The sequence below is a fragment of the Schistocerca americana genome, chromosome 6, assembly GCF_021461395.2.
Source record: "Schistocerca americana isolate TAMUIC-IGC-003095 chromosome 6, iqSchAmer2.1, whole genome shotgun sequence".
NCBI lineage: Eukaryota > Metazoa > Arthropoda > Insecta > Orthoptera > Acrididae > Schistocerca > Schistocerca americana.
This window is the reverse complement of record NC_060124.1, coordinates 241,641,951-241,786,129: the sequence shown is the minus strand read 5'-3', so window position 1 is coordinate 241,786,129 and position 144,179 is coordinate 241,641,951.

The window sequence follows — 144,179 nt, the reverse complement described above, 5'->3', positions numbered from 1 at the left end:
TAAAAATCATGATCCCATACCAAATATATCATTCAAAGCTCTCATAGTATCACAATGGTTCCAAAAAAATATGAACAGTTCCCAAAGTATAGACAAAATACAATTTTGTAAGTGTGAAGTTATCCAACTGTGTAATTACGTAAACATCTGTCACTGATGTAGTAAAATAAATATTTGTCTCAGTTAAATGATCAGATAGCTGTGTAATTCTGTGTTAGAGAAATATGGTACCGATGTGTAAAGTTGTATATGCAACTACCATATTAGCTAGGGCTCCTTGTGCTTGCCAAACACATGGTACACAAAGTAGGCGTGTACCCCCCTGAGGATTAATGTAATTATACCTTCAGGTGTTACAGCAATGGAATGAAATGTATCACAGAAAACTTTCTTTGTAATTTAAAAATCTATAAAAATAAATGTTTTAAGTACAACATTAATCACTGAAATGCGTGTCCTGTAGCGCTAAATGTGCGTCTTGCTGTAAGATAATTCTGTTGAAGTGTCGTAGTTATCGTCCTCTGTAAGCAAAGTTCTGCTGAAGTCAATGTACTCACCTCATCATAAACGAAAGCGAGATGCTTTGCGTATAGATAACGTAGTTGTTACGCTTAGTGCCGTGATGAAGTAAGTACTGTACTGTAACGTATTGTTGTGCTACAGAAAAGGCTGTCTCGTTGTAGCTATACCACAAACGTTACTACTAAAACATGTTTTCCTTTCCAGAAGAATTCAGAAAAACAGTGCAGATATAAAACAGATACACCGCAAAGCAACAATGTAAATTGTGTCACATATTAGTGGCGTCGTGATATAGTCGTGTAGCTGTCAAATAAACTAACCACTGTGTCATCTGGTATATCTCAGAAAGCACTTTAAATCCATAATGTATTTTCAAGTAAACCAAAAAGTTGCAGTAAAACCTCATTAGCAGTACTGGTATATGTTCTAAGTATGTAAGCCTTATAGTCGTTACATAATCGTGCAACTAACAAGCAAGAATGTACACACACAATAACACTGTGTCGTCTGTTCACTATAACAATGCATTCGTAATTACTATCTAAAGATATTCCCTAGGTTCTAGACTGGATAGTTAATTTTAAAACATAGTTGCATGTTAACAGTTTCTCCGTGCGACAAATTGTACTAGTAGCGTGAAGTGAAAAGTTTTATGGCAAAGACTAAGTTAAAAAAACAGATTATCTTTCAATACGGTTTTACATGTGAAATGTGGTGCAATCCTTTACTCTTTACAGTACTCAGAGTTTCAACTTGAACGTAATTATCATGCGGTATACGTCGGTAAAGAATACAGGAAATTATCTCAAGGTTAGCTATGTTAATTTTCTCCCATCCAGCCGGCGCACTTGGCTGCCTGCGGTGCGAGTCATTGTCTGTCTCTTTGTTGGCGCACGTCGTTATTGGGATTAGGAGGCCTAACTTCTACAAATTCACCTTGTAGAGAGTGCCCTGCTCTCTTTGAATATCGCCAGTTCTGATGCAATTGAAGCCTGTCGTTACGATCATATCGTCTGTCGTCATGTCTGTAGATTCCATAGTTTCTTTCTTGTCGGTCACGTGGTGGAAAATTTCTCCCTGAATCGTAACTGCGCGGTGGACCATTGCGTCTGAAGTTATACTGTCTCCCTTGATTAATAATTGTTTTTGTTCCCATATTGTCTGTTTCTATGGTAATCTCTGTCATATTCACTACTACGGAAATGCGATCTTTGGTGTCTGTTTTGGTCACGATTTACGTTGTTAGAATAGCCTTGTCGTGTATTATTTCTGTCATCGCGGAATTGTGACAGATGTGACCTGTAATTGTTGTGCTCCTGTTTTCGCATTCCGCTATTGTCAGTGTCAATTTCCAGTTCTTGTAACAGTCCCTGAAAAGCTTCAATGTCGTCTTTGCAACGTCCTGCTAAAATAATATGTCGTAAATGTTCAGGCAATTTGATTAAGCAAATGCGGATGAGTTCTGACGGGCTGTATGGGTTTGAAAGATACTGATTCTTATGCAACATGTCTTCAAAATATTTCATAAGACTGGAAGATTCAGATTGTTCGAAACGTTTCATCATTATGATGCTATGTTTTACTCGGTCTTGTGTAGCTTGAGACCAATACGCTGAGAGGAAGGCATGATAAAATTCTCCTTCACTGTGGCAATTGTGAATGACTGATCGCATTCTTATAGCTGGTTCATTCTCTAGGTAGCCACACATAAATTCTAATCTGTGTTCTAAAGACCAGTTGGGAGGAAAACAATGAGGGAATTGATGGAGCCATGCTTGTGGATGAATGTCGTTGTCAGAATTCCTAAATATTTTGAATTTACGTGTAGTAATCAACAGCTTATAGTCAAAATCATCATGTCGGCGAGTCGCATATCTGTCATTGTTACGTCGTGTCGGCGGTTCCATCTCATAATTCGGTGCACATTGCTAATTTCTTTCATAACTTCCGAAATGCCCTGTGTTATTATTTTAAGGCTGTTCCATATTTCTATGTCGCTCTTCCCGTACTGGGGCGCGAGTGTCCTCTGAAATACGTAATTCTTGTATTACCTGTGTCAGCTGATCTTGTACATCCCGTATTTCTCTTTGGTGTTGCGTATTAATTTGATTCTGATTTTGTTTGAACTTCCTAATTTGTTCGTACTCTTCTGTGTCATTGAAGACTACCGGTTTTGTGTCATTCAGATTATCATCTACCTTCGTAGGTAAATTATTTAGCTGATCCGAAAGTTCAACTACTTTCTCTGATAATGAACTAATTTCCTCCATGTGTCTTTCTGAACCAATTTTCAGAGTATCTACTGTGCCCTTTAAGTTTTCCTGAGTTTTTGCAAGTTGCGTAACCAAATCGGTAGATGCAACTGCGTCAATTTTAGCTTGCAAGGTCTCATGATTTTCATGAACAATAGTTTGCAGTTCTTTTATGGCTGCTTCGTGATTCTGTAATGCATTTTCATGCCGCGAAAAAATAGGTTGAAAATGCTCACAAATTTGTGTTTTTACGTCATTACAGACTTTTTGACATTTCGATTCAATGTTATGTAACTCAGTAGTTAAATCTTCACGTGTTTGTTCAAGCGTGGTGTCTAACTTCTGAAGATTTTGTTCCATTGCGTTTAACTGTTGCTTTGTTTGTCTCTGGTGTTGTTCCATTGTGTCTAACTTTTGAAGACTTTGTTCCATTGTGTCTAACTTTTGAAGACTTTGTTCCATTGTGTCTAACTGTTGCTGTGTTTGTCTCTGGTGTTGTTCCATTGTGTCCAACTTTTGAAGCTTTTGTCACATTTGTTGCATTAATTGTAATAACAATGCACTGGTGTCTGAAACATGTTCCTCAGTGCTTTTCGGCAGTGAATTTGCACCGGCAACATTCACATTTTGACAAGCGGAAAATGTGTCTTGACTCATTTGAGAAAACGGTGAGAACCCAAAACCTGAGTCTACAGTATTTGCAATATTGTGTTCTGTCATTCCCGATTCCTGAGGCGAGCTGTTGCCGACCGATCGATCGATAGTGCTTCCCTGTTCACTACCTGTTTCACTGTCTACACCATTATTTGACGCCCGCTCCATTTCCCTATGCACAGTTACCAAATGACTACTTTGAATATTAGTTAATTCATTACATGGTGGCGCTAACACACTGCTTTCGTCTTCACTGTCATTTCTCAGTTTACTTTGGAGCCTAGTATTACGTTTTTCACACACCATTATTGTCACAATATTTCACACGACAACACAGAAAAGCACAATATGAAGAGCAAAAATAAGAGAACACATTAACATAGCACTGAAAATAATATCTAGTTAACTGCAGCTGCGAAATACTTGGTGCAAATCTACATGCGTGCCACACCTGTTTTACTGTACAACAATGAAAGACTGCAACTACAAAGGAAATTCTCTATACAATTACGCGCTAGCAATAAACAAACTAATTACACAAACTACAAGAAAAAAATCAGAAGATTCCAGTGAGGTATCCTCGGCTAAGTGTCGACATACGAAACGTCCCCTTTTGAACAATTATACAAGACTGTGCTTAAACTGCAACGCAGTCTGACTTTCAATAATCCCTACAAAAGAATGGCCCTGACTAACATTAACCTATACCTTTCACAAATCACTTATCTCACAAAAATCTTCGTTACTCGAAATACTGTAGTACAGCGAGCGCCACTACTGCCAGCTAAATAAAAGATTCAAACTACGGAAGGCACTAACTAGTGATGGGCATAGTTAACAAATGAAAGATTTTGATAGAGAACAAACAATGTATTTACCTTAATAGTGTTGAAAAATCATAATATACATAGCAGTTCATGACATCCAGTCTTACAAATTTCAAAACTCCGCCATCTCTCTCCCCACATCCACCGCGGCTGGCGGCTCACCTCCAACTGCGCAACGATACGCGCTGTTAACATCCAGCTGCCCAACACTACAATGGCAGATATTCCAACAACAATGCAAACCAGCCACAGACTGCACACAGCACATACAGAGCGCTACGTGGCGTTACCAATATAAAAACTTAAACAGCCTACTTACAAGCGTTAACATTGGACTATTGAACAGTAGAATACGTAGTGTGGAGTGGCGAATCGCGGTACACAATGTGGCGATCCGATGGCAGGGTGTGGGTACGGCGAATGGCCGGTGAACGTCATCTGCGAGTGTCTGTAGTGCCAACAGTAAAATTCCGAGGTGGTGGTGTTACGGTGTGGTCGTGTTTTTCACGGAGGGGGCTTGCACCCCTTGTTTTTTAGCCTGGCACTATCACAGCACAGGCCTAAACTGGTGCTTTAAGTACCTCCTTGCTTCGCACTGTTGAAGAGCAGTTCGGGGATGGCGATTGCACGTTTCAACACGATCGAGTACCTGTTCATAATGCACGGCCAGTGGCGTAGTGGTTACACGAAAATAACATGCCTGTAATGGTCTTGCCTGCACAGGGTCCTGATCTGAAATCTGAATCCTATAGAACACCTTTGGGACGTTTCGGAACGCCGACTTTGTGCCAGGCCTCACCGACCGACGTCGATGCCTCTCCTCAGTGCAGCACTCCTTGAAGAAGGGGCTGCCATATCCCGAGAAATCCTCCAGGAACTGATCGAATGTATACCTGCGAGAGTTGAAGCTGTCATCAAGTCTAAGGATGGGCCAACACCATACTGAATTCCAACAATACTGTCAGTCCCCTAGACTTAGAACTACGTAAACTTAACCAACCTAAAGACATCACACATATACAGGCCCGAGAAAGGATTCGAACCAGCGACCGTAGCAGCCGCGTGGTTCCGGACTGAAGCCTCCACGAACTTGTAAGTCATTTTCACCCACGTGTCCGGATACCTTTGATCACATAGCATATGTATCCTTCGTAGTGATGTTCGGCGGCACGTATCAGTTACAAAAAAGACGCTTCTGCAGATATTTCGATCGGAAGTGTTTGATCACCCACTTTACAGCCCAGAATTGGCTCCTCCTGGTTTCATCTCTTCGCTTACATGAACCGTTGGCGATGAAGACAGGCAATGAGCTGCAGACGGGCCTAGGAAATTGACGCAACTGCTTTCTGACACGTGTGTGTTGGAATGTTGGAACAATGCTGTGATAAACGTTTACCTCATGCAGAGGAACAGCTGGATGGTTAAAAAAAAAAAAAAAAAAAAAAAAAACCTAATACCCCAAATCAACTTAATGAGTGTCTTTACAGCATAATACAAGTAACTCCGTTACGGAAAGACTAATACGAACATCATACCACTGGGGGACATGGTGACAAAACGACTATTCACGTTGGTGTGTAGAATGTACCATATGACTTTCAGAAAAATATCATACATACAGGTACATCTCCTCCCCGTAGAGTTTTCTGATGTAATTCTTCAGGCTTTCCCGGCAAGATTTTGACATGTGGAATAATCGGGTCTACTGCCTGATGTCTGTGTCGCTCTGGCGCAATATTTCGGCCACGTAACTCGTTGCCTTCTTCAGGTGCTACCTGAGACTGCCGTGTTGGAGGATCTTGTTCAGGATCTTGACAAGATCCTCCAACAGGGCAGTCTCGGGTAGCACCTGAAGAAGGCAACGAGTTACGGGGCCGAAATATTGTGCCAGAGCGACGCAAACATCCGGCAGTAGACCCGATTATTCCACATGTCATCATACATTCAATTCCGAACTCTGCAAGAGCTGACAGGTGCGAGAATTATCACACAATCAGCTTAACAGCTCATGCAAGTTGCTGACGAGGGTAGTATACAGAAGAATGGAAAAGAAAATTAAGGATGTATCAGATGAGGATGATTTTGGCGTCAGGAATGGTACAGGTACTAGACAGGCAATTCTGTCGTTGCGGTTGATAATCGAAAGATGACTAAAGAAAAGTCGAGACTCATTCATAGGATTTTTTTACGTCAAAAAAGCGTTCGACAACGTAAAATGGTACAAGACATTCGAAATTATGAGAAAAATCGGGTAAGCTATAGGGAGAGAAAGGTTATATGCGAAACTTACAAGAATGAAGAGGGAATAATAAGAGTGGACGATGAAGAACGACGTACTTGGATTAAAAAGGGCCTAAGACCGGGACGTAGTCTTTCTCCCCTGTTGTTCAATCTGTACATCGAAGAAGCAATGATGGAGATAAAAGGAAGGTTCAGGAATGGAATTAAAAATGCAAGATGAAAGGATATCAGTGATAGTTTTCGCTGCTGGCGTTGCTGTCCTGCGTGTAAGTGAAGAAGAATTGGATTATATACTGAATGCAATGAACACTCTAATGACTGGAGAATGTGGATTGACAGTAAATCGAAGAAAGACGAAAGTAATTAGAATTAGCAGAAATGGGAACAGTGAGAAACTTGACATCAGGATTGATGGTCACGAAATAGATGAAGTCAAGGAATTCTGGTAACTAGGCAGCAAAATAACCAATGACGGACAGTGCAAACAGGAATGACTAGTACTAGCAAAAGGGGTTTTCCTGCCCAAAAGAAGTCTACTAGGCCTTAATTTGAGAAAGAAATTTCTGAGAACAAAGAGAGCACAGAATTGTATGGTAGTGAAACATGGATTGTGGAAAAACCGGAGCAGAAGAGAATGGAAGCATTTGAGATGCGGTGCTATAGACGAATATTGAAAATAAGGTGGACTGACAAGGTAAGAAATGAGGAGGATCTGCAGAGAATACGAGAGGAAAAGAATATGTCGGAAACACTGACAAGGAGAAAGGACAGGATGATAGAACATATGTTAAGACATAAGGGAATGACCTCCATGGTACTAGAGGGAACTGTAGAGGGCAAAAGCAGTTGAGGAAGACTGAGATTGGAATACAGCCAGCAAATAATTGAGTATATAGCATGTAAGTGCTACTCTGGGATGAAGAGATTAGTACAGGAGAGGAATTGTGGGGGACGCATCAAACCAGTCAGAATACTGATGTCTCATTACAAAATTAAACAAAAGTAAAAACAGTTCACTCACCTATGTGTAATGATGTAGATGATACCGATCTCTGACTATTCTGGTGATCATGTGATTGGGTGTCAGTTATTGGTACTACAATACATCGCTCCCAGATTTCAACCTGCCTCCTGCTCTATTATTCATGCTTACTGTACGCCTAATACCATACCCGACCATTTTCAGACTAGGATATTGTTGCACTTCCCATCGCTATGTTTCGAAATGCTGCAAGCAACACGTTAGGTTTGTAGATTGCGACGATACCGTCTTCAGTGAATTAAAATGCTCTGGTTGTATTGTGGTTGCACGTGCAGTTTTGGTAACCTGTGGAATCCAGTTGACCGAGATGTGATTGACACTGCTCAAGCACAATTGAACTCCCATCTGCACCTTTTACCTCCTTGCTCTGTAGCACAAAAAATACACTGAACACTTCAAATACAATACGTGGAACTGTGAGGTGTCGGTTGAGCATTTATTCTACCCTGTGATCTGTACAATGAACGAGTCGGTCGCTAAGAGATCGTGTGAAATTAACAGGCAAAGCTGTGCCACGGATAACTCATTAACTACATGAGTTAAACAGAGGTTGCGCACTTGAACATGAACTATAGAAACCACAGAACTACACTCACCGAGAAATAATGAAAAGGTTTTAACTATACGAGGAGGTACTACCCTCCCCCCCCCCCCCCCCAAAAAAAAAAAAAAAAAACGGAATAACAGTGGAGTGGGCGGAGTTCGCGTAGTACGCATTTCTGCTGCTGGGTGTGTGTAGCGCGATAACTGCCAGTCCAGTAACGCATGTGTTCTTGACCTGGCTTCTTCTATTCTTCTGCACTGACTGCTTTTGCTAGCGGTGTTTTATTCTTGTTTCATTTTGTATGATGGCAGGTTCAAGTGAACAACGCGCAGCTGTGAAATTTTGTTTTCTAATCGGTAAAAATGCTACTGGAGCTGTTTTAGTGTTAGCTTACCAAGATGTCACCAATGGGAAGAACTCAAATGTACGAGTGGTTTACTCGATTTAAAAGTGGGTGATGACAAACCTCGTTCTTGACGTCCATCAACTGCCCAAATCAACGAAAATATTGAAAACATTTAGTGCTTGTGCTCACAGACTGTTGAAAGACAATTAATCAACTATCAGGCATTAGTGGTACATCTTGTAACAGTGTTCGCCAAAAAAGACCCGATTTGTGGCAGGCAGGAGACAGGTTCTTCCAACACGACAACCCATCTGCACACACAGCCATCTATGTTAGACAATTCCTTGCTAAAAACGGCATGGTTCCGTTGCTCCACGCACCTTACTGACCTGACCTGGCTCTGTTTTCTTATTTTTATGCATGAAAGGGCACCGATTTGATAAGGTTGAAGAAGTCAAGAAAAAAATGTGACCAAAAAAAAAAGTTTCGAAGAGTGGAAGCACCGGTGGGACAAATGTATTAGTTTTAATGGGGAGTATTTTGAAGTGAATGAGGCTGTTTTGTAGACAATTTGGAAGTATATAGCTTTTAAAAATTTATTTCTGTTTGTCTGAGTAGTAAGTCCTTTATTTCTACACATGACAGATTTCACAGAATTTTCCTCCATCATAAAATGCAATAATATTAAGTTATGTTCAAATCTAAAATAGAAAATGGAATGAACCAGCACTCTTAATCAAGCAAATTTTCGCTAAGTAGCGTTCTAGGTGTTTTTACTTTGGCATTCACTTTAAGCGAAAATTTGCTGATTATGAACGCTGGATAGCTCCATTTTCTTTTTTGGACCTGAATATGATTTGATTTCATTGTACCTGGTGATGCAGCTAAAATCCAGGAAAGCTGGTCGTGTGTGTAAGTAAAGGACTTGTAGCTAAAGCAGTGGCGGCTCGTGACCAAAGAAGATGGTGGTGCACTTTGCTTATGAAGGAAAACACCAAATAAAGAGAGAAAATCAGTACACTGTTCAAGCCGTGTGGCCGAGCGGTTCTAGGCGCTACAGTCTGGAACCACGCGACCGCTACAGTCACAGGTTCGAATGCTCCCTCGGGCGTCGATGTGTGTGATGTCCTTAGGTTAGTTAGGTTTAAGTAGTTCCAAGCTCTTGGGGCCTGATGACCTATGACCTCTGTAGTTAAGTCCCATAGTGCTCAGAGCCATTAGTACACTGCTCATGTTTTTGTAATGCCTGATATAAACAGACCGCTCGCTCGTGTCACTCCTGCATCATCTACACATAATAAAACCAAAAGGTGTACACAGAAAAAAGTATAACTTTTGCAGAATAAAAGGAATTAACTGCAGCCCTATGTACTCAAAAAGTGGTAGATATTCCTTACTAACATTTTTCAACAAGATTGATGTTAACGTCGTTAGATTTTATCTCTGAATTTACTTGTGGTGGTGGTCACTTCTACAGGATCTCCATCCTCCTTTCCTTAATATTTGCAAATCCCTCAATCACTCTTTGATTGCAGTCTCCAATTCGTAAAACGAGGTCTCGTTCAGTAGAGGGTGCTGATAGTCTTTCTTGGTCAATAATATTCCGCAAGAAGGTTTTGATGCGTCTTAGCGAAGAAAAGCAACGTTTTGCTTCTGATGTGGTCATTGTAATTGTAATTACCGCTTTCAGGAGCTTCACAGATTCGCTCAGTGTATGACAAAGATTTTTGCCTGTTATGTAATCCAGAAAGCTCAAAGCTCCACACATGCTTTTGAACTCCTCGCCTCCATAAATAACAGAGAGTTCTGCTAAAAGTTTCTTTGCTTCCAAAAAAAAGTAGCATTCAATAGCAGCTTTGAAAGAATTTTCTGGAAAACTGGAAGAGTAAGTAGTGAATCTCTCTGGTAGAAAGAGAGAGGCTGCAACTAGGAGTCCAGTGAACGTGAATCGTTCTTTTGCCTCGTAACTTATGACATCACCAACTTCTTTTGCCTCCCGCAGTAGATTACACATCGCTGCGCCATCTTCAGTTCTCCCTCTTTTATGGTACTCGTTCAAACCTGTTGAATTTTCACTCACTCCTTCCCTAATGTTCGCAATTGCATGCTCAAAAGCTGTCAGCTGATTTTGTGCGCGAGTTAACATCCCTTTTTTTGTAGCTGGTTATACAAAATATCCACAATGATCATGATTTTACGAAAAAATGAACGCCAAAATATGAACTTTTCATCCTTCAAAATTGTTACTAAGCCATAGACTTGCAGGATCGTGTTCTCATTACACAGTTTTTCTCCCTGGCTCGTATTATTCATGCACGTGACAATATCTTCCCTATATTTGAAAATGGTATTGACGCTCCCTGACTGAAAATTCCACCGAGTAGGCACTGAACGTGGCAGTCGTTTTCGTACTATTTCGTCGAGAACGGCTGTTCTTTGAGGAGATGCTGAAAAGAAGCTGCAAAGTTCCTGAATTTTAGTGAAGAACATTCGCACATTTTTATCTATAGAAGCGGCTTTAAGCATAATGAGGTTCAACTGGTGGGCGTAACAATGAATGTATGAAGCATTGGGAAACTTTTCCTTAACAAGAGCCTGCACCCCGCGTGACGAAACACTCATGACTGCTGCACCATCATATGTTTGCTGTATTAGCTTATGTGGATAACACCCCAAATTATTATTTATCTGTACGATGATGGACGTTACCAAAGACTAGGCATCATGCTTCTCTGATGTTATGAAGTCCCAAAATCTTTCAAGTGGTTTTTCGTTAATGATGTACCTATAAACTACAAACATCAGGAAAACACAGGCTACGTCACAGTTTTCGTCAGCTGTTACGGCCAAAAACTCAGCACCCTTTATTTCCTTTGTAATTTCCTCTTGGCAGACTTGAAGCATGCACTGGAGGAGTTCATTCTGGATGGTTTTTGAGGTTCCTTTGAAAACTGTAGCTTTTTTTAAATGAGAATTTAATACAGAGTCTCATTCTGCACTAAAATTAATCAAGGAACGAAAAACACCAGGACTGGAAGATGATTCAGTCTCATCATGTCCTCTAAGGGCAAGTTCCAACACACCACACAAAAAAATACAGTTAATAATTAGATAAAGCACATATCTATTATCGGTAACGTTTTGGTTGTGTAATGCCACGGACCCTCTGTACCCACTGTCTAATTGGGTAGCTATATTAACATTGCCTAGACTTGCCATATTCAAAACATTTATAAGGACTGAAGAAAGTTCGTGTTTTCTAATTTTGTCATGGAGCTGTTGAATGTCACAGACTCAATGTTTAGACAATGGAAGACGTCCTCCAATAACAAACAAGGTAAACAAAATAAGGCATTATTCATGTCACAACCACACACCAATTCATGCTTGTTGTGCAATTCAGAGTTAAATTTCCTATTGAATTGGCGACTTTTCGTTTTAACGATCTGCGAAATTGTTAAAGCAGGAGTCGCCCTACCTAGCCAATTGATTTCTAATTTTTCTTTAAACTTCCGTGAACAGAAGGGTTCAGAGAGCAATGAAATTACCTGATTCATTATTTCACATATTCACTTGTCACTTGAGCCTCAAAATTCACTGTAGCCCATTCTAAAATAACTAACACAATGCACAGGAAATAGTTCGCCCGCAGCTACACCTGACCTGGCAGGGTGGCCGAGTGAGGCGTTTACACACACAAGGCCTGCATACGAGTACAGTGCTGCCAGGCGTTGCCCCCTGCACCCGGCACCCCCTCTTAGACACCAAAGATCGCGTTTGCATCCACAGTGCAACCTGCGGTCGCCGTCGGCACATTCTGCCCAACCCCGCTGCGTTCGGAGTTTTGAGCCTGGGCATTTCAAAAGAGATAAACGGCGTGCTGTTTCTCCACTAGTATAGAACGGCCAGAAGGCAAACACAGTTGAACAAAATTATTCCTTGGGGGTAGCGCAAACCTGCAAACCTATGCAGGAGCCGCCACTGAGCTAAAGACGTCTTATCTTTTAAGAATGATGTATCGAGGCTGTGGCTTCTCTGGATTCATAGTCAGCTACATGTAATGAAAAGGGTTTCTATGAAGCTGCTACAGGAAACTAAAGGTCACTATAAAATTGGATACATTGCTAGATACATTAATGTGGCTCTAGCCACTGAATATATAAAGCAGAGTCCACGAACATCGCAAATAGTTACTAAATAAGATGATAGTCAAAGGAAAAGAAACAGAAAAGTACGAATAAGCACCAGTTTACTCCCGTTAGTGCATATTATTTTGGATGAATGAAACTTCGACTTGAAACGAACAACTTGGTGGTCTTCTCATCACGACAAGGCACCTCATGCTTACCACTCTGCTGGTATTCGCATGCAGGGTACGGCTGCAGTAGAGGCCAGAAGTTCACCCCAGTATCTGTGATCAGCTGCACGGTGAATACATCTCTCTCTCTCTCTCTCTCTCTCTGACGCTCTGCGACAAAGTTCATACTATTTCATACCCTGGGAAAAGTATCTTTCTCTTCTCCACCACAAAAATCTATCTTGTTCTGCCAACGCAAGAATCTTAGGTGCTAGTTGTAGAATACATTCCGAGTCCCGACAAATGGAAAGTTTACCACATATTCCCTGTTCTTAACGAAACTTCCATAGTTAACCAATTCTACTCAATTCTCTCTTATAGAGGTGTGGAAGACGGAATTTCTCTATCCCATCCAATGAAAATGGCCACACATATGAACTTGCTGGTTCTCACTGCCACTACCAAATTAATTACTATGAACCAATCATGGGCTTGCTTACAAAATTTAAACATCTACATCGGTGACCTTATAACACTGCAGGTTATCACAAAGCTAATTATCAGCTGTCATGTTACTCCTTCAGTAGGTATTGAAGCTGACCATGATCATATGTCAAAGAAAAGCAGCCAGGCGACGTTTCGTTACCTGAAGGAATATATACTGAAAGGTAGCAGCATTTATTCTAACTGGAATCTAGCCAACGGTACTACAGTCGGAAGGTGAAACTGTGGTCTTGTCAATAAAGTGGTCGCCAGCCTAATCAGACAAAGTAATTCCAAGCAAATATACTGCTAAAAAAGTAAACAAATTGCTAGTTAAAATTTACTTGCAACTGAAATCTGTTTGGTACATCGGAAACGATAACAACAGCATGTATTAGTTAAGTAGCTAGACATGAGCAACACAGAGGAAAGCCAAAATGTACTGGCGACAAACTGTTTCACACTAACATAAACTGACCCCTTTAAAGAGTGAAGGATAATGCTTATTACAAAGTACCACTTAATAAGGACCATGCAGTAATAAACTGAAGATAACGTGGCTTTAACGCTTCACTATTGAAAGACGGTAATATCGAAATGTTGACCAATTTGTTACTTTAATATGAACAGTTTATTTTCGTAGGGAACATATAGGTCTCTGTAGTGGGTGATGTATGGGAACCTTGAATCTGTTATGATGTTTGTTAGGGTTGTTGCCATTTATGACTTGGATTGTACAAAGCCTCTAGAGTAATTACTGAACCTTACAAATTCTTTCACTGTAAAACTTTGTCATCATAACAGGGACCCTGAAACTGTACTGTCGATTGACTAGGGTATACGGCTAATACTTCTAACGAAGCATGGCACACACAGACATATTGTACAAATATATGGATAAAAGAGCACTATTACAAACCTCTAATGGAAATAAGTTTAGGTCTTTGAATTGTATGGCCTGTACTCCTTTCTACGATCACTATTATATTATGAAGCTTTTAGTATCTTGCAAATAAAAAAACTGTAAGTAATCCCCCCATTTAAGCCCTTTTCAAACAATAACTCTTTTGAAATATTTTAGTTATAAATTTTGATAACTAGCATTTCACACAAAAAGATTAACTACCAACTTAAGAAAATTACTACTTCACAAAATGAAATAATTATATTGAACAAAAATGAGGTGACAGTTCTGTAAATTTGGATTTGAAATATTCTAGCAGTATCAAGAGGAGCCTATTCCATTAAATGACTAAGTGCAAATCAGTGTGCATGTTACAGAGTTATGAATATAACAGTCAGTATTTAAATGATCAACAAATTACTGGTTCATACTAATAAGTACAACACTAAACTTTAATTGTTCAGAAGCTGGTGGGTGCAGTGATCATCAGTGGTGGAAGGATAAAGTCACTATGTATGATCACAGCTTTGAATGTAAAAAACTCTGTAGAATATCTTGTTGGCGTCAAAATTTTATGATTCAGAGCAAATCAATAGATAGCCTATATAAGTCCACATCCAAGACATAATTAATAATATACGCTCACTACAGTTTTGCTCAGTAAGCACCCAGGATGTTAGCTCATTGGATGCTGGCCACAGAGTGTCTCTACCACCAAGACTTCTTGTGCTACTTCATGTCTACCCACCATTTACACTCTCGTCTAAAGATTTTCCCTCCAGAGGGACTTCAGCCCATGTTTTATATCTTTGACAATCTTACATTCCCTAAGCAGGAACCAGTTTTACAAATAATATTTTAGATGTACATATGAACATAGTTTTAAAATCACATTCACAGGTTAATTTTGACTGCACCATTTTACAAAATTAAGACCAGTTAGTTCTATTACATTAATTCAAAGAACATAATAATATAGATATTACAGTATTCACAGAAAACATAGAAGTTACATAAATTATGCACAATCGATATCAGGTGTAACTGTTATAGCCTCCTTTAAACTGCAACAGCTGGCTCACATGTTGAGCATGTTGTGTTTTTCTCTACCCAATACAGTTCCTGTTTTTACTAAATGAAATTCCTTAAGCTACTCGCTTTCTAAAAGTTTACAACGTGCTGTGCACTCTCGCTAATGCTGTTGCCCCTTGGCCACAACATGGTCATTTCGTGTCTGTCGAAAAAACATTTCTCTATTTCTGGCCTGTACCTGCCTAACTCCTTGATTTCCACAGAAATATATTTATTGCCTGCCTTCTGCACTCCACTTCGATGCTCTTGTCCATTCTCATAGATGGCTGGCCATCTCAAGTTGCAGAAAACTGCAACAGTGCACCATTATGGTACAGATTTAGAAGAAAGATTAGTACTTGTATCGGCAGTCATTGGTGTTAGATTTAGCTGCATTCAGCCATTCAGCCTTAAAAATTTAAGTGGGTTGGGTGTCCTCATCTGTACAACGGCATATTAATAAGATTAGGGCGCAGTTTTGCAAAAAACTGTTACGTAACTCAACAGCATCAGCAAGAACTAATAAAAATGCCACAATCGCCACTGGTTACCTAATCCAGAATAAACAAAGTTAAGTCAGTATACGACTCCTTGTATTACAATAGTCATGCCCCAGCTACAAGAGACCATTGATTTACTTCAGGACACGCTATTCATATCTTATGCTAATGATTCACTTCAAAATACACACATCAAAAAAAGTTTTGCATCAATCCGGTTCCCAGAACTGAATATAGAATGTTCACTGCTTATATTGTATCAAACTCACTGTCCCTTTGACTGTTCAGATATGTCACTAAACCCGCTCAAATATGTAAACAACCATGCATGAGCAGCGCCTGTTAGACGGAGGGGGTCCGACAGCCGATCAGTTCAAGTCATTCCACTAGGAAGGATGTACACGGCTCGTTCTGCCTGTATTTCAACCATGCCTAGAGTGTCAATACCGCGGTTCGATCGCGACCGCATTGTTACCCTGTGCCAGCAAGAGCTCTCGACAAGGGAAGTGTTCAGGCGTCTCGGAGTGAACCACAGCGATGTTGTTCGGACATGGAAGAGTAGACAGACAGGAACTGTCGATGACATGCCTCGCTCGGGCTACTACTGTAGTGGAGGACCGTTACCTACCGATTATGGCTCGGAGGAACCCTGACAGCAACGCCACCATGTTGAATAACGCTTTTCGTGCAGCCACAGAACGTCGTGTTACGACTCAAACTGTGCGCGATAGTCTGCATGATGCGCAACTTCATTCCCGACGTCCATGGCGAAGTCCATCTTTGCAGCCACGACACCATTCGGCGCGGTACAGATTGGCCCAGCAACATGCCCAATGGACCACTCAGTATTGGCCTCACGTTCTCTTCACCGGTGAGTGTAGCATATGCCTTCAACCAGACAATCGTCGGAGACGTATCTGGAGACAAACCGGTCAGGCTGAACTCCTTAGACACACTGTCCAGCGAGAGAAGCGAGGTGGAGGTTCCCTGCTGTTTTTGGGTGTCATTATGTGGGGCCGACTTACGCCGCTGGAGGTCATGGAAGCATCTGTAACGGCTGTACGATACGCGAATGCCATACTCCTACAGATAGTGCAACCATATCGGCAGGATATTGGCTAGGCATTCGTCTCCTTGGACAACAATTCGCGCCCCCATCGTGCCCATATTCTGAATGACTTCCTTCAGGATAACGACGTCACTCGACTAGAGTGGCCAGCATGTTCTCCAGTCATTATCGGAAATGCCTGGAATAGACAGAAAAGGGCTGTTCATGGACGACATGACCAACCACCCAACGGCAGAATCCCCGTTGAGGAGTGGGGCAATCTAGACCAATAGTGCTTCGATGAAATTGATAGTACGCCACGACGCATACAGGCATGCATCACTGCAAGAAGACGTGCTGCTGGGTATTAGAGGTACCGGAATGTACAGCAATCTCGACTAACACCTCTGAATGTCTCGCTGTATGGTGATACAACATGTGATGTGTGGTTTTCATGAGGAATAAAAAGAGCGGAAATAATGTTTCTGTTGAAACATCTCTCTATTCCAATTTTCCATATAGGTTCCGGAATTCTCGGAACCGAGGTGATGCAAAACTTTTTTTGAAGTGTGTAGCTAGGCCACAAATTGTTTCTGGGTGTGGAATACCAATACCGATGCCACGAAGTAACTGATGTACAACACATCAGCAATTTTGTGCACCAGTATACTGAAACATATTCACCAGGTCATGAGCGTCAATGGAGAAGTCTTACACTTGTGCCACGCACGAGTGCCCTGGATGAAGAATCCCTTTTCCAGGAACATCATCTCCATACTGGCTTTGCGAGTGAATGTTTCTGCCAGCCAATCAAGGGTTCGAGCGTTCCTCCATGTCAGTTGAGTTTTGATGTCATCTCACAGTAACAGTGGCGTTAAAAGAGTAAGTGACCTTCACAGATAACACGGTGAGCGACTGAACTTCTTTGCCTATGTATCATAGATAGAGAAATTAATATTTATGACTCTCATTCATTCCACTTTCAACAAGATAAAAATATAATAACAAATTAATCATCACTTCAATATTTTAAAGTCTAACCTATATCATCTAAAATATTATTATTTTCAATTCTGCTGAATCAAATAAAATATTCAATAGGGTGGGAAAGAGAATTTATCCCATCAATAATAACTAGATCTGGGATCTACACAATTTAAATGCAGGGCTATAACAGTATTGGGACATGCTGCATATGGTCCCAAACTACCGATATCCAAAATGGTGGCGATGACGTCATCGAAGATGGCGGCGATGACGTCATTCAAGATGGCTGATTTTGGCGGGAAGTTCGAATTTTGGCAGGAAAGTGCCAAGCCCCATCGCCCAGAAAAATGTCGAGTAGTTCAAATTCCAACAGGATAATGCGTCACACGAAGAAAAATTGCGGGAAAAAGGGACATGACCATATTATGCACCAGTTTCAAGCATGTGTGTTTGTCACGAGCTTTAGAGCCCAACTGGCTTAGTTCATATCGCCGCCACCAGAGAGCGCCACAGTAACATCATCCACGATGGCAACCATGACATCAGCAAGATGGCTTCATGCAGTGTTCCACCACGTGGTGTAAGATTGTACACTTGGCCCACCTCCACTGACCTAACCCCCCTCCCCACAGGAAATGGTGGGAACTTCAAATTCCAACAGGATAAAGCGTGACACGAAGAAAAATGGTGGGAAAAAGGGACTTGTCTTCATTATTTAACCAGGTTCAAGCATGTGTGTTCGCCACTGGGTCTGGACTCCAACTGGCTTAGTTGATATCATCGCCACCAGAGTGTGCTCTCCTGACATCGGATCATGATGCAACTACCGTTATTGAAGATGGCTGCACCCGATGAATCCACCACGAACTCTATAGCCCAACTGACTTAATCATACCGTCAACACCAGAGGACGACACCGCGACATCGGGTGATGACACAAGTTTGTCCGCTCTCTCTCGCGCGCGTTATAACCGCACACGCATTGCGCTCCCGGCCCGCGGGCGTCAAACAGCTTACGTCACACACCCTCGGTCGCCACTTCCATACATGTGTTGGACACAGTCTTCTGAAAATATGCTTACACCGACATCGCGCATCTAATCTAAGTACTTGATTCCAGTACAATTTCAATCATATTAAATAATTCAGTTTACAATTTCATATAGATATGAAAAGGTGTTCAACTACCTAGTTTCAACTACTTTTCAAGGACCAGACCACCACCTCTTCCTAGGGATCGTCGCCGAGTTTGAATTCTGGCAGTAAAGAGAGGTCACTTCTGCTTTCGATACCAACGTAAGATAATTGTTTCAAACGAAGCTCTCCACCACCACTAACCTAAGTCACCAGGCCGCCAACTCTTCTTGGGGCGGGTGTAACAGGACACAGCCTGAACTAGGATGATGGAGAGAGGAAGGAGTGTACGTCATTTATTTTCGAGCAATTTATTTTGGAATCGAGTATATCTATCACAGAACACACGCTCTGACATGCCCCACAGCAAACAGTTCCTATACACACACTCGCTAATTGTACACCGTCAAAAATAACGCATTGCACAGTCTACAGACATGCCAAACACTCCTAAATGATGCAATATATTTACGTCGAGATAACCAAACAAATTTTAAATATTAATAGTAATAATAACAATAATAATAATAATAATCCATGTAAAACACTCTTCTTGCCAATAGTCAACTGTCGAAATCATACACCAGCCTCTATTCAAACAATTAGAGACAGCCCCACCACCAAGTGTATTCTCCACTGAGTCCATAGCCCAACTGACTTAGTTCATATAGATGCCACTAGGGGACGCTGTGCTGACGCAAGTACTGTGATCTAAGGTGACGCCACCTAGTGTGTTCACCAAGAGCTCTAAACACCAACTGTTTTAGTACATTTCCTTTCCGTCACAGGACGCCACAGTAACACCAGCTGATGACGTAGCACAGTTATCTGTGATGGCGGCAAACAGTGTGTTCTCCACAAGGTCTACAACGCCGTCGTCCGTTTCGTGAAGTAAACCAAGATCCTGAGGCAAAACGACTCGGTTTGCGCTGGGCTGCTGGGGGGAGTAAAGAAGGAGTTCACTCTATTTAGCTTCAAACATTTTCTTTAGCGATCGATTATATTTAGCACAGTGACGCTAAAACACTCGGCATGTTACGTTTTGGGTCACAATACACAGTCTGCAGACACGCAAAGAACTCCTAGTTTTCCGAAATAATTTCAGTACAGACCTGCAAATTGCTCCTAAATAATACAGCACATTGATTTGTAGACACGTTAAGTACTTGTGAACTGTCCAAACAGTGCATATCGAGGCCCGCGGACCCGCTCCCGAAAGAATGCAACAGACGAGCGCGAGCACTCCTCACCACACCCTGGCCCCCCCGAAGCAACACGCTGGTCAGCTGTCAAACCGCGCACAGGTCCCTGCTCGGCTTCCGCAAACATGAGGTGGCGACTGCAGCAATCGTACATAACACCTGAGAAATTCCTACCCAAATACTTGTTCACCTACACACGCGTGCTGACGTGATGGGGCTGGAGCACAACCGCGAGCTGCAGCCAAACGCAGGCCAAAGATGTATGTAGACGCCGCTAATGATCGGACGCTTATATACACAGCACGCACTCCAAGCAGAGCCACGCGCGTTCCGCGTTCCTCTATAACCTCACTCTAACTACGGTCTGGAGCAGAGGCTGCAGAATTCCATTCCACAATAGCACAACCTGCTTTCTGCATAGCGATTATATGAGACTCTACGTCATGTTTGACTCACGCTTCACCGCGCTTAGCTACATACCCATCTAGCAACGTTATCAATCATATACCCATCTCACACTGAATCTAAAATAATAACCATGTCTAACTCTACTAAATTCCACAAAACCCCCAGAAATAGTTAACGCCCGCTTTCTTATTGTCTCAGCTTATATGCGCAAAAATTCCTGTCCTAACGCAATCTGTTTACCAAAATATTGGTTCAAATGGCTCTGAGCACTATGGGACATAACATCTGTGGTCACCAGTCCCCTACAACTTAGAACTACTTAAACCTAACTAACCTAAGGACATCACACACATCCATGCCCGAGGCAGGATTCGAACCTGCGACCGTAGCGGTCCAAACTGAAGCGCCTAGAACCGCACGGCCACACCGGCCGGCCCAAAATATTGCCTAATCCCTTCTGCTTTCCAGAGATAACGTGATAGCGTACCTGCTCTCAACATACGCACATGTTCTCACCACTCCTATATCCTACCACAATCAATCGAGCATTTTCTTTCTTGGATTTTCTGTCGTTATTTTGAAAAGATTGCTAAATAACACCTACAGTTCCCTCAATCTATACACCCCCAACCAGTTCATTCTTTCTACAGACGCTACACTCAGTGGTAATAAACTATTTTACACTGATCACCATTTTTCACAGACAACTGAATATCGCAACATTGTGTACAGGTCATCAAATATAAACCATACTCGCAAGAGTATTGGAGCGTCAAATCAATTTCCAACTAGCGAATATATCACCAAGTAAAGTCAATTTTCGCTGTACTTCCCGATATCAAGAACACCGCACTAGCCGCCCGATCGCTAGCGCAACATAATGCACAACATATACACTGTAAATTATTCCTCCACAAACACAAAACTTCAGCGAGGCGCAGCGTGCTGTAAACCATTGACTACCCAGAAATTCACAGTCTTGAAAACCGAAGCCGGTCATCTAACAGATTCGAGAACAGGCAAACGTGTGTCCAACACACCACAATCGATGTTCCCTCAGCGAAATAAAGGCACCAAATGGGCAGAATCAGTCAACCAAACAATTTACTTGGGTGGGAATAACGTTACCACGCAAACACACCATCTTCTCAAAGTTAGATTTGATCTCCAAAACCGCCCAGCACATACTTAGTTCGCTATTCGGTCGTCTAGAAGATGGTAAAGTTAACTCTGATACATTCCTACACTCCAACAGGCCTCTGCATTGGGAAGACTGCTACCATTAACATGGGGACGCGAATCAATACCACCACAGACGCTGCATACACGAACACATTCTGGAAAGCCCCTTACATATTTCTTTTATAATTAAACTTACAATTAAATTTTACTATCGCAGCCTCAACAGAGCGGCATTCGACAACGGGCGAAGTATGAGAAATACACCTTGCTATCGGCAGTGGCTGTGGAAATAGAAATATCACTACCATTCTTACTCCTTGACATACTCTTCCCTTTGATATCACAGTACTCCTAGTCAAGTCCATACACCTCATACAACAGCACATAGCCATTTACTTTACAGAAACACATATAGTTCATAAACCTGATGCTCAAATGCGAACATATCACACACGCGGTACTAATATCACCTCGTCAATAACTGGATGCATACGATACTAAATAATACTGACCGAAATTCGACGATGGGTGTGCATGTCTCTTACGTTCTTCCTGCGAGTCATACAGCCGTGTCATAGACGTAATCGAGCAGATGTCAAAGAAAAAGTCCCGATCCCAACAACTACTGCATGTTACTCTCACAAGCGCTCTTGGTTCTACAGGTGCACCAAAGCATCTATGTTAAAACCTATAACCGCTTTACGAATCGAGGTACGACATTTCCTCTGAATGAGGTAGTGTTTTCCGGACGAATACCGTGACAGTGATCGTAGAAATGTGTTTATTAACAGCCAACTATGCAATCGCGTCATAAAATCAGTGAATTTTGAAAGTCATTTGGCTAAGGAACGCGATATGTGACCTGTATTTGCAACTCCCTCACGCCGCTAGATATTTATCCAGTATGTGTAACGTATTCTGTCTCGATACGATGTCAGAGGTTCCGTTATATGTCCACTGAGTTAAAGACGATGACTTACTGACAAGGATCACATACAGTAATAAATCATATGCTTATTGAGGTCGTAAGAAATGCACACAAACTTTTCTCTCCTCAGGAGTTACACTATCCTCTATCACAGCTACAAGTGAATTGTATTTCTCGTGCTCTCATATCTCGAAACGAGTCATCTTTCTGGAACCTATCTGCTACAGTAAAAATCCAACACCGTCGCCATTCCCTACACATTTCCCAACTGCGTCCATTTTCTTATTTAATCTAGCACATGATTTATAAAACTGAAAAATAGCCTTTGGAAAATGGACTTCATTTGTCCGTATGCATCTACTCGATGGTATCATCGCGCTTCTGACGCATCGTCTCATGCTTCGGGATAGGCATACGCCACGCCCCACTGTGGGGTTAACCAAGAGCCCATGTAGGGGACTGAGCTGCTCGGGGCAGTACACGGGATATCGCTTTGCCGGGGGCCAACTGCTGCCGACCGCGATACGCTTCCTACCAATGACCGGGTGGCACGCGTGGCTGTAAAAGATTTGACAAAAACCTGCTGTTGTGAACGTCTGCTGAACGCCAGCTAGGCTCCAGCGGCGTGCATCGGCAGATTTCTCTCCACGAAAACCCGTCATACGAATTTGTATGCGTGCGTAAGCTTCCAAGCCGTTATCACATTCGTGGAAACATTTCCGGGTATCTGTTCGCACCGTCATTTTACGAAACTAACAGACCAAAGATCTGGGCAGTGAACTTCACCGCTCAATCGACTGGTGCGTTTACGACAGGAGTGAATGTCACCTGATGTCCGGTAATATTTAAAGTACTGCGGTCGTTCTCTGTGTGACACCAAAGGTGCAGGAACAGAATAACGTTGAAGTGCGGGCCGGCATTCTGGAGGGACCGATGAATCAATTCTCGCAACAATATAGATTGTCCCCGTCTGTCCGCGCAAAGTTTATGACATTCAGCGGCCGCCAAACGGCTACCTACTGTGATACAAACAGATGTGACTGTGCTAACCGAGCACCTACGAGGAGATTGCGATATCTCACTCTTTTCCGTAATTTCATATGAGGCACTTGTGATGCTTAACTGCAGAGACATGGTCTAGCTAATGGTCACCCGACACTTCACCAGGTAAAGAAACTGCTATTATATATTTATGCGAAGAAAGAAGGAAGGAGTTATGAGTTCCATGTCCTGCATACGATGGGCGCATTAGTGACGGAGCACAAAGTAGGACTGGGGAAGGAACTGGGTCGTGCCCTTTCACAGAGATCAGTCCAGCAATTACATTAAGCAACCTCGGGAACTCACGGAAAGCCTGAGCGTACATGTCTGGACGGGAATCTGAGTGACCGACTTTGGAATGCGAGTTCAGTATTTTATCCCCTGCGTCAGGTCTGTCGGCTATTTTACGTGAATGCCACATTTTAGGACTACGCATAGTACTTAGAAACTTTGGATGTTTTACATTAGTGTCTATCTTTCATTCATTTTCTCGCTATGGGCTTGCGTTCTAGCTTCGGACGAAGTTGGTCCGCTGTTATCCGTTTCTTCTGACCTGCCACTGTTAAACATAAAATAGAAAAAATTGTCTTTGACTGTAAAGCTCCTTTTCTGATCATCACAAATTTTAAATTGTTTTTTAAATTTTTGGAGCCATATCATTGGGATTATTCTTTACTTTGCATCTGGTTTCGTAAAATTCTGCTGAAATGTTAGCAGCATTCTCTCCTTCATGTACTCTTATAACACTGGTTTTATTGTGCAATGAGACATTATGGATTTTGGTAGCGATCGTGAAATCTGCAAAAAATAATATTTTCTATAATGAAGCTTCGTCTGTTCAGAGTCATGAAGCTGAGCGATAAACGTTATCACTTCTAAATAGTCTGGTTCATTTCGTTCATGCAGAATATACAATATAATCTAACGTCGTCGATACTTATAAAAAATAGAACTACCTGTAAGAATGGTATTATAAGAAAAAGCTTCGAACTAAAAATCGTGGCATCTTAACTACCCACAAAATATTCAAAGTATCGAATAAAACGTTCTCGGTTTTCCAGCAGCGTCAGTTCGAATAAAATCCTCGTGAACAAAATCCTCGTGCTTTCGATGGCCATCTCCGCCATCGTCGTCAGGTGGCAGTGAGTCTGCACTTAAAACAAGTAACTCCTTAACAGTTAGTCTACAAGCTTCGGTGAGTGTGAAACGCACCAGTGATGCAATACTTGAGAGGATGCACAGCCTCATACAGTGTATTTATATTATTTCCTGTTTAATGTGGAGTAACTTCCAAAAATGAGTTCAACTAATATTTCTTTACAGATATTAGTTTTCCTCATTTCATGCAATATCTGTGATTACAAATTTATGGAAACTTCGTTGACGTTAAATTGCAGACTACTGGTTGTTATCTGTTCTTAAGATAAATCACGACAACAGTCATTAAACAAAAGAGGATGCACTTTCTCCAAATTCTGAGCCTAAATAGTTGCTTTGAAGTAGTCTCGAAATACTGATTCGGTGGCATACAATAATGATGTAACTAATTTGCCTATTTTGTCCTGAATCGAAATTATTTGCTTGGAAAAAATAGTCATACATGTGAAAGTAGCTGTTTTTGATAAATAGGAATATCAACAGAAGCGTGATGAGCCTACCGCCTGACATCAGTTCCTGACAGATGCGGTAAGAGTATATTCATTTTTAAATTCGTTTGCCAAGGAATTAATAATTATACTAATGTTTCTATACACAAACTGCAATATTGCAAACACCATGTATTATTTATACGGTAATCTTTCATGGGCTAAGGAAGTGTTCTTTCTCATCCCACACCATAATTATATACGCTGGTACTGATTTAATGGCTGAACTGAGCTCTGATAACGAATATGACTACAATTTCTGACGAGTTCTGCATGTTTAATACAGTGTTAAATAATGTAATGAGATCACCTAAGTTCTGCCTTGCAGGTACGGTCACACAACTTAATATTTCAACCGAAAGTTTATTACTAAGTTAAGAATGCCCGTTACTTCATATTATATCTACTAGCAGCAGAAAGCACGACATTGTCTGGAAATTTCTAAAATCGAGGGACATTTCCAAAGTCTGCTAAATGAAACAGGTCCGCAATTGTGCAGCACAATGTGAATATTGTAGCTTCTATATTCACTTTGTGAACTTCGCTGTTCAAGGAGCTGGTAAAGGAAACCTTTTCATCGGCAGAATTATTAGAAATAATCTTCAGAAGTAAATAAATCGTAGCAACTTCTACATTAATATCCGTTTGTCACTTGGCACTCTTTAAGTACAAGGATGAATGATCACGCCGAATTTCTTGCTCTTATTCTGGGCATCTATGTCACTAAACGGCTAACCCAGGTTATGATACCAGTTGCAGGTCACCTATCTAATGCTATCCCAGGACAACAAAAATGTTTTTCGTGCAGTTATTGACTGAATTTAAAAATGTAAAACGATGTCATAATCAACCCTTGAGAGCTAGGATATTATGTTAAATGTTTAACACAATAAAGCAAATAGTAAAGCTAGAAACTTTGCGTACATCTTGAGGCAGCATAAGCCACTATGCACAAATTACCCATACTGTATCCATCCATTATTTGAGAATGAGATCATTTACGACTTCCAACAAAAATTACACATTCTTTCAAATCTTCACGAAACTTTTCCACTCTGACATCACGCACAAAATAATGAAAGGAAAAAAAAAAGTTTATCACTTTGTTAGGGGGCAGGTTTTGCCAAAATAACATGGAATCTAATTATCATTCATTTATTTAAGGTCTGAGACCCAATAAAGTCAGAATGTAAGTAATGCATTTGAGTATGCATGCAAGTACGAGTTACTGCAATGACTGCAAATCTCTTTAGTTCCTCTAGCTGAGTGGTCAGCGCGACAGAATGTCAAGGGCTCGGGTTCGATTCCCGGCTGGGTCGGAGATTTTCTTCGCTCAGGGACTGGGTGTTGTGTTGTCTTAATCATCGTCATTTCATCCCCATCGACGCGCAAGTCGCCGAAGTGGCGTCAAATCGAAATATTGCACTCGGCAAACGGTCTACCCGACGGGAGGCCCTAGTCACACGACATTTACATTTTGTTTATTGTGTTTCTCTCTGAAAGCCCTGAGGTGGTTGGTGCGGCTAGGAACCGAGGGATTCTGAACACTTTCTGAAGCAATTACAGTGAACGTCTTGGCGATACTAGGAGACTGTAAAACCTCTGAGCTGTACAGAGTCTACGAATGCTTTTTAGAGATATAGAGATCCACAAGGTGGAAAAAATACGACAGACTTTGAAAGCGAAGAATAACTCTGCAGCGAGAAAGAAGGCAGCCAGGGGTTCCTAATCAGACTGGTTTACGAAAATTATTTTGGCAGCCAGACGAAGGCCTCACGTGCGTATAAACGCCTTCTGTCACTAGCCAGGATGGATAATAAAGCACTTGTCGGGAGAAAACTCCAAACTCCTGCCCCACTTTTACAGATAATTAACGTCACTTGGTAATCAAATGAAAATAAGTAAGAAAGAACGTAACAGATTTCTGACTTTATCATCAGTTGGAGAGTGCAATTTGTGGTATCAACGTTCGATACCACACTTGTTAGGGGTTGCAGTTATCGACCGCTGTCCGCATTTGTGTCGTTGGAACCGCGTGCCGCGACCAGCGCTCCGCGGCCTGTATCAAGTCTCTAGCGAGCTCTCGTCCACTCTTGCTCGGGACGTTACGGCTAACAAGGCGCTTAGTAACGTATGGCCTAAGTAAGGCCTCAATAGCTATCTATTTAGAATTATATGTATGCAGCCAAGAAGAATCCTGTACAACCAGTTAAGTGCAATATATATTATTTTTTACCACCGACTTCTAATTATTTTAGTCGTTGCAGATCCAAACCATGCACCCAGCACCTTATCGACGTTACTGACACACCTGCTGTGATTTATATGTTTCTGTTTAGCATTGGCCACCAGTCAACATTGGCGGCGGCTCGTTCGTCGTCATCATAACACAATTCTTACTATAAGTGGCTGCAGAGCTTTTGACACTGGGACACAGCACAATTTCTGCGGCAAAGAGCAGAGAAACACTTTATCTTCCAGAGGAGGAGAGAACACTTCATCTTAGGCGGACCAGTGAACGCTTCGACTTCAGGTGCTCTGCAGCCATCTTCGCTTCCATTTTGCACAGTTTAGACTCTGCCGTAAAATGGGTGCAGATACCATGACTGGACACAGAGTCCACAGCTTTTACTAGTATGGTGAAAATGTGCATCAACTGCATGGGTTGTGACGAGGGGACCACGGATTAGGTTATTTCGAGATTCATTTGGCTTAACTGAATTCATAATGGCATCTCACTTAACTTACTATGTGGTTAGGCAAGGGAACTAGTGCTTTCATACAACTTTCTTGGTTCGTTAGTTCTCGTCTGGTCCACAATTCCGTTGAACAGTTGCTTTCAGTCATTGATATTTACATGTCCTCTTCTAATTTACCTATCTGGAGTGCTATTCCGACCCTCTCAGTCCTAAGTCTTAGCATATCCCACTGAGAATTTGGTTGAATCACAGTGCATTTTATATTAACTGTAAGTTCAATCCATGTTTATTAACTAACTGTTGCATTTTTGTAATAAATTTTGCTTTACTGGGACCCTTAGTTAAGTTTGGTAATTAGCTCAAAACCACCCTTTTTATCACTCCGGACTACAGTGGCTTCTGTTGTGTGACTTTTAATTGTTAAATTTCACACAGTTTCGTGGGAGGATCAGTCTGTTTACTGATTATGTCACCAGTTACAGGTCTTACTAGCATCGTAGGGGTATGCGGGACACCAAATCGTAGCCTCACAGCTGACTTCAATTTCGCTCTTCATGTAGCAAAACTACAGTATCAGACATGACGTTACAAATTATTAAATTGGGAGCTCCAATGTTAGGTGCGTTATGGGGCGCCTTAGAGGTATGGCTGCCAAGAAGGGGAAGAAAGCCAATGTGCACTCAGTATGCATACCGTATGGAGTCATTCCAGACGTGGAACGGGTCCTCCAGATGCAATGTAGTGCACAGTGTGCAGCCAGCTACAGTTGATGGCTCACGTCAGTACCAAAGATGTGTGTCATTTTGGATCGAAAGAGATTCTCTGTGGTTCCGAGCTGCTAACAGAAGTGCTTGCGAGATGAAAGCATAGCTGACCATTTGCAGCATAGTCGACAAGACCGATTGCGGACCTCTGGTACAGAGCCGAGTGCAGGGTCTGAATCAGAAGCGCCGGCCGAAGTGGCCGTGCGGTTAAAGGCGCTGCAGTCTGGAACCGCAAGACCGCTACGGTCGCAGGTTCGAATCCTGCCTCGGGCATGGATGTTTGTGATGTCCTTAGGTTAGTTAGGTTTAACTAGTTCTACGTTCTAGGGGACTAATGACCTCAGCAGTTGAGTCCCATAGTGCTCAGAGCCATTTGAACCATTTTTTCTGAATCAGAAGCTCAGACGGTTCTGCGACCGTGTAGGATGCAGATTCCTCGGCTTACGCCATAGGGTGGTGGGGTTTCGGGTTCCGCTGTATAGGTCAGGAGTGTACTACACGCAGGAGGCGGCTGTGTTGCGTGGACTGGGCGGTTTTTTATGTAAGAAGGCCTCGGGAAAACTCAAAGCGTGCAGGCCGAACAGAATTAAAAAAACAGGAACACAGGAACCATAGGTAAAACAGTTGTAAATTGTCGTAACTGTGTTGATAAAGTACCACAACTCCAAGTGCTAACAGAAAGCCTTATAGATACTGAAAGCTTGCTAAACCCGGCGACAGGTTTAGCTGAAATTTTTGTGAAGAACCTGACAACGTTCCGGAAGGATACGCTAAGCTCGGTGGCGTGTTTGTTGCTGTCAGAAAGGCCGGCCAGAGTGGCCGTGCGGTTCTGGGCGCTACAGTCTGGAACCGAGCGTCCGCTACGGTCGCAGGTTCGAATCCTGCCTCGGGCATGGATGTGTGCGATGTCCTTAGGTTAGTTAGGATTAATTAGTTCTAAGTTCTAGGCGACTGATGACCTCAGCAGTTAAGTCGCATAGTGCTCAGAGCCATTTGAACCATTTTTTTGCTGTCAGAAGTAGTTCATCCTGTAGCGAAATTGAAATACATAGTTCCTGTGAGTTGTATGGACAGTGGTCATTCTTGGCAACCGGAATAAAATAATAATTGGATCCTTTTATTGAACTCCCAATTCAGATTATACAATTTTTGAAAGGTTCAAAGTAAACTTGAGTTTAATTTCAAACACTTACCCGACTCATACAATTATAGTTAGTGGTGCCCTCAATTTACCCCCGATATGTTGGCGAAAATACAAGTTTGAATTCAGAGGTACACATAAAACATCAGAAATTGTGCTAAATGCATTCTCTGAAAATTATTTCGAGCAGTCTCTTGAAGACCCCACGCGAGTAGTAAACGGTTGTGAAAACACAAACAACAAATAATGTTGAGCCAATAACAAGTATCAGAACGGATACAGGAATTACTAAACACTGGGTTGTCCTAGCGAGATTGAATACTGGAACTTCCAAATCCTCCAAAGATAAACGAAAAATATACCTGTTCGAAAAAGCATATACCAGTTCACTTGATGCCTTCCTGAGAGACAATCTCCAGTCATTCCAAATTAACAATGTAAGTGTAGAACAGATGCGGTTTGAATTTAAAGAAATAGTATCAGCTGCAGTTGACAGATTTATACCAAATAAATTAACAAACGACGGAGCTGATCCTTCTTGGAACACAAAATGGGATCAAAACACTGTTGCAGAACAACGTCAAAAACATGTCACACTTAAAAAAAATGGAGAATGTGTGGTAAGATCTTACGGGACCAAACAGCTGAGGTCATCGGTCCCTAAGCTTACACACTACTTAATCTAACTTAAACTAACTTACTCTAAGGACAACACACACACACCCCTGCCCGAGGGAGGATTCGAACCTCCGACGGAGGGAATCTAGCGGACCGTGACAAGACGCCTCACACTGCGTGGCTACGGACTTAAACGGACGCAAAATCTACAAAATTTGCGATCTTTTACAGAAGCTCTAAATTTAGCGTTGACTTCAATGATTCCTCAACGAAACTTTGTCTCGAAACTTGACTGAAGATCCAAAGAAATTCCGGTCGTATGTGAAGTATGCTGTCGGCAAGACGCATTCAATGTCTTCCATGAATGATGGCAATGAAGATACTATCGACGACAGTGCTGCCATAGCAGAGTTACTAAACACAGCCTTCTGAAATCCTTTTACCAAAGAAGACGAAACAAATATTCCAGAATTCGAATCAAGAACAGCTGCCAACATGAGTAACGTATAAGTAGATATCCTCCGACTAGTGAAACAACTTAAATCATTCAGTAAACGCAAGTCTCTCCCTTCAGAGTATGCTGATACAGTAGCTCCATACTTAACAATCATATGCAACCTCTCGTTTGACGAAAGATCCTTACCCAAAGACTGGAAAGTTGCACAGGTAACATCAATATTCAAGAAAGGTAGTAGGAGTAATCCACTTAATTGCAGGCCCATATCACTAACGTCGATATGAAGCAGAATTTGGGAACAAATACTGTGTTCGAACATTACGAATTCCCTAGAAGAGAATGGTCTATTGACACACAGACAACACGGATTTATAAAACATCGTTCTTGTGCAACACAGCTAACTCTTGAGTACTATTGGCAAGGAATTTGAAATTGATTCCATATTTCAAGATTTCCAGAAGGCTTTTGACACTGTGCTACACAAGGGGCTTGTAGTGAAATTGCGTGCTCATGGAACATGGTCTCGGTTATGTGACTGGATTCGTGATTTCCTATCACAGAAAAAAAAAAAATTGAAATTTGTGATATGATCTTATGGGACCAAACTGCTGAGGTCATCGTTCCCTATGCTTACACAATACTTAATCTAACTTAAACTAACTTGCGTTAAGGACAACACACACACACACACACACACACACATCCATACCCGAGGGAGGACTCGAACCTCCGACGGGGGAGCCGCGCGAACCGTGACAGGACGCCTCAGACCACGCGGCTAATCCTGTGAGAGAGGTCACAGTTCGTAGTAATTGACAGAAAGTCATCGAGTACAACAGAAGTGATTTCTGGCGCTCCCCAAGGTAGTGTTATAGAGCCTTTGTTGATCCTTATCTGTATAAACTATTTAGAGACAATCTGAGCAGCCATTTTGGGTTGTTAGCAGATGATGCTGTCGTTTATCGACTAGTATAGACATCAGAAGATCAAAACAAATTCCAAAACCATTTAGAAAAGATGCAGAAATTGTCAGTTTGCCCTGAATAACGAAAAGTGTGAGGCCATCCACATGGATGCCAAAGGGAATCCATTAAACTTCGGTTACTCGATAAATCAGTCAAATCTAAAACCCGTAAATTCAACTAAATACCTAAGAATTAAAATTACGAACAACTTAAATAGAAAGGAACACACAGAAACCGTTGTAGAGAAGGCTAACTAAGGACTGCGTTTTATTGGACACTTAGAAAATGTAACAGGTCTACTAAAGAGACTACCTACACTATGCTTGTCCGTCCTCTTTTAGAATACTGCTACGCGGTGTGTGATCTGTTGTGTCTAGACAAGACAGCCTAGACACAATGAGAGGAAGCCGAAAGGCACGCGCTTAAACTGACGCAGGCTGGCGTGAGGTCTGAAACAGGATACGTAATGAATGCTATAAAGAAAAGTACGTAGCTTCTGGAATACTTTAATCCACATTTGTAGATCATCGCTCTTGATGATACGTTAGTAGAATCTCAATATCAATTGAATACGGTGCCTTGCTAGGTCGTAGCAAATGTAGCTGAAGGCTATGCTAACTATCGTCTCGGCAAATGAGAGCGTATTTGTCAGTGTAGCGTCGCTAGCAAAGTCGGCTGTACAACTGGGGCGAGTGCCAGGACGTCTCTCTAGAGCTGCCGTGTGGTGGCGCTCGGTCTGCTATCACTGACAGTGGCGACACGCGGTTCCGGCGTACACTAATGGACCGCGGCCGATTTAAAGGCTACCACCTAGCAAGTGTGGTGTCTGGCGGTGACACCACATGATCCTTACCAGATACGATTGACGGAGTGCATCGAGAAGCTCAAGGAATGGCTGCACGTTTTGTATTGTCGCGAGATAGGAAAGAGAATTTCACTGAAATGAAGTAGGATTTGGGGTGGACATCATCAAAACAAAGGCGTTTTTCGTTGCGGTGTAATCGTCTCACGAAATTTCTATCACCAACTTTCTCCTCCGAATACGAAAATATTTTGTTCACACCTACCTACATAGGGAGAAATGATCAACACGATAAAATAAGCCAAATCAGAGCTCGCACGGAAACATACAGATGTTCATCTTTTCCGCGCGCTGTACAAGATTGGGATAACAAAGAATTATTACGAAGATGGTTCGATGAACCCCTCTTCCTGGCAATTACATGTGATTTGCACAGTGTCCAAGCAGATGTTGACGTAGATGAATTTAAGTTGTTTGTAATATTGTAATAGCTGGCTATTTCGTTGAATCGACAATTTGTGTGTTTTATCGTGTAACTTAAATTTTCTTGTGTGTAAGACCTATCACACTTTTTATTGTTTCGGGTCAAACCTCATTTCTCTATTTCACATCATGCTGTTACCTTGTCCCAGTCATTTTCTAATTCGTTTTCATCTTCTAGTGACTTTACTAGAGAGAAAATGACAGCATCATTTGCAAATAATCTTATTGACTCTATCCGTGACAGGTTTTGCAGACAGTAACCACGTACGCTACTGAATGTACCTGCCAAATTGTAAAGGAAGGCGCAGATAAAAGAAGCCCATGTAATTATGAAGGACGTGCAGTGAAATTACGGAAACGAAGAGCTGAAATGGAGTTACCATTTATTTACGGTGAAAAATACAGTGAAAAATGCATTACAGAGGATGTCAAAAGTGACCCCTTGCAACATCAGTACACAGCTGTGCACATTTAAGCACATGCAGTCACCTCCGATGTAAAGCTTGGATGTCGATAGCGGCAACTTCGCGGTTGATGTCTTTCCGTTCCTGTACTGCGTGTAGAATTGTTTCGTAGACCTTGCGCTTCAAGTGTCCCCATAGGAAAAAATCACATTTTGTTAGATCTGGTGAACTTCGTGGGTATAATGTTTGCTGAAAGCTCGTTCCCGAGTGAAGAGATCATGTATCTGCTCAAGAGATACCTCACACGTGCGACATGTTGCCCTGTCTCGCTGGAAGAAGTATTCTCTTTCATTTTCAGTGAGTAGACTTATGACCCAAAAAAAAAAAAAAAAATTCTGTGAGCTGAGCATAAAATGTATCACAAATTTCCATACATGCAACCACATCGAAATTAATGTGAAACAATAGCGGTCTAATGATGCGCGTTCCTGTTACACCGCACCAAACGCCAATTATTTCATCATGGAGTGGTTACCGATACACGATGTTAGGATTCCCCGTTGCCCAGTACCTAATTTTCTGTGTAATCTCCCCCCTCCTCCCGTCTTCCATGTATTGTGCACATTAAACAATGCCTAGTCCAAGTAATTAATAAGCAAAGTCTTTTATGAAGATCTGAGACGGGTGAAGATTATAATAAACTTTCAAGTTTGCTTAGCTTTTTATGTTCAGGTGACTCCAATTCTTCTTGTGTAAGGGTCTGATTCCTGAGGCTGAAAATCTGACATCAGGTCTTAACGGTTGGTTTGAACTAAATGAATTGGAAGAGTGCTGTTGCAGAATTTCTTACGTAAATACATTTTCCACTGATTTTCTCACATTTTTAGTACATCACACAGTATTTTGATTTTTTACATCAACAAAGCCGAAATTATATTGTTGGCACCTATTATACAAAAATACGTCCGATCACATCCTAGGCACTCTTACAATTCTCACACTCTGCGGAAATAGCTATATTGCAAAGGGTTTACAATTTTTCCTAACAAATGAATTCCTACTAGTTTTCGTTACATTATTAATTTAGATTATAATTTCATAAATGAGTCCAGAAATGAACATAGTAAACAGTACACGATTGAGTAATTAATAACAGAAATTTTAAATGTGCGAATAATTTGTAGTTTAAAATGTTTCTAAAATATAATTTTAACTGTACATTCAGAACTATAACTTATCGATTGTAACATCGAAACCAAAACTTTTATAAAGTAATTCCTTTTCATAAATTTTCGCTTGGCGTATAACAAACTGTGTATAAAATTATACGGAACTCCTCAGAAAGGCAACTGAGATAATATAGACCTGTCCAAAATTCGAAAAATAATACTGGTATCGACAACTACTGTTGAGGGAAAGTAATGCTAGACGACGATGTCCCGTTACAACCGGAAACATGAAATCATGCTTCATCATTCGTTGCGTAAGGAAAGGATATAACAAACCATAGTTGATGTTATTCGAAAGCCACTTGCAGTAATCTACACGTCTCTGACCGTATCGCCCTAAGGAAACTTTATCAGTAGTGAAAACAAAAAGCGAAGGCTAATGTAAAATGTATCTTAACGTGAACTAGCCTCCTGAAGATAAACTGTTGGTTTGAAACCGGTAACGGTGCCATTTAAATAAATAAACAGCATTGTAAAAAGTGTATGGCTGCTGCTATTTTCTGCGTAAGAGTCAAACTATATTTTTTACATAGCTACGGGCTCAGGATGTCAGTTTCTCGCAATATACACTGCCGGCCATTAAAATTGCTACACCAAGAAGAAATGCAGATGATAAATGGGGTATTCATTGGACAAATATAGCATACTAGAACTGACATGTTATTACATTTTCACGCAAGAAACCAGTACCCAGAACAACCAACTCTGGCCGTAATAACTGCCTTGATGCGCCTGGGCATTCAGTCAAACAGAACCTGGATGGCGTGTACAGGTACAGCTGTCCATGCAGCTTCAACACGATACCACAGTTCATCAAGAGTAGAGACTGGCGTTTATTGTGACGAGCCAGTTGCTCGGCCACCATTGACCAGGCGTTTTCAATTGGTGAGAGATCAGGAGAACGTGCTGGCCAGGGAAGCTGGGATCGAATGAAAGGTAGAGCCACGGGTCGTAACACATCTGAAATATATCGTCCACTGTTCATAGAGCAGTCAATGCGAACAAGAGGTGACCGAGACGTGTAACCAATGGCACCCCATACCATCACGCCAGGTGATACGCCAGTATGGCGATGACGAAAACACGCTTCCAATGTGCGTTCACCGCGATGTTGCTAAACACGGATGCGAACATCATGATGCTGTAAACAGAACCTGGATTTATCGGAAAAAATGACGCTTTGCCATTCGTGCACCCAGGTTCGTCGTTGAGAACACCATCGCAGGCGCTCCTGTTTGTGATGCAGCGTCAAGGGTAACCGCAGCCATGGTCGCCGAGCTGATAGTCCATGCTGCTGCAAACGTCGTCGAACTGTTCGTGCAGATGGTTGTTGTCTTGCAAACGACCTCATCTGTTGACTCAGGGATCGAGTCGTGGCTATAAGATCCGTTACAGCCATGCGGATAAGATGCCTGTCATCTCGACTGCTAGTGATACGAGGCCGTTGGTATCCAGCATGGCGTTCCGCATTACCCTCCTGAACCCACCGATTCCATATGCTGCTAACAGTCATTGTATCTCTTCCAATGCGAGGAGCAATGTCGCGATACGATAAACCGCAATCGCGATATGCTAGAATCCGATCTTTATCAAAGTCGGAAACGTGATGGTACGCATATCTCCTCCTTACACAAGGCACCACAACAACGTTTCACAAGTCAATGCCGGTCAACTGCTGTTTGTGTATGAGAAATCGGTTGGAAACTTTCCTCATGTCAGCACGTTCTAGGTGTCGTCACCGGTGCCAACCTTGTATGAATGCTCTGTAAAGCTAATTATTTGCATATCACAGCATCTTCTTCCTGTCGGTTAAATTTCGCGTCTGTAGCACGTCATCTTCGTGGTGTAGCAATTTTACTGGCCAGTAGTGTACATCTCTGACGGTTACTGTACAAGTTTTACACGATATGGCTTCAAATAAAGAATTTTCAGTATCCGCTAGCTACTCCTCCTGCTTACATGCGCCTATTGAGAGAATTTACTTGTTGACTTCTTTGGGCTCTGAAAAACTCTTAGACGAATGTCTGCAGTAGGTTCTGGCACGCGAACTGGAGGAATTCTTTGTCGTTGAATATTTTGCACAGATCCGTAGGTGAGCCAATTTTTATACGTTCTCTGTATTGCTCTCTTTGCTGCTAGTCTTCTGTCCGGTTACTTGGCCCTAAAAATTTTGCGAGTTTCCTGAATGGAACCTGTTTTCACATGAACTACCACAATTTCAATTTTTCTTCTGTCGAGAAAGTAATTTTGCAGAGAACCGTCTAACTTCACTGGTGAAATAAACTTAAATGCTGACAGAAGAATGCTAACGCTCTGTTATTGCATACAACTGTCCTTAGTTGGAGCTGTTTACTCTGTTTCACAAGTAGAAATATTGCATTCGCATTTAAAGGGGAAACGAGCTACTTCTGACTGCCCCACCCTGTATCATTCTACGACACATAATTCGGAAGATACGAAGTTTTATACATGGGAATTCAATTCATTAATGAAACAGGGTGGAGATTTTAATGGCACTGACTACAGGCAGGGACTCCGTCGTCTTTATCGACTTGTCGGTACTGGAGACGCAGTCCTCTGTGCGAAACAGCCTTCTGTCGATTGACGACTGTTAACGAAGGTAGGAACGCGAATGAGAAGGCCAGAAGCGGAGTTGTGAAGGACCCCTCGCCCCTCCGAGAGCCGCGATTGGGAAAATCGCACTGGTCGCGCTGCTGCGTAAGCGGTGCGTGTACGCACGGCGTCGCCACGCTGGGGCTGGGGCGGTGAATAATGATCTATCAAGCGGTGCGTGACGTGCGGGACGACCGGGGGGGGGGGGGGGGGGGGGTGACGCAGCTATCGCGGTCCTATTCTTTCCGCCAGCACGCCGCGGCGGGCCAGATCGCAGTCAGAAGAGTAATGGCATCCACGCACTGCGACAGAGCTGCCGACGTGATTACTCCAGCCGCTTCTTACTCTTTTGCCTCGGGATCCCGCCTTATGTAGGCACTGCACCACTGCTTGGCAGCGATCGCCCGGCAGGGTACGGAAAAGGTGTTCGGACATTTGTGAACGCGGACACTTGCGATGCCAGACATTTGCGGTTTTACCTGCTCCGAACGAAGTGGCGAAGCAAGTGGAGTGTGACGATGAGGAGAGCTCGAGAGGAAACCGAACAGTTGTCTGCGATAAACGTGGATGAAATGGCAGATCTTCATAATAAAGGACATGATTTCGTTACAGTGATGCATAACTCAGACTCTTTGAGGAGAATCGGCAGAATCAAGCTCTGGGAACCAACAAAAGCCGAAGAATTCTTATGGAATTTATTTTCACGAAAGTCTCTTAAAATGTGAGATGACAGTACTTTTCTTGTGTATGACGATAGATTAGAGGAGAGGATATCACTTTTAGTGGAAAAAAGAGGAAGAAAACTTAAAAATGCCTTCTCATTTCGTTATGGGTGGAACGTTTAAGACGTACAGCAAGCTCTTTGTACAAATCTATGCTGCTCACGCAGACTTCTGGAGGCCCGAATAATGAAGCAATCATTCTTCCTGCTTTATTTGCACTGCTCCCAACTAAGAAAAAAGACACGCACATATAAATGGTGTCTGTTCTTTTCTGCATCTACATCTACATCTACATGGATACTCTGCAAATCACATTTAAGTGCCTGGCAGAGGGTTCATCGAACCACCTTCACAATTCTCTATTATTCCAATCTCGTAGAGCGAGCTCTTATTTCCCTTATTTTATCGTCGTGATCGTTCCTTCATGTGTAGGTCGGTGTCAACAAAATATTTTCGCATTCGGAGGAGATAAATGGTGATTGAAATTTCGTGAGAAGATTCCGTCGCAATGAAAAACGGCTTTCTTTTAACGACTTCCAGTCCAAATCATTTCTGTGACACTCTCTCCCATATTTCGCGATAATACAAAACGTGCTGTCTTTCTTTGAACTTTTTCGATATACTCCATCAGTCCTATCTGGTAAGGATCCCACACCGCGCTGCAGTATTCTAAAAGAGGACGGACAAGCGTAATGTAGGCAGTCTCCTTAGTAGGTCTGTTGCATTTTCTAAGTGTCCTGCCAATAAAACGCAGTCTTTGGTTAGCCATCCCCACAACATTTTCTATGTGTTCCTTCCAATTTAAGTTGTTCGTAATTGTAATACCTAGGTATTTAGTTGAATTTACGGGTTTTAGATTAGACTGATTTATCGTGTAATCAAAGTTTAATGAGTTCCTTTTAGCACTCATGTGGATGGCCTCACACTTTTCGTTATTCAGGGTCCACTGCCACTTTTCGCACCATTCAGGTGTATTTTCTAAATTGTTTTGAAGCTTGTTTTGGTCTTCTGATGACTTTGTTAGTCCATAAACGACAGCTTCATCTGCAAACAACGGAAGACGGCTACTCAGATTGTCTCCCAAGTCGTTTGTATAGATAATGAATAGCAAAGGGCCTATAACACTACCTTGGGGAACGCCAGAAATCACTTCTGTTTTACTCGATGACTTTCCGTCAATTACTACGAACTGTGACCTCTCTGACAGGAAACCAGAAATCCAGTCACATAACTGAGACGATATTCCATAAGCACGCAATTTCAATACGAGCCGCTTGTGTTCGTTCAGTGTCAAAAGCCTTCCGAATATCCAGAAATACTGAATCGATCTGAAATCCCTCGTCCATAGCCCTCAACACTTCATGTGAATAAAGAGCTAGTTGTGTTTCACAGGAACGACGTTATCTAAACCCATATTGACTGTGTGTCAATAGACAGTTTTCATAATATATGTTCCAAAATCCTGCTACATATGGACGTTAACGATATGGGCCTGTAATTTAATGGATTACTCATACTACCTTTCTTGAATATTGGTGTGACCTGTGTAACTTTCCAGTCTTTGGGTACGGATATTTCGTCGAGCGAAAGGTTATATATGATTGTTAAATATGGAGCTACTGCATCATCATACTCCAAAAGGAACCTATTTGGTATACGGTGTCGACCAGAAGACTAGCTTTTATTATGTGATTTAAGTTGCTTCACCACTCCGAGGATATTTACTTCTACGTTACTCATGTTGGCAGCTGTTCTTGATTCGAATTCTGGAATATTTACTTCGTCCTCTTTTGTGAAGGCATTTCGGAAGACTGTGTTTTGTAACTCTGCTTTGGCAGCACTGTCTTCGATAGTATCTCCATAGCTATCGCGCAGAGAAGGCATTGATTGTTTATTGCCGCTAACAAACTTCACATACGACCAGAATATCTTTCGATTTTCTGCCAGGTTACAAGACAACGTTTCACTGTGGAAACTGTTATAGGCATCTCGCATTGAAGTCCGCGCTAAATTTCGAGCTTCTGTAAAAGATCGCCAATGTTGGGGATTTTGCGTCTGTTTAAATTTGTCATGTTTATTTCGTTGTTTCTGCAGCAGTGTTCTAACACGTTTTGTGTACCAAGGAGGATCAGCTCCGTCGTTTGTTAATTTATTTGGTATAAATCTCTCAATTGCTGCCGATACTATTTCTTTGAATTTAAGCCACATCTGGTCTTCCCGAAAGGACAGAAACAACTTATTCATAATTAAGGCCAGAACGGCCAATGATCTTTTCAGTGCGGATGCAGATCTGGCTAGAACTCTATCAGCAATCGCCGAAATGCCGCGAGTAATGAGAATAATGGGCAAGGGGCATTACATTCCTAGTATGTGTGGGTAGATATGGCTAGGGTAGTCCGTGCTGTTGTGTCCGGATGGCGCAGTGCTCAGAGCAACTGTCTAGTAATCAGAAGACCCTGGTTCAACTGACAGTCCGGCACAAGTTTTACATACGTTCACCTGTTTCGTCTAATTGAACAACCAGTTTCTCAGTGGTATTCTAGGGAAGTGAACGTCGAGCTGAGGCAGCAGTGATGTCGGCCCTTTCTCAAGTTTTCCGCTCAAGTGGAATAAATGGATTTTGCTTCCAGATGAAGAAGAGTTTATGGAGAACAAGATGTCGCTCTAACTGAAGATTGCAGCAGAATGAAGCTTTAAGACTTCACTTTAGTATGAGTGTGACGCTGGCATTTGTAAAACCGGAGGACATAATTAACGAACAAATTGAGACTGACGTACAAGCTCCTGACAACAAGAGGAATTCCCAGTTTTTTGAGTGCTTGTGGAAAACTAGGCACAGAATGAGGATATTCCTATAGCAATGTGGAACTGCTACGGAAAAAGTCTCCAACCGACAAAAGTGTTTAAGGTTGATACAACAAACTAAGTAGTACTATTGGAAACCCAAACCCTAGAATTACATGTTCGGTGGAGTGCTTGAAGAAGGAAGTGGAGCTAACAACTGCATGTACATGAAGTTCGAGATAAATCTTGAGTGGAAGAAGGGGAAGAAGAAATACTTGAAGCTGGATGACAGGACCGAGAGAACCGTGAAAAATTATGAAGAGACCGGTCACAATAGTTCCTGCTTGAAAACCATCGCCCATATTCAAATACTGGACCAAAATATGTCAAAAGAGTGATATATTAAAAAGCTATGAAGACCACTGAGTACTAGCACATTATTTAATTAAAATGACTGAGTATATTTAATCAGCATTATCAGTGTAAATATTAAGTTACAGTTGCAAATAAATGTACTGTGCTTCTTGCATAAAAATGACGAAGCCTAGTTAGACTAATTTTAAACAAGCCAAAATCGTAAAGGATTTTTTTTTTCATTTTGACAGTCCAAAGCGTTTGCAAACTGTTAGCGGAATGGGACTTTATAATACTTAAAAATGAAAGAGTGTTTCAAGCCTCACAACAATATCCGTAATATAACTCAATAATGAAACTAGCAGGGCACGGCTAGGTTCACTATCGTTTAATCAATAAATAGTGGGATTTGTCCTAACGAAGCCAACATTAGAAATCACTCAAATGACGCCCCCACTTCCATCTACCACCATATATTACAGGTGCATCTAACTTTTTTCAGCTGTAATTTCCTCTTCAGTGACCAAATTCTTTTTTTTAACGTTGCCCATCCAAATATTGTTAATGAATTTTTATCCCCAAATGATATCGGATTTTAGTGAGTAAATTAACATGGAGTACGTCGTTCTGCTTTTCAACTATTCATATACCAATTTCTTCTTCTCTTATTGTTTTTGGACTATCTATCACAACAATTGAAACTGCCACAAACGCAGCTTTCACAATGATTAGCGAACGTTCTCATTCTTTTTATATCGTGCGTGTCTTGTTCTTCCCATTGTAATGGGTCGTTTCTATCCCAGTCAATAAGTGTGAAAAGAAGATACCGTGCAGACGTACTGAGTATGGGGCTATATTTATGCTTGGAAGAACTAATTACATATTATCATAATCAATGGTATTGTTTTCATTTCCATAGTTTTTAATATTTCCATTTCCTGTTATTGAAAAGAAGCTTTGTATTTAGGTAGTGTGGAACGATACTCGGAAATACATTATCTGACGAAAGGGATAGCGATATGCACATAGCGGTAGTATTCCGTACACAAGGTATAAAAGGGCAGTGCCTTGGCGAAGCTGTCATTTGTATTCAGGTGAAAAAAAATGGCTCTGAGCGCTATGGGACTCAACTGCTGAGGTCATTAGTCCCCTAGAACTTAGAACTAGTTAAACCTAACTAACCTAAGGACATCACAAACATCCATGCCCGAGGCAGGATTCGAACCTGCGACCGTAGCGGTCTTGCGGTTCCAGACTGCAGCGCCTTTAACCGCACGGCCACTTCGGCCGGCTATTCAGGTGAGTAGACGCGATAATGGCCGCACGAAAAGTGTTGAGGGCTTTACACATGGAATGGTATTTGGAGATAGACGCGTGGGACATACCATTCCGGAAATCGTTAAGAGATTCAGTATTCCGAGATCCACAATTTGAAGAGCGTACCGAGAATACTGTATCAAGTTTTAGGCATTACCTCTCACGACGGACAACACAGTGGCCGATGGCCTTCACTTAATGTCTGAGAGCAGCAGCGGTTGCGTACAGTTGTCAGTGCTAACAGACAAGCACCACTGCGTGAAATAACCGCACAAATCAATGTGGGGCGTACAATGAACGTATCCGTTTGCACAGTGCGGCGAAATCTGGTGTTAATGGGCTATGGCAGCAGATGACCGACGCGAGTGCCTTTATTAACAGCACTACATCGCCTGCAGCTCCTCTCCTGAGCTCATGACCATGTCGGTTGGACACTAGACGAGTGGAAAACCGTCACCTGGTCACGTGAGCTCCGACCTCAGTTTGCATGAACTGGTGGTAGGGTTCGAGTGTGACGCAGACCCCACGAAACCATGACCCCAAGTTCTCAACAATGCACTGTGGAAGCTGTTGGTGGTTCCATAACAGTGTGGGCTGTGTTTATATGGAATAGACTGGATTCTCTCGTGCTACGCAACCTATCATTGGCTGTGAATGGTTACTGTAAGAAAATGAAACCCCTACAGCCGTCCTTATGATCTTATTTATTGTGTAGCTACCAGTTTCGGAGCTTCAATGCGCCACCTTCAGGCCTTAGTTGATGCTGAAGGGGTTGCTACACAATAAATGGCATCATAAAGACTTCTGTAGGCATTTCTTTTTCTTACAATAGCGAACGCCCGTGGTTCCCAAGACTCCAGTCAGAACGACTGACATACTAAAACTTGAAGTAAACTATTATGTTCTACTACTTGGAGACCATTTGCACCCGTTCAAGGACTTGATGTTCATAAACAACGATGGAATTATTATGGATGACATTGCCTCACGTCACGGAGCCACAGTTGTTCGCGACTGGTATGAAAAACATTCTGGACAAATTGAAATAATTATTTGTCCACCGAGATTACCCGATGTGAATGCTATCGAACATTCACAGGACATAACCGAGGACTCTGTTCGTGCACAAAATCCTGCACCGCAACGCTTTCGCTATTATGGACGTCTATAGATGCAAGTTGGCTCAGTATTTCTGCAGGAAATTTCCAGCGACTTGTTAAGTCCATGCTACGTCGAGTTGCTACACTTCGTGGGAAAAAGTAGGTCCGACACAGTATTTGGGAACACCTCAGTGAATGTCGTATTAGATGCAACTACAACATCTAAGATCCCTCTATGTACTGGGTAACCATCAATATGTATAGTTTCATTTTACGACGTAATTTCAAGTAACAAAGATGTCGAAGAAGAAGACCTCAGTTTGCATGAACTGGTGGTAGGGTTCGAGTGTGACGCAGACCCCACGAAACCATGACCCCAAGTTCTCAACAGTGCACTGTGGAAGCTGTTGGTGGTTCCATAACAGTGTGGGCTGTGTTTATATGGAATAGACTGGATTCTCTCGTGCTACGCAACCTATCATTGGCTGTGAATGGTTACTGTAAGAAAATGAAACCCCTACAGCCGTCCTTATGATCTTATTTATTGTGTAGCTATCAGTTTCGGAGCTTCAATGCGCCATCTTCGGGCTATGTCGGTTAAGATGCGGAGATGGCGGCTTGAAAGCTAACACGACGGAAACGAGGAATGGCCTGTCGTACCTGGCGCATCCTCGGTCAAACTACTTGGTGAACGGACTGATCGCAGATCTCCGGCAAAACCGGTCGACAGTAAACGTCCGCGATTGCAACTGTCGGTCAATCACGGAAAATGGGCCCCAGCGTTCCCATTCTCAAGTTCTTTCTCTGCGAACTTATTCGACGATCATCTCGACTTGTCATATTAGTAATTGCTCTTACAATGGTCGACGAAGTCACAAACCGGTACCGCCTGCTTGCGGACGAAGCGTATCCAGTTTGTGTACCCGTGGTAATTACCAGATGCCCGAGTTGTGTAACCCATTGAATATTGAGATATCCGACTCCAGCAATGCACATTCTCAGAAATTCACATTTTAGTTCCCATTTAACCACACTGAGGACTGGCCATCAAATGCACTACGACCTGATACGTGTAGTTAAAAATGTGTAACTGAATACTGGAACATTACGGGAAATTTGTCTGCTACCTCTCCACCTACATCACTTTCTGTTTTCTTCTACTGCAGAAATTTATATGCTGCGGCTTTGATACACTCCAGTCTGCTTATTTCGGTTTGTGGAAATAGGATCGTTTCCTGTTGTAGATGAGGACAATTCTGCCCATAATTATGCTGAAAATTTACATTTGGGCTGGATTGAACTGTTCTGAAACATAACCTGAAAAGCAGCTTCGTCGTCTGGTTGAATGGCCATAGAATCTTTCACACAATACAGCCACCTGCCTCACGAGATGAAAGGAAAATGAGCCGAAGAAAAGTTCTTATCAAATAGGAAATGTCACCCTGACTACCATACTTCTTTATGTGACTCAAAGATTGTACTTTGAGAAACCAAGTCTGGCCAAACTAGACAATAAGTCAACGTAAACATCCCTCAGGGAACAATTTACTGGGAAATGATTACTTAGAGAAAGAAGGGCCGTTTTACGTGGGTCAAGAGTATTGTTTGTCAATAAAGTAACAAATAAAGGTATGTACAGGGTGGCGCACGACATGTGTTACGAATTGTTTCTTTCACAATTTACGACGCACATTCAATATCCCGCTGGGATCTCTACAGCAGTACCAGGCAGAGCTTGGAAAAACAAATGAGTTACGAAATGACGTGTAATTCACGATACTGCCGCTAGGAGACTAGTAAGCAGCAATGGCTGACAATGAAAGACTGACGACACAGCAACGATCGGCAATTGTGTTACATTTTCACGAAACGAAAAGCCTTGTTGTGACTCAGAGGCGTTTTCGACAACGGTTTAACACAGAATGGGTCCCTTGCAAGAAGACCATCCACAGGTTGTACGATAAATTTGTACAGGAAGGAACAGTATTGGAAGCGAAGCGACCTCGGCCTACGCCTGTTTGTTCGCCGGAGAACACTGAAGCGGTTCGAGTTGCTGTACAGAGACGTCCCGGGAAATCGTGTAGAATGGCAGCAGTGCAACTGGGAATATCCAGACGCTCCGTTCAACGCATTCTTAAAAGTGACCTCCATATGTACCCATAGAAGATGACCTGTGCACAGAAGCTAAGAACACAAGCAGCAGAGACTACTGTTTGCTCAGTGGCCGGAGGATAGGGAAGAAACTCTCAACAACGTTTGGTTTTCAGACGAGGCGCATTTTCATTTAGACGGTGTGGTTAACAAACAAAATGTACGCTTTTGGCCACTGAAAACCCACAAGTGCTTCATGAACGACAACATTATGCTCCGTGGACTACAGCGTGGGCAGCAATTTCCAGTCACGGACGTATGGGACCCTTTTTCATTGAAGAAACTGTGAATAGCGAGCGTTATTTGAGCTACTTGCTACTGCCTTGCCCTTCAAAACGCAGTGGTTCATGCAAGACGGAGCAATGCTACATACTGCAAACACTGTGTTGGAGTTTTTCACGAGCATTTCGACATGCGGATCATTTCACTCAGGTTTCCAGGTCGCTTCAATGACGGACAAAATTGGCCCCCCAATAGTCCAGATCTCAATCCATGTGACTTTTTTCTTTGGGGATAACTCAAGGAAAAAATTTTCCCGAAATGTCCACGTGATTTAATGAAGCTCAGAAGACTTATTCTTGAAGCTTACAGTGAAATTACGGATGACATGTGCCGTAGAGTAATCACTAACTTCAGTGTTCGTTTGAAGGAAGTTAGGAAACGAAATGGTGGACATATTGAGCATGTGCTGAGTTAGAACAAATCTCCATGGACGGCTCTTCATTGTAGTATATGTTCCTTTCAGATTGTATTGACAATAAAGTTTATATTCAAAAACAAAATGGTAACACATTTCGAGCGCCACCCTGTATATAAAGTTCTCAAAACCAAGGACCACAACAATTTGTTTGAAAGGAGAGGAGCAGAATGTGAAAGCACCGCCCATATACAATGTATCACACTGTTTAAAAAAGAACACTATTTTTGCTGTGATCAAGCCTGTAAGGTGGCAACGGTCTTGTCCCTTACTTGCGTCCATTTAATGTGACTATAAACACTTTGCGAGCGCTTTAGGTCGATAAAAACGACTGAGAGCGGCGCAATCACTCTGTAGATAATTAGTTGTTGTTTGTTGAAGCAATACTCTCGATTGCCGGCCGAGGTGGCCGAGCGGTTCTAGGCGCTACAGTCTGGAACCGCGCGACCGCTACGGTCGCAGATTAGAATCCTGCCTCGGGCATGGATGTGTTTGATGTCCTTAGGTTAGTTAGCTTTAAGTAGTTTTAAGTTCTAGGGGACTGATGACCTCAGAAGATAAGTCCAATAGTGCTCAGAGCCATTAGAGCCAATACTTTCGATTACGGTGTATAAAATGTCTGTGGAAACGCATCGGAACGCTGGCCTTGTAATACAGCCAGACTTACACGATTTTGTAACTATCTGATTTTGTGTCAGTGCGTTGTATGGGAGGCACGAAGGACAGCGCTAGGCCAGCGGGCGGAGGCTGCTGTACTGGAGGCTGCAGCTGTAAGCTATGAAAGGAACAGGCTGGGAAGCCCTGTAATCCACTGAGCCGTGTGTCAGCGCCGTCCGTTTGCGCCTCAAGCACGCGCGTCTCCAGGTGTGTAGCCTCAAGTGTTTACAAAACCAGGAGTCTCTATTTGCTCCGATGGGAAATTCTGCGGGGAAATTTCAAGTGGTCCCTTATGAAAAAAAAAAAAAAAAAAAAAAAAAAAAACGGGATATTTGTCCTTGCCCGCAGCTTTGGATCTTCCCAGGAGGCTCGGGTGGAGCTCATTCGTGAAATATGGTATAAAGGGAAGAACTGTGTAAAATAGTTCAATTCTCAGGCAGTACATTGGTCGGCACTGGGAACCTGGGTATTTTGAGCGTTTCTAGGGATGTTATTGCCTCGCCAAAGTTTTTGTGGGGAAAACAGAGGCCAAGAGCGATCTTGCTCGACACGCTGTAGAGGTCTTCCGTCTTGGGCTTTGGTTCTGAAAGGACGTTAGCCGTGTCAGCTGTTTGCTGATGGGAAGACTGTCGCAATTTGAGAAGTTTACGGACAGCAGTCTGTCGTCTAAGTATTGTAGGAGTGTAATTTCCGAGGTGCCGCACTCGGATTCTACGGTCGCGCAGTCGCCCGCCGGAGATCGCACCCATAGCAGCAGTATTACGGTGAGATCGCTCCCGCTTCGGCCTGCGTTAGGAGTAGCGTTAAGGGGACCACACCCTGCTTATCCAACCCATGTTAATTTAGGTAAGTTTTTGACCCATTTCTGAAAAAGCTATTTGATGCAGGACCTCAATATTTCTACTGTATGTTACATGATGCTAAAAGAGTCAACTGTACTAAAATCTACTTTATCCTTTACATAGTTTTTAAGAAATACTTTTTTAAATTTATTAACAAAAAATATTAAGTTTTTTCTGCAGAATTTTTTTTGTGAACTTCATAATGGGGAAATTTAATGGATGTAGTACCAGAGTTGGCTTTTTATGTTATTCAGAGTCTCTGAAAATTCCATTCATTTATCTATGACAGTTTCTAATACAATGGGACATATGTAATGAAAATTGTAGTTTGTGTGAAATTGACTTTAAAGAAAAACTTTTGAAATTGGTTACTTACAGTTAATTAAAACTGTCCTGCTGCGTATGATACCCCTTCTTTGGCTTCTAGCAGGTCTTCCAGCTTCTTTTTCACCTTCCTGGATATTTGTCTTGCTTTCTTGGTCATATTAGATGCAGACCTGTCTGCATCGGCTCTACTCATTTTATCGCAATGTTCCAGCCCAGAGATGATATTTTCACCAGGATTTATTCCCGGCTTTTTCAGTACGCAATACTTTCCACTATTACCAGAATTGAATGTAATAGCATCATCATGAACTCCTAGTTTCATTGTATGCATGTCTACAAATACAGTCTTAGGAAGGCGGTTCCAAATTATGCTGTTAAAACATTCATTTGGGTTCTGTGTTTGCCCATGCAGACCTTTCGTTAGAAGGTCAAGATGAGCCAAGTCTCTGAAAATAGGTTTCATTGCTGTAATAACAGCTGCAGTAAGAGAATGCTGGTGAGAATAAGATTCTCCAGTTGCCTGAGCCCTATTGTATTTGCACCACGAATTTTCTCGTGATGGACAAAATCCATGGCATGACTTATCATCAGCAGAGGACTTATGGAAGAATATTTCCGAAACATCTCTCTTCATTGCCTCCAGATTGTCTTTATTTCTCTATAATTGCCTTCCCATAGCAGACCTGCAAGTTTTCTAGAACAACTACCCGCAATCACACTTGAACAAAACTAACCGCGTGTTTGAAAGCGTGTTGTTTACAAACAGCAGAAACAAAAGAATACCGACCGTTGCATTCAAAATATAGCCTAACGTGCAATGTAGGGGATATAAAGATCTAAAATATTTGCAGAAAGCGGGTGACAGAAAAGTGTTTGGCAGAAAAGTGGGCGTGGCACATAAACACACGTGGTAGGAAAATGCTCTTTAAATGCTCGAAAAAAATTTTTTTCAGCAAAATTCTTTTCAGAGTACTTCAATATACCTTAATCTATCGAAATATGATGAAAACCGGAAATCGATTTTTTTTGGACCTGAAATAGCTGGATCCTGTGCAATTGCTGTTTCCACTGAGGTTTCACGATACTTTGCGGTGTAGTGATTCTTCTTATTTTACATTTTGTGTCGATGTCAGTGGGTCAGCTAAATGGTTTATTTGTTTTTGATTATTCAGCATTGGTCTGAAGGTGATAATAAATTTATTGTGATTCAGTAGAGCTTTTACCTTCAGTAATTTGATCCTGAATTCACCCTCTCGCTTTATTTTATTTCTGTGTATTTGTCTGATACCATTAAACCCCGTAAGTGTTCGTTATGGTTCATGTTTGGACTTAAAAATAGGTGTGATTTATCGTCATCACTACCCCCGCAGATTATTTAGGGGTGACAGGGCGCCATTTATATCTAGCATTATCCATCCTTGCGTACATTTCCATTCCCGCTTTCTCTGTAAGTTGTTTGCCAGGGGCGAACGCACGAAAAATCCATACAAGCAATTGGTGGGGTGTGTCAACCCTACAGTATTTTTCTCGACATCGTTAACAAATAACCAGTTTTCATCTAAAGTAATTCATAAGTTGTTCAGTGACAACTATAATCATTTCAACTCCGATAGGAGCCTTGGAAATTTAGGACGAAGTCTCAGACGAACAGAATGCATATTTTTTCTAACGAGAATGACATCTTTCTTATTCAAGGTAAGTAAGTCATCAGCAAAAATCTTGGAATGTAGAATTTTTCTTGGTCGTCTGCACAACTGTTGACTCGGATTACGTTTGAAACAGTTGCTCATCCTGTGCGTGAGCATAGAGTGGACATGGTCAGGTTTACGGTTCGTAGAATTATTCACTTCATGAATCGCAGCAGTTATATCGGTCTTCAGATATGCTTTGCAAGTCTTTTTACAGCATTACCATCCTTCAATTTCACCACTTACAGCTCAACGGAAACGAAAGTTGGACCCCTCCGCATCACATAGTTCCTTTCCTTTCTCACTAAACATCTTTTAAGGCCCCCCCCTACGCTCTACTGTAGCTAACCAATTATTATGTTTACGGCTAGAGATGTATCGACTACCAAGCATTTTATTACAGCGCCTCCAGTGAATCCATCGGCAACTAGCATCCGGCCCTTCCAATTAGTCATCTTCCGGTGAGTTAAGCTGCCGTGGTAGAACCTTTTTGAAATCTTTTCAGATCCATTCCAAATCTAACTATTCCTCATTTAGAGCTACTTTGCATTCATGAAAAAGAGCCTCTTTCGGCTTGAACTACGAGAAAGTAACGAATACCTTAGAGGTCCTTGCTTCGTTGTCTCTTAGTTGCTCATTTATGAGACAGTCTATTCTGATCTGTTTGTCCTTGGAGAGTATCTATGACACTGGCAGACGTGATTTACCTCCGCAATTGTTGACAATTAATGTTTCACTTTTTACGTGTAACGGATGAATGACTCCATCTCTCCATCGCTCTCTTGCGTGTCAGATCTGCTGAAATAGTCTCCCTAATTGTTTCTCCCTAAATGCCTCAAGCATATTTCATAAGGTCCGAAAGAACTGAGTCATTGTCAGATATTTTGAGGCGGAGCAAATGCATAAGAAGACAGCCAGTTTAATAACAGGTGATGTGGCGAAGCTGCATCTGGGCATGACAGCGGTTGTCGGTAGAAAGCGGCCCACCATACTTGGCAAGGGCTAGGAGGGATACAACAGCCCTTTGCAATAAAGGGCCAAAGTTAAAGGAGTGCTGATTAAGTATCGCACTTTTGGAAAGGACGTAGCTATTTTTCCGGAGGTCGGAATCAGACTTTATTCAACTAAATCTTTCAGAAACATTTGCTGACAAAATATTTCTGTGAGTCATAACGTCCAAATGAGAGTACATAACCAACATTATCGATGCACCTGAAAAAATCAGTAAATTTTATATTTGAAAATATCGCCAATATTTAAATACCTCGGTGAGTTAATTTAAATAATTATGTTAAGTGAAGATGCAAATAATTAAAGAACCAGATATATTGTGAAAGTTTACTAATTTTGCAACACCAATAAAATATAAAATTAATGTGTATATCTGTGAAAGATGAACACAACAGTGTAGTTTTAAAACCCGAGATACAAATGCAGCCAAATGTATTTTGACGTTCTAAGTAGGGGAAAGATAGCAAAAGGACGAAAAAAGCGAAATAAAATTCTTCGGAAGATACTGCGACTAATGCAGACGCCAGTGGTAAGTATAGATTAAGAAGAAAGACAGAATCTTACAGAAATATTCCAAATACTATTACTCAACGCAAAAGCAATTTTTTCTGCTACATGAAGAAATTCCGTGAACGCAGTTTAACCAAATAGGGTTTCAGTCTTTTAATCGCAAAAAGGACGATCAAAAAGGGTTATAGGAGCTGATGCGGCGGCGCGGATCCTTCCATCCCTTTACGAAGGACCTGCTCCTACCTGTGAACATTGTCTCAGCAGATTATCAGTAGGAATGCCGAGTGAAACCTACTGTACTTCGACGTGAACCAGGCTGCAACTTAAGTCACTAATCTACGTTTCGGGAGAAAGTTTTCACACAAATGAAAGTTTGGAAATTTTGTCCTCAGTTAATATATTCTGAAACTTAGGTGAACAAGTATCACTGCCAAACCTGTGCTGGTCTTAACACAGTCACTCACAATCCCTTTCACTCACGTTAGCAAGTTTATGGTGTTGTATTTCCCGAAAACTTAATAGCTACAAAAATACTGATTGTTTTTGATTGATAATGCTCGCCAAATATTAAGTCTGTCGGTACCAAATGCTGTCACAGTTTTTAGCCACCGACCTGCTCAATATGCTACGCGGAATATATGTCTTTTCACGTCACAAAATTCCCTTAAAAATTCCGAAATTTCTACACACACATCGGAATAATTATGCCGTCACTTTCCAACACTTTTGATGTATGGAACACTTCTAGATCCGGCAACTTATCATTTCCTTCGGAACTACTACTACACACGTCCGAACTGTTTCATGGCTAGGCTCCGACTCTTCTCTAGAATACTCTACCAGCAGAGAAAGGCGCGCGAAGAATACTGCTTTACCATTAGTCAGTTTAAATAACAGCCAATAGCAAAACAACATCCTCCCGCGTCAGTCCGCGCTTTTCATCAATAGCCAATCGCAAAATAGTAAACCTCACGACTGCACTTTTTACCGACGTAATTATCTAATATGGTGAAGTTTTGCTTATGCATAAAGTTATTTACTATTGTTATTTATACCTGAATTAACTTTCCCTTTACCATAAACTTACTTTACAAATTTATTCTACAAAAATCCCCTTTGTCCACATCCATACTTCTTCGAAATGTTCCCACACTAAATCCTACAACATAACTCTTTAAACAATTGTCTTCATTTTAACCTTAAACCACACTCACGCATCATTCATACTGCTAAAACACATTTATAACATTTTACATACACAAAAAGACATAACAACACTTTAGTGGACTGTAGTGGGCACGATCGAAACTAAAATCACAGCCCCCCTATCTAATATTGTCCTCTATCGGCTGATACATGAACTACGTGCGCGTCCAGTCTCGCGTCACCATCTGTCACTATGCAACTCTGAGACACAACTCACACTTAACCACCTGCAAGGCAGGATCGTTACACGGCGCTACGGCTCACAGACTACATTCAAAATAAAGAAAGACCCAAATACCAATCAAATCTTTTCGTTCTTTTCGGGGAGAAGATAAAAGAATCACACAAGAAACTTGACTACGACGTGGGCAAGACGATACAGCAAAAGAACAGGGAATCCACCAAGGAAGGAAAACAATACCACTAATTACAAGACGCCTAATTTTTAAAAACTACGACAATATTTTAGTCAAAGAAAATTATGCTCAAAAGGACAGTCTTTCATAGTGAAGGCAGTGGCGGCCTGTAACAAGTTTTTCTTGTTTTGGCACGTACTACCTCCTCCCAAATTGTGGAATGCAAACGGCTTGCAGTAGGAGAGGTCCAGAGTCAGAATTATCCTAATAATTTTCGCTTATAACTTTCAGCTTGGCCCTTTCCCGACCAGGGTCGCTCACCTCAAACTGATCCATTCACTTGCCGGCCGGAGTGGCCGAGCGGTTCTAGGCGTTAGAGTCTGGAACTGCGCAACCGCTACGGTCGCAGGTTTGAATCCTGCCTCGGGTTAGTTAGGTTTAAGTAGTTCTATGTTCTAGGGGACTGATGACCTCAGCAGTTAAGTCCCATAGTGCTCAGAGTCATTTGAACAATTTTTTTGATACATTCACGCTCCACTTTCCCTGAAAATTTGCTGCATCATTCCAATAAATTAACAGGGAAACCTGAACGCCTAAAAGTGTGATATATAGGTTGATTGTATTTATTTATTTGATAAATGTCGTATACCTTTAAGCAAGGTAATGAAACGTCCCCTTACAAAATTTAAGGAATGACTGTGCTGATAAACCTCTTACATTATTTGCTTTTCAAACAGCTGAGCAAAACTGAATGTATTCAGGCATTACTCTCTTTACTTATTCTGACCAACACTAAATTGACACACAATATTTTTAGCGCAACGCAATCCGCCTTTTAATAATGCCTACAAAAGAATGGGCCTGACTAACAATAACCTATATCTTTCATGAATCACTTACCTCACAAAAATCTTCGTTACTCGAACTACTGAATTACAGCAAGCGCCAATACTGCCAGCTAAATAAAAGATTCTAACTACTGAAGTCACTAACTACTGATAGGCATAGTTAGCAAATGAAAGATTTTGATAGAAAACAAACAATGTATATACCTTAATAGTGTTCAAAAGTCATAATATATACAATTCAGTTCATGACATCCAGTCTTACAAATTTACTGTCTCTGATGGACACACGTCCACATCGTCCGCTCTCAAAACTCCACCATCTCTCTCCCCACATCCACCACTGCTGGCGGCTCACCTCCAACTGCGCAACGCTACGCGCTGTTAACAGCCAACTGCCCAACACTACAATAGCAAATTCCAACAATGCTACCCAGCCACAGACTGCACACAGCTCAGCCAGTGATTTTCATACAGAGCGCTACGTGGCGGTGGCGTTACCAATATAAGAACCTAAACAGCCTACTTACAGTAGTTTTCTTTGTTAATGGTGCTACGTCCTATGTACGAGAACGCTAATATGACAGCCAGTAATGAGTTCTTCATATCTTATAGTCGGGATCGCTCAGCAGTGTGAAAAAGGCTGCAGTAATAGATGTAAATAAACGTAGATATATTTGAAGAATTTCCCACGAGATCTTTCACTGTTTGCAGTTGAAGTGAGTTTCTGGCAATGGACGTCTTTATTTCGAGACTTTGCGTCGTGTAAGAGCTTTATCTGTGTTATACCTGTGATTAATACCAAACATTCATATAAATAGAGGCAGAGAGCTGGTTTAGAAGCTCCTCCTATAAAAAGGCACATGAAAGTTAAACAGTAGCGGGATAAATGACAGAAGGCTGCTTAAAATGCAGTACTACCCTGTGAGGGAGGCAGCTCCCTGCTGAACTATAAAAAGGGCGGCCGCAGGGCGGCGTGAGGAGGTGGATGATTGGGGTGTGACGAGGGTGAACTTTTAGGACCAGCTGGGGTTGCGCCGAATGAGATGCCCCGCCTGCCTGCCTGCCTGCCTGCTCCTCTCTCCTTATGCCATAAAAAGAATTTCCATTGATCGCCCGTGGTAGGCTGCCGGGAACCTCTTGGTCTGCATCATTTTATTCTCCTTCCCTCATTAAAGGGCGCTGAAAATGCCGGAGGAGGGCGTCTTTTTTAACGTTAAGATTCATCTTGTGCCACTGTTTACGTTTATCAGTTTCATAGGACGCCTGTTTTTAATAACTTCCCCGTTACGGCGCTTTTTATACCGGTTATCTTGTGCTCTTCCTCTGCCTTGCTTTGCATTTCGTTATGAACTCGGCTGCGTACGGCACTTTATGATATCAAACTGAAAATCTGGTCGTGAACGCTAAAAGGTAATGCCGTTCATTACATACTGACTAGCAAAGGCGGCCAGAAACTTCTAAAGAGCAATGTCAGAATCCAGCTTACATTTGGCACAGTAGGGCGGACATCTCAATGCGATCTCCTCTCCTCCTAACGTCAGGACACTGGTTTGCGGCCCTATAACTATCCTATCAAATTCGGTACTAATTACACAGTTGACGTTCTCATCGAAATCGCTTTACAATGCCACAGTATGCGGGCTTTGAAAAAATCATAACAGTTTCCGCTTAACGAATACGTTTGTTGATATTCTTACTCGTTCTGGATACACATTGTGAGTGGTCCGTCATAGCCGCCTTACCATACGCAGGGCGTTTAGAAAAAAGGGCGACACATTGCTATAGGGGGTTCTCTTCTGATTCTTGAAACGTTTCCTATTATACAGGTCGTTCACAGAACCTGTTCCAGTCTTCTCTTCCCTCTCACAGTCTAGCGTCCAGCATTTCCTCCCCATAAGGTACTCTTCGGTTCACAACATTCTTCACCTGATCTCTCCATCTCATTCACCGTCTTCCAATCAATCTCCTTCCAAATTTAGTCCATTCTAGAGCGCTTCTTGGAAGTCTTTCTGGTCCAGATCTTTTAATGTGGCCAAACAATTTAAGCCTATTTGTCTCCGTAATTTATTTTAGGGGATCGATCTGAAGGGTATTTTGTATTGTTTCATTCCTTATCCAATCCCTCCTCTTCTTACCCAGGATCCCTCGTAGAAAGAAGATTTCTGCTGCTTCTGTTCTACTAAGATCTTTCTTTGTCCACGTCCAGTGTTCAGATACATACTTCTAAATTGTCAGATTTCATTATCTTTGCTTTGGCAGAGATTTTTCAATTTCTGATTATGTCCGAAACACAATAATAAAATTTTGAACAATTTTCTGTTCTCTCTCAAATTTCATCCATGATGTTTCCTTTCTTGGTTAATTTCATTACTAAATATTGGGAAGTATCAACTTCTTTAATAGTTTTTCATTTCAGCTTAGAACCCTCAGTTTTTAATTTTGGCTGCTAATTTTCATTACCTTATTTTTGTTAAGCTTATTTCCATGCCTGCTTCTTCAGTTACTCTCTGCCGAGTATTTAGCTGCTCTTCCAATTTCCACTCGTATTCTCCCCAGATCATTACATCACCCTCATATACTACACTTTCCATATCATCTGCTGCTGACACAACGAATCTTTCTAATGATGTCGATCAGGACTATATTAAAGACAACCGGAAGGAAGTCACTTCCTTGTCTAAATTTCCTCTCAGCTCTAAACCTTTCTGATTTCTTGTCATCTGTTATAAGTCAATTCAGGCATTTGTTATACAAGTTTCTGATTCTGAGTTGCCTTTCTTTTGTAATTTCCGATCTATTCAGACCATGACATGTCCTTTCATGTCTGACAGAATCATAAGTCTTTTTTTTATATCTATGAATGTAGCTACGATATCTTCCCAAATTCCTGTTTCTTTTGTACTATCTGCATAGCTGTAAATATGATACCTACAGTTTATCTTCCAGGTCCATATTGTTGTATGTCTGATAGTATCATGTCTTTTTTTTATATCTATGAATGTAGCTACGGTATCTTCCCAAATTCCTGCTTCTTTTGTACTATCTGCCTAGCTGTAAATATGATACCTATAGTTGATCTTCCAAGTTGATATTGTTGCTCTTTTCTTAAATGTGGTTCTCTCTTGTTCCTGATTTTCTGCAAAATTATCTTTCTATAAATCTTTTTGCTACTCCCCTGTAGTTCTCACAGAGCGCCTTGTTGCTCTTCTCAGGAATAGGTGCATTGATTGCTTCGTCAAATCATCAGGAGTCTTCCTAATTGTCCATACTGTCATTATTTTATCCAGTCACAGAATTCAGATAGGTCCTGCAGCATTGATCATTTCAATAATAATTATTATCTACTCCACGAGCTTTGCCATTTTTCATTTCTAATACAGCATTCTCTGCATCCAACATCTGCAGATCTTCTCTTCGTATGTCCTCTGTGATGGTGTTACTTCTTTTACTCTCTCTGTTTAATTACGTGTCTTTGTTTCGTTCTGACCTTCTTATAGATTTTGGAAGTATTCTTCCCATACTCTCAGTACTTCTTCCTCCCACACGGGTCTGCCTTCTTTGTTGATGACTTTTGCAGTATTTTCCTTTTGCTTCCTTCTGTTTAATAATTAGCGATATAGTATCTTTCTGTCATCCTTAAAATTCCTTTATTTCTATTCAAGACATCTTTTTCACTAATGCTGTCATTTTCCTTACGCTCTACAAGTCGTTTCCATTTGCCTCCATTATGTTCCGTTCTGTTTTTGAACAATTCTCTCCATGCGTTGTTCTTCTTTTTGACCGCAGAAGGTGGTATTAGTCTAAATTAGAACTAAAGTTCTAATTTTCTAATATCTGTTGAGATATCACTTGTTTTACATGTGACGCTTTATGTGCAGTATTTAGATTCATAAGAGATGACGTAGTATATTACCACCACTCTCACACGTGGGGGGAGGGAAATCCTCGATCAGTCATGGAGATGATGCATTAGGATCTCCTTAGTATTAATATATGGGCAGGAAAAGTCACGACAGACTCAAAGGGTCGTACCCTTTACCGAACAGATTAACGGATGGTGTCTATCACCGATGTCTGTCGATGACTTACTACCGCTGTTGGAGAACGTTACTCTTGCAGCGAGTGAGGTTTATACATGAAGGGGCACTACCCCAGTTTCAACAGATCTTGAGTCAGTACCCCGCCTCGCTGCAGTGTTTCATAGGTACTGGGCTCGTTGAGGACGTTCGTAATATTGTCTCCCCCTTCACCAAACCTGATTCCGTTCGATTTATTGGTATGGTGACATTTAAAGGCATTGGTATTTGCCTAGACAAGCGATAACATACAGGTTAGGAGCGTCTAACCAATTCAATTCGAATGGAGGCATTTGTAATAAAAGAGTGCGTGACTCGCTGCGAAGAAGGACCAAAGGATGTGTCAGGAAGCGTGGTAATCATATGCAGCACTGTCTATATCGTCTGAATGTAATGAGATTGCCCCATATCTCAACAGGTGCTGATTTATGGGCATATAATTACTGGAACTTTTCTTCTGGTTCCGACCAATACTACCTCCTGTGGGAATATGTGAAATTTCTTTCTAAAAACCCTTTATATGGAATTAGAAAGCAAATATTTTCTTGAAAACGGTATTTATATATTTCTAAACCGATCATTATTTGTACAGGTGAGGAAATCGAACCAGAAGTGTCTACTTGTCATGAGCGTCGTGATATAATTTTTTCTCAATTTTTATTCCTACTTATTACAAATCACAGCTGTAAAGATTGTTTGGCTTTTCTTTGTTCTTCTATGATACAACAACAAGTCGGTTGTGAGCTCTGCAAGATCCATGAGCTATTTTATATTTACGTGACAAACCCTAATTCTAGGGCTATATTTTATTTTTGACACATGGATCTATGCCGACAATTGTAAAAACGGCGATGGTACATTAGTCCTTACTAATGTAAAATTGCTACCTTCTGAAGAAGACAAATTTATATTTGTCGAAACCTAGGTAAAGAATTTATTTATCCATTGCAACTGGTCGGCTGTTTATAATTTTATTACGTGAAACCGTTGCTGTTGTGCAGCTCTGTTTAAAATACCTGATTTATACAGTAAGCCATTTCACACATTAATCTGTAAACAATGCGTCGTGTACTCAGAGTGGCACTTAGTGGGCCAGAGCTGTGGCGCACGTGCACCGCACGTGCGGTCACTCAGCCTGCGCCGCGCCCCCGCAGTGCTACAGGGTTTCACGGCCGCCAGGGGACGCCGTCATAGCGGCAGTTCGGGGACCACTCAGCTCGTCAGGGCCGGCCTAGGAGGCCCGCCGCGCCGGCGACGCGGCCAGAGCGCCGTAATTACGCGAGGCCCGCAGCAGACGGGCGGCCGTCAGGACGCGAACAGCCAGTGGCGCCACGGGTTACTCGCGTGTGCGGAGAGCGTGTCATCAGCACCCTGCCACGGAGATGTCTCCCCAGCTACGGCGAAATCAGGCCGCACCCTTTTGCCCACCAGCGACTAAATTTGTGCCTAGTAAAGCACGTGGTTAAGCATTGGTGTGCAAAACTTACGAACTAAACTAACTTCCGCACGATGTGTCACTGCTAAGTAGTATAGCTCGATGATTGGCTCTGAGCACTATGGGACTTAATATCTGAGGTCATCAGTCCCCTAGAACTTAGAACTACTAAAACCTAACTAACCTAAGGACATCACACACATCCATGCCCGAGGCAGGATTCGAACCTGCGGCCGTAGCGGTCGCGCGGTTCCAGACTGAAGCGCCTAGAACCGCTCGGCCATCGCGGCCGGCTATAGCTCGATGAAACTGGGAACGTACTGTAACTGGGTAACCTCTTTTGATGCTAGTCAGTTGTCAGGATGAGCATTACTGCAAAGGGCATTTGATTCTAAAGCATTACGTCAAGCTGAAAACCGCTAAATAAATTACTTTTTCTCTCTTAGCAACATGTGGGCAGGGAGGGTTGTTCTATGGCTCGGGTATGAGGTAGAATGAAACAGCATATTTACATAAGATAACTTTTATTGAAGGATTTGTACAATGGTTTCCATGCTGGATTGTTCTGGGTGGGAGAGCGGCAGCTGTGTCCTTTGTGAAGCCTTCGTGCTGCGTGAGCGGCGGCGTCTGTTTACGCCTGGCGGTGTGTATCTCGTCTCGCTGTTTCGCCCAGTTGACTGGAGACGCGCATCGTGAGGTGGCCCGTTTAATTATTGAGAACGAAGTCGTGAATCGGATGGTGATACCTTGGATGTGGCGTCCCAGTGTTTCTCTTCTCTATGCAGCCGCGTGTGTCAGAGTTGTGCGCCGGCCAGCGGAGCGGCGCGGCGAGGGAAGCCCAGTGTCCCGGACTCGAACAACGGACTCCAGCTTGCCAGTCTTCGGCTGTCAGATCTTCATCACCAGCTCACAGGTCACTGCTGATGTGAGGCCCTCTCCTTCCTGTCCTCACGAGTACATAAAAATCAAATACCTTCTAACTTCTGTCTTCAGGCGGCCAGGCTGCTGCTTGCTATTCCATTACAGCGGTGGACTTGATGTTTCTGTGTACGATGTAGTCTCTTCCTGCATGACGGTCTCCAGCACCGACTGAACTGTACTAAAATGGCTCTGAGCACTATGGGACTCAACATCTTAGGTCATCAGTCCCCTAGAACTTAGAACTACTTAAACCTAACTAACCTAAGGACATCACACAACACCCAGCCATCACGAGGCAGAGAAAATCCCTGACCCCGCCGGGAAACGAACCCGGGAACCCGGGCGTGGGAAGCGAGAACGCCACCGCACGACCACAAGATGCGGGCTACTGTACTAGAACTGAACTCTAACCGAAACTGAGCTGAAAACTACTGTCAGGGCCACTGCGTTTCGCGTATTTATTTACTTCAGTTCACTGGAGGTGAACGAATTCACGGTCATTGCCTCTTCTGTCACATTGAAAAGCTTCTCGAAGAATCTTCTTAACGTTGGTCATTGGCTATTGGATTGTAGACGATGGCCTTTGATCACATGTGTCGGGCAATGCCCTGATGGCTGAATCGACACCATCCGCTTATGTGGGGAGGGCGATGGCTTCTCCTGAACATGCAGACCTGTAAGCGCCGGTCGTTGCCACTGCTGCTCTGCCCGCTGTTTGCCAGTGTGTAACTCTTCTAAACTAAACTAAGTTTTTCATTTATTTTCTAATTTCTACTTCACTCCACACTGATTTCACTAATTTATTTACCTATCTTAAGTACCACTCAACAGTACTTACGAACGACATTGTATGCTCTGCAACGTGCACTTAAGTGGCAACAAGATTGGTAAGGTGTTCCTGTGGTACCGCGTCCATTCCACTACCAGTGAGGTTAGCAACTGCCGGGTAATCGAGCATGCGTATGGTCGTCCTTCAATATGCCTCCCCAAAGTATTCAACACGTACTAGATGAGATTTAAGTCGGGAAAACAGGCAGGCCACTTCATTCACCACTCCTCTCGCTCCAAGTGCTCCTCCACTTGCGGAAATCGATGCCTTCACATGCTGTCATCCACAAAAATTAAATCAGGCCCGAATGCAGCCCTGAGAAGATGCACTTGGTGAAGGAGTACAGTGTCATAATAACACTGACCTGTAAATGTATCGTTTTCAACGATCTGCAGGTCAGTACGACAGCGCAATATTATTCCTATTATTTAATTTGATAGTAGTGGTGGCAGAGAGGAAAGGAATTAATGATATCACCTGCACCTCGACTTTGTGTGGACTCAGAGGCGATGAATGAAGAATGTGTACAATATCGGGACTCCAACCTGACACATTCTACTGTAAGGTGGCAGAATAAATGGGCAGATTCGCACCTTACATGACACCTTTACAAATCGCGATGAGAAGGTGGAGATGACACCTAACGTAAATCGACAGTTATGAAAACATTTTCCTGTCAATATGGAATGCAAAAAGGGATGACAGTCAATCGATGGTAATTAACACACCATTCCTATACAATGCATGTCTTTGAGTGGAAGGTAGAACAGAGATCGCGAGTCGAGTCACTTTTAGTTTAGAAAAGCCAGCTCCACAAAGGCGTAGAGAAGTCGCTCTGTGGGAGTTACGCCGGCAACCGCTTAAGGGGGTGGCAGAAATGAGGACAGCACCACTGGGCCAGGTTATTCAAGCTGCTGGGCCGCCTGTAGCGAGGGCATTGGTACAAGAGCAAAGAAGAAGCTATAGAAAATTGTGTTTCGAAATTCCAATGGGATAAGAACAAAATCAAGTGACGAATTTTCGTCCAGCGAGTGCGACACATGGAAAGGTCAACGTACATTAGGAATCTAGAACGGGCACAAAACGTCAGATTGGCGGAAACTCACATGGAAGGAGCAAACTACTGAAGTTTCGAGGCAGTTTGATAGAAGAGACATTGCGATTTGTAGAGGGTGTTTCTACAAAATAAAAGGAACCCTCCTACTGGTCGAAAATAGCCGTGACGTGAAATAGGAACCCAAGTGCAGGGAGGCAGTTCTGCCATTAAAGGACAAGAGAGAAATTTTGGTGGGGACTCTTGTCTGAGTTGGCATCATGTTCAGAGTGGAGCGCTTAATGCTCCGTACGACGCAGATAAGAAATTGGTGTAGACACTGCGTTCCCTGTGGCTGCACTCCATCCAAAATTATCTGTAGCAACGTTTAGTTCCAACTGTGGAGAAACGAACCAGCCAAATTAGTTAACTGTTCTTGCGAGAACTGAGAGGGCACTATAATGTGGATGCTGCTCCAACCATGCACGTGTATATCGCCACATAGTAAGACTAGGGCTGAGTACATGTTTTCTCACATAACGAGAAACATAGGGAAAGATTCTGCTGGAAAGTTCGGAAAAGGCCAGATTAGTTTTGTAGAAATTTCAGTGGGAGAGAGCAGCCTTGCAGACAGCAGCACATCACAGCTTCAGGTAAATACCGCGTGCAGAGGCTTAAAGTTTCTTGGTTCACCAGCTTACGTCCACTGTAAACTCGAGCGGCCTTGGATAATCCTGCGTTCAGATTTGTCAATTGACTAACCATCCACCGTAGACTTGATTGTCAACCTAAATTGTACCGAACTTTGGACCTGAATCGGGCAATTTTCGTAGTACTGACCAACTACTATCTAGGGCATAACTATCTATGGTGAGCTAATATACACCCACAAGCGACAACATCAGTAAACCAATGCGAATCAGCAACATTGACTGGATATGCCAATGCTGTTAATGTCGACCAACAGGCTGCAGCAGGAAAACTGTCAAGCTCTCACACTAACGCACGAACAAACCGCCAACACGACCCTACACTGTGAGTCCGGTGTATGACCTATCAGACACTAAACGATAAAGAACCCAACAGGTATGCTAACGCTGGCTGCAGCCAGTAGCAGGTGCTGAGGAACAGCACAGCACAATTGCAAAGTTATCTGCCTGCATGATATCCACAACTAAAAGGTCTACCTCGCATGACGTCTCGCAGGCAGCAAGTAAACTGTTACTGCTCTTACAACATGATCCCACTATAGAAGAGGTTTTTTTCCCTTGGCTGTTGTCTTGGCACTTCCACCCACTCCGCCCTCTTCCCAACAAACCGCTACCCTTCGTTCAATTTCTGACCCAATCCTTCTCCAAATGAGCACGTATTAATGGTTAATCATAACCAGACAATGCAAACATCGCAGTACCTTCATCCTGCGAAATCTCACTTAGTGAGGAGTAATCAATATGCAGCGATGACAATAGACCTTTCGTGTTGGCCGTCAAGCCGGTGTGGGCGTGGAGGGGCTCCACCTACAAAAAGAAAAGAAAACAAATTAAGACCTTACTTGTGTTTTTGCGGATGGCAGTATCCTCCTGTCTATTCCCCACGCCCCAAAATACGAATGGTGGACTATTTTACATCTGCTATACGGTACTCAAAAGGATGTTATCATCAGTAAGCCATACAGTAGACTTGCAAGCTTTTGCGAAAAGAACAGCTGCAGTTTCCTCTCGTTTTCAGCAGAATGATCAATGAAAATTTTGGAATTAAGAGATTGTAATGCAATCCTTTTAGTATCTTAATGAGCAGTGCACCCCCAGTCGTGAACCGTGGACCTTGATAGACGTATTGTAGGTGCAACCACAACAGAGGGGTATCAGTTGAGAGGCCAGACAAACGTGTGGTTCCCGAAGAGAGGCAACTGCTTTTTCAGCAGTTGCAGGGGCAACAGTCAGGATGATTGACTGATCTGGCCTTGTAACACTAACCAAAACAGCCTTGCTGTGCTGATACTGCGAACGACTGAAAGTAAGGGGAAACTACAGCTGTAATTTTTCCCGGGGGCATGCAGCTTTACTGTATGGTTAAATGATGATGGCGTCCTTTTGGGTAAAATATTCCTGAGGTAAAATAGTTCCCCATTCGGATTTCCAGGCGGGAACTACTCAGGAGGACGTTGTTATTAGGTGAAAGAGAACTGGCGTCCGACGGGTTGGAGCATGGAATGTCAGATCCCTTAATCGGGCAGGTGGGTTAGAAAATTTAAAAAGGGAAATGGATAGGTTAAAGTTAAATATTGTAGGAATTAGTGAAGTTCAGTGGCAGGAGGAGCAAGACTTCTGGTCAGTTGAATACAGGGTTATAAATACAAAATCATATAGGGGTAATGCTGGAGTAGATTTGATAATGAATAAAAATATAAGAACGCAGGTAAGCTACTACAAACCGCCTAGTGAACGCATTATTGTGGCCAAGATAGATAAAAAGCCCATTTCTACCATAGTGGTACAAGTTTATATGCCAGCTAGCTCCGCAGATGACGAAGAGATTGATGAAATGTATTATGAGATAAAAGAAATTATTCAGATAGTGAAGGTAGACGAAAATTTAATAGTCATGGGTGACTGGAATTCGATTGTAGGGGAAGGAGAGAAGGAAACGTGGTAGCTGAATATGGATTGGGGCTAAGGAATGAAAGAGGAAGCCGCCTGGTAGAATTTTGCACAGAGCATAACTTAATCATAGCTAACACTTGGTTCAAGAATCATGAAAGAAGGTTGTATACATGGAGGAAGCCTGGAGATACTAGAAGGTTTCAGATAGATTATATAGTGGTAAGACAGAGATTTAGGAACCAGGTTTTACATCGTAAGACATTTCCAGGAGCAGATGTGGACTCTGACCACAATCTATTGGTTATGAACTGTAGATTATAACTGTAAAAAGCCGCAAAAAGGTGCTAATTTAAGGAGATGGGACTTCGATAAACTGAAAGAACCAGAGGTTGTAAAGAACTTCAGGGAGAGCATTAGAGGAAAGAAATACAGTAGAAGAGGAATGGGTAGCTTTGAGAGACGAAATAGTGAAGGCAGGAGAGGATCAAGTAGGTAAAAAGACGAGGGCTATTAGAAATACTTGGATAACAAGAGAGATATTGAATTTAATTGATGAAAGGAGAATATACAAAAATGCAGTAAATGAAGCAGGCAAAAAGGAATACAAAAGTCTCAAAAATGAGATCGACAGTAAGTGCAAAACGGCTAATAGGACAAATGTAAGGATGTAGAGGCGTATGTCACTAGGGGTAAGATAGATACTGCCTACAGGAAAAATTACAGAGAGCTTTGGAGAAAAGAGAACACCTTGCACGAATATCAAGAGCTCAGATGGAAACCCAGTTCTAAGCAAAAAAGGGAAAGCAGAAAGTTGCAAGGAGTATATAGAGGGTCTATACAATGGAGATGTTCTGGAGAACAGTATTATGGAAATGGAAGAGGATGTAGATGAAGATGAAATGGGAGATATGATACTGCGTGAAGAGTTTGACAGAGCACTGAAAGACCTAAGTCGAAACAAGGCCCCAGGAGCAGACAACATTCCATTAGAACTACTGATACCCTTGGGAGAACGAGCCCTGATTACCATCTGCTGAGCAAGATGTATGAGACAGGCGAAACACCCTCAGACTTAAAGAAGAATATAAAAATTCCAATGCCAAGGAAAACAGGTGTTGACAGATGTGAAAATTGCCGAACTATCAGTTTAATAAGTCACAGCTGCAAAATACTAACCTGAATTCTTTACAGACGAATGCAAAAACTGGTAGAAGCCGACCTCGGAGAAGATCAGTTTGGATTCCGTAGAAATATTGGAACACATGAGGCAATACCGAACTTACGACTTATCTTAGAAGAAAGAGTAAGGAAAAGCAAACCTACCTTTCTAGCATTTGTAGACTTAGAGAAAGCTTTTTACAATGTTGACTGGAATACCGTCTTTCAATTTCTAAAGGTGGCAGGGATAAAATACAGGGAGCGAAAGGCTATTTTCAATTTGTATAGAAACCAGATGGCAGTTGTGAGGGTCGAGGGGCATGAAAGGGAAGCGGTGGTTGGGAATGGTATCGGACAGGGTTGTTGCCTATCCCCAATGTTATTCAATCTGTGTATTGAGCAAGCAGTAAAGGAAACAAAAGAAAAATTCGGAGTAGGTATTAAAATCCTTGGAGAAGAAATAAAAACTTTGATGTTCACCGATGACAATTTAATTCTGTCAGAGACAGCAAAGGACCTGGAAGAGCAGCTGAACGGAATGGACAGTGTCTTGAAAGGAGGATATAAGATGAACTTCAACAAAAGCAAAACGAGGATAATGGAATGCAGTCGAATTAAATCGGATGAAGCTGAGGGAATTAGATTAGGGAATGAGACACTTAAAGTAGTAAATGAGTTTTGCTATTTGGGGAGCAAAATAACTAATGAGGGTCGAAGTAGAGAGGATATAAAATGTAGACTGGCAATGGCAAGGAAGGCGTTCCTGAGGAAGAGAAATTTGTTAACATTGAGTATAGATTTAAGTTCAGGAAGTCGTTTATGAAAGTATTTGTATAGAGTATAGCCATGTATGAAAGTGAAACATGGACGATAAATTGTTTAGACAAGAAGAGAATAGTAAATTTCGAATTGTGGTGCTACAGAAGAATGCTGAAGATCAAATGGGTTGATCACATAACTAATGAGGAGGTATTGAATAGAATTGGGGAGAAGAGGAGTTTGCGTCTCAACTTTACCGGAAGAAGGGATCGGTTGGTAGGACATATACTGAGGCACCAGGGGATTACCAATTTAGTATTGGAGGGCAGCGTGGAGGGTAAAAATCGTAGAGGGGGGCCAAGAAATGAATACAATAAATAGATTCAGAAGGATGTAGGTTGCAGTAGGTATTGGGACATGAATAAGCTTGCACAGGAAGGCGTAGCATGGACTGAAGACCACAACAACAACAACAATGAGAGGTAGTCGTGTGGGAGCTAAAACAAAAAGAGTTATGTTAATATGTGGTGTCTTAGAGCAGTCACCTGTTTTCGGCGCTGAAAAGTAAAATACGGACCTGAAAAAACGGGTAAAATAAGTTAACCGAAAAAGAAAAGTATTATTTCGTTTTAGTTTATAACTAATATATTCTTGAGTGTTAAGTTTTCTCCTATATTTGAGAAGTACGATACGAAAACTGAGGTAAGGTTCAGACGTTGGATATTCAAAATTAATATTCAACTTTGGTCTGAATTAAGCCAAATAAATAAAAAATAGAGGAAACAACGCAAACCTCAAACATTTGTAGGAAATCATGATCAGAGACTAAGCTGTTGTATGGATTTTCAGTGCTCCATTCATGTCTATATCGGCTGCTGCTATGGAGGTCTCATTAGTTAACAATTTAAACTGCAAGAAGTTCGGTTCCGACGTAATGTGCTGGACACTTCAATGGTAGAATATCACTTTGGATTGAAAGTCATTTATTCTCACTGCTTGCACACATTATTTACCACAGGAATATAGACGGCGATCCACACCGTATTATTCGAACCTCTCATTTGATAAACACGTTTAACGATTAATCAACGGATAGTCCTACATAGCCCTGCCGAACATTTCCTTATTATACTCTGTCAAAAGCTGTTTGGAATAGAAGTTTAGCCTGAGGTATGTGGCTTGAGCGAACCATTTCTCCTAACGTTCTTTCCATGACGATAAATTTCCTCATATTAGAATGACGACTATTGTGTAATTTCTTTCGATACTTCGTGGCACTTATTAGGCTATATATCCTGTTCTACCAGACATAAAATTTATGTCACCAAGTTGCTGTAAGTAGTAACAGTGTTCTTTCAGTAGCTAGTGCTGAACTGTAAACAGTGGCAAACTCCGCACTGGACACACCATAGTCTACTGTGTAATGTTTTTAAAGTTCACACCACCAACGTAGATACTGAAGACAATTGTTAGTAACTAAATGTAAGTAGTTTATAACTAGATGTCCCACATGCATTGATCATTTAGTATTGCGCAAGGTCTGAAACAATAATACCGATCGTTGGTTTCTTATTTTGAAACACTCATTTAAATATAAAAACTTTTTTCAGGGACCGGTTACAGTCACAAAATTCTGTTATTTAAGCAAGCATCATGTTTTCAGGCACAAACCTCATCTGCAGGCTACGTACGATGCCGGTAGAAAAACATTTAACCAAATACACATAGAGCTTCAAATTGTTGTTAATAGTCTCGGTTCAAATGGCTCTGAGCACTATGGGACTTAACATCTGAGGTCATCAGTCCTCTAGAACTTAGAACTACTTAAACCTAACTAAAATAAGGACATCACAGACATCCATGCCCAAGGCAGGATTCGAACCTGCGTCCGTAGCTGTTGCGCGGTTCAAAACTGAAGCGCCTAGAAACGCTCAGCCACACCGGCCGGCGTTAATAGTCTTGTCACGTTCTATGACCACCCTGCGGAGAAAGAGGATGATAACCCAATAACAAAGGGTATTCACTTCGTTTGTTAGCCTGATATTCACATAAAGTTTTTCAAATAATCACTCGCTTTGTTCATGTGAAATTGCTGTCTTCTTGCGATGTGTCCAGTTACCTTCATTTTTGTAGCTCTTTGTATCTTGTTAATTATTGTTCGTAACCCACCAAATGACGCTATAAACACGATATAACAACCAACATCACTGTCTCTTAGAAACAAGACGTCGATCAAAACAAAGCTTCTTTCGATTTGACTACTGATACACTGAAGAGCGAAAGAAATTGGTACACCTAATATAGGGTAGCCATCGCCCCTCCCCAGAGCAAGCAGAAGTGCTACAAAGCGACGTGGTATGGACTCGACTATGTCTGAAGTAGTGCTGGAGGGAACTGACACCATGAATCTTGCAGCGCTGTCCATAAATCCGTAAGAGTACGAGGGGGAGGAGACCTCTTCTGAAAAGGACGTTGCAGTGCATCCCAGATTGGCTCAATAATGTTTAAATTTAAGTGCTCCTTTTCCCCGCGTGCCGTTCGAGAGTGGAGCGGTAGAGAGACCGCTTGAACGTGGTTCATTGAACCCTCTGGCAGGTACTTTATTGCGAATAGCAGAGTAATCAGGTAGATGTAGATGTTCATGTTTGGGAAGTCTGGTGACCAACGGAAGTGTTTAAACTCAGAAGAGTGTTCCTCGAACCACTCTGCAGCAATTCTCGACGTGTGGGGTGTTGCATTGTCCTGCTGGAATTGCCCAAGTCCGTCGGAAAGCACGATGGACGTGAACGGATACAGATGATCAGACACGATGCTTACGTACGTGTCACCTGTCATAGTCGTATCTATACGTACGAAAGGTCCCATACCAATCCAACTGCACACGCCCCGCACTATTACAGAGCCTCCACTAGCTTGAACAGTCCCATGCCGACATGCAGGGTCTATGGATCATCAGGTTGTCTACATTTCCGTACACGTCCATCCGCTAGATACAATTTGAAACGAGACTCATCCGACCAGGTAACATGTTTCCAGTCAACAACAGTCCAATGTCGGTGTCGACGTGCCCAGGGGAGATCTAAAGCTTTAAGTCGAGCAATCATCAAGGGCAAACGAGTGGGCCTTCGCTCCAAAAGCCTATATCGATGATGTTTCGTTGAACGGTTCGCATGCTGACATTTGTTGATGGCCGAGCATTGAAATCTTCACATTTGCAAAAGGGTTGCAATTCTGTCACGTTGCATGATTTTCTTCAGTCGTTGTTGGTCCCGTTTTTGGAGGACCGTTTTTCGGTCGGAGATTTGATGTTTTACTGTATTCTACATCTACATTTATACTCCGCAAGCCACCCAACGGTGTGTGGCGGAGGGCACTTTACGTGCCACTGTCATTACCTACCTTTCCTGTTCCAGTCGCGTATGGTTCGCGGGAAGAACGACTGTCGGAAAGCCTCCGCGCGCGCTCTAATCTCTCTAATTTTACATTCGTGATCTCCTCGGGAGGTATAAGTAGGGAGAAGCAATATATTCGATACCTCATCCAGAAACGCACCCTCTCGAAACCTGGCGAGCAAGCTACACCGCGATGCAGAGCGCCTCTTTCCCAGAGTCTGCCACTTGAGTTTGCTAAACATCTCCGTAACGCTACCACGATTACCAAATAACCCTGTGACGAAATGCGCCCCTCTTCTTTGGATCTTCTCTATCTCCTCTCTCAACCCGACCTGGTACGGATCCCACACTGATGAGCAATACTCAAGTATAGTTCGAACGAGTGTTTTGTAACCCACCTTCTTTGTTGATGGACTACATTTTCTAAGGACTCTCCCAATGAATCTCAACCTGGCACCCGCCTTACCAACAATTAATTTTATATGATCATTCCACTTCAAATCGTTCCGCACGCAAACTCCCAGATATTTTACAGAAGTAACTGCTACCAGTGTTTGTTCCGCTATCATATAATCGTACAATAAAGGATCCTTCTTTCTATGTATTCGCAATACATTACATTTGTCTATGTTAAGGGTCAGTTGCCACTCCCTGCACCAAGTGCCTATCCGCTGCAGATCTTCCCGCATTTCGCTACAATTTTGTAATGCTGCAACTTCTCTGTATACTACAGCATCATCCGTGAAAAGCCGCATGGGACTTCCGACACTATCTACTAGGTCATTTATATATATTGTGAAAAGCAATGGTCCCATAACACTCCCCTGTGGCACGCCAGAGGTTACCTTAACGTCTGTAGACGTCTCTCCTTTGATAACAACATGCTGTGTTCTGTTTGCTAAAAACACTTCAATCCAGCCACACTGCTGGTCTGATATTCCGTAGGCTCTTACTTTGTTTATCAGGCGACAGTGCGGAACTGTATCGAACGCCTTCCGAAAGTCAAGGAAAATAGCATCTACCTGGGAGCCTGTATCTAATATTTTCTGGGTCTCATGAACAAATAAAGCGAGTTGGGTCTCACACGATCGCTGTTTCCGGAATCCATGTTGATTCTTACATAGTAGACTCTGGGTTTCCAAAAACGACATGATACTCAAGCAAAAAACACGTTCTAAAATCCTACAACAGATCGACGTCAGAGATATAGGTCTATAGCTTTGCGCAGCTGCGCAACGACCCTTCTTGACGACTGGGACTACCTGTGCTCTTTTCCAATCATTTGGAAGCTTCCGTTCCTCTAGAGACTTGCGGTATACTCGTGAAATTATCGTACGGAAAAGTGCCCCCTTCATAGCTACCTCAGAGATTCTGTGTCCGTCGCTCGTGCCATTGTAGCAACAGTAACTGATGTAACAACTGTGCCGGACACTTGTTGTCTTATATAATCGTTGCCGAACGTGCGACGTATTCTGCCTGTTTACATATCTCTGTATCTGAATACGCATACCTATACCAGTTTCTTTGGCGCTTCAGTTATGTCGATGCTGCTTTTATCAGTCACTTGCATTGCTTCTGCGCAAGTTGTTGTCACATCTCTGATGTTGGTCAACGAAATGTATTACAGTAAGAGAGAATGTGACAATTTGATATTAAAAAGGACAGTACAAAAGTTTATTTTAAAGAATAATAACTATATTGCCATTAAAACACAGATTCATAATTATATGTCCTTAATCGTTACGTATTTTCTATCGAAAGGTATTAAATAAAAGTTGTTGAAAAAATGTGAGTTCTTGAAACCGATAATTTCGTTGATGACCTCGTTTCCCCAGTTTTGGCCATGAGTGAATATTTCCATATCCACCCGTAGGAAAACCTCAGCATATACGAAGATTGTAAGAAACAGCTTTATCTGTCGTATCTTTGTTAAATGTTTTTATATTGCAGTTGTAACCGGAAGATGAGGCTTCTATATCTAAACATGTGGTTTCAGTAAATAACGTTAACAAAATTTTGGCAGTGGTAGCGGTCCCTGAAACACATTATAATATTGTTTAAACCGTCACTGTCGATTAACAGTCACAATGGCTTAATTCACCTTGAGATTGTATGGTCTATATAACATTGACAATATTGATTTAATATACCCTTCATCTCTGCAATCATCGGTGTAATCAAAATCACGAAGCATGTCAGTGAGTCGAGTCCATAATTGTGGTATTTTAATGGATCACACAAGTCAAATTTGACCTAGAAGCAGCAAAAATCGATCCAACAGAAACTGAAGACAAATGTATCCAGGGACAAGATACACAAGTGGAATTAGAAATCAGAGAATGAAGTCGCAAAGAGACCAGGGACAGAGGGAACTGAAGATAGAGACTCGATGGAGGAAAAATGAAAGAATAGTGGAAGAGCAGAAAGAACGGGCAAGTAGGGCAGTATTCTTTGCGTGATTCTACAGGGTCTCGACGCAAATAATGCCACAAGTTCAGTCAAATGATTCTCTGCTCCCGTTAATTCTTTCGTATTAACTTTTGTTTTCAGAGCAATTTCAGCCTCTAGATATTTATTATGGGGAATAAACAAGTGAATTTTTCAACCCTCTTAAATGCCTATAGCAATCCGCCCCAGCTTCACAGTGGCAGCACTAATTAGCTAAATGAAAACCAAATCAAAATACTTAATCTAGTCTGAGATTAGCCTAACATATAAAGACAGAGAAACGTGATGGCATACTTTAGCTTACAATAGTTCCGGAAATCTCCACAAAATATTTATAAAATATGTCTAGAAACCTTCCTCGTGAATGAGTCTATTGGCGAAAACGTTGACTTTAGTTTACAGATACTCGATAATACAGGCGACATACAGTGGCAACTCCAGGTTAGATATCAAGCTGCCGTATTAGAACCTCGTTGATAAAAAAAAAAAAATGTTGAAATGTGTGTGAAATCTTATGGGACTTAACTGCTAAGGTCACCAGTCCCTTGGCTTACACACTACTTAACCTAAATTATCCTAAGGACAAACACACACACCCATGCCCCAGGGAGGACTCGAACCTCCGCCGGGACCAGCCGCACAGTGCATGACTGCAGCGGCCAAGACCGCTCGGCTAATCCCGCGCGGCCCTCGTTGATGAACCACATCTCCCTGAACACATGTATCATGCTGCGAAGAACTATCACTTCTCTGGGACAGAGTAGCCATCCACTCTCGTGCCTTTCAACACCGAGATGCCAGTTATGAGTACAGTTACAGAATGAGCACAGGCTAGTGTAGCATATTTGTTAATACAGTGATCTTGTATACCTGGACCGACCTACTACCTAGGACGTTTTACTAGTTTTTAAAGATGCTGTAAATATCAACTTACAAAAATTTTATCCAACTGGCTCCTGACTACAGATTTCGAATCAATTTATAACTATGAAAGTTTGTCCAGACTCTAACATTAAGAATTTCAGTTGCAATTTAGACTTGAATACGTGGTAGAAAATATCCTGTGTTGTTTACAAGTTTTTAGAGAAAATAACGGGCAGTAAACGTGCTAAATTACGAATCTATGAAGGGAAAAATCTATGTTTGAAGTGTCTCATAAGCCACATTCTACAGTAGCAAAATCATTTAACGATGTAATGTAGCTCCGTAACAGGAGATAGTTATTCAATTATCATCCTGTCACAACAGCGAACTTGCAAGTCCACTCCTTATATATATTTTAATATTTACGGTAAATGAACCCGATTTGAACATACTGCTATATCTGTTACGTTCGAAGTCTGTGCTTCAACAACGTAGTGTTTATCCACACACATGTCATACTTACGTCCTCTCGGTAATGTGCAAAAGATACATAAAACACAAGCGAAACGTGGACAGAAACGGTGGAAGTGGCTTTGATGTAACGCGAAGGGGTTTTAATGAAAGGCGAGCAGGACAGCCTTTGAAACTCTAGTCGTTGCATGAGGGGTTGCGGGTGTTGAATATTAACCAAAGCCTACGTTCGTAAGAGGGCTACTTCACCCTCCACTGCAGAGCAGCTAGCAACCGCCGACCTGGGGAGCAGGTTCTGGAAAGGCCGCTGTTCATCTTTCATGTGCCTCAAAATAACAGGTGATATATACATCATTTACGGGTTGCCGTAATTCATTCGTTCACATCGCTTGATACAATGCAGATTGCTCCCTCAGAAACGAGGAAACTACAGTTTCTAGTATAATGAATCGAAAAGGAAAAGGAAACCGCACGATCAGACCCCGAAAGCTAAGCTATATTTGACCGACTGCTGTGTCATCTTCACTCGGTCATCATCGGATGCAGTATGGAAGGGCACGCGATCAGCACACCGCACTCCTGGCTGTTGTCGACATTTCGAAATATAAATCACTATATATGAGTCACGTGGTTCCCCAGTTTTCACCACGAGGCTGAGTGCATCCCTGGCAGCGCCGCAAATCGAACCCAGGTCCCATAGTCTAGGCAAATTAGGAAAATTTGGGAAAAAAATTATAAAGTTTTGAAACTTTGGGAAAACACTCTTGGAGGATGCAGAAGTAAAAAACAGAAAAGTTCCCTTCCCTACCGGAGGAGCTTCCCCCTCCCCCCCCCCCCTTTAATGTAATTTATTTTTGTTTTTTCAAACTTTACAGAAAACGGTTCATTTAACGAACTTATGTGTATGACAAAAAATATTTCTGATGAAATTCTACTCAGAGAAGGGCAAATGCATGTTTAAGCAAGGTAATTAGTTTATGAGTGCTAAAATTTGGAGCTAAGAAAAGCGAAATTTCTTTTAAAAGAGACTTACTTTAGACTTATGCAACTTAAATTATTGGAATGAAAATCATTTTTCATGAAAATTAAGAATTACTGTAAAACTAATCTAATTTTGTTGTAATACATTTGCAATCGTATGTACAGCATGTAAACAATGAAAATACCACAGTATCTATCAAACATGAAACCATCATCCAAATCTTCTGTCCAGTCACTGCGAGGTACATTAGTGCAGCTTTGTCCACGACAGTTTTTGCACATTGTTGTCCAATGTAGGTCAGCCTTCACACATGCGCACTTTCTTCTGCAACCTTCATTGGGACCGCATGAAATCAGCAGCAGTATTTTGTCCGGAGCAGGTCGTCATTTCATGTGGATCGGGGAGAGGTGTGAGTCTGATTCCCTCCAGCCTCAATTTCTGGTATCCAAGTGGGTCCTCAGCCATAGCTGGACTTGTAGGTAATCTCGGTAAGAGTGGAGGAGTCCTGCATCATTAGTGGATGGCAGACGAGAGAGTATGACACCATTGTTTGTCTGATCCACAACTACATTAAGACATTTAAATCGAATGGCATTTAAACTGTCATCATCAGGACTCTCTACCGTTTTTGTGTAGAGAGAGAGAGTATAAATTTCTCTCCTTTTTTCAGGGGGTGTCAGAAGAGGAAGCAGGATCGTTGAATATCCTTGGAACATTAAGAGTATTTTCCAGAAATTTCAAAACTTTATACATTTTTCCCTTACTTGTTCATTTTTTTACTAATTTTCCTGGGGTACCCCACATGACGGTCTGTCACGTTGAGTATTCAGCAACAGAGGCGAACGTAATGGATCATCAAACACAATTAATATCTTTCGTAGAACACAAAGATGTCTTCGTCTGCAACGCGAAGTGTAGAACATATAGTCGTTTCCGCCTTGCTAAGTACGAGAATGGAATTGGACAGGTAATTGCTTAGCGTGAATTTCGCAGTTCACTGCCTGTCTACCTTTGAAACACAGCTCGATGATGCTGTTTATACGTAGATTCTTTTTTTGTGTAATTCATTTATTTAATAAATTTCCCAGTGCTCCTTGCAAAACCAACTACTATCTGATTAATTCGTTTCATCTTACTGAAGTACAAAACTTACCATCACCAAACAAAGAAAATTTAATTTGAAAAAAAAATATCCAGAAAGAATAAAGTATCGGTCATAAAATTACATTCAATTATATTCAAACGTATGGTACAGAACTATAGCCTCCTATTTGTAATTCACAAGGTCCCCCTGAAATCATTGCCAGCCGCACAAGAAAAATATTACATTTTAATCAGGAAATGCAACAAGGTAATCAGAGAAGGAAATAGTGAGTATTAACTACCACTTTGCCATTGGATTAATGTTCTGGGAAATCTATGGTTTCTGTTTCGACTTAACCACTGAAAAACTCGTGGAACCGCAGTGCAATTAGAAACGCTCATTTTCGGGTATAGTGGTTGTAAGATGTCGTGGTCTTCTGACCTTCATTGCTTACATATTCCGCCCTCACAATCATATTCCACACATCAAGACGCTACCATTCCAATCGAAACTCGATAAGACAAAGTCAATGTTGTATGAATTCATGTACACGATATGCAAATAACAAGTAAGCGCACTGTGGCTGAAATAGTCAAGGCTGGCGTACACACATACATTCCAGACATGACCATCACAGGAGCTTTTAGTTCGAGAGAGGTAGACCACACACTGGGAGGTCGGTCCCTTCAGAGGACGACCAAGCCTATGTCGGCAGGTGACCGCCCATGGAGCGGACAGCCTGGGCCCGAATGAAAAGGGGAAACGACCCCATATTCGGCTTAAAAGCAAATTCATCTACATTGTGTGGGAGCGGCCAGCCTATGCATTCTTTACACATAGCACGAAGTTTCATAGATTTTCACGCGGAGACAGCAAACGCCAGACACCAATGCTACAGGTTTCCAGATTTGTCGCCTTAAACAAAACGTCATTCTCCCGTTTTAGAAGAGCAATGCTGATTGGCAGACGATATTTCTGACGCCTTGAGCTGAAGGAATAATGGAAGAGACCAAAAGATATACCCCTTCGCGTCTGGCGTGGAGAGGCGCCGTTCCATTGTCGCTCATGGAGCGAGGAACAAGTCTCTCCTCAGTTCTTCACTGGGAGAGCACCTCTTTCGAGAGTGAGTCAATGGGCGACTATATATTGAGTCCTTGCGATTAAGCGTTGTTCACTGTGTTGGCCGACACATTTATTGTACGGTGTGAATGGACAGAGTTATAGTTAAACGCCTGCGAGCGAATTTTGAGTGGCATCGTGGTGGACTGGTTATCTGACAGGTGTACCACGCCAATAGTTAGACTACGGGCAAATAGGAATCCTTGACTTCATCAAGGCATAGGGAGAGTTTTATTGGCGAAGGTCAATCCAGATAGAAAGAGAGTTATCTTATTTGTCAGCAGCGAGTGGCGCCGACAGCTGTCATCGGAGTTTACGGTATTGTGTGCAACAGCTATTGCGAGCCCCATATTTCCTCCACAACAGTACACTTCACTGCATTTCAGACGTGGCAGCCTCGATTGTACCTAGCAACATTCTAAAGAATAATTATTCAAGTTGAGTAGGCGCACCTCTCAGCCATTCTGCCAAGTCTACAACCATCTTAAACTTTGTATAGAAATTTCATTAGTGAATCCTATCCTTGAGAGGTAACTTCACATTCCGAAAAGAACCAGGTTCTAACTTGTAACTCGTCAGGCTTTCCCAGCGAGATCTTGATATGTCGAATAATCGGGTCTACTGGCGGATGTTTGTGTCGCTCTGGCACAATATTTCGGCCACGTAACTCGTTTCCTTCTTCAGGTGCTACCTGAGACTGCTGTGTTGGAGGATCTTGTCCAGTATTTATGCCCAGAGGGCGCTGGATGCTCTCTTACCATATGCTGGACCTATTTCTGCAAAGATCAGCAGAATTCTTTCAAAATATGATATAAGGAGTATCTTCTGTCCACCCTCCAAAATTGGGACCATGCTAGAGAGTGTGAAGGACGACCTGGGGCTACATAAACCAGGCATTTACAACATCCCGTACCAGTGTGGAAAGTCATACATTGGCCAGACAACCAGGACGGTGGACGTAAGGTGCAAAGAACACCAGAGGCACACCAGACTCGGACAGGCAACAAAATCTACCATAGCGGAGCACTGTCTGAAGCTCGGCCACTCCATGGACTATAACAACACCAAAATTGTGACACAGACGCGAAGATTTTGGGACAGTGTCATAAAGGAGGCCATCGAGATCAAGTTCACAGACAACCTAATAAACCGAGACAGCGGTTACCAGCTCAGTTCGGCGTGGAGTCCGGCTCTGGAGCTTATCAGGGCTCAACGAAATGAACCAACAAACTCCTCAAGAAGTAGTAACACTGCAGGAGTAGCGCCAGGCGGGTGCGGACTGCGAACGCAACTCCAGACGCAGGACGGACCTCTGACAGCCGCCACGACCGCTGGTGATGGACGAGCCGAGCATGGACGACCGTTGAAGCACCAGGGAAGTGCCAACACTGTAGGATCAGCGGCAGGCGGGCGCGGACCACGAATGGAGCGCCCAACAAAGGACAGGCCTCAGAGATCTGCCACAGATAGGAGACGCGACGCGACACAGAGCACAGACGCATTTTGCGTGAGAGATGTCGAAGCGAACGGAGCTACGTACTGCGAAGGGTGTGGCAGATCGCCGTCCGGCGGAGCTTTCTACGTCGGCGGCCCCATCTGGCCCCCCACTTATGACGGACCACGCAACTAATGAGGACATGACGAATATCGCTATGGATGCGCTTACAGTTCCGCTTCCGGAGTCGGAAGAAGACGAGCCGTCTGCCGTACCACCACCTCGTCGGCAATCCGGCAAAAGCAGAAGAGAAAACGATACGGCCCCTACCGGCGGGCGCAGCTCCCCGGCTGAGAAGCGATCGAAACGAACGCCTGCTGACGATGCTGACGGATTCACTCGCCCGAAGCGACGCCATACAGCGCGACGACGGGTGCTGTCCACCCACGAGCCGGCATCCACTGCCAACACTTTTGCTGCCCTCGAGGATGCCCCAGAGGAACCACCGCGCCCTTCCACGGCGCCAAGGAGGGATGCGCCACTTCCGCCGATCGTTCTGAAATACGAAGGGACCTTCCGGCAGCTGCAACAGCTTCTCAATAGCTGGACGACGGCAGTCTACAATGTGAAGGTCGCCGGACGAGACATGTACAAGATTACGCTGCGCTCAGCAGACGACTACCGACGCGTGACGCAGGAGGCGTCTGAAAGGGCAATCCCTTTCTGCACTCACGCCACCACACCGGACCGCGTCCTGAAGATTGTCATCCGGCATCTGCCCTTCAACATGGAGCCGGATCACATTAAAGAAGAACTCGAAGAGCTCGACTTCAGTGTCAGGACTGTGGTCAAGATGAAGCAGCCCAAATCACGTGACTACATGCCCCTGTTTCTCGTCATCGCAACCGATACAATCGAGAACAGGAAGCTCTACCAGCTCACCCGACTCGCCAACGTCTCGGTGACCACAGAAGACTTGCGCGCCAAGAGAGGCCCTATTCAGTGCTACCGGTGCCAGGGCATTGCTCCATGCCTGAAAAATGTGTGAAGTGCGCCGGTGCACACCCAGCGAAGGACTGCCCCATCCCTCGGAAGCAGCAGCCAACGTGCGCTCTCCGTGGGGGCGCTCACGTTGCCAGCTACCGCGGCTGTGAAGCTTGGAGACGTGCCGGTGCTCGTCAGCGAGGCCAGCCAGTCGCCGCGAAACAGAAGAAGTCTGCCAAGGCTGAACCTACAATCTCCCACGCCACGGTTGTCGCCAGAGGACTGGCGCCCCGCCGACCCAACAGCGATGACGCCGACCATGCAGGCCCACAGGCACGTCGCCGCAATGAAGACCCCCACACCCGCGATGTTTTTGAAGACGCAGGGGCACGATATCCACTACTAAACTGCGCCACTCCACCTGTGCAGAATTCGTCGGACCCGGAATCGGGCCCCTCCTCTGCTGCCCTACCCGTGACGTCTGGTGCACGCCCCCAACGCCGCGGCGGCCGGCGCAAGACGGGGGGTCGCACAACCAACGCCCCAGAAGAAGCCACATACAATGGCGAAGAGGTGGCCACTTCCATCGGCGTCAGAGAAGATACGGCTCCTGCCGCCTCCGCCACGGACATCGCCAGTCTGATTACTCAACTCACCGCACTTGTGGCGAGCACAACAAAACTGCTTGATGTCCTCACGCAGCACCTGACCGCTGCACAGAAGATTGCCACTCCGGCAGCCACCAGACGCTCCTCCACTACTCATCATTGGAAGTGTTAAAGGACTCACGGTCGTCGCGTGGAACACCCTCTGTCTACGCACACAAGCTGGCGAATTTCGTCAATTTCTTCGTGATGAAGCCGTGGACATCTGCATGCTCAGCGAAACCCGCCTTAAACCAGGCATTGCAGTCAAAGCGCCAAACTACTCCTGTTACTGTGCTGACAGGCCAACTGCCGGCGGAGGAATGGCCATCTACATACGGAATGGGATCCATCACCACCAGATTCAACTGCCACCGCTCGTGACTCTGGAGGCGATTGGAGTTGTCGCGCACACGTCAGCGGGAGCCATAACCTTCATTGCCATCTACAAACCACCGTCGCATCCATGGGTAGATGCGGACTTAGAATCTCTTCTCTCCATCGGAGGCAAGCTGTTCATCGCTGGAGACTATAACTCCAAGCACGTCGCTTGGCGTTCACGACTCACCAACAGAGACGGACGCCGCGTCCTCCGAATCGTGGATCGCAATGACGCCGTGGTAGTGGGTCCCTATGATCCCACCATCTTCCCCGCTAATGGACAACCGGACATCGTCGACTTCGCGGTCGTGAAAGGCATTCCGCACCGCATCCTCGCCTCGACACGGAATGTTCTCTCCTCTGACCATGTGCCAGTTGTTTTTGACGTCGACCTCGACCCACTGCAGTCACCCAGGCGTGGGGTGTCACTCTCTGGAGTCAACTGGGATCTCTTTCGCCACACCCTGACCGATTCCCTAGCTGGGATGCCACCTGTAGACGACGCGGAAGCTGAAGATTCCCTCCTACACTTCACGGCCGCCGCCCTCGCCGCAGTCAATGACGCGGCTCTGCCCAGACGCGAGCGCCAGGACCACTCTCGACAGCTGCCCCCCGATCTCCTTGCACAAATTGCCGAGAAGAACAGAGTGTACCGCGAATGGCAGCGTACACGGAACCCCGCCACCAAACGGCAACTCAACCGTATGCGGCGTGAAATCACGGTGGCTGTGGACAATCACCGCAACCGGGAGTGGGCTAGCCGTGTGGCGACTCTTCAGCTTGACGACGGGTCTGCCTGGAGGACCGCGAAACACTTCCTACGGCGAACGCAGCGTATGCCGCCTCTCCGAACTGCAACCGGAACTGTCTGTGAACCAAACGCGAAGGCTGATGCCCTCGCCGATGTTTTTGAAGAGAACTTCAAGCCTGTAGAGGATCCACTGGACGCAGAACATGAAGAGATGGTCGCTGCCCGGCTCCCTCGCTATATGGAAACGGAGGGCGATGATGACATAGAGGCCACAACTCCTGAAGAAGTCTCGGCGGCTCTGAAGGCCCTCAATCCAAAGAGAGCTGCAGGCCCTGACGACGTCTCCACTGCCATGCTGAAACATCTGCCTGAGGACGCCTCTACTCACCTGGCTGCAATCTTCAACAAGACCTTTCGAACCGGTCACTTTCCCCTGCAGTGGAAGCATGCTGAGATTGTGGCTATTCCTAAGATGGGAAAAGATCTCCGGCAGCCGAAGAGCTATCGCCAGATTAGTCTGCTGCCTGCCATCTCGAAAGTTTTCGAGCGCATCTACCTGAAGAGGCTACAGCAACACGTCACCGCCGAAGCTCTACTCCCAGATGCCCAGTTCGGCTTCCGTAAGGGCCACTCTACGGAGCACCAACTTCTCCGACTCGTGGAAGAAGCCTTCGATTCCCTGGAGAGGCGCGAATACTTCGGAGCAGTCTTCCTTGATGTCTCGCGCGCTTTTGACAGCGTCTGGCACGATGGGCTGCTCTTCAAACTTCTCGAAATGGGGGTCCCTGGATCCCACATCCGTCTGCTACGGTCCTTCCTCGATGGACGGACTTTTCACGTCCGTGCAGAAACTGGCCTGTCGACAGTCCGTCCCATCAGAGCAGGCGTGCCACAAGGGTCGGTCTTGGGGCCGATCCTGTACACGCTCTACACGGCTGATACGCCGACGGTCCCTCGTGTGCATCTAGCACTGTACGCCGACGACACTGCGCTCTACTCACGCAGTATGGGCGCGGACACACTTCGCCAGAGGTTGCAGCACGCTGTCGACACCCTAGCCGATTGGGCCGTCAAGTGGAAACTGCAGTTCAATGGCGCCAAGACGCAATTTTTCATTGCAACCCGTCGTGTCATCCCAGCCGCTCTGCCCCCACTCGTCGTTAGAGGCAATCCTGTCAACTGGCGACCGACAGCGCAGTATCTCGGGGTCACCATAGATCGCCGCCTCACTTGGGGCCCACACGTGAAGGGCGTCGTAAACAAAGCAAGGGGTCGACTTCTCCAGCTCTACCCCCTGCTCAACCCGACGTCGACTCTTCCTCTGCGACTGGGCGTCACGTTGTACAGGGCGCTAATCCGCCCTGTCTTCGATTACGCGGCTGTCGTCTGGGGGAATGCGGCAGACGACCACCTGAAGAAACTACAATCTCTGCAGAACAGGGCTCTCCGCCTCGCGCTGCACCTGCCGCGGGACTTCCCATCTGGACCACTGCACGACCTCGCTGAGGTCCGCAAAGTCAAGGGCCACGTCCGTATGGTTTCCCGCCTCTTCTACGAACAGGCGCGGCAATCCGAGAACCGGTACATACGCTCTCTGGGGCAGAAGATACGGCGCAATGCCAACACACGCTGGCCCCAGCTCCTTACGGCATAGGCTGTAACTGAAGAAGAAGACAGAGTGGAAACAACCAGAAGCCAATCACCTCTAGAAGACGCACCACCAGAATAAATAGGAGGCAAAACATGTATATGTTGTGAACTCCGCTTTACTCGAAGACTGAAGTTTCTTCGCGAAGAAGCCACGCAGCTAGCTGCCACAGATGGAGACCAAGTCGGGCGCGAACGTCCGAGGGAGCACTGGGGAAGAAACAACACCGTACAGGCAGCGCCAGGCGGGCGCGAACCGCGAACAGAGCTCCCGACGCGAGACGGGCCTCAGACAGCTGCCACAACTGCAGATGGGGGACTAGGCGGGCGCGGACGTCCGTCGGAGCACCAGGGAAGTGCCAACACCTCGGGAGCAGCGCCAAGCGAACGCGGACCACGAAAGGAACGCCACATGCGGGTCCAACCCCAGACGACCACAGATGGTGGACGAGCCGGGCGCAGACATCCGTGGGGGCACCAGGGAGGGGTACAAACCTCAGGAGCAGCACCTGGCGGGCGCGGACCGCGAACGGAACGCCCGACACAGGACAGGCCTCAGAGAGCTGCCACAGATGGCGCCCAAGTCGGGCGCGGACGTCCGAGTGAACACCGGGGAAGAGACAACACATTACAAGCAGCGCCAGGCGGGCGCGGACGGCAAAGAGAGCACCTAGCGTCCTCTGGGCATAAATACTAGACAAAATCCTCCAACACGGCGAGAGCGGCCTGAGCTGGCGAGGCGAGCGCATCGCTGCCGTTGCGCGCTTCGCTTACTCGGCCGTTGAGAGCTCGTGAAGAGGTTTTCTGTGCTGTGGGCGCCGCGGATAGCAAATTGTCGTGCGTTGTTTTGACAACGCGTGCAAATTGTCGTGTTCCGCGCCTCGCAGCATGGGGAAGAAGGGTGCGCAGAGGAAACCTACCGCTACGAAGGGTCCTTCGGTTGTGCAACTCACTGAGCCTGCCGACCGTGCAAGGAACTCCAGAGAAGACGAGTCGCGGCCTGTCCCCCCTTTGTACGTCAAGTGCAAAGGCGGGTGGACAGCGCTGTTCGACACCATGACGAACTGCGCTCGGAACGAGGTGGTCTACGAGTCTGTCGATGCAGACTCGCTAATCTGCGTTCAAGCCGCAAACGTGGCCGACCACAGGGCGATCAAGATCGCAGTGGCCGACCACATCGTCGACGCGCCGCCGGCGCGTGAGAAGGCACCTTCCGTAGGAAGGATGAAGACGACTAAAGCACTCCTCAGGGGGTTGCCTTGGTGCTGTGATGAGGCAGGGGTCCGGGAAGGGCTGCTGCGAGCCGGGTTTGGTAATGCAGCCGCAAGGTTGCACAACCGGACCAACAGGAAGAGGGCGCCGCTCTATGCCGTGACCGTGCAAACGGTCGACGGCGGGACCGACATCCTCGACTTGCGGAAGTTGCTGGGCTTCCCGGTTACGACGGAGGCTCTCCCGACCGCCATGGATCCTCAGCCCCAGTGCTTCAGGTGCCAGGGCGAGGGCCATGTTGCGAAGTATTGCCGCAACGCGGCGCGGTGCGTCAAGTGCTCAGGTGAGCACGACAGCCGCGCCTGCGACCGCGGCAGCAACGCTCTGCCGACTTGTGTCCGGTGTGGCGGCCCGCACGTCGCCAGTTGGCGCGGTTGTGTGGCTTTCTCTAGCCGCAACCGTGCCGGGGGCGGCGAAGCGGCCGCGGCCGCACCGACGCAGCAGCAGAAGAGAAGACGACGTCGGAAACGGCGTAGGGCGGAGAACAGCCCGGTGCAGCTGAGGGACGGCGCAGCAGCAGATCCACCTGCCAGGGGCGGGGACGGCCGCTCGGAAACGGGCAGCCAGGACGCAGCTCGCCCTCCCGCGAAGAGATGTGACCTCGAGCTCGTCATCGCCGTGAAGGAGGCCACAGCAGCCCTCAAAGCCGTCATGGCGGCGGAGAGGGCTGCCTTCGCAGCCGCCGTGGCTGCAGAGAAGGAAGAGGCCTTGAGGCAACTGCGAGCAGTCTTCGCCCAAGGCCTCAGTGCAGTCGTACCTGCGAACACTCCTGCGACCTCGCAGAAGGACGTTCGCGCGCCTGTCCCAGCGGTTGCCCCAGCAGCACCGCAGGTGAAAGGTGCAAAGAAGAAAACCGGCAGGGCAGTCTTCATCGCGCATGCGTCGCCGCGCTGCCGCGCCGAACTTTTATGTTACAGGGAGTAAGCCACTGCGGCCGGCCCAGGAGACAACGAGGGAGCCCAGCCGCGGCACCGGACTGACCCAGCGAACGACGAAGCAGTACATAGGTAACGTTGCACGATACCTCACACTAACCCCCCTCACCTTGCATGCTCTGTCGCAGCTAGCAAACCGCTACTGCTCTTACTACCCGTCCTACTGTCGCAGAGGTTTTTTTCCCTTGGCGCTGGCCTTGGCACTTTTTTTCCTCTGCTCTTACAACCGCTACCCTTCGATCGTTTTCGACCACTTCTATCTCCTGATGGACCATGTTAATGAGTAGTCTTACCCAGACGCATGGATAACATCACAGCCTGCATCCTGTGACGCCTGATTCAAAACTAACATGCATACGGAGGTGACAGTAGAACTTTTGTGTTGGTCACCACGTTGGTGCGGGCGTGGAGGGGCCCCATCCTTTGTTTGAAAAATGTTCCAACACGGCAGTCTCAGGTAGCACCTGAAGACGGCAACGAGTTACGTGGCCGAAATATTATGCCAGAGCGACACAAACATCCGGCAGTAGACCCGATTATTCGACATGTCAGGATACAACTTGTTCAATTCATAACTAAAAGTGCCATTGTGATTTCTCAGAATTTTTGCGAAATAAATAATAACTTTCGTTAGTTACATGTTTTTCTTACACTAACTAGCACTACTCCAGTACCCAAGTATCCCACTAGTTACGTAAGAAAATTTGTGAATTTTTGTGTCATTTCCTTACAGCAGACGACTCCAGAAGATATTTATTGCTGAAAGTTTTTCAGGCATTTCCCTACAGAACGTTAGGAGCGTCTGTCTGACTTCTGTAGTAGTGTGAGGGTGGAAATTACACCTTGCAGGAGCCACAGGGTCAAGGGTACATCTCAGATTAATCCGTTGCGCAGAATAACAAAATAACAGTTCAACCCCACACCTCAGACGGTTCATGTAACACTTTCCATTCATGTAGGTTAAAGGTTTTACCATCAAACATGGCCAACTCCCCGCACGTCCGGCGTACCCACAATGCTCCACATTCTGTACTTAGGTACTTGAGCAACTCTTTCCTCTCTCCCTATCCAATCCGACCCTCAGCGACATTCCACGCGAAAATCAGATGAAAAAAGACAAGCCTAAAAAGAATGTCATGATACATGATGTATCTGAAATTGCAGGTCTACATTTTACCATACTTAAGACAATGCCACATAAACGTTTAATTGCCAAACTATTCAAAAATGGAGCGTTCATAGGTAAGCAATGGAGAAATGCCAACAGGGAAATCTTAGGAGAGACAGAAACACAAACAAATGGGTGGTGAACATATTGGAATGACATAAGTTGTTGTTGTTGTTGTTGTGGTCTTCAGTCCTCAGACTGGTTTGATGCAGCTCTTCATGCTACTCTATCCTGTGCAAGTTTCTTCATCTCCCAGTATTTACTGGAACGTACATCCTTCTGGATCTGCGTAGTGTATTCATCTCTTAGTCTCCCTCTACGATTTTTACTCTCCACGCTGCCCTCCAGTGCTAAAGTTGTGATCCCTTCAATTGGTCCCTTCTTATTCTCAAGTTGTGCCACTAACTCCTCTTCTGCCCAATTCTGTTCAATACCTCCTCATTAGTTATGTGATCTACCCATCTAATCTTCTGCATTCTTCTGTGGCACCACATTTCGAAAGCTTCTTTTTCTCTTCTTGTCCAAACTATTTATCGTCCATGTTTCACTTCCATACATGGCTACACTCCATACAAATACTTTCAGAAACAACTTCCTGACACTTAAATCGATACTCGACATTAACAAATTTCTCTTCTTCAGAAACCCTTTCCTTGCCATTGCCAGTCTACGTTTTATATCCTCTCTATTTCGACCATCATCAGTTATTTTGCTCCCCAAATATCAAAACTCCCTTACTACTTTAAGTGTCTCATTTCCTAATCTAATTACCTCAGCATCACCCGAATTAATTCGACTGCATTCCATTATCCTCGTTTTGCTTTTGTTGATGTTCATCTTATATCCTCCTTTCAAGACACTGTCCATTCCGTTCAATTGCTCTTCCAAGTACTTTGCTGTCTCTGACAGAATTACAATGTCAATGGCAAACCTCAGAGTTTGTATTTCCTCTCCATAAGTTATTATGCACCAATGAAATGACGTGGATGTGGGTAGTGTCTGGAGCCAAGTGAACGGATGACAGACAAACCATGGAAGTTTATTATTGTCATCCAAAAGAAAAGAAGAGAACAGTCTGGGACAACAAGTTAGTCGGAAAGTGGATGATGTTACAAAACATAAAAGTCGGAAAGTTATAGAGAATGGTGGGAAAAATCTAGAGAAGGCTAGTAGCCAGTAGAGGATGTATAAGGAGCGATAAAAAGTTACCATTTGAGGGCGGGTTCGAATCCTGCCTCGGGCATGGGTGTGTGTAATGTCCTTACGTTAGTTAGGTTTAAGTAGTTCTAAGTTCTAGGGAACTGATGACCTCAGATGTTAAGTCCCATAATGCTCAGAGCCATTTGAACCATTTTGATCCCGAGGTGGGTTAAGCCACCTACTTGGAAAGAGCGTCTTCGTTGGCACACAGTGGCTCCTTTCCTTGCAGACATGTGAGAGTTGTCATGTGTATTTTCGGAGTGCACGTAAGTGCATTGGATTCGTGTGTACCGTAGTGCTATGTTATTGCTGTATGATGATGAGAGAATGGACAAAGCCCGGTGATGGTACGTAGCACACTCCTCTGGAATAATTCCAACGGGGAAGCCAAGCTTAAAGTCGCCATCCATCGGACAGATCACCATCAACAGTCTTACATGCCCTCACTTCACGAGACGCTGCGGAGAGGTTTGGAATTTAATTCAGTGTGTTGGCCGAAATACTCGTGATCAGGAACTTGATGCCACCTCCTCTTTCTCCATCCCCCTCCACCCCCATCTCCATAGCCAGTCAAAAAACTGGCTGTGACAATTTCGTCCAATACCAAGATTTTAACCGGTTACGTCCGAGTCGAGCGCCACGGTGCTGGGGACATAGAGGTGGGTTCTATGGCGGTGGTGGAAATGATGATGATGATGATTACGCTGATGATGATGATGAGATGATGCAATGTGATAAGTCACAGACGAGGACTTTTGTTTTCGGCAATGATTGATGTTGACGGTCACATTACGAAGACAGTAGGGGCAACGATTACTTTGTAACTTTGTACAGCTGTGAAAGGCTCTTACTGTTTTAAGTTTACAGTATTGACTTTAAGAGAGACCACATGTAAACGGGATGAACATGCGAGCCACTGCGCTATGATACATGGAACACACCTGTCAGCCGCTGTTGCAGCCGGTATACACCACGTGTTGCTGGCAGCGCGGGACACCCGGCCGGGAGCGAGGAAGTCCCTTCCCAGCTGGCGGGCTGCCAGGCGAGTATTTCAGAGCGGATGCGAGTCGAGTGGAGCGGGACCGCCGGTTCCCGGCTCCAGATGCCTACCTAACGCCCGCGCACCGCGCAGGATAAATGGACCTCTTCGACCCACCGATTTCCATTTATTGACCCTTTAGCGCAGGGACCAGACTTACGGAGCAGTCGTTTTAATGTCCTCCCGGACTTTATAGCCCGGGAGAAGTAATGTGAAGGGTAAATTTGTATTCTGGCTCCTTTCGCGACCTCCTCCTTCACGTTTAGGAGTGGAGACTGCACCTCTCTCAGGCGCCTTTCTGGCTGTGTAGCGACACGTCTGGAGGGTTTCTTGCCAACACTTGCTTTGGCGGGAGGACAGGCAGTGAGTAGCTCGTTCACGGCTTGCAAGATAAATATTCTACTCACTGCTACTGCACCACATGCAGCATGCATCCTAAATCTCTATTCATGGTGCACCTTGAAATACTGAGGTGCCCATGTTATCTCACGTAACGTAGATATCCTTGACTAAAGGACAGACAGTAAAGCATCCAAGATAAGAAAAAAAGACATTCTGCGCATGGACAAAAGAGCATGACATAAGTTATATATTTATTTTAGACACAAACACAGAACATAAATTTAACCATGAGTAGTTTGGATTCTTCAGAGTCTCAATGGAGAAAGGAGAAAAAGTGTATCTCGTGTTGTTGCCATCCCACAGACCTTGGCCAGGCATGGTCCTATTGTACTGAAATGCAGGAGGATCTGCAACGAATTGACACATGGTGCAGGGAATTGCAAAATAGTTCAAATGGCTCTGAGCACTATGGGACTTAACATCTGAGGTCATCAGTCCCCTAGAACGTAGAACTACTTAAACATGACTAACCTAAGAACATCACACACATCCATGCCCGAGGCAGGATTCGAACCTGCGACCGTAGCGGTCGCGCGGTTTCCCGACTGAAGCGCCTAGAACCGCTTGGCCACACCGGCCGGCCAGGGAACGGCAATTGAATCTCAATGTAGGCAAGTGTAATGTGCTGTGAATACATAAAATGAAAGATCCTTTATCATTTAGCTACAATATAGCAGGTCAGCAACTGGAAGCAGTTAATTCCATAAATTATCTGGGAGTAGGCATTACAAGTGATTTAAAATGGAATGATCAATAAAGTTGATCGTCGGTAAAGCAGATGCCAGACTGAGATTCATTGGAAGAATCCTAAGGAAGTGCAATCCGAAAACAAAGGAAGTAGGTTACAGTATATTTGGTCGCCCACTGCTTCAATACTGCTCACCAGTGTGGGATCCGTACCAGATAGGGTTGAGAGAAGAGATAGAGAAGGCCCAACGGAGAGCAGCGTGCTTCGTTACAGGATCATTTTGTAATCGCGAAAGCATTACGGAGATGATAGATAAACTCAAGTGGAAGACTCTGCAGGAGAGACCCTCAGTAGCTAGGTACGGTCTTTTGTTGAAGTTTCGAGAACGTACCTTCACCGAAGAGTCAAGCAGTATATTGCTCCCTCCTACGTATATCTCGCGAAGAGACCATGAGGATAAAATCAGAGAGATTAGAGCCCACACCGAGGCATGCCGACAATATTTCTTTCCACGAACAATACGAGACTGGAAGAGAAGGGAGAACCGATAGAGGTACTCAAAGTACCCTCGGCCACACACCGTCAGGTGGAATGCGGAGTATGGATGTAGATATAGAAGTAGACGTGCTATGTCGTCGACTTCCTCTGTCGCTGAAATCACTTAGCCAGCTAGTTAAAGAGCGACCTACAGTTTAACGTAGACTCCGACGCAGAAACTCGACATTCCTCACAATATTAAACATTGCCAGAGATGGAAGTGGTGATATGCCACCGTTGAAAAATCTTTGAACGGACCAACTATCGAAGTCCAGCCTTTGGATCTGTAGTCTGTCTCCCAAGCACTGGGCTACAGAGCCTCACAAAGTCTCTCTATGTCTGAAACAACTGCTGCTGATCACCATACGACAGTGTCTTTATGCAGTATAGTATTCGTACTTAATTCTTTTTAAGCTTCTGACGTTTCCTCGAAGTACATGTTTCGCTATTTTGCACTTACGTTTCCACAAACTTCTGCTTTTACAAACTCACAAAATAAAAATGTAAATTACTTGGTACTCCTTGGTGTATGCAGCAAAGTTAACTGTGGAACTTAGGCTGATTATTGTATATAGTGATCGAAATGTCGCTCGCTATACACATTGAAATCTTAACGACCATACTCGTAGAGGCTGACTAATCTGTCACTGTCTATCACAGTTATTATAGTGAAAACCGAAGACACACACAAATAAATGTTAAATGTTAGCTTTGCACATAACTACTGCATACGTAAATAGAATCATTTATAAAAGAAATTAGTCGTTCCTAACAGACACTGTTGTGCAATGACCTTGTTTCATCCTATTCTGTATTCTACGGTCGAATCTACTTCAGATCTCCTTACGAGTCTTCCTTAACTTCGATAGTTCGTTTACTCGCTCTCTTGTTTTGCTCATTCGACAAATACTGTCACCGACATCAGAACTCTCGATACTTCGCTAGTAACACATGGCCATTTGATGAACAAGTAAAGAGTGACATAATCGAACAACGGATCGCAGCGATCCGTCACTTCGTAGATCGCAAGAGTGTGGGCAAATGACTTTGATCGGTCCCCGGCGGGATGAGAATCGCTGGCAAACGATGTGAGCAATATGGCCGCATGGCTGCGACTCGATTGCCTAGTTATTAAGCGTCCTTTGTGTAGTTTTGTTTCGTTTCACTTTGTTCGCGTTCAGTATGAACGTTGTAAGTAGGCTGTTTAGGTTTTTATGTTGGTAACGCAAAGTAGCGCTCTATATGAAAATCACTGACTGTGCTGTGTGCAGTCTGTAGGTGGTTTGCATTGTTGGTATTTGATATTGTAGTGTTGGGCAATTGACTGTTAACAGCGTGTAGCGTTGCGCAGTTGGAAGTGAGCCGCCAGCAGTGGTGGATGTGGGGGCAGAGATGGCGGAGTTTTGAGAGCGGATGATCTGGACGTGTGTCCATCAGAGACAGTAAATTTGTATATATATTATGACATTTGAACACTATTAAGGTAAATACATTGTTTGTTCTTGATCAAAATCTTTCATTTGCTAACTATGCCTATCAGTAGTTAGTCCCTTCAGTAGTTAGAATCCTTTATTTAGCTGGCAGTAGTGGTGCTCGCTGTATTGCAGTAGTTCGAGTAGCAAAGATTTTTGTGAGGTAAGTGATATGTGAAAGGTCTATGGGCGAATTGGATATTACGTTGTTAATGATTAAAGCTGTCCATTATAATTATCCGGGCTGTTATGCCGTGGTCGGTTGATGAATTCTGTGGTGATTCCCAACGTTTCGTCTCCGACTGCGGGAGACATCTTCAAGGGGGTCCGTAGCTTGACGGAAGGTCAAAAATGGTTCAAATGGCTCTGAGCACTATGGGACTCAACTGCTGTGGTTATCAGTCCCCTAGAACTTAGAACTACTTAAACCTAACTAACCTAAGGACATCACACACGTCCATGCCCGAGGCAGGATTCGAACCTGCGACCGTAACAGTCGTGCGGTTCCGGACTGCGCGCCTAGAACCGCGAGACCACCGCGGCCGGCGATGGAAGGTCCAACACACACACTGGCTCGCTACTGACTGCCGCTAAATTCCGTGTCCGCGCGCCCCCGCGCCGCGGCGTGACGTCACGTGTTTTGAAAACGTCAGTGCAATTGGCCGCTGTCCGTCGCTGTCGATGGCCGTTGCCATCACCCAGTAGTGGACGAGTGGTACACATCTTCTTTAACACCGGCATCCATATACCGTTTAATTTGACGCCCTCCTCCTTTCGGTTGAAATTATTTGGGTGTTTAGCGATTTCGATTGCCTCCCTGTATAGCCTTTCGTAGTATCCGCTCGTGGCCGCTAGTACTTGCGTCTCCTCGAAACGAATATTGTGGTTCCCTGGCTGGAAAGCATGCTCCGCAACAGCTGATCGTTCCGTTTCTCCTCTTCTACGATTTCCCTTGTGCTCTTCCAAACGTTTAGAAACAGTTCTTTTGGTGGTACCCACATAAACATCACCACAGCTGCATGGGATCCTATACACTCCAGATTTTTCCAATGGTTTGCGAGCGTCCTTGGCAGGCTTAAGGTATTCCTGTATCTCTCTGGTGGGCTTGTAAATTACGGTAATATTCCGCTTCGTCAAGATCCTCCCTATTCTTTCAAATGGTTCAAATGGCTCTGAGCACTATGGGACTCAACTGCTGAGGTCATTAGTCCCCTAGAACTTAGAACTAGTTAAACCTAACTAACCTAAGGACATCACAAACAACCATGCCCAAGGCAGGATTCGAACCTGCGACCGTAGCGGTCTTGCGGTTCCAGACTGCAGCGCCTTTAACCGCACGGTCACTTCGGCCGGCCCTATTCTTTCCGTTACATTTTTAACAAACGGCAGGAAAACCTCAGATTTTGCAGTAGCCTGTATGTCAGGATGATTTCTGCGTGGCTGCCTCAACGCACGTTTTATTTCGGCGGACGAATATCCGTTCTTCGTTAGTGCATTGTGGAGATGTTCCATCTCAGCGTCGAGCAACTCAGGATCACAAATATTTCTAGCTCTGTCCGCTAACTTGATAACGTTGGGAATCACCACAGAATTCATCAACCGACCACGGCATAACAGCCCGGATAATTATAATGGACGTGATATTTCCGGCCCTGAAAGTTTACATTTTAGTATCAGACGCCTCTACGGGGAGGAGATGTCAAGAGAAGTGCGACGCCTGGAAGGACTCCAGAAGAAGAGAGTGCAGCTTTTGTGTTCCCTCACATTCCTGTCGCGTTGCAGAGCCGTCGGCGTTATACCGAAGTTTCTGAAGATAAAGCGACTGTTCTATTCGGGAAAGGCACAACGCATTTTCAAACGGACTGAGGAGGCCTTACTGCGAGAGCGCATTCAGCAGACCCGACGGGACTTGGCAAGCACAAACTGTAAGTTAATGTCTCTCCATATTACGATCAGTAATAAACTGTACAGCGGTGACTGGGATAAAATTGATAGACTACTGCATGGTACCATGGGGAAGCGTATGTTGACGACGTCTAGTAGACAGAAGAAGAAGTTTGATAATTTGCTACCTAATCAGACTGTTCGGCATTTAGACGTTTCCCAGACCGTTATCAATTTGTCCAAACGTTCGTTATCTGGCGATGAGACATCTGTGCTTGCCAAGGGAGGAAATTTTGCTGTTAGTCCGCGTTTTGTGCCCACGGAAGAAATTATAGCCAATGTAGAAGCAGGAATTCGCAGTGTAGATTCTGTAATAGCTGAAGAAATCCGTATAGAAACAGTGAGAATATTAGCCAATGCAAAACCGCCGAAAAGTAATATAACTGTGGGTGAGAGAAGAGCTTTAAAACTCCTGAATGACGACGATAGTATTTTGGTTCTCCCAGCTGACAAAGGAAGCGCAACGGTGGTTATGGATGTGGCCGACTATCAGAGAAAAATTACGGATCTACTGGATCCGCAAGCATATAGGAAGCTGAATAAGGACCCCACTAACAACGTTCTCAGAACTGTGTCGCGGTTAATAAAAAAGTCCTCCATTGAAGAGAGTGTACAGAAAGGTCTCTACAGTTCGGTTGCGCTACCACCGAGGCTTTATGGATTGTCCAAAATTCATAAAGAAAATGTTCCGTTAAGACAAATACTAAGTGCCATTGGTTCGCCCACATACTCGTTAGCCAAGTTTTTGACTGCGCTGTTAAAACCACATGTGGGCCGTTCGGACTCGTATATAAAGAATTCGACACATTTCATCAGCATATTGAATGGCATAGTGGTCCAGCCGGAGGACCACATACTTCAAGTGGAATGAATAGTTTTATGAGCAAACGGATGGCATGGCTATGGGAAGCCCCCTAACTCCCGTAATTGCAAACTTCTTTATGGAGAAATTCGAAGAACAGGCCTTAGGTACTGCCAGCAAGAAACCAAATGTACGGTTCCAATACGTGGATGACACGTTTGTGTTGTGGAGACATGGTAGGGAGTAACTAAGCCGGTTCCACGAACTTCTGAACAGTATAAACTCAAGAATTCAGTTTACAATGGAGGAGGAGGTAGACGGCAAACTACATTTCCTCTATGTGCTTGTGTTTAGAAACGAAAATGGTAGTTTGGGCCACTCAGTGTACCGCAAACCCAGGCACACGGACCGTTATTTGCACCGGGATTCGAACCACCACCCACAACAGAAGCGGGGTGTTATCAAGACTTTAGCGGACAGAGCTAGAAATATTTGTGATCCTGAGTTGCTCGACGCTGAGATGGAACATCTCCACAACGCATTAACGAAGAACGGATATTCGTCCGCCGAAATAAAACGTGCGTTGAGGCAGCCACGCATAAGTCATACTGACGTACAGGCTACTGCAAAATCTAAGGTTTTCCTGCCGTTTGTTAAAAATGTAACGGAAAGAATAGGGAGGATCTTGACGAAGCGGAATATTACCGTAATTTACAAGCCCACCAGAGAGATACAGGAATACCTTAGGCCTGCCAAGGACGCTCGCAAACCGTTGGAAAAATCTGGAGTGTATAGGATCCCATGCAGCTGTGGTGATGTTTATGTGGGTACCACCAAAAGAACTGTTTCTAAACGTTTGGAAGAGCACAAGGGAAATTGTAGAAGAGGAGAAACGGAACGATCAGCTGTTGCGGAGCATGCTTTCCAGCCAGGGAACCACAATATTCGTTTCGAGGAGACGCAAGTACTAGCGGCCACGAGCGGATACTACGAAAGGCTATACAGGGAGGCAATCGAAATCGCTAAACACCCAAATAATTTCAACCGAAAGGAGGAGGGCGTCAAATTAAACGGTATATGGATGCCGGTGTTAAAGAAGATGTGTACCACTCGTCCACTACTGGGTGATGGCAACGGCCATCGACAGCGACGGACAGCGGCCAATTGCACTGACGTTTTCAAAACACGTGACGTCACGCCGCGGCGCGGGGGCGCGCGGACACGGAATTTAGCGGCAGTCAGTAGCGAGCCAGTGTGTGTGTTGGACCTTCCATCAAGCTACGGACCCCCTTGAAGATGTCTCCCGCAGTCGGAGACGAAACGTTGGGAATCACCACAGAATTCATCAACCGACCACGGCATAACAGCCCGGATAATTATAATGGACGTGATATTTCCGGCCGTGAAAGGTTACATTTTAATGATTAAAGCTGTTTTTGACCCTACGTTATACGAGTTATATTATAATTAATAACGAAAACTGAAACGGGAATAAAGATAGGACAACAGGAACAAGAATGTACGTGTAATCATGTGTCTGCAGATGAACTGCTGTGACAATATTGCGAGTGTGTGGTTCGGAATGGCCACTGTCCACAGTATGAAATATTGGGCTGGTCAGTAAAAGCAAACTTTTCAATCGGGTGCCAATTTATTTGGACTGAAATTTCACTTATGGCTTACGTAAACAACTTCAACACGTTACATAATACGGTTTACTGACTACCTGCAGAAGGTGGTGTCCCACCTGTTGTCCTCGCTTTTGGATGACATTTTCTTCTTTTTCTCTGCAGTGAGTTGCGAATTCTTTCAAACACCTCCTGATCATTTTGAAATCTTGAAAGAACTTCACGATTCGTTACTCCAGTTCGTTCACATTTTTTAACTTGCGTCTTCTTCAGTTCACTTGTAACGCAACAGCAGACAAAGAAGTGCAAAGGCGTCTTGGAGGCAAACGTAGAAGCCCTGTTTGGCATACACACCCATCTTCGACACTTCTGGTGCAAAATACGTATGGCATCAGCAGAAAAATGTGCCGGTGCCCCATTCTGCATGTAACTCGTAATTCAGATGTTGACCAGGGATGAAAGCGAAGTTGTGTTAGACGGGGACATAACTGAGAGGTTAAGATTTCTAAAACATTTGTACTAAATAAGTCAGTGGCTGCTCGGAACTACAAATTTGCAATTATCTAACAAATAGCACGTTTGCTGTCTCTTGCTTATATTATCGTATATTTTCACCAGTGTTATTTTTTATTACTAATTGTGGTAGACCCTGTAATTATGAATTTCATCTTTATTTTATGAGTGAGATAATTCTTCAAAACAAACGTCACAAAAGATTAAATATACTGTAAGACTGTTGCTAGTCTGTCTCCTATTTTTAATAGTTTCCTGGCTTGGATTTGAGAATGGACTCCAGACATTAGCCCCTTATCGAGTGCATGATCGATGAATAACTTGTTTTTATGCTGGAATTGTCCCAGAAAATTCTTCTGTATGACGTCAATGAATGGAAGTACGCAAGAAACGTTTGGTAAGATCTATAGTACATTATTTAAAAAAATGGTTCAAATGGCTCTGAGCACTATGGGACTTAATATCTGAGGTCATCAGTCCCCTAGAACTTAGAGCTACTTAAACCTAACTAACCTAAGGACATCAAACACATCCATGCCCGAGGCAGAATTCGAACCTGCGACCATAGCAGCAGCGCGGTTCCTGACTGAAGCGCCTAGAACCGCTCGGCCACACCGGCCGGCCACATGACTTCAAACTCACATTCTGATTAATACGCATTTCCAAATATTTTCGACTGTCAGTTTCACATATTTGCATTTCGTCGTATACACAAGTGAATGCATTGTATTCTTTTTCAGTTAAGTGATAAGCCGCTTATGTAGATGTCTCATGTATTATTCCTTCTGTCTTTGCAACTGTACATGGATTTTATGCTTGCATCACCAGCGCATTATTTCTGTTTTGTCAACGAAAGTTGGAAGAATAGCTTCATTAACGAGAAACACTTGCTGATTGTATTTTTAAATACGCACCAGCGTCGTAGACGGCCTTTGCATGTTGTACGTTATTCCAGTGCGTCGCAGTAAATATGGTGAACAGAAACGTTCATTTCATCCTCCCTCAAACCACATTCGATGTTCACCGCCCATACGACAGTGCATAGTTTCATCAACCTAGCAAGTGTGCTTTGCATGCGCACGACTTACTTCTGCCCAATACACGACAGAGAAATACGGCCCAATAAAACGATGCCACAAGGAATGCAGAAATATTTCCTGGCTTCTGCGGCACATGCTTAGTTTAACAACGCAGAGGGGCAGCTGCGTGGGGAAGAGAAAAGGCAGCCCTATGGGTTACGTGACGGTGGGAAGGGAGAAATCGCATTCGGATCTGGGCGGGCGGGGACCCTGAATGTCTACCGCAGCAATTTGCCGTATCAAATGAAGAGCCCTTTAGAAACTCTAGGCTTCATTCGCAATGGGATTTGCCTACAGCATTAGACTGCACCCACGAATACATCATCATCCTCTGTTTGATAAAAATTTCGACACTGATTGACAGATGTCTTTTTCTTGCTGAAGATCAACGTAAGTTTAACTTCATCGCATAAGTTCATCTTAAGTCATGTCATTAAGTCTAATTATTAGTGAATTGGATATCTGAGAACTAACAGAAAATAATCGAATGTGAATTTGTACACTTCAACGAAAATAATAAAGTCATACAAAACACTTGTGTGGTCGATATTTGAACACTGCTGAAGTACGTGGGATCCATGTCATGTCAGATTCAGACGACGTCATGAGCTCACAAATAAGGGCTTTGCTATGCTTATTTTAATTTTGCGTGAGTGAAATGGGTATAGCTGACACTCGAATAACGATTCAATAATTACATGTCGCAAGAACTTGCATAAGAAACGTCGAGAACTGTTTTGCATAGCAAAAATCACGACTACTCTTCCATATCGTATATATCTATTCCATAGAGGTTGTACAGAGCCAAAGTACAGATGAAAAATTTTCTGTTAAAAGTGTTCAGTCAGTCATTCTTGTCATTCTATATCAGTGAATGAAATGGAAGGAGAGCTTGATGTTCAGTTCAGTAAACGAAACCCTCCGTTAGAGATTTCACAGAGAATCGTCGAGTCTAGACGGAGATATAAGTGTTTTGGAAAATAATGCTTGTTTCGCACCACTTATATATAAAGTACAGAGCGCTTCTAAGTTTCATTCACGAACTCCTGGGACATTTAACATGAATGCTGCAAAGATGCCCACCACATTATTCAAGCAGTGACGGTAGGTATACTTATGGAAGGACCTGTAGGTTGTCCGTTATATAGATTAGCGTGTCAATACTCAGACAACGACCTTCGAAGGCAGTCTGCATTAAGTCGTTTTGCTGAAACTCAAAGGAGTAAGAATTTTGATTTTTCGTGACAGAGCTGGGAGAGAGGTGTGAAAGATTTTAAATTTATCTTAGAATAGCTTCAACTTCGGAAGTAACGAAAAAAATAAAAATCTCTACAAACATTCAGTGCCTTTCCAGAAGATCATAATATTTCTGCAATCACGGTGTGCTGGTGATTCGCCACTAATTTACGTATCTGCGTGTCCACTGTAACCATAAAGCATGGGAGATGATTATAAGTGTGAACAATAAATTATATATTATTTCCATATTATTATAAATACTGTTCTGAAATTGAAATTTACTATGTAAACATGTATTGTAGGCATACCAAAAACTTCTGGTAATATTTTGCCGCGAGAAAAGAGAACATCACTGAAGTGTAAATAACGTACTGCATATATTGCTAACGTCACATCCTAAATTGCCGTGTGACTATAATATAACGCTGTCTACATTTTGCGATGAGACCGAAACATTAACCTTACATTTATTTGCCTCGTTTTTGCAGATTCATGTATTAGTAACAGCAATGGTGAATAACTATACGGGCGGAAACCAAAATACAGCATCATCATCATCATCATCATTTAAGACTGATTATGCCTTTCAGCCCCCCCCCCCCCCCCCCCCATGAACCATGGACCTTGCCGTTGGTGGGGAGGCTTGCGTGCCTCAGCGATACAGATAGCCGTACCGTAGGTGCAACCACAACGGAGGGGTGTCTGTTGAGAGGCCAGACAAACGTGTGGTTCCTGAAGAGGGGCAGCAGCCTTTTCAGTAGTTGCAAGGGCAACAGTCTGGATGATTGACTGATCTGGCCTTGTAACAATAACCAAAACGGCCTTGCTGTGCTGGTACTGCGTACGGCTGAAAGCAAGGGGAAACTACAGCTGTAATTTTTCCCGAGGGCATGCAGCTTTACTGTATGATTAAATGATGATGGTGTCCTCTTGGGTAAAATATTCCGGAGGTAAAATAGTCCCCCATTCGGATCTCCGGGCGGGGACTACTCAAGAGGATGTCGTTATCAGGAGAAAGAAAACTGGCGTTCTACGGATCTGACCGTGGAATGTCAGATCCCTTAATCGGGCAGGTAGGTTAGAAAATTTAAAAAGGGAAATGGATAGGTTAAAGTTAGATATAGTGGGAATTAGTGAAGTTCGGTGGCAGGAGGAACAAGACTTCTGGTCAGGTGACTATAGGGTTATAAACACAAAATAAAATAGGGGTAATGCAGGAGTAGGTTTAATAATGAATAGGAAAATAGGAATGCGGGTAAGCTACTACAAACAGCATAGTGAACGCATTATTGTGGCCAAGACAGATACGAAGCCCACACCTACTACAGTAGTACAAGCTCATATGCCAAGTAGCTCTGCAGATGACGAAGAAATTAAAGAAATGTATGATGAAATAAAAGAAATTATTCAGATAGTGAAGGGAGATGAAGATTTAATAGTCATGGGTGACTGGAATTCGAGTGTAGGAAAAGGGAGAGAAGGAAACGTAGTAGGTGAATATGGATTGGGGGTAAGAAATGAAAGAGGAAGCCGCCTGGTAGAATTTTGCACAGAGCACAACATAATCATAGCTAACACTTGGTTTAAGAACCATGAAAGAAGGTTGTATACATGGAAGCACCCTGGAGATACTAAAAGGTATCAGACAGATTATATAATGGTAAGACAGAGATTTAGGAACCAGGTTTTAAATTGTAAGACATATCCAGGCGCAGATGTGGACTCTGACCACAATCTATTGGTTATGACCTGTAGATTAAAACTGAAGAAACTGCAAAAGGGTGGCAATTTAAGGATGTGGGACCTGGATAAACTGAAAGAACCAGAGGTTGTACAGAGTTTCAGGGAGAGCGTAAGGGAACAATTGACAGGAATGGGGGAAAGAAATACAGTAGAAGAAGAATGGGTAGCTTTGAGGGATGAAGTAGTGATGGCAGCAGAGGATCAAGTAGGTAAAAAGACGAGGACTAGTAGAAATCCTTGGGTAACAGAAGAAATATTGAATTTAATTGATGAAAGGAGAAAATATAAAAATGCAGTAAATGAAGCAGGCAAAAAGGAATACAAACGTCTCAAAAATTAGATCGACAGGAAGTGCAAAATGGCTAAGCAGGGATGGCTAGCGGACAAATGTAAGGATGTAGAGGCTTATCTCACTAGGAGTAAGATAGATACTGCCTACAGGAAAATTAAAGAGACCTTTGGAGATAAGAGAACGACTTGTATGAATATCAAGAGCTCAGATGGAAACCCAGTTCTAAGCAAAGAAGGGAAAGCAGAAAGGTGGAAGGAGTATATAGAGGGTCTATACAAGGGCGATGTACTTGAGGACAATATTATGGGAATGGAAGAGGATGTAGATGAAGATGAAATGGGAGATACGATACTGCGTGAAGAGTTTGACAGAGCTCTGAAAGACATGAGTCGAAACAAGGCCCCGGGAGTAGACAACATTCCACTGGAACTACTGACGGCCTTGGGAGAGCCAGTCCTGACAAAACCCTACCATCTGGTGAGCAAGATGCATGAAACAGGCGAAATACCCTCAGACTTCAAGAAGAATATGATAATTCCAATCCCAAAGAAAGCAGGTGTTCTCAGATGTGAAAATTACCAAACAATCAGTTTAATAAGCCACAGCTGCAAAATATTAACACGAATTCTTTACAGACGAATGGAAAAACTAGTAGAAGCCGACTTCGGGGAAGATCAGCCTGGATTCCGTAGAAACACTGGAACACGTGAGGCAATACTGACCTTACGACTTATCTTAGAACAAAGATTAAGGAAAGGCAAACCAACGTTTCTAGCATTTGTAGACTTAGAGAAAGCTTTTGACAATGTTGACTGGAATACTCTCTTTCAAACTCTAAAGGTGGCAGGGGTAAAATACAGGGAGCGGCAGGCTATTTACAATCTGTACAGAAATCAGATGGCAGTTATAAGAGTCGAGGGACATGAAAGGGAAGCTGTGCTTGGGTTGTAGCCTCTCCCCGATGTTATTCAATCTGTATATTGAGCAAGCAGTAAAGGAAACAAAAGAAAAATTCGGAGTAGGTATTAAAATCCATGGAGAAGAAATAAAAACTTTGAGGTTCGCCGATGACATTGTGACTCTGTCAGAGACAGCAAAGGACTTGGAAGAGCAGTTGAACGGAATGGACAGTGTCTTGAAAGGAGGATATAAGATGAACATCAACAAAAGCAAAACGAGGATAATGGAATGTAGTCGAATTAAGTCGGGTGATGCTGAGGGAATTAGATTAGGAAATGAGACACTTAAAGTAGTAAAGGAGTTTTGCTATTTGGGGAGCAAAATAACTGATGATGGTCGAAGTAGAGAGGATATAAAACGTAGACTGACAATGGCAAGGAAAGCGTTTCTGAAGAAGAGAGATTGTTAACATCGAGTATAGATTTAAGTGTCAGGAGGTCGTTTCTGAAAGTATTTGTATGGAGTGTAGCCATGTATGGAAGTGAAACATGGACGATAAATAGTTTGGACAAGAAGAGAATAGAAGCTTTCGAAATGTGGTGCTGCAGAAGAATGCTGAAGATTAGATGGGTAGACCACATAACTAATGAGGAAGTACTGAATAGGATTGGGGAGAAGAGAAGTTTGCGGCACAACTTGACCAGAAGAAGGGATCGGTTGGTAGGACATGTTCTGAGGCATCAAGGGATCACCAATTTAGTATTGGAGGGCAGCGTGGAGGGTAAAAATCGTAGAGGGAGACCAAGATATGAATACACTAAGCAGATTCAGAAGGATGTAGGTTGCAATAGGTACTGGGAGATGAAGAGGCTTGCACAGGATAGAGTAGCATGGAGAGCTGCATCAAACCAGTCTCAGGACTGAAGACCACAACAACAACAACATGCCTTTCAGCGTTCAGTCTGGAGCATAGCCCCCTTACAAATTTCCTCCATGATCCCCTATTCAGTGCTAGCATTGGTGCCTCTTCTGATGTTAATCCTATTAATCGAAATACAGCAAAGGATTAAAATTTATTTTCCATATTTTCGTAAAAATGTATTTATATTGAGCGGGCTAGTAAGGGACAATTTATGTTATGAAAAATAACGAGACATAACACAATAATAGTGGTATATTTCTTCTTGTCGTCCCGTCATCTGAGCTGTAATACACGTCCTATACAAATTAAATGTCCTCAAGTTTCTCTCTTATCACATATTTTCGCGAATATCAATCCGGATAAAGAAGACAAATAACGTGTCTCTAAGCTGCCTACGAAAAGTCTAGCAAATTTACGCAACTAGACGTGTAATAAATTTAGGGTCTTTTGAGCGAGACCTGTCCATACTAGGAATAAGGTGACATTCAAAACTGCGGAGTAGTTAGGGGAAAATCTTACACCGTATAGAAATTACATCACTTTGGACGCAGTAAGTTTGTGACAAAAATCTGTCCTGTACATCAATCCACAGATATTCCTACTCGATTATCCAGAGAGTAAATCTGCAGCAACTTACTTCGTAATTTCTATGGTTAAGATAGATTAATACGCCTGTGGTAGCGTTTGGACTCCATAGCTATACCAAATAACGTTTTGCGTTCCGTGAAATTTGAAAATAAATTAGTTCAGTATGCAGAAATGGTATCTCTGAGTATGTGTTAATTAGTCAAAAAGTGAAAATGATCTCATGGAGAAGGTTTGTGAAATTTAAGATGTTGTGGTCTTCAATCCTGAGACTGGTTTGATGCAGCTCTCCATGCTACTCTATCCTGTGCAAGCTGCTTCATCTCGCACTACGTACTGCAGCCTACATCCTTCTGAATCTGCTTAGTGTATTCATCTCTTGGTCTCCCTCTACGATTTTTTAACCTCCACGCTACCTTGCAATACTAAATTGGTGATCCCTTGATGCCTCAGAACATGTTCTACCAACCGATCCCTTCTTCTAGTCAAGTTGTGCTACAAACTCCTCCCCAATTCTATTCAATACCTCCTCATTAGTTATGTCATCTACCCATCTAATCTTCAGAATTCTTCTGTAGCACCACATTTCGAAAGCTTCTATTCTCTTCTTGTCCGAAATGGTGATCGTCCATGTTTCACTTCCATACATGGCTACACTCCATACAAATACTCTCAGAAACTACTTTCTGACACTTAAATCTATACTCGATGTTAACAAATTTCTCTTCTTCAGAAACGCTTTCCTTGTCATTGCCAGTCTACATTTTATATCCTCTCTATTTCGACCATCATCAGTTATTTTGCTCCCCAAATAGCAAAACTCCTTTACTACTAACCTAACCTAACCTAACCTAACCTAACCATGGATTTTAATACCTACTCCGAATTTTTCTTTTGTTTCCTTTATTTCTTGCTCAACATACAGATTGAATAAAATCGGGGAGAGGCTACAACCCTATCTCACTTCCTTCCCAACCACTGCTTCCCTTTCATGTCCCTCGACTCTTATACCTGCCATCTGGTGTCTGTACAAATTGTAAATAGCCATTCGCTCTCTGTGTTGTACCCCTGCCACCTTCAGAATTTGAAAGAGTATATTCCAGTCAACATTGTCAAAAGCTTTCTCTAAGTCTGCAAATGCTGGAAACGTAGGTTTGCCTTTTCGTGATTTAGCTTCTAAGATAAGTGGTAGGGTCACTATTGCCTCACGTGTTCCAATATTTCTACGGAATCCAAAAGATAAGGCCTCTGATTGCATTTAGGTGATAGTAAAATGTTTTTTTGCTGCAGAAGAATTTCGTGGAGTAAGTGCTAAGTTAAGTCTCATTCTGATTTTATACGTTTGAGAATCCTGTAGTGAAACATTAGATAATGCACGATCTTTGTTAATCGTTAAGTAAATCTGTTCCCTTTTCTGTTGTGATAATTTTTAGCGATTTACACGGAAACAGCTAAAACAAATAAGTATACGTTACTGAAGGCTGATAATATGGATTAAACGGAAACAGCCAGATCTGTCAATCATGCTATGTGTTCAAATGCGAAGAATTATGAAAAGACCTTAGCAGACTTCCTTCATCACAGTAGAAGGTAGGAAAAAACTGTTTAATAATATCAGAAACGTATCATTATCAGCTTGCTTTTCGTAATTAAGAACAAGATAAAATATGTATGAGAAATATATCTCGGATAAAAGTTAACTAATTTCTACATGGCTAAACTCTGAGCTGTTAATATTACAGTATACGTAAAGTTACTGACGATTTGACGAGACAGCAAGCTGATGTCAAATACTTCTAAAGCGCGTTGTTTCTCACATCCATGTTATGAGTGTGATTTATTTAGTAAAAACCAATTGCATGTACGGATAGTTGGGAATGGTAACCTTAAAGCTGGTTATCGGAATAAAATGGAGGCTTTTGCTTAACAATGAATTCTGTCAGTAGCCTCCTAATGTCAGCATTTGCTGTATTGTCAGACTCTCTGTATTCTGCCATGTTTGTGAGGAATTTCATTTCGTTGGCCTGTAATGCTATTTTACCTTTTCATTCATTACACGAGATTCACTCCCGTACAGCAATGTTGCTACCGACACAAGTTTGTGTTCTTACTCTGTTTTGAAGACATATTTTAAGGGTAACGTTGAGGTAACAGTTTCTAAATATTATCTCGTTGATCTATGTACCGTGTGTACGTTAGCATGGTTCGTAAAAGTTTACCTCTACCGCTTCCTCCATAATCTTGTTTTGTGATGCTATTTTTGTCCTTAGTGGGTATTTCCGATGGTTTCATTGTTTTGTATTGGCGTCGACATGTTATATATCTAACATATATTGTGTAGTACGTAACCAGCTCTCTTCGATATTAAAGCTTGATCATTCCCAAATAGCATCTCATTTTATTATTGCCTAACATTTCGTGAGCAGTGGCGAAAGGATGGAACCATTATTATAGTCATTTTATGAGTTGGTTCTGTTAACGTACGGTTACAAATATATCGTAGTCCATATCCAAATTATGAAATATTATGGACGAGTTGAAAAATTAATCGAACGAGTTGATGGAACCGAGTTGACGGAACAGAGAAACTAAATGGAAAACTTTTTCCATTTGGCGGTATTTTGCTTCCTTGCCTTTACGAAACTGTTATTTCAGCTTTTGGATATCCCAGTGCCTTTCTGCATTGTCCTTTCGACAGTAGCTAAATTTCGCGTCGTAATACTTATCAAGTTAATCTTATGCATGACATTTGTAATTTTTATGCGTCCGTCTATATTCAAGCGAATTAAGCAAATTTCATCACGCCGTACGAAATTGGATTTCAATTTTGGAAAGGTAACATCAGATGCAAGGTCTGAATATATTCTGTTCTGAAGCTTCCTGGCCGATTAAAACTGTGTGCCGAACCGAGACTCGAACTCTGGACCTTTGTCTTTGGCGGGCAAGTACTCTACCAACTGAGCTACCCAAGCACGACTCACGCCCCGTCCTCACAGCTTTACTTCCGCCAGTACCTCGTCGGCTAACTTCCAAACTTCTGTTCTGTCTGCGTCCTTATTCTGATTCTGGTTTTAGAGTTCTTCTTTTGCTGTCTTTCTAACTTCCATTAGGACGACGCTGATATGAACGTTTGTTTACTTCAGTTTTAACATAATATTACAAGCAGCAGAGGATGATAGAAAAACATAAGTTAAAATCTGATTCCATTTTTTACCACTACTTAAAACGCAATACCGTACCCTCAAGAAAATAGGTAACAGTTACATGGTGAAAGCATTTTAATTTAGGCAGTCCTCTACGACTGTGATTCCTGATGATAACAAGATCATTAAGTGCATAACGATTGCTGAAGGATTTATATTTCATGAGAAATTCTTGATGTAGTGATAGTAGTGTTAAGCTTTAGGTGATATTACTGTTGTGTATATGTGTGCAGAATTTGATAGGTTTTTCTTTTTCTGAAGCATCTCCGAAAGGCTTCTGCATACACCGACTGCGTCGATAATTATTGTTGTGTACAATAGCTTCAAAATTCCCCTAAACAGGATTATTAGACTTATAACTAGTGTGCAGTACAGTTGTTGAACATGACGGTATGGTAGCACGCTGATCTTTCTGCAAATATTCTTTGAACTATTTTACAAAGCTCGGCTCATGTTGGTGACCGACTCCACCGAGTCCCTGTTGTCGGAAGTAAATACCATACGCATGTTGCATCACAGTATTGTTCAACAGCACGTGACCGAATAAAAGTTGTAAGGCGTAGTATTAGTGAGTGTGGTACACATTTATTCATAGTTATTTTAAGATGACGATCACTATAATCGCATTCCCGGCGAATAATTCTCCGGAGATACGCGTAACGTAATACGTTGATGCCTTCAGCGTTTGACGTTTTAGCAGATAACACTAAGAGTTTTCGAATACAATTAATACTAGATTCCCACGAATATGTTGAGTAAACCAGATAAAAACGTCAGTAGTGTCATATCCCAATGAGGAACCTGAAACTTCCATGACAGGGAAGGAGCATATGGAGGAACTATGGCTTAAGTTTAAAAGAATGGTTGACCATGCACTGGGCAGATATGTTTCCAGTTGAATGGTTTATAATGGGAGGGACCCACCATCGTATACAGTCGCAGTAAAGAAAGTTTTAAGGAAACAGAGACTACTGCATAATAAGTGTAAAACAAAGCGTAAGGTTGTATATCTAGAGAGATACTGAATGAAACTCATTTGGCTGTCAAGAGAGCAATGCGTGATGCCTGCAATGACTACCGTAGCAAAATATTGTCAAATGATATTTCACTAAACTCAAATAAATTCTGGTCGTATGTAAATGCTGTTAGTCGTATTAAAGTTAGTGTCCAGTACCTAACGAATGAAACAGGAACTGAAATTGAGAGTAGGAAAGCAAAAGCTGAAATGTTTAGCTCCGTTTTCAAGATCTCCTTTACAAAGTACAACCTAGGAGAACTGCCCCAGTTTAATCCCAGTACGACTGAAAAGATAAATGGAATAAGTATTGTGTCTGTAGTGTTGAGATACAGCTGAAATCGTTAAAATTAAACAAGGCTCCTGGGTTCGACAGACTCCCCATCAGATTCTATCCTGAACTTGCGTCTGAGTTAACTCCTTTTATAACTGTAATTTGTCGTAGTTCCCTGGAACAAAAAAGCGTATCCAGTTCTTGGAAAAAAGCACAGGTCACACCCGTCCACGCGAACGGTAGTAGAAGTAAGCCACAAAAATAGCGTCGAATATTCTTATCGGTGTTTTGTTGCAGAATCTTAGAACATATTCTGAGGTCTAACAAAATTAGGTATCTTGAACAGAATTACCTCCTAAATGCCAACCAGCATTGATTCCGTAAATACCGATCATGTGAAACCAAACTCGAATTTTTCTCACATGACAGTTTTGGATCAAGGCAGCCACTTAGATGCAGTATTACATGATTGCCGAAACGCATTTTACGCAGTACCATACGTACGTTTATTGTGAAAAGTAAGATGGGATATCAAGTGAAATTTGTGACTAGATTAAAGACCTTTTGACAGGAAGGGCGCAGCATGTTACCTTTGATGGAGAATCATCTTCAGATGTAGAAGTAGCTCCAACTGTTCCCCAGGGAAGTTTGTTATTTTCATTACTGTTCATGCAGTATATTAATCAGCTTGGAGACAATATTAATAGTAACCTCAGACTTTTTGCAGATGATGCAGTTATTTGAGATGAAGAACCGTCTGAAAGAAGATGCTTAAATATTCAATCAGACCTTGATAAGAACTGAAAGTGGTGCAAAGTTGGGCAACTTGCTTTAAATATACAGGAATGTAAAACTGTGCACTTCACAAAACGAAAAAACATAGTATCCTATGACTATAATATCAATAAGTCACTGATGGAATCGGGCAACTCATATAAATACCTGGGTGTAACGCCTTGTAGGGATATGAATTGGTATGATCAGATAGGCCTTGTTGTAAGTAAAGCAGGTAGTAGTACGGTTTATTGGTGGAATGCTGGGCAGGTACAAACAGTCAACGAAGGAGACTGGTTATAAATAACTCGTACGACTGGCTCTAGAGTATTTCTCGAGTGTGTGAGACAGCGGATATTGAACGTTTATAGAAAAGGGCAGCACTAATCGGCACAGGGATGTTTGATCCGTGGGAGAGTGTCACAGAGGTACTGAAAAAACTGAAGTGAGAGATTCTTGAAGACAGACGTAAACTATCCCGAAGAAGTCTATTAATAAAATTTCAAGAACCAGCTTGAAATGATGACTCTAGGAACATTTTAAAACCCATTACATATCACTCTCATAGGGATCGTGAGGATAAGATTAGAACAATTAATGCACGCACAGAGGCATTCGAGCATCTAAAAATCAAATAACAACAGTCTCGATCATCATGTTTTATATGTTAGTAAACGGTTTCGGCCATTTCTTCAGAATGTCTGCAGGATTTACACCGACGTTACGGCTGCTTGTGGAGGTAGACATAATGGCCGTGGAAAGTCTGAAGAAACCTTTCCAAAATTTTGGATTGAAACAATAATTCTTCTCGCGCCGGGAAGAGACCCTAATAACTTGATCGATTGGGCATACCCTGTGCCATGGACCTCACGGTGATTTGCGAAGTATAGATGTAGATGTAGATGAGGCGAATTTCGCCCACTTTCCAGTGACGGTGGGCTCAATCTGCTACTAGTAATCGAATACACTTTCAGTATCTGGTTTTTATTTATAAGAACACGTTTCTTCGATAGGACCATTGACTGGCGAATCAGTAAAAGCTACAGAACATTTCATTCAAAGGTAAATGCATTTCACAACTGTAAAATCAGACAACGAACGTGACCATTCTTGAATAATCGGTTACATCCTATAAGATATCTCGCGACATTCTGAATCACAAGTATAACAAGAGCCCCGGAACGATGACTGGAGGAGGAAAGAGTGAGGGCTTGTATGACGCTGTTAACCGTTTACTCAGTGGGACCTCCCCCTCCCTCCCCCCCCCCCCACCCCCCTCCTAGTGGGGCCAGCAGCCAGCGTGCTCCTGGGAGCTATGTTGCATCCGGAGGTTAGATGATTAATTACGGTCAGACGGAGCACGGAGCCTCACACGGAGGTCTCCACGGGGAAATTTATTCTTTTGTAAACCAAATTTCCCAGAGTTCACCCTTGTGGGGGCTGTGAGCTGCTTTCGGAAGCATACCACTATGAAGCATCGTCAAGGTCGCGCTGTACCGAACACAGCATGCTGGTTGTTTACAGAAGAAGTGTATCAGAACTTTGTAACCCAACTCACAAAATATTTAACCGCTGACTTGATTCTAATGAGGGTTTCATTTTTTATTTCGCAACTGGCAACTGCTGGAACGTCTGTCAACATATATACAACAATCCTCCACTGACCGTCAGTTCACAAATCACAAATTTACAAACGCCAGTCCACTTGAGCTACATATATCGTTCAGATACACACACATTATATATTAGAGAGAGAGACAGAGAGAGAGAGTTATATTTTGTTAAGCAATGACAACGTAAAAAGGTAAATACATAGTATCTCACTGATTGTACTTACAACTGAATTTACGTTAGTCCTTCAAAATATTTTGGGATTACATAGTAGAAATAGATCTACCGCACTTGCATAATGCGAATGTGCTAAAAATGTTTCATGTACTAGCCGTTGTTCAATGTAAGATGTGTTTGTGTTAATAATCGTTCCGGAACACTGACGTATCTCATACCAAAAGACAGTAACAAGTTTTGAGTTAGATTTGTCACAATGCGAACAAGTAATTTCAAGCCTCTTGCCATTCTACGTTACGCTTTTTAATGTAAGTTAGCTTTTTCCACTTGGGTATCAAAAAGTAAAAACCTTTTATTTAAGACTGAACAGTCTTTTAAAGTTTTTGCGTCATCAGTCTTTCGAATGCCATCACAGCCAATTTCATTTATATGTCGTGTGTTATTCGCTTTAAGTCTACATACATCTTGCACAACATCGTCTGTAAGCTGGTTCTCATATCTTCTTTCACGTGAGTCCCTACGATTTCCTTCTTTACATTTTACTTTCAGTGTCAAGTTTATTCACACATGTCGTAACAGATCTTCCTCTAATGTATCTCTTTCTACACTGTTTTAGTTCCTTTTCTCTTTTGTGCAGTACCTGTGTACGTCGTATGTTATCCAAGCAATTAATTTTTAACATTCATCTGCATCGTTACTTTTCTGCTTCTTTCAGTAATTTATTCATCATTTTTTTCTCGCAGCTCTGGTTTCACTTATGAACAACACATTGCAACTGATGTGTGAACCGCAGTATTTACATTCAAAATTTTTTTCTTAAAGAATTTACTTTATTTACTGGCGATTCATCAAGAACATTGACACATTGAATCACAATAGGTGAACGAGAAAGTAGTTGCCAGGAAGTAACTGATGGAAAATTACTTTTAACAAATGTGAATTTTATTAGTAAAAGCTTTTCAAAACATATTTAAAATTATAAACAGAAAAGCACCCTCGAAATAACAAACTGCAGTTTTATTTGAGGCAAAGAACAATATTAACAGTAGGAGCCTTCGGGCTGAGAAGCTTGCCTGCTCCTTTTCAACACGGCCGTAGCCATGACCGCTCACAACAACCTCTGAAAGAGTACACTGGTGCAAATCTGCAACACACCAGATTACTTTAAACAAAAAATTTTTAACAACTCACACAAACAAGTAAACTATGCACCCCGTAAGAGGAATGGAAATGGTACAACCCTCAAATTATTTGCCAGCAAAAGTAAAATTTTTAAAAGGACTCTTGCGGTGAAAGGGTGGCAAGCTTATAACCTTAAATGAATATTTAAATAAAACGCATAAAATTCAAACTTACATAAAATGTACAACATTCTCTACATTACACATATTCCACCTCGAAAGATGATAAGCAAGATAGAAACATATTTCAAGAATAAGGCCTTTAAGCAATAAATTCATTAACACCGAATCCGACAAACATGACAGAGGCAGCAATTAACGTACGGCAGACCGACAGACAGACAGACAGACAGAGACTAACTGCCTAACAAATGCGGACGAGAGACAGACGAGCAAGCTGAGGAACGAGAGACTGATCAAGAACACAAGTAGAATTTAACAACTAAATGCCACAACATATCTCCAGTCACTCCTAATAAGCTGCGATCTCTGACGAAGACCTAGCGCAGCACCCCCAAACGTTCTCCCGAACCGTCCGCTGCCAGCCGCTTCAACGGACGCAGGAAGGCGCGCCGATCTCCCGTCTCACGGCGTCGCAGCTCGCACCGGCCAGACCGATGTCGTGGGTTGACTCCTGCTGCTCTCGTGTCGACCGCGAAGCCACTACCCCTCGCTATATGGCGCGGCCACTGGACCCACGTGGCGACCTCACATGCGCCGACGCTCCAGGCGGACAAGCCATCTTGTGTCACAGTGCGCGACCGACGAACCGATCGATCCAACCGCCAATGCCCATTGCCTGAGCAAACTCGAGCAGACAAACCGCCTCACCAATGCGGACGCGAGACAGACCCAGACTAACTTGGCTGACGAACTGACTAGACTCGCCCAGACTGACAGACTGACCTGGCTGACCAACTGCCTCCGACTGACTGACCGACTCAGACCGACCACTTTGCCGAGCTCCTAGTGCCCCTTAAATGCACGTGCACAGGCAACTTTTCCCCTTTCCCACCAGAGGGAGACACCAAAGTTGCGATCGCCACAGGGGCGCCACCTCCAGAAAGGGAGGGCAACTACTTTACACTACGCGCTGCGGCTGTTTTCAAAACAGCAATTTTTACTACAGCTCAATGTGAATTTTCATAAAAGTCTTTTTCTAATATGTCAGTACTTGTTACCGGTAGCTAGAGGTCTTTTGGCGAAAAAAGCCTTCTCGTTTGCACAAAAGAGCTGATACCTTCGCTGGTTTTTCCGTCGGTGTAATCTCTGCTCCTATGCGAGCTGCCGGCGTGGAGAAGAGTTTGTATCTCTTTAATTCTGACGAATTTGGCATGAGAACGAGACATGCACTCGACCCCCTACTTACCTACCACCTAATTAATTATGCGCACAACGGTAACGAAAGAAAATGACGGTGTACCCTGCTAGTTGGTAAAATAAGGAGTGCACGCTCACATTTTTTAATAAAAATAGTAATCTAATCAGAGAAAAAAGAGGACTTTATCGTAATAAACAACAGAAAATGGGATTCTGCGTATATCTACGAAATGATATGTGGATTGAACATTACAATGATATTTATCATACATCAAAACACAAAGGCACACGATTATCGACGCAAACAGTAGGTTACAGGATAGGGTATACTGATCTATTACGAGAATAAGAGTTGGCTCAAGAACAAGAGGCTCCTATTCTCTGTGATGCAATGAACCGACGATAGTAACTGGAGCTTCTAATGAATATTCTCCCGACTATATTGCAGTATCGCTATTAGTACTGAGAGCTCAAATGGGTTCACATGGAGAAACAAGCAAGGTGGACATGTGGCAAAGGGAGTGCGCGTGCTATTGAGGTCTTTAGTATAAAATTGATAGGTCGTACAATGTCGGAGCCGCAGAACACTTTACCAGTCGTAAAAATGTGTAGCAGGTTGTCGGTGGGCAGCTCTCTGACGATGTAGGCGCCGATTTCTGCTGTGCAGCAAGGCTCTTTCAAACCCTGGCCTCGCAGGCTGTCCGAGAATTCTAAGTTCTGCGGAAAAAGTGCGACTAAGTCGCAAGACCGTCCAACTCTGATGAAGATCAGATCCCGAATGCCCTGCACCCATGAAGCGCAAGAGCGAAGCCAACATTGCTCAACTCCTTGTTGTTGTTGTTGTGGTCTTCAGTCTAGAGACTGGTTCGATGCAGCTCTCCATGCTACCCTATCCTGTGCAAGCTTCTTCATCTACAAGTACTTACTGCAACCTACATCCTTCTTACTATCCTCGAAAACGGAGAATCAACATTCAGTGCTGAGTCCAAAATTCCCTTATACTGTCTAAGAACATCATTTGCACCAACAGCATCCGTTCCTTCCAGTTTCGAGCAGGGCTTTATGACGTCAACTAGCTTCAGTTTAAGTTGACCAATCGTGCTTCTGCTACTCAGGTGAGGGCACTCAACTAGCCATTTGACCGGCTACGAAAACAACATGCCTAGATCACCGACCATCCGGCGCCGGACAGTCGCGCCCAGCAGGGGACGGTCCATAAGTATTCTGAGAATCATGAGGACAATGCAGTCAGTCGGTGCCAGCAGTCTTCACTCCGGATGCGCCGGAACGGTAAACACATAAACTGCGGCGACGCTCAGACTTCATGCACGTCGTTTCACCCTGCATACAATAGGCGAAACTCAACCGACGTTCAGACGTTCCGCCAGGCGCTTAAGCCCATTGATGTACGACCATCTCAGTACTCGCAGAAGTGCAGCCCCCAACCGGAAACGCAGTGTGCCGCGTCTTCCGGTGCTCGCCTCTCACAGGCCACCCAGGGAAGTAACCCAATATGCATAGGAATCAAGTGAAAAGTATTTTGAGCTCTCAGTACAAAATACTGTCATTACAATAACCTTATTCAGCCTGTTGCCACCGTGAAATGACACAAAACATCAATAAAATTGATGAAAATGAGAGGCGACATGCAAAAGAGGGCATGGAACCTCTAACCTAGACATTAGAATGTTTTCACTTCTTATAATATGACTCCTTAAAAATTTTGATGCTATTTTCCTTACTCTTAAACACTATTGCCTAATCATTATTTACCTTTGAAAGGCACATGGTACTGTCATGAAAATAACTAGACGTTCATAAAGTGTCCACAGTGGACTTTTTATAATGGGGTTAGACAAAGTCTTCAACAACATCGTCTTCATGGAACACCACGCAATTAGTGCCATTAAAGTATGAATTCTAGGTCATCTTGATTTCTCTTCCACAACCTTACAACAAATTTTTCAACAGTCGATTTGCATCTTTCATACCTATTTTATCTTTTATTTGTAAGAGGTGCTTATATAACTTGTATTTTTGTTCTTATACACTTTCATTTACAATAAATATCATTAATATGTATATGATGTTTTCGTTTCTTATTTGTTATGTAAGGGTATATCCTCTCTTTCTCCTTTATATTCAATGATTCAGTACCCCACTTCTGCTTTGTCGAAGCCCATAACAACCATACAAAAACATTGGCAGTGCAATCATTTTATACAATTTTATTTGTATATTCTTTCTTGTTTTTGTTCGTAAATGTTTATTTTGCGGTCCCAGAAATCAGTTGAGTTTATTTAACTTATTTCGTAGTTCTTTATGCAGATCAGTAGAAATAAAACATGCTAAATAATTAAATTTGCTAACCAGCTTGCTATGTTATTGTCAGTCACTATAAAAAGCTTATATATCCTTGTAGTGAAACATCTTAATCGGAACCGCCTAATACAGTGCTATAAAAACGCTAAGTTTCTATTCGATGGAAATGGTGCGCGGTTTTCCTTTCTGTTGAAACTTAGTCTTATCTCCGTGAGTTTCCTTAGATTAGCGACCTGCCCCAAGGAAAAGTACAAAATGGTTCAACCAAGAGAAGCTGCTTAAAGGACATACAGGGCTACACACGTCAGCAGGGTGCATACTACGTTGTTTCTTGGTTCAGATAGGGTTCTTTATAATAGGCCTCACTCAAGGTACTGATTGAGACCAGTTACTGACTAAATGTTTTCCGTATATTCCCACATTAACAGCACACTAACTGCGACCAGTTCCATTGCTTACACACATTATTGACGTAAAAATACGTATCTGCTCGAACTGTTAATTTCCCGCATCGAACACAATCTCTCAACAGAAGCCAACATAGCTCGCGATCTGTTGTCAAAAAAGCCTATAATTATGGCAGTTAATAAACATTTTAAATGATCGATGATGATATCATTTTACGAATGCTCGGCCAGTACTGCGTATTTCATTCATATTCAGTAATTTGAAGTTTAGAATTCCGAGTGCGTAGCTCATTAAGTTAACTATTTTAGGCCATACAAAAAAATTCCCAAAATTCCCGAAAATTGTTAGTCTTACCGTTATGAGAACCGCTCTACTTCTTAATGAAAGCAACTTACAACATTTTTACTAGCGACATAATTATAGTTCCACACACTACTACAGCTGTCTTAAGACTCATACAGACTCTCGCACGCCAATTTCTCTCTTAGTCACAAACCATAAACGTTCTCTCTTCTGTGTGAGTGGAACTTACTGCAGTAAGTCAGTTCCAAAGTTTTCGCAGACAGCACCGTAATTTCCCCCGTTGATCAATCCCATTTCCTAATTTACTTACATCAATTCTGAAAACCTGTAGTTCACGAGAGGTAAAGAAACTGAAACCAACCTCATTTATTTTTGCCTTAAGGACAAAAGAAAATATTTTGCTACTGCAAACCATAAGCTGCAAATTTGACATTAAATAAATAACACAGTCTGCTTGTAAACTGAAGAGCGAACAAGTGAGTCCCAAATTTCTCTGCCCAGATACGGCAAAAGTAGCTCCTGTACGCTGGTCCATAAATAAATACGGTCCCCTCCGCAGCGGGTATTTTGAATCAGTGACGTAGCAGTGTGTAGACACGCCTAGACGTCTTTATTTTTAAATGTTTGGTTTAAAACTTTACGGAGTTTATAAATTAGGTAACTATTGTAACAAACGAGCACGATCCGAATTAGCATAAATCACCGATACTGTTCTGCACTGCTAGACGGCGAACTGCTTCTTAATCGTCCCGTAGGGCAGTTGTAGCGCTCTTCCAGAAAACGCCACTTCCTTGATACAGACATCAATTCATAATAAATTTTGTGATTACACGTTTGTCTGTGGAAAGTGAGAAACACACATAACTTTAGTTTGTTTTACATAAGTGAAGTGTAAATAACCCAAATTCATCGCAAGCCATATTGCAGAATGGCAAAAACTGCCAAGTGCATATGTGAAAGGCAGTTTTTCGATGTAAACCGCTGCTTACAAGGGGCCAAAAAGCAATGGTTTGGAGAATATGTAAAGAAACACCAACAACCACGGAAGATGCTTTATAAATAAATGGGAAACACGTCTGGTGTAATACTCTTTAATGAAACTGCACTTATCTCAAGACGGAAAACCAATAATAACTGAATTTCAAGATTCGCACATACATTCTGCATTCACCCCCTCACTCAGGGTGACAGCATAACAATTGAAAATAATTTTATCAGAAAACCGAAAAGAGACATTATTGTCTGAGGAGTGGAAGATTAGGTAACTTACTATGTTATGAAAAAAAATATTGTTTAAGTGAGTGTTTTGGTGACTGAGTGTTGTGTATAAGTAATCCTCTAATGCAATGACTAAAATACGTTGATGTCTTTTAACGCTGATAGTATTGCGAAATTATAAATTTTGGTTTTAATGTAACTTTGAATATCTCTGAATTACTTCAAGTATGGATGTGAGATTTGTACAACAGTCGACCATTTTTATCCTGAAAAGCTCTATAAAATATCATACCGATTGGCGTATGCAAATGACATCATTAATTCACAAATTGGTGTCTAATTTAGACGATATGCAAAGCGTACGTGCGTGGAAAGTGCTGCAATCAGAAAGCGAGTTCCAGGTATGTAACGGGACGACTTCCGGAACTCAGGTTCGCGTAAGATTAACAGCAGTGACTGTGAACATTATTACGTACGTGAAACACGGCGTTCATTAAAACAAATTTTAAAGAGCATACTCATTCCCAGAGAAAAATGGTCTTTGGTAGACACACTGCTGAAAATAAGCACTCCTAAACATACGTAAAACAGAACATGTAAGTGCTACACACAACAACAATTGGGAGGCAGATCGATGTGCTAGAGAATACGGAAACCATTAGCAACAAAAGGTGCTCTCCAGAACATATTTGAAATGAGCAATGCGACTTTAACCAGGACAAATATTTCAATCGAGCAGACAACGAGAGCCGGACGCTGTGGCCAAGCGGTTCTAGGTGCTTCATTCCGGAACCATGCAGCTGCTACGGTCGCAGGTTTGAATCGTGCCTCGGGCATGGATGTGTGTGATGTCAGGTTAGTTAGGTTTACGTAGTTCTAAGTCTAGGGGACTGATGACCTCAGATATTAAGTCTCATAGTGTTAAGAGCCATTTGAACCATATTTTGAGACAACGAGACCAATTTCGCATGGGTCATTTCAGCTCGAAGCAACCAAAAACAGCAAGAAATTTGAGCACGCCAACGACCCCTGCTGGCTGCAATGAACACATCGGCAATGTAACGTTTCCTCTCAGTTCTTTTTCATATTGCATCTTATTTGTTAAATTACCATGTGTTTTATAATTAATAGTTCTGGAATTCATTTTCTAAATTTAGTTAAATTTCCAACATTTTTTTGTGTACTTTATTAAGTTTTCTTTCCGTTTTAGCTCGGTAAATATAATCATATAAGTATGCACTCCATCATTTCCACTAGCTGATATGTGTGTGTGTGTGTATTTTAAACAATAGCGTCATAGCATACACAGCAGCTTTGAGGCCAAATTGTATGTATGTGCTACATAAGACAAGTTACTCACAGTAATGAAATTTTAATGGTTTGTCCGCTGTCATTTTCTCCTCTTTATGTGCAGTATATATAGTAAGTGGGTAGGACTTCTTCCAAATATGATTTTTACTGTCTTTTTTAGGCGTGAAGATGACTACCCCAGCAATCGAAAGCGGTCATAGGTTCATAATTGTTCAATAAAGACAAATAAATTGCGTATAGAACTTGAAAATTAAGATCGCGTACTCCTTGTAAATGTGTACGCACCGGGAAGGGGGTATATAATTCTTACATCCACGTCTGACACCAATTGTAAGGGAGTCCGTGGTTTGGTGATAGGGAGAGAAACTTCTGACACCTATGTTAATGTATAAAATGGCAGGGAAAGGGAAGAAGGTTGTTAAACGTGCCTTGTGGCGGCAGTGTGTGGGAGATCGATCGGTCAAGATTCGATAGTGGGCATTCAGGGCGGCCGTTAAATGCCAAAACAGGGAATTAAGTAAAATAAAGAGGATGTATTTCGATATACGGAGTACAAAAGGTGCGCCTAGGGTCAGAAGTTATCAGGTTTAGGCCAGTCTAGGAGGCCGAACAATTAATTAAAATGGGCCACGGAAGGGGAAGCGGTTCATGTTGACTTAACGTTGGTGGCCGGTCGTGAAAGGCAGAGTCAGAGGCTCTACCATCCAAAAAGACGTCTGTTCTGCTCGAGGTCTGGATTTCAAGAGAGCGAAGCAACTGTGTTCGGCACCGCAGAAGACTCCGGCGTCCACACATGTGATCGGTATCCCGTGCACGCCATTGGCTAAAACCACTGGCGTGAATTCACTAGCAGTTTCAGCAGAGGCCTCAGGGCGTCTCCTGTCAGCGGCTTTAACTGGACAGAACCGCCTCGGTTTTTGAAGGCAAGCGACTTGTGTCACATAGACACGGCGTGAATTACCCTGGGAGAAAAATTGTAAAGATTCCACTGGGCCTGTGAGATAATTTTTTTAAACTAATTCCCTAAAATATTCCTTGACTGACTGCCATCTTGTACATCCTCAACCTTGGACATTTCAACTTTTATAATTGTATATCCTTCATTTTTCCAGGTGAGAAGCGACGTTATGACTCGTATCTAACTTCGTATTTTAATTTTTTGCATATGTGGACTGGACGTAAGTTAAGGGAATAATAGATATAGACCGACAGGTGGATTAAATTGAAATACGATATTGCAGTGCCCGTGTAGTTCTGTAGAATGTTGCAACGTTCCTTCGGACATGCATGAATGCCTGGTTGCCAGGCTTAAACTTCCATTTCGCTATAACCTGCACTCGTACATATATTATGTACAGGGTGTTACAAAAAGGTACTGCCAAACTTTCAGGAAACATTCCTCACACACAAATAAAGAAACGATGTTATGTGGACATGTGTCCGGAAACGCTTGATTTCCATGTTAGAGCTCATTTTAGTTTCTTCCACCTACGCTCAATGGAGCACGTTATCATCATCACATACGGGATACTCTACCTGTGCTGCTAGAACATGTGCCTTTACAAGTACGACACAACAGGTGGTTCATGCACGATGGAGTTCCTGCACATTTCAGTCGAAGTGTTCGTACGCTTCTCAACAACAGATTCGGTGACCGATGGATTGGTAGAGGCGGACCAATTGCGTGGCCTCCACGCTCTCCTGACCTCAACCCTCTTGACTTTCATTTATGGGAGCATGTCTACGCAATCCCTGTACCAAATGTAGAGACTCTTCGTGCTCAAGTTGTGGACGGCTGTGATACAATACGCCGTTCTCGAGGGCTGCATCAGCGCATTAGGGATTCCATGCGACGGAGGGTGGATGCATGTATCCTCGCTAACGGAGGACATTTTGAACATTTCCTGTAACAAAGTGTTTGAAGTCACGGTGGTACGTTCTTTTGCTGTGTGTTTCCATTCCATGATTAATGTGATTTGAAGAGAAGTAATAAAATGAGCTCTAACATGGAAAGTAAGCGTTTCCGGACACATGTCCTCATAACATATTTTCTTTCTTTATGTGTGAGGAATGTTTCCTGAAAGTTTGGCCGTACCTTTTTGTAACACCCTGTATATTCCCGTACAGGAGAGACATTTTAATTGAAAGTCACTTGCCCGGTGTCGGCGGCAAATTACGGTAGTTCAGAGATTTGCGTTGTCCGCGAGTACAGTGCAGTGTTCCTTCAGACAAGATGTCATCTGGCAAGCGAGTGTCAGTTAAAATGTCTGCACGGTATTGGAACATACATAATGAATGTACGAGTGCAGGTTGTAGACACGTGGTTGACATCACATGGAGGTTTTGGTGTGGTCGTGAACCGTGGTCGGACAACTTAGTGGTAAGGCGACCGCTCATAAGAAGCAAGAAATACAGTTTCGAATCCCGATGAACGTAAAACTGGATAAGAGCATGGAAAGGCTATGTAATGTGGTTCCAGATCTTACTCAATGTAAAAATAGTTAAAAGTAAAAAACATAAATTACAAAATTTTTTTACTTGGTGTTGTGTTAGCAGAAGAGCCAACACCGTGTTACGAATGGAGGCCGAAATGCACGCGTTTTAGCTCACGCAGGCTGGCGTGAGGAGGCAAGAACTATACTGACGTGGGGTCTGGAACATGACAAGGAATTAGAATTCAGAAAGCGGACGTTATTAATCCATTAAAGATGAACATCGCTCTTGACGGTACATGATTCACAATGTTGTCTGTTCAGAAGACATAGTAACTGAATATGGTGCCTTGCTAGGTCGTTGCAGATGACGTGGTTGAAGACTATGCTTAACTGTCGTCTCTGCAAATGAGAGCGTATGTAGACAGTGAAACATCGCTAGCAAAGTCGGCTGTACAACTGGGGCGAGTGCAAGAGAGTCTCTCTAGACTAGACCAGCCGTGTAGCGGCGCTCGGTCTGCAATCACTGATAGTGGCGACACGCGGGTCCGACGTATACTAACGGACTGCGGCCGATTTAAAGGCTACCACCTAGGAAGTGTGGTGTCTGGCGGTGTAACCACTCTAGGTATATCATGGACAGAGCTGTGGTCTGTCACATATTTTTAGCACCACAATCTTCAGGATCATATGGTGTCCACTGTAGATTGGGCATCTACTGTGTACACCACAAGATCCTGAAGAAGAGTCCAGCAGATGGGGCGAAACGTCGATTGTTTGAAGGAATATGACGCGGCCTAACACCACAGAAGATTTCAACTTCAGGGGCAACAGCCACGAAAGCCCGCGGACTTGAACAACACAGTAACTGTATAAGTAGGCGGTTTAGGTTTTTAAGTTGGTAACGCCACGTAGCGCTCTGTGTGAAAAACTCTGACTGTGCTGTGTGCAGTCCTGATTTGCATTGTTGGACTATTGCTTTTGTAGTTTTGGGCAGTTGGATGTGAACAGTGCGTAGCGTTGCACAGTTGGAGGTGAGCCGCCAGCAGTGGTGGATGTGAGGAGAGCAGAATTTTGAGAGCGGATGATCTGGACGTGTGTCATTCAGAAAGAATAAATTTGTAATACTGCATATCATGAACTGATATACACATTATGACTTTTGAATATTATTAAGGTAAATACATTGTTTGTTCTCTATCAAAATCTTTCATTTGCTAACTATACCTATCAGTAGTTAGTGCCTTCAGTAGTTAGAATCTTTTATTCAGCTGGCAGTATTGGCGCACACTGTATTACAGTAGTCTGAGTAACGAAGATTTTTGTGAGGTAAGTGATTCATGAAAGGTATAGGTTATTGTTAGTCAGGGCCATTCTTTTGTAGGGATTATTGAAAGTCAGACTGCGTTGTGTTAAAATATATTGTGTGTCAGTCACGTGTTTATCAGAATAAGTAAAGAGAGAAATGTATGAGTACCTTCAGTTCTGCTCAGCTATTTGAAAATCAAATAACGTAAGAGGTTTAACAGTGCAGTAATTCGTAATTTTCCAAAGGGAAGGTTTCATAACTGTTTAGAACTTGCACTTTTGTATGTCAAATGGCTCTGAGTACTACGCGACTTAACGTCTGAGGTCATCAGTCGCCTAGAACTTAGAACTAATTAGACCTAACTAACCTAAGGACATCACACACATCCATGCCCGAGGCAGGATTCGAACGTGCGTCCGTAATGGTCGCGCGGTTCCAGACTGAAGCGCCCAGAACCGCTCGGCCACTGCGACCGGCTTTTGTATGTCGATTAGCGTCAGTGAAACAAGTGACAAACTTCGTGGTCACATCTCAAAGAGTGACACGTATGCCGCTGAAGATGTGCAGCGGCAGTGATATACGCCGCTCTAAGAGTTAAAAATTTGCATCAAAGCCCGAGAGGAGCGATGTAAGTTGGAAGTCATTAAGCAGTGGCTTATTAAAACAGATCGCCTGCGGTGTGGACTGTGGACTGGCCAGTACCTCCCTCCTCCTCCTCCTTCCCCCTCCGCCCTTTCAAAGTGGTGGACAATCACGACGCTGGGGGCTGCGTAGGTCAGCACCCGGTGCTTAATCAGAGTAATCCGAGCAATTAACAAAGTTGCACCGGACGCTGGACGCCGCCCGGGCCGGCGCCGGCTTCCGCAATTAATGCGAGGCACCGGCCTGGCTGCGTCGCGACGGAGGGGGCATCGGGACGGCAGATAAGCGCACGCCATTGGTCAGCGCAAACAGTTACTGGCGCGCCAATTACGGCGCCGACTTGGCGCTCGTCCTGGTAAATACCTGCGGCGGCGGCAGGCGGAGGTGGGAAGAAGCGCCATCTGTCGGGCGCGTAATAACTGCGGAGTACTCGCGCCGACAGCCAGACGGATGTAGCGTGCCGCTGCGAGGCGACAAAAGCCACTCTGTAGAGCCACTTGCTCCTGAGAGCGGGCATTCGTCTTCCCGGGCACAGTGCTGCGTTTGCCACCGAACACTTGCTGCTAACTGGGCCATCCGTTTCGGTGGCATGATAGAGTTACTGCCAGACCACGAAGCGATACGCGAAAACGGGAAAGTTTCGTAATATACCAAGCTGGAGGAGTGCTCGCTGCACGGCGTTTTAAGGACAGATGTTACGGAGAGTGCTCATGAATGTAAGAGAAATTTGTCCGTCCATCTGTCCTCGCCATCGCAGTTATATCATTATGTATGCAGCTACAAACATCTGCACAGTTCATTAAAATTCTGTACCGGAACTCGGGTGTGGAACCTTGTTTTTCGCGAGCAATCAAAAAATGTTCAAATGTGTGTGAAATCTCATGGGACTTAACTGCTTAGGTCATCAGTCCCTAAGCTTACACACTACTTAACCTAAATTAACCTAAGGACGAACACACATACCCATGCCCGAGGGAGGACTCGAACCTCCGCCGGGACCAGCCGCACAGTCCATGACTGCAGCGCCCAGACCGCTCGGCTAATCCCGCGCGGCTTCGAGCAGTCCCCTTTCCTTCAATTTTTAAATCTCTTTCTCTATTGGCATATGCACTATTTTAAATTTAGGAACGCAGCTATCACTTAGTTGTCTACAGCTTACTGACAGATCTCCGGCATTTATTACTTAGAATTACACAGTAAGTTCACAGAGCTTTTATCGATTCATTATATTAAGCATAAAATCATTTTATAGCTTAAAAAGCAATTTTACCTCAGTTAGCGCCACAATGACAATACAGGATTACGTTAGTATTACGAACACTTAACAAACAAAATCGTCATGGAAGGCAGTGTTAAAGTTATTGAGGAAAACAAAATGTTAGACAAGATGAATCTTAAAACATCTCTCTATGTTAGCGAATAGTCAGCCCAGGCAATAGGACGCAACTTCGAAAGTGAACATTTTAGATATGGCGAGACGACGACCGCTATGAATATCAATTTGAATACACACTGTACAACATAAATAAAGATGCACTTTTTCGGTGCCTCATAATTGCTACCCATTGAGACGCTGCGGTTTGAAATTAGGCTCAAAGGTGCCTACAGCCTTCTTCCATAATGGGGCAAAAGCGTGGTACTCTTCGGTGTCACCCTCGGGGTCAACGACGCTGCAAACAGCAAGGTGTCTCCACACGCGAAAAAAACGCAACAGTTCACATGTTTATGTGACGTGTAAGGTGGGTTGTTGATATCCCATTGGTACCAAACTTCTTCACAATTTTGTCTAACGCCACCGTGGAAGTCTCACAGGTTAGAATTTCGACGCCCATCGTATAAACTACGCATTTTTCTTATGAGTGGCCGAAGAAGCCATTCCAGGCACAACGCCACTCAAAATCTGCACTAAAAGGACTCAGGAGGTGGCTTAAAGGATCTTAATCAGAACATTATTTGTCCCGAGGTGTTTATTCCCACACATTTCGCAGTCGGAAACGACAGTACGCAGTGTGATGAGCAACAGAAAGGTTTTCTTCGCCATCTTTAATAATGCTGACACTTGAGGACGTTTCAACACTTCTGTAAGGACATTTTTGCAATGCATCCCCAATACAGGTAATCGTACCGGTGTGGAGCGCATCGCTTCCCTCAGTGTTTGCTCTCGTGCACAGTTTGGAATCACTAGCGACCTTTCAACACCATACGATGAAATCTAAACGTCATTTGAAACAGCAAAGGGTTCTTATGATTTTACAACTATTCTATTTCGCGTCCTTCTGTAGCATGATCATGGCAGGGTGCGACATTGACACATACCTGAACAAAACTGCAAAGGATCCTTGCAAGTCTCCCCAGCCGGCAATACACTCGGTGACACCAACCTGCCATTATTTAGCACCTTAAAAATGTGCCCATACAGAAGCCGTGACGAGAATCCCGGTGCTGCAGGCAGTCTATGCTGCGGTATCTTCCTCTGCTACTACACTGCTGCTCTTGTTCGTGATAGTAGCTCTTCTAGAATCGGATAGTGTCGAAGGGAATGCCGGTCAGCAAGTGCTAGGACATAGTCACAAGTTCTACCTTTACAGGTACATTTTTAAAATAAAGGTGGTCTAGTGCGAATGATGGTTTTGCCTAACTGGGGGGGGGGGGGGGGGGGGTAGAGAAACCCTCTGCCAGTTATTCACGCATGTGTCAATGTCACTTTCCCGGAGCCAACGCCGCAGGAGGACACAAAATAAGAGCGCTGAAAGGGTCTAAGCACCTTTTGCAGCTGCAGATCATGCCCAAAATTCGTCGTATGGTTTTTAACAACCCCCAGTGGCCCAACCTGTACTCTAGAGCAAAACCTGTGGTCGTGCAGCGCTCCAAACGAGAGCCACCACGTTCTATGAGGATGCAGCCCCACAATGTTCTTAGAGAAAGATTGAAGGACTGAAACAACGAAGGGTATCGGTGTCAGAAGTTGTCAGGAACGTCTTATTGTGGCTCATCACACTGCGAACTGTCGTTTTCAACCGCGCAGTATGTGGGTATCAACGCCAAAGGTAAAAGGATTTTTCCCATTGACGTTGTTTGTGCTACCCCGTGCGGCCTCTTCATGCCACATCTAAACGGCGGTGTGTCTGGGACCGTTTCCTCGGCCACACATGAGAAAACCGCGTGACCGCAACGCTGGGCGTCGGAATTCTAACTTTCGTCGCAAAGGCGTCAAAAGAAAGCGTGAAATGTTGGTAACAGGAGGTCTGATGACCTTACGATCGTGTGAGACGCCCAGGGCGGCATTTGGCAGAATTGTGGCGAAATTTAGTGCCAATAGAACATCATTAACTCATATTAATCGTAACATGAACTTTTGAGCTCTAGCCTTCCTTCACAAGTGTCGGTACCTTGCTGTTTGAAGCAAGGGCGCCACCCTTTTAAATTATTACAGAGGAAGGTTGTTGGCACATTTGAGCCAAAATTTCAAACTTAAGCGTCGCAATGGGTGCGAATTCAGGAGTTTCGAAAAAGGGATTCTCTAACTCTTCTGCGCTATGTGCAAGTCACTAGTGTCATATATTGTTCTAGGCGCTTCAGTCCGGAACCTCGCGGCTGCTACGGCCGCAGGTTCGAATCCTGCCTCGTGCATGGATGTGTGTGATGTCCTCAGGTTGGTTAGGATTAAGTAGTTCTAAGTCTAGGGGACTGATGAACTCATATGTTAAGTCCCATAGCTCTTAGATCCATTTGAACCATCAATTATTGTTCTTCCTGCCATACGTTTCAGGAGGCTTTATCCCGATCGTCAGGTGAATTTATTACAAATGAAAACGCATAGACGCTTTGTAGATACCACTTTTCGTGAACGGCTTGTGGCTACAGAAGCCTAATCGCTGTCTTAGTACAACGCCCAAAATTGGGCGAAACTTTGATGAGGAATTTAAATGTTAATGCCTCTCAGTGGCCAGAGGCCTTTTTCCTGTTGTATTTATATCACATATACTTACAGTAAACTAACGTCCTGTAGGGATTAAGTAACTACAAAGAATTTTAAACAATAATGCTGCCAACAGTGATAGGTTATATCTCTTTTTCATTACATTATTTATGTTATGCTATGAAGGAGATATCGGAAAGGGGCGAGCAAGAGAAGGAAATAAACTGAGAAACAGTGACAAAGTTGTGGGTTGTTAATCGTACAGTACAAAAAGGTTTTTCACAGGACCGGGATTGTCTCACGATCTTCACACACACGATACACAAATATATGTATAATGGCCTCACAGCCGGGATCTACGCATCACTATTTAAGTACAATGATCCTCAGAAAATGAGCTGTATCCAGAAAGACCTGACCAATCCATTGCAGACTGCGTGGGTAAATTGCACACCATCAGCTATGCCAATTATTACTTTTGCGCAGCCAGTGACGCCGGCGGGGATTCAGAATGCGGCCACGACGTAGCGGCCATCGGTAGGTCTAAGGTAAACGTAAATGGCTGAGCCAGGCAATACGATGGGAGGTAGTGTCAGCAGAGCATCATCTGCACGTGCACTGTGTCCAGTGGCACGTTCGTCGGAGAAATGTCCAGCTAGACGAGTTTGAGAGGGGCTGCAACGTGGGGTTGTGAAAGTTGGGTGGTCTTATCGCCGTATTGTGCGCCACACGTTTCTACGGACATTATCACTGTCCCTTGTCGGCGGGAACGGATACAGGAAGGCATGCATGCGCGTCTACGATCTAGACGCCTAGGACAAGCACCACAATGACGGAGTCTGGTAACTCAGTCCCACAATTCTGGCAGCCCGTCAGAAGGCATGGGCGTAGACGAGCTCTACTGTCGCTGCCGCAGGGCTATGCGCCGGCCGAGCCCGCTGCACCGGTCTGTCAGCTTTCTCGGTGGTTCTGTAGGTGGCAGCACAGGAGCTCAGACCACATTCGTGTTCTGAGAGCGCTCGCGATCGTTTATCTATTCATTGTTTCTCTGGTCGCTGGTTGTTGCTACGTCTTGATATCCGATTTGGTTTTCCTCTCTGGTCTTGGTATTTCTCCATATGGTCTGTCAATCGTCTCTGTTGCGTGTGTCTGCGTTGTACCGGTGATTCCCCGTTGACTCCGTCGGCCCGTCAGCGAGTGCGCTCCAGTCTCGCTTGATTCGTGGTACTAGAACTGGCGACGAGGTAAACGGTTAAGAGTGCATTATGGACGCAAAAACATGTACAGCTCGTGGAACAACAACAACAACAGCAGCTCCTGCAGTTGTAATTGCAAAAGCAGTTCTAGCAGCAAATGGATCTTTTGGTTCAATAAATTCAGCTTCTCTCAGAACGATTGCAGGTACAAGTTTCCCAACCCGTCCAGATTGTGGTTACCTCCCAGATAGGGTGCCGCCCAACCGCATTTGCGATACCATGGAGGATTGGGACAAGTATTTGCAGCAGGTGAAACAGCACTTCGCCGCTTCTCGAGCCTCTGTTGACGCTCTCTCTCCAACCGTTGCTCTTCAAATGGTTCAAATGGCTCTCAGCACTATGCGACTTAACTTCTGAGGTCATCAATCGCCTAGAACTTAGAACTAATTAAACCTAACTAACCTAAGGACATCACACACATCCATGCCCGAGGCAAGATTCGAACCTGCGACCGTAGCGGTCGCCCGGTTCCAGACTGTAGAGCCTAAAACCGCACGGCCACTCCGGCCGGCCCGTCGCTCTTCCTTTCTTGGGCTTCCCTGGAGACCGTTAAGGAGTTGGCTCCCCTCTCAAGCCCAGTTGCACTTACTTTCGAGGAAATGTGTTCGTTGATATCGAACTTCTTTCACAACTGTTCCACGTGGTCGCGTGGTGCCTCGGGTTCCATCAGGACCACAAACAACTGGGCCATGGGGCAGTCTTATTGCTCTTGGGAGACGGATTTGCAAGGTCTGAGTGGTGATTTCACCCTGCCAACGAGTCTTGCAAAACCTCGTATGACTGATTCCAGATGTTCGCACTGCAGCCCTCAGGCCTGTCCTTGGACGACGTACTGAAAACCGCGCACTCTTTCGATATGGCCCGTCCTCACGTCGCAGCGGTTCAACCACTGCCACAGGGGCATAATTCACGCAAGCCCTCTTCCTGACGGCGTCGTCGTGATTCCTCACTGTTGGGCAGGTCGATGGCATCTGAGCAGCTAGTCCAGCCACGTAGGCGCAAACAACGTGGTCTGCTTTGTTGTCCTGTGTTTTGTGACGCACCAACGTCCAGACTGCCTTGATCGCTGGGCACACTGCATCCTTGTGGAAAGAATGGAGATCTCCAAACTGTCTGCTGTCAGGCATCAGGTCAGTCAAACCACACTCGTAACTTCTGCCAGCAGACAACGTATGAACTTCAGGCCATCGTTCCCCAGAACTATCCTTGCAGCCCGAAGTTGCTTACTGATCTCACAACTGCTCGTCAGGACGTTCGTTTCCAGGTCGACCTGGAAGCGACGGGTTCCCTGGTGAGTCTCCCGACTTACGCTCCTCTGGGTTACCCGGCACTGGTCCCAACATCTCGCAAGCTGATTTCATTTGATGACAGCTCTATTTCCCTCACAGATAACTGCACTACTATTTCAGTACACGCGGCCACTAACGCTGTATGTAACCAACAATCATTCACCTAGCAACATTCTAGCCCTGGATGATTTCCCGCTATTTTGGTTCTCCATCACAGAAAAAGCTCAGGTCCTCTCAGTCCCATCCTAGGAACTTGATGACCTTCGTATCTATTTTGGGTCTCTGTTTTACCCTGGATTAGGGTGCGCTACTAATTGTAACGCACATATTTATGTCCAGATGCGGTGCCCTGTTTCTATTCATCACATCCTCTTCCAGTCTTCTTACCTACAGCGATTAAGCTCGAAGTAGATCACCTTAATGACGCTGGAGCCAGAGAAGTGGCCAAAACAAGTGCTTGGGTCACACACCTGATCGTGGTCCAAAAGCCAAATGGCTCCCTCTGACTTCGTGGAGATTTTGAGGCGACGATCAGTTTCCAAGCTATGGTGGAAACCTACCCCATACCATGTCAAGAGGACCTTCTCTCAAAGCTTGTTGGAGCAGAATATGTTTTTCTAAAATAGACCTTGGTAATATTTATTTACAGATTCCTCTGTATGATGAATAACAATGCTTTGTTGTCATCAATACACCTTTTGTCTTATACAAATGCAACTGTTCTTCTTTTGGGATCTCTTCTGCTCCAGCGATCTTCCAGAGATACCTGGAACAGACAACCACGGTGATCCCAGCTTGTACCAATTACCTTGATGACTTAATTGTTACGGGTACCATGCGCCAAGAACATCTACCTAATCTGCTACTCTCTTTACAATATTGCATGATGCAGGGCTCAAGTATCATCTGCACAAATGCCAGTTTTTTCAGGAACAAGTGGACTATCTTGGCCAATTGCTCACGAAAGGCTGGATTCAGCCCACGGACCATAATGTTTCTGCTATTGACTCTCTCACGCATCCCTAAAAGTTCCAGGAGCTACAGGCTGATTTGGGGAAAGTGAATTATGATTCTAACTTCCTTCTGCAGGCAGCACACATTATGCATGTCCTCAACCATTTGCAGAAGAAAGGCATTCTGTGAAAAGGCATTCACGCAGATGAAGCGCATGTTACGTTCTGCGAACTGCCTTACCACCTTTTCCCGTCATGCACCCTTGTTTTCGCTCCGAACGCTTTTCCTTATGGCACTGTGCAGTTCTGGGACACCGCAGTGACGATGGATGTTATGGAGCAACTCATCCCAAAAGATTGACACAGGGCCAGTGCAGTTAGTCCCAGATCGAGAATGTGACGTTAGCGATCATTTTTGCCATGACCGATTTGGGACCCAGTTTACCCTCGTTACAGACCATAAAACGTTAGAAGCACTCTTTGAGCCACACTCTAGCTTTTAGAATCGATGGCCCAAAGGCTCCAGCATTGGACTGTTTTCTTAGGTCCTACAATTACACCATCAAGTACAAGCCTACTGCACAACATGCAAACACATATGCCCTCTGGAATTTATCCTCAGTACCAGACCTGGAATTTTGTAAGTTGCCAGTTTATCCGTTCGTATGTTGGTAGCGCTGTAGACTGCATTAATATCACTGACAGCACTCTGCGCCCTCGCTAAGAGACTCCGTGGTTGGACGGACTCGCAGTTATCAGTTAATAGTTATCAATGTTCGAGGTTAGAAGTGTTAGCGCGAGTGGACAATTTGGACTTGTATCCGCAATGGAGATTTAGTGTTGGTTGGACATGGATTGTAAAATGATGATTGACGTATCTGATATATTGGGACGTATCTGATATATTGGGAAGTGGAATTGCTGTTGATTAGATAATTTTGTGGAACTGGATGTCACATGATTAAGGTAAAATCTGCTAAATACATTTCCTTTGCTAAACACATGGCTATTAGTAGTTACAGCCTACCGTAGTTAGAATCTTTTTATTTAGCTTGCTGTAGTTGCTGCTTGTTGTATTTTCTGTAGTTCGCGTCATGAATATTTTCTGTGAGGTAAATGACTTGTAAATGAAATGTATGGGTTATTGTGTTAATTAATTGCAGTCACACTGCGTTGCGCTTGTATATTGTGAGCAACAAATGAGTAGAATAAGTCTGAGTTGTATTTTTCAGGTAAAATTCTGTTGGCCACTGTTGAAATGATAAAGACAAGTAAAGAGACAGTACGTTCTGTTTCACTCAGTAGTTTAAGAAGGTTCAGTTGCATTCAGCAGTTTAATTAAAAACGTAGAAGTTTCAATTTGACCAACAGTAGATCTCATGTTTCCACATCCATGTGGAATGACAACATACTTTGCCTGGGTTTCCCATTACTGCTACTTATGTTGCAGTGGACACGCACTGTGACGTTATCCTGTGGCAAGTCATACACTATGTACTCCATGGGTGGTCCACTTATTTTTCGAAGTCAGCTGATCCCAAGCTCTGGGCCTGAGCTCGCCTCTCACATCGTTTGTCCGTCATCTCCAATGTGCTCCTGCTGGATGAAGAGGTGGATACTCACTGTGTTGTCTTCCTGACTATCTTATGCACTCACGTCTTGGGACTCCTCCATTGCGGGCATTGGTGTATGTCACGGATGAAAGCCCTTGCCCGGCGACATGTAGGCTAGGATTGAACAAGGACATAGAGGCTATGGTGCGCCACTGTTCTGCATATGCTTACCATCAGGCCGCTCCACCTCAGTCTTTCGCCCTTTGGATCGCGTTCATCTCGACTTTCTCTAGCCCCTTCTTCAGCTCTATGTGGCACATTGCTGTGGACGCTTATTTATACTACCCCTATGTGGTCAGCATGACGTTCAGCACCACAAGCCGGCCGAAGTGGCCGTGCGGTTAAAGGCGCTGCAGTCTGGAACCGCAAGACCGCTACGGTCGCAGGTTCGAATCCTGCCTCGGGCATGGATGTTTGTGATGTCCTTAGGTTAGTTAGGTTTAACTAGTTCTAAGTTCTAGGGGACTAATGACCTCAGCAGTTGAGTCCCATAGTGCTCAGAGCCATTTGAACCATTTTTTCAGCACCACAGCTGCCACACACAATGCCCCTCTGCAGATTCTCGCCATTGAGGGTCTTCCCAACACCATCGGAACTGACAATGGACCCCAATTCAGTGGAGGCCACCATTTGGATACCACCCGTTCAGCTCCCAAAATATCGTCCAGGGCTTCAGGTCCTACGCGCGCATTTAAGGGGAAGGGATCTGGATCCCGTTTCGAAAATTCTGACAGCCTGCCAAAAGGCATGGACATAGATGACAGCCGCTAGGCGGCGCCATATAATCTGTGAGCTCTGCTGTCACCGCCACAGTGCTATGTGCGGCCCATGCTTGCCACGCCGGCGTACTTGTGCTCACAGTGGTCTTGTTCTGACAGCGCTAGTGATCGTTTATGTATTCGTCGTTACTCTGGTCACTGATAGTTTCAGCGTCTTGGTAACTGATTTGGTTTTGCTCTCTGGTCTTGGTATTTCGCTACACGATCTGTATTATGAGTCATCCCTCTTCTGTGTGTCTGAGTTGTACCAACGATTCCCCTGGTTACTACATGGAGGACTGACGGATTCCCCGCCATGCACGAACAGGTCCAGCAGCAACGACAGCGACCATTCAGCAGGCTGTCATGCTTTCTCTGTAAATGTAGTACCATTGGCAGGCGGCAGTGTGACGTACAGCTTGCTGCACACCAGCAGTTACGAGGTGTGCCACTGACACCAGCGTAGTGTCGTGCCTGACTCAACGACAGACATGGGGCCCTGCAACTGGCAGCAGGTCATCTTTAGTGATGGGTCACACTTCTGCCTTGGGGGCATTGACCACCAGATCTGTATCTGGATGTGTAGTGGAGTACATGACAAAGAGCAGTTTGTGGACTACCATGACACATCTCGTCATCTGGTGTGATGGTGTGGGGAACAATATTCTATGGTGCTCGTTGATCAGTAGTATACCTAACAGGTTTCGTGACAGCTTCATGTTACAAGAAACAGATGCAACTGGTGGCTCTGCCCACGCTCATGCCTTATTTCAACTGAACAATGCTCGTCCATGTACCACTGTCACCTTCTACGCAAGCTTTATAGTTGTTACTAGTCTCGTGCCGCCAGTCTTATCGGCCAATCTCTCCCTGGTCGAGACAGTGTGGTGACGCCATGGAGCGTGTCATCAGCACTCCACCTGCACCAACAAATCCGCCGGAACTGTGCATTCAGGTGCAAGTAACATCAGACGCAGTATCACAGGACTACACCTGAGACCTGTACATCTCCATGATGTGACATATGGATGCTTGCATTGGCAATCATGTGGACCCGATGCCATGCTAACATGTATGTTTTGCGGCCATGTAACGCAATAAGTGTTGGTCCTTCGAAGTAAAAAGTGTAATCTTTTCGTCGTTTCGTATGCAAGGTACCACCTAACTGCCTGACAACAACAATTACAATCTGTGTTGCCCTTCTCAGTGCAGCCATTTTTCTGACAGTTGGTGTGTAGGGTGTGTGGATCCGTGTGTGTGTGTGTTTGTGTGTGTTTATTAGTTAGGCAGAGATGATGTTCCTGACATTGTCATTTAGGGTGGACTCAGGATGTTTCTCATTGCTGTTTGTATTTTTCTGCTGTTTCGAAGATGTTTAGATTTTGGTGTTCAGATTGTATGTTTAGATTGCTGATGTTTGTGTAGTTGAGATGGTGTTTTGTTTCATGCATGTGGATTGTACTGTTGGTATGTGATATATTCTGTTTCTTAGTGTTGTCCGTGAGTTCAGATGCTCAAGATGTCTGAAACATACAGATGCAGTCATAGTGCATAGTTCACTTATGTACAGTTTTAATGTTCAAGTTGTACATCTTTCCTCTCTGCAGCTTTTCTGACTGTCCTGTTATGACTGAATGTGTACGTGTCTTTGAAAACGCTGAAGAGTTCGATGTTAGGGTTGAATATTGGTCTACTTACATGATTCCTTGTAGGTCTGGTAGGAGTTATATTTCATTATGTTTTTGGTTGTGGTATGCGCTTGTGTTCCCTTTCTGTGTTCTCGGCAATTTGTGTTGTACAGTTCATTTAAAAACATACAGATGCAGATGATGCTGTAGTTTTAATCAGCGGCAGATTAAGTAGTTATTTGCAATCTAAAGTACATATTAAGTTTTGTAGGTATTAATTTCATTTTACGTGTACATAAAGTAATTGCAGTATAATGCTCATTTATATTATTCACCAAAATCTGTAGCTTTATGACGAAACTGATTCTATGTGATTACGTAGACTTTCCCGCCGTAATAAGTCTCGAAAGTCTCTTCGGGTTTGGTGCCGGATCCTAAAATCAACTTGACTCGATATTTCGGCGATCCAACTGGTCGCCATCTTCAGGAAAATGCTACTTCTGCTGATGAGTCCCGCTGAGAACTGACGCCAGGCTGCGAATCGAACGTTCTTCGGTCAGCCCTGAGTACGATATATCGTTGCCAGCAGTGTTCCACTAATTGCAGCGCCACCTTCCTGTCTTGGAGGGCAGCAACCGTGATGGGCGGCGCATGCGCCGTGCACTGAACGGTGGCCTATGTAGAACGTCGATTTGCAGCCTGGCGACAGTTCTCAGCAAGACTCATTAGCAGAAGCAGCATTTTCCTGAAGATGGCGACCAGGTGGATCGCCGAAATATCGGGTCGAGTTGGTTTTAGGATAAGGCAGCAAACGTGTAGAGTCTTTCGAGACTAATTCTATTTGTAGCAATCGTTGAGCATGAGGATACAGTCCTGGAACTAGTAGAAAACAAAGAAATCAATTAAGTACAAATACTTAGCTGTGGAAAAGAGTTTTCATATTTTGTACTTCTCTGATATTTTAATGCAATAAGAGCCAATTGGTGATGTCACAAACGTGCCGAAATTCACGGAAGAACACGGAAGTAAGAAGAATTCGTTCTTCCGCTAAAACAGTCTGATGCCAACACTGCAGTACGTGTAACCTACATTTACAGCGCCTTGAGGTGTCGAACGCAGATCTGGATTAGCGTAAAGTGACAGTTGTTGTTGTCGTTGTGGTCTTCACTCCTGAGACTGGTTTTATGCAGCTCTCCATGCTACTCTATCCTCTGCAAGCTTCTTCATCTGCCAGTACCTACTGCAACCTACATCCCTCCATCCTTCTGAATCTGCTTAGTGTATTCATCTCTTGGTCTCCCTCTACGATTTTTACGCTCGACGCTGCCTTCCAGTACCAAATTGGTGACCTCTTGATGCCTCAGAACATGTCCTACCATCCGATCTCTTCTTCTAGTCAAGTTGTGCCACACACTCCTCTTTCCCCCAATTCTATTCAATACCTCCTCATTAGTTATGTGATCTACCCATCTAATCTTCAGCATTCTTCTGTAGCACCACATTTCGAAAGCTTCTATTCTCTTCTTGTCTAAACTATTTATCCTCCATGTTTCACTTCCATACATGGCTACACTCCATACAAATACTTTCAGAAACGACTTCCTGACACTTAACTCAATACTCGATGTTAACAAATTTCTCTTCTTCAGAAACGCTTTCCTTGCCGTTGCCAGTCTACATTTTATATCCTCTCTACTTCGACCATTATCAGTTATTTTGCTCCCCAAATGGCAATACTCCTTTACTACTTTAAGTGTCTCATTTCCTAATCTAATTCCCTCAGCATCACCCGATTTAATTCGACTACATTCCATTATCCTCGTTTTGCTTTTGTTGATGTTCGTCTTATATCCTCCTTTGAAGACAATGTCCATTCTGTTCAACTGCTCTTCCAAGTCCTTTGCTGTCTCTGACAGAATTACAATGCCATCGGCAAACCTCTAAGTTTTTATTTCTTCTCCATGAATTTTAATACCTACTCCGAACTTTTCTTTTGTTTCCTTTACTGCTTGCTCAGTACACAGATTGAATAGCATCGGGGAGAGGCTACAACCCTGCCTCCCTCCCTTCCCAACCACAGCTTCCCTTTCATGTCCCTCGGCTCTTACAACTGCCATCTAGTTTCTGTACAAATTGTAAATAGGTCTTCGCTCCCTGTATTTTATCCCTGCCACCTTTAGAATTTAAAAGAGAGTATTCCATTCAACATTGTCAAAAGCTTTCTCTAAATCTACAAATGCTAGAAACGTAGGTTTGCCTTTCCTTAATCTTTCTTCTAAGATAAGTCGTAAGTTCAGTATTGCCTCACGTGTTCCAACATTTCTACGGAATCCAAACTTCGGCTTCTACCAGTTTTTGCATTCGTCTGTAAAGAATTCACGTTAGTATTTTGCAGCTGTGACTTATTAAACTGATAGTTCGGCAATTTTCACATACGTCAACACCTGCTTTCTTTGGAATTGGAATTATTATATTCTTCTTGAAGTCTGAGGGTATTTCGCCTGTCTCATACATCTTGCTCACCAGATGGTAGAGTTTTGTTAGGCCTGGCTCTCCCAAGGCTGTCAGTAGTTCTAATGGAATGTTGTCTACTCCCGGGGCCTTGTTTCGACTTTCAGTGCTCTGTCAAACTCTTTACGCAGTATCGCTTCTCCCATTTCATCTTCATCTACATCTCTTCCATTTCCATAATATTGTCCTCAAGTACATCGCCCCTTTATAGACCCTCTATATACTCCTTCCAACTTTCTGCTTTCCCTTCTTTGCTTAGAACTGGGTTTCCATCTGAGCTCTTGATATTCATGCAAGTGATTCTCTTTTCTCCAAATGTCTCTTTAATTTTCCTGTAGGCAGAATCTATCTTATCGCTAGTGAGACAAGCCTCTACATCCTTACATTTGTCCTCTAGCCATCGCTGCTTAGCCATTTTGCACTTCCTGTCGATCTCATTTTTGAGACGTGACGGCAGGGTAGAGATACAACGTCCAAAGAACGGCACTATCCTTCCGCAGACGCAGGGTGCCAGGAGGAGCGGCCGCAAACAGCCCCTAATGCCGCTAATTCGCGGAGGTCGGGTCGAGTCGGCTGGGGCCCCTCAAAAACTCCGGCTGGCCCCGGGCACCGCACCGCCCCTCACGTACACACGGGGCGCAGTCAGTGCGTGGGCGCGCTCGCTTTAGCCGGGCCGTCCCTGCTGCGAGAGAGGGCGCTAACTCAATTTGCCGCCGCGGCCGTGCGGCGCCCTGATGGATGACGAACGGTCGCCTCGCCCGAGGCTCACGTGTCTCGGCGCCGACCTGCGGAAGGGAAGGCGGCGGAAGGGTGGGTAGGGGCGCGCCGACGTGAGCGCACGGCCGGCCGGTTCCCCGTCCGTCTGCTCCGGGACGACTGGCCGCGGCATCTAGCGAGGTGCGTGCTTCCCACTGCTGTCCGGAGAGAGCGCGCAGTTTTCAACGCGAAGACCTGAACAGGGACGGCAGTAGGGTTTTTTGTGTCAGTAGGGGCAGAACACTTTCCCCGTAGTCCGACGCCATTGCTGAGTGGTCAGCGCGGCTAATTGCGATGTGGGAGACTCGGATGGGACATTGAATCCGCTCAGGGTCTGGGTGTTGTGTTGTTCTCACCGTCATTTCAACACCGTCACGTAAGTCACCGAACTGGTATCAAACAAATGGCTTACACTAGGCGGCTGAAAACCCCAACATTGTGTCTCGCGGTCAAAAACCAATGTACGGACATTTAATTTTTTCACATGTTCTGAATATAAAAAATATAATATCAACAGAAAAAGAAGCTTTTCCTCAATTATAGAGAATAATAGGAAAATATAAATGTAATTAACTCTTAATTTATATTGTACCATGTTTTATGTTATTTATGTAGTAGCAGGTCATGCTAACTGCAACCATTGCTAATATTAGTGCAGAAATATAAAAAAGAAAAGCACTCCGTCTTCAGGCCATGAGTGGCCCACCGGGACCATCCGACCGCCGTGTCATCCTCTGTTAAGAATGCTGATAGGAGGGGCGTGAGGTCAGCACATCGCTCTCCCGATCATTATGATGGTATTCTTGACCGAAGCCGCTACTATTCGGTCGAGTAGCTCCTCAATAGGCATCACGAGGCTGAGTGCACCCAGAAAAATGGCAACAGCGCCTGGTGGCCTGGATGGTCACCCATTCAAGTGCCGACCACGCCCGACAGCGCTTAACTTGGGTGATCTCACGGGAACCGGTGTATCCATTGCGGCAAGGCCGTTGCCCTGTGTAGAAATATAACAGAAATTTTGAAAAATTACAATCAATTAAAAATTAAAAAGGAAAGGAATTAAGTACCTCGTGAATACCTTGAAGCTTACATTACTAGATACGTTACCGGGGGCCAGGAAGTAACTCGAGCTTTACTGAATAACCGACTTACTACAAATATATCGACTTCTAAACCTGTTGTTGCTACAGTATACTAAATCACCCACACTACTGGGTGCGCGCTCGGCTATCCTCGAATCGATGCATTCCAGTGTGGGTAGCCATAGGATTCTCTTTCTTTTTTTGCTTTTATTTTCCCTCTCTCTCTCTCTCTCTCTCTCTCTCTCTCTCTCTCGCTCACTAGTCAGAGAGAGAGAGAGAGAGGGGGGGGGGGGGGTGGGGGGATAGAAGAGAATGCTATGGCTATCCACAATGGTATTCATAGATTCGAGGATAGCCGAGCACGCACACATTCTTGTGGGCGAATTAGTATACTGTAGCACCAATAGGTTAAGAAATAGATATATTTGTAGTTAGTCGGTTATTCGGCAAAGCTCGAATTATTACGAGGCCGCCGGTAATGTATCTACTAATGTAAGCTTTAAGTTATTTACGTGGCACTTGTGTTAATTCCATTCCTTTTAATTTTTTAATTGATTCTTATTTTTTCAAAATTTCTGTTATATTTCTACATTAATATTACCAATGGTTGCGGTTAGCATGACCTATTACTACATAAATAACATAAAACATTATACCACACTTTGATTATTCAATGTGTACCACCTATTTAGAGTTTCCTGCTAACAGGTCTAAAATTCGTGATAATAAATTTAATCGAACTGCAATGAGTTCCCCATAAGGGCTGCTCCATTTTACAACGAATGAAAAATGAGAAAATGTACCTCATATTTTCTTACACTCTTTAACAATTTCTACGTATGTCAATTACTGTAAATGTAAACAACTTTCAAAAATTTGTCTCTTAAATGTTTATTAGTTTTCGAGTTAAAATACCATAAAGTTGGCATTATTTTCCGAAAGCTTCAGTTAGTCTTCTGTGTAACTCAAGAACCTTACATATGATTCCAGTGAACAATGATTCAGTTTGAAGCTGAATATCTGACTGGATGGAAGTATAAAACAATAACATTTTAATAATTTAAAAATTTTTATAAGTTTTTAATCATTTACCAAACATGACCACAATTTTTATAAAGATTAAACTTACATAGGCCAACTTTTTATTTCACATTGATTTCAGTTTCCAATTCTGATGTCACTCCTTGCATAAAATGTGGGAAAGAAATCATTCTATAATAAATATTCAAGCTCATGCTACACATAGTTCTTGGGATCACAGTGAAACGTAAATAGAAGGTGACCGAAAATGGCGTTGTCATGAGTCACGTGTGTTTACTTGTTATTTTTGCTACAGCTCTCCGTAGAACATACAACAAAAAGTTTACTTATGTGTTAATCCAAAACCTGGACAGTAAGCCCCATTTTTTTCGTTTACAATTATACTTTTCAGCAGTAATACAAAAACTGTAGAAAATTAATATCAAATTTAAGTTCTAAAAGTTCAACATGAATATAGTTTCAAACTATACAATATTATCTTCATTCTGGAATTTTGTTTGAAAATTTTACTTTTAATAGTTTCTGAGCTATGACTGATTTTAGTAAGTTCCGCTTTTTCATTAAGTTACGGTAACTTTCGCCTTAAAAAACTCAGGAGCACTTGTTTATTATAATTTCGGATTTGTAAACGATAATAACGTCTAATTCAGATGACAGAAAAATGAACTTAAACAGAAAATCCAAGATTTCGTGTTGTCCGAAATAAAATTAAGCTGGAATGAGATTCAGGAATTTTAAGGACGTTATTATCTGCGTATAATTTTCTGCTGTTAGTTTCTACAGCGCCCTTTTGACATCTGGTAAATGTTATACACATAAACAAGTTCACAGCACGTTTTTATTAAAGCATTTTTTGACGTTCCCAGCTTTTACGTTTTCGCACCATTTACGTCACAATTTCTTTTGATCTCGCCATTAAAGTGTTTAACTGTTTTCCTGCCATTAAAAATATCATGTGGATAACATTTCCCACATTTCTCTCTCTGGAACCTCTACCACAAGGCTTTCTAATCGATTTATGTGGGAACTATACCTTGTTCATACTCACGCACAACATCTAGTATAATGGATACTATTGAAATTTTACATTTTTAATATTTTACTCATATTTTTATGTGGTTGTGTTTAACGTCCATTCATGACACAACAACAGTGCACTCGCCTCCAGAAAAGAACGCAACAGTCTTGTTCAAGAATGTATTTGTACAACTTGAAAATAAATTGATGGTTCATCTGCTTACTGTCATTGTCGCGATATTTACTGTTGTAAATTTGTACTAGGCATGGGTACAGAAACAAGGACATCGATATTTTGCAACGATATAGTACCAAATATAATGTCCGTTTATGAAGCATCGATTCTCGAAATTCATTCATGAAACTACATAAAATATCAAAGTGGGCGATCGATGTTGCAGCAAATGTAGAAAGATTCTCTAAATTCAAGCTCATGCTAACCGACTTTCGAAAACCTAGAAATGCAATCATGAACCGCAGTAGCTGTAAGATTTTTGTACAAAAGTTTTCGCACATCTTCAGTCTCAATGAGAAAGGCTCTGAGCATATGGGACTTAACTGCTGAGGTCATCAGTCCCCTAGAACTTAGAACAAGTTAAACCTAACTAACCTAAGGACATCACACACATCCATGCCCGAGACTGGATTCGAACTTGCGACCGTTGCGGTCGCGCGGTTCCAGGCTGTAGCTCCTAGAACCGCTCGGCCACTCTGGCCAGCTCTCAATGAGAAACACAGCGATCTTATATTAATATTATGATTTTTGTAATTTCTGTTCCAACTTCCTATAATTTTTTTCATTACTCTACTTCATTTCACAGCTCACTTTACAGATGTTGCATACAATTCTTACGCCATTTTACTAATATTTTCTTCTCATTTTGGTGATAATTTTCCAGGTCTAAAATTCTGAGCCTGAGGTATCATATCCTTTTTCATATTTTTGAACTAAATAAATTCTCACTAAGGGCAACAGCCTCCCCATTCCCCCTCTCCTCCTCCTTCCTTCCCTTTGTGCCCCTCTGGACCTGGACATCACCCTCGTCATCGTCAGTAATTTTAGAGCCACTCCTGGATAAAAGACTCCTCCTGCGTGGCCGGCAACGGTGACCGAGCGGTTCTAGGTGCTTCAGTCCGGAACCGCGCGACTGCTACGGCCGCAGATTCGAATCCTGCCTCGGGCATGGATACGTGTAATGACCTTAGATTAGTTAGGTTTAAGTAGTTCTAAGTTCTAGGGGACTGATGAATTCAGATGTTAAGCCCCATAGTGCTCAGAGCCATTTGAACCATTTGCTCCTGCGTGTTTTGTAACGTCTTCTACTAGCCTGGAAGAGTATTGTCTCCTCGCCATTTTCCTAATTCCTTGAATAAGGACAACGCAGTTCCTTGATCCATCGATCACCCATTCCCCTCACCACAGACCCCACTGCGGGTTTGTAAAAGATAATAACGTCTATTTTAGATGACAGAAAAATGAATCTCCACAGAAAATTCAAGATTTCGTGTTGTCCGAAATAAAATTGAATTGGAATAAGATTCAGGAATTTTAACGACTTTGTTATCTGCGTATCATTTTCTGCTGTTGGTTTCTACAGCCCCCTTTTGATATCTGGTAAATGTTTTACTCATAAACAAGTTCACAGCATGTTTTCAGTAAAACATGTTTTCATGTTCCCAGCTTTCACGTTTTCGCACCATTTACGTCACATTTTCTTTTGATCTCGCCATTAAACTGTTTAATTGTGGTCCTCCCATTAAAAATTTCATGTCGATAACATTTCCCACATTTCGCTCTCTGAAACCTCAATCACAAGTCTTTCTAATCGATTTATATGGGAACTATACCTTGTTCATCCTCACGCACAACACCTAGTATAATGGATACCATTAAAAGTTTACATTTTCAAGATTTTACCCACATTTTTATGTGTTTGTGTTTAACGTCCATTCATGACATGGATGCGTGTGATGACCTTAGATTAGTGAGGTTTTAGTAGTTCTAATTTCTAGGTGACTGATGACCTCAGATGTTAAGTCCCATAGTGCTCAGAGCCATTTGAACCATTTCCTCCTGCGTGTTTATAACGTCATCTACCAACCTGGAAGAGTATTGTCTCCTCGCCATTTTCCTAATTCCTTGAATAAGGACAACGCAGTTCCCTGATCAATCGATCATCCACTCACCTCACCACAGACCCCACACACCCAGATTTTCTTTGCTTTCATAATTACGTATTCAGTTTGTGAGTATACTGACCAGTAAATCGAAGTACATTTTCTGCTTTACGTACGTTTATTTCACTGCCTATCACTATGATTTTCAGCTTCTACATGTCATATTTTTTGACGCCAAAAGTCGGTAAATTCACATTGAATGCGAGGAGTGTGAAGTCACGGATCAAGTGTCAATAATGCACGGTCCGCATTCAAAATATTGTCCACTTGCATATTTGCACAAGCCACTGTCCATTAATAATACTCATACGATACTAATAATTAGTTTTATTCATCTGACTGCACTCTACAGGTTGTTGCTCCGGAATGATAACATATAGGGTGGTCATAATCAAAGTAATAATCGCAGATGATGCGATGATGAGAAACCGGCTTAGGCTGGAAAATATCCGTCCCAGTTTTGGATGAAAATATGACGCTGTACACTGTTTGCATAACGGTATGTCATCCACGCTGTCATTTGACAAGCCATAACGTGCGTCGACGCTATGGCTGTGGAGAGCACAGACCATGCACTGTTAGTGAAACTGTTTTATGTGAACGGCAGCAATTACAGCGGTGCATTGAGGGAATATCGCCGGGTGAAACGTCCTAGGAGAAACCCGATGTCACTAATGATTCAAAAAAGATGACAATTAAATTTGAAATCATGAGTGAACTTCGTGTGGCACCTAGAAGAGGACAGCGTCCTATCCCTTTAGAAGTTATTGACGAGGTTGCTCTTGCTGTAGCTAACCAAACAGCACGTTCCCCGTGTAATGCTAGTGCACGTAAAGTGCCACGGGAATTGGACATCTTCCTGTAACTTCCTTTGCACACTTTGGCGTCCTTTAGTGGATACAGGAGCAAGTTACAGATGCAGTTCGTGGACAGAGAATTCCTATATTAATTTATTCTCCATCTAATATGAAATAGTGAAAGCAATACATAACCTTGTTTGCTGTAGTTGCAGTAGCCGGCTTTTGTGGCCGTGCGGTTCTAGGCGCTTCAATCTGGGGCCGCGTGACCGCTACGGTCGCAGGTTCGAATCCTGCCTCGGGAATGGATGTGTGTGATGTCCTTAGGTTAGTTAGGTTTAGTTAGTTCTAAGTTCTAGGCGACTGATGACCTCACAAGGGAACCTCCCCATCGCACCCCCCTCAGATTTAGTTATAAGTTGGCACAGTGGACAGGCCTTGAAAAACTGAACACAGATCAATCGGGAAAACAGGAAGAAGTTGTGTGGAACTACGGAAAA